This window comes from Carcharodon carcharias, chromosome 1 (assembly GCF_017639515.1).
Source record: "Carcharodon carcharias isolate sCarCar2 chromosome 1, sCarCar2.pri, whole genome shotgun sequence".
NCBI classification, from domain to species: domain Eukaryota; kingdom Metazoa; phylum Chordata; class Chondrichthyes; order Lamniformes; family Lamnidae; genus Carcharodon; species Carcharodon carcharias.
The window spans coordinates 104,621,407-104,765,585 of NC_054467.1; the positions used below are offsets into that span (position 1 = coordinate 104,621,407).

The 144,179-nt window shown below is 43.5% G+C and overlaps 2 protein-coding genes and 1 pseudogene across 9 annotated transcripts; all 3 read right to left on the reverse strand.

The window, feature by feature from the left end:
• Positions 1 to 244: 244 nt before the first annotated feature.
• On the reverse strand, positions 245 to 59,447 carry klhl8 (kelch-like family member 8). Of its 6 annotated transcripts, none has more exons than XR_005946465.1 (11): positions 59,301 to 59,447; positions 42,160 to 42,461; positions 37,719 to 38,267; positions 29,039 to 29,225; positions 18,255 to 18,398; positions 18,060 to 18,171; positions 16,312 to 16,480; positions 14,146 to 14,305; positions 12,908 to 13,109; positions 2,355 to 2,576; positions 245 to 1,313 (listed from the first exon to the last, which is right to left on the reverse strand). XR_005946465.1 is itself a non-coding variant. In XM_041215834.1 (11 exons), the coding sequence occupies exons 3-11, from the start codon at positions 42,355 to 42,357 to the stop codon at positions 2,453 to 2,455; spliced, it is 1,845 nt and encodes a 614-aa protein (XP_041071768.1). In that variant the 5' UTR covers positions 42,358 to 42,461; positions 46,559 to 46,579; positions 59,301 to 59,433; the 3' UTR covers positions 245 to 2,452. The 6 variants fall into 6 exon arrangements, 5 of the variants coding, with proteins under 5 accessions (XP_041071768.1, XP_041071669.1, XP_041071585.1 ...); XM_041215834.1 differs by adding an exon at positions 46,559 to 46,579 and having other exon boundaries at positions 245 to 2,576; positions 59,301 to 59,433; XM_041215735.1 differs by lacking the exon at positions 59,301 to 59,447 and adding exons at positions 46,559 to 46,579; positions 46,953 to 47,349 and having other exon boundaries at positions 245 to 2,576.
• Positions 59,448 to 66,640: 7,193 nt separating this feature from the next.
• On the reverse strand, positions 66,641 to 79,038 carry LOC121274246 (annotated as a pseudogene).
• Positions 79,039 to 117,669: 38,631 nt separating this feature from the next.
• LOC121280153 (flavin reductase (NADPH)-like) lies at positions 117,670 to 139,788 on the reverse strand. 3 transcript variants are annotated; one of them, XR_005943549.1, is made up of 6 exons: positions 139,696 to 139,788; positions 133,665 to 133,850; positions 133,285 to 133,486; positions 129,656 to 129,823; positions 119,308 to 119,532; positions 117,670 to 118,057 (listed from the first exon to the last, which is right to left on the reverse strand). XR_005943549.1 is itself a non-coding variant. In XM_041191862.1 (6 exons), exons 2-5 carry the CDS (start codon positions 133,797 to 133,799, stop codon positions 119,375 to 119,377), a joined length of 663 nt encoding a protein of 220 aa, XP_041047796.1. In that variant the 5' UTR covers positions 133,800 to 133,850; positions 139,696 to 139,788; the 3' UTR covers positions 117,670 to 118,057; positions 119,372 to 119,374. The 3 variants fall into 3 exon arrangements, 2 of the variants coding, with proteins under 2 accessions (XP_041047796.1, XP_041047787.1); XM_041191862.1 differs by having other exon boundaries at positions 119,372 to 119,532; XM_041191853.1 differs by lacking the exon at positions 117,670 to 118,057 and having other exon boundaries at positions 118,846 to 119,532; positions 139,675 to 139,773.
• Positions 139,789 to 144,179: the final 4,391 nt, after the last annotated feature.

The window sequence follows — 144,179 nt, forward strand, 5'->3', positions numbered from 1 at the left end:
ACATCTCTGCCAACAGTTCTAAATAGGGATCAACACATGAAGCTGGGCAGCAGGAATTTGATTAGGATAGGCTATTTAAGACATTGACCGCATGGTTTTCTCAGCTCTTTTCACCATCCTGGGCCTTCCTAACCCGGGCAAGAGGAGGGGTGTAACTGCAAATAAAGAGGTTACTTAAGGGGTTTTTAAAAGAACATGGGACATAAAAATTTAGAAAGAAAAAATAGTTGACAAAAAGTGCATGTAGATGTAAGTTTTTTTAATATATTATAGATACATTATATTAAAGGCATCAGTGTACGAATTACAAATCTCATTTGTATACAAAGATTATAACGCTGCAAAACATTCCCGCAAGCTACAAAGTTAATGTAACTCAATATTGCCAATAAAAATGTAGTTAAATTTTATTGCATTTTGAAATATCATAACCACAAATAAACTTTCAAATAATTTACAAATGATAACATTATAATAAAGCAAAAAGCTATATAAAATAAATTCTTTTCATTTCAAATAAGCACAACATTATTTTGGTATTTCTACTTGAACTTTTAAGCAATTATTCATGTTTCCCATTATTACAATGAACCCAATTTCAATGGAAAATGACTGCTGAGAATGCTAAATTAAAGACAACTAGTTTTTCATCAGTTTATCAATCTTTCTAAACATTGTTTTAAAACATTGCATTGCTTAAGGGCTAAATTATAACAAGTAGATTTTCCTTGCTGGCATATTATTTGCCAGTTCAGAAAACAAATGACGGGGAAAATTCTTAGCCACTCAGTACAGTAGAAATATATTTGTTATACAGCCTAAAGCATTCAAAAATATATATTATTTACTGTTTTTGTATGCCACTTCAACCAATGCTGTAAATTATAAATTATAACTTGAAGCATTCTAAATGCCAACAGATTTCTTATTGCTATCAGTCTGGATTAGCTTTAATTAGAAATAAATTTGCAGTCAGACGTTCAGCACGTATTTGCTTTCTCCTAACTCCTTCCCAGTCCTAATATGAAAGATTCTTTTCTGTCCCAGTCTTCCCTGTACGACCCACAATTCTTCAACTAAGCAGCTTTCGAATATTCCTGTATAAGTGGCCACAACTGAGGGCTGGAGATGTCCTTATGCTTTACACTCCATAGGGGAAAGCACATCTCATGAGGAACTTGGCTGTGATCAGGAACTCACAATGTGCAAAAATACAGAAACACTCAAAGCTTTCCCCAATTTAAAAAGAAGCACATTATGTATATCCACTTCTGTTTCAATCACTCTCAAAAATCCATAATCATTCCTTTATACTGAAAATAAAATTGCAAGAAAAAATTCAGTCAAAATAAAGTCAATTCACAGAGATCTGAAATTATGTTGACTAATGCAACGTTTAAGGTGTGTTCTTTCTCAAAGAATTTATAGAATATACAGTTTTAAGAGATATAACAAGATGATATAAAATAGGTTTCAAAGATACTCGTGAAACTTTTAGCCCATTTTGGTCTCCCAAAAAAAAATATAATTTGGGAAATGCTACCACTTTCAATTTGCACAGGAAAGCAGATCACTAATAAGCTGTTCAGTTTGGACATAAAGCAAAAGTCAAAAAACCTATTAATTGGTTAGCAAACAATTTGATAATTGCAAGACGCTTTTGTACAAAAATGTTAAGGATTGACAAAAACAAAATTTATAAATCATAGCACTCTAGCACAATCTTGTAGATAGTACTAGCTAATAAAATGATAGTGCACCATTGCATTTAACTTCACAAAACAGGTGAATTACTGCTTGGTAAATTTCTTGCTGAACAGCCAGGTACCTATGTACTGCTTAAAGGTTTTACAGAGAAAACAAGGCCACATACTTACCACGAATGGCTTATAAAGAGAAAGCTGGGGGACAGGAGATGGGGCGCAGGAAGTATATTTGATATGTCCTAAGATACTTCATAACAACAAACCCATTTTTCAATGAGAAATATAATCTACAAAATTTGTGCTTTTTGCTGGTCACATTTTTAAACTACCACCAAGCTTGTTTTTCTCCAGCACCTGTTCCTGCCACCACGCTACAGGGAATACTCCAACTAGACTTATATGTCTGAGGCTACTACTGCAAAGCTCAACCTATGGTTGATGCTAAGAAATTCAACTCTCAAAGTGAGCAGCAATGCAATTGGGACCAACCAGGGAGGTGGCAGAACACCAACAAGGGCTCAGTTTACAAAACCACTTCCATTCATTACAATGGCAAAGATCACCATTTAGAACAGTTCTGCGAAATCAAATCTACCTTCAAGAAAATGCTATATACTTTATATATTGAATGAAAACAATTTTCCATGCCTTCTCTCATTCTGCAGTAACTGGCTAGTTGGAATGAAACTTCCTGTGACATTATTTTCTTCAGAAAACTTCACTGTATTCCACAGGCATTGCAAAAGTTACATGCAGTCAACAACATTGCTGGATCCTTGACCCACATCTCGGATTTGGCTGACCAGACAGGCACACACAGCAACTCCAGCTCCAGCCCTGCAGTGTGAAATCGATCCAACCAGCTCCCACCTATAATAGGAGTAAAAAGGAAAAGGAAACAAAAAAGACTTTATGAAAAGCACCAGCTGATAAAACCACTGAGTTTCCTCCCTCCCAGGGAGAGATTACCCATATTGATGCTTACCATTCTCATGACCCTAATTTAGGAATGCATCCTGATTATTGTCTCTCTCATCTAAGTATCTTTTGTCAGCATGCTGGTGCACCAGCAAGGAAACTAAATTGAGTTAACTGCAGGTGGCCAAAGCAGATATTAGTATCATAGTAGCCCATGTATCAACCATCATGTTTCCTACACTTTAATTGGAAAGGAACATCCAGTCCAAATGCTCTGTATTTGTATTCTCACTAAATCACATGCAGAGACAGAGGAAAGAAATTCATCAGAATATTAGATTTTAACCACACTATGCAATCATAGGGGGCGGAGTACAAAAGTAGGGAAGTCTTGCCACAACTGTATAAGGCATTGGTGAGACCACACCAAGAGTACTGCAGGCAGTTTTGGTCTCCTTAATTAAGGAGGAATACTCTTGCATTGGAGGCAGTTCAGAGAAGGTTAATTAGGTTGACTCCTGGGGCAAAAAGGTTGTCTTATGAGGAAAGATTAAGCAGATTGAGCCTATACCCATTGGAGTTTAGAAGAATGAGTTGTGATCTTATTGAAACGTAAGAGTCAACTTAGACTTCTCAACACCAACAGAAATGATCTACTGCCTTCACTTGTGAATCTTGGGATAGTTCTATCTCAATTTATAACACTATTACAAGACTGAAAAATGATTCACAAGCATAGTGGGAAAGAGCCAGGAAAGTTGCAGAGGGACATGAAGTGCACATTAAGCATGGAGTGGATACTCTGCCCAACAGTAGGGTTGTGCTCAAGGCACTAAGAAAATCATAACATGGTTAGACAAAGTGAACAATGTTTTTATTCACTCCCTCCCATCCCCACCAATCTCCTGGTACGATCGTTATCAATGCTCCCTTAACACCAAAAGTGGTAGGCTTGATTGAACATGGCAGACAATTGGTTTAGCTATTCACTGCCAGACCCAGGATCATCCTGGAATGCAAATGGCTTCTTTTCTCTACTGTAAGCCAGCATCTTAAACCTCTCTCCCCTCCAACAAGTCCGAGTTCATGGATTTCTTTAAGATTGAGACCACCTGATCAGCTACCCTGATGTCATGACAGCGGATCACAGCCCCGAATTACTTGTGGACATATTGAACTTAAGAAAGATGTGTTTTTTAAACAAGACCTATAAGCAAAAGCTGGCTGAGAATGTAAAAGTAACCACTTTCTGGAAAATTCCTATGTGGATTATGTTTGGCCGACTAGTCCAAAGGGGCTCTGGAATGTTGCACCTAAAAAGGCATCAATGTCTACTTCAGACAGAGACACTTGAAAGGGAGAGATGCAATGTAAAAGACTGAACTTAAATCTCCTGTGGTTGCACAGACAATGGGAACCAATTACCACATCTCAGCAGAAATCATCGCCTGTTGAGTTATATCTCAATGCAGAAATGATCAGAGTTGAAAGGGCGAAAGACATTTTTTTTCCCCTTCCAGGAATACACAAGGAAAGGGGTTAAAAAGCCAGCTGCAAACCTGATTGGTGTGTTCTAGTTCTGGTGTGCTAGTGAAGGTCACAGCAAAAGAACAGCAACTAGGCAGCCCTGCAGTTTGCAGGTAAAAGTCTCTCTCCCTGCTTTCTCTGACTGGAGGCAAGTCAGCAAAGCCTCAGTCAAAAAGAAAACAGGACAGCTCCTTCAGCTAACCTGCAGAACCAAGTGTCTCCAAACCAACCGCTCAAATGTCAAATTAGCTTGACTGGAATCACCCAACTCAACAGCCACAACATTTCACCATCTACTCCTCACAGACAAGCCAAGGACTGATTTTTATGTCTTTTTTAACTTTTATTTTTGGACTCAACTTCTCTTTTCTGATCTGTGTGTATATGTGTTGCGTTTTTATTATTTTTCTTGGGTTTTTAGTAACTAATCAACTTATTCTTTCTTTGACTCAAGAAATCCTGGTTAAATTGGCTCCTTCTAAAACATAAATACATTTGGTATTTATTTGGAGAAGGTATCCATAAGGGGAGGGCTCCTTTTTAAATTAACCTTCTGGTGACCAACCAAGGGAGTTGAATAAAGAAGAGGAGCCAGCTCAATCCTCCTCACCTGGGAGTACAACAAAATTGGTGGTCCCATTTGGGAAGTTAACAATTTGGGATATCTCGTCCAGGATCATAACAGATTGGGGGACCTCACCCGGGGACCAGTCATAATATCTGTGACTTCCCTCCCTTTACCTTGTCCACCATGCCAAACTTCCTCTTAGGTTCATCATGCCCTAGCCCTGAACTCACATCTCCTGTTAGTTTTGCTGCTATCTCCCCTCATGCCTTCTCTGAGCTTAATTTGTCCATGAGATCCACTTTCTACTCCGTGGACCCTATTCCCACTAAACTGATCACCCAACCTCCCTTCCCAGGGTCCAATTTAGCTGATATTGTCAATGGTTCCCTCTCTTCAGGTACCATCTCCCCCTCAGGTTAGAATTTGCCATCATCGCTTGTCCTCACCAATAACTTTTGACCCCTTGCAAACTACCACCCTTATCTCCAACCTCCCTTCCCTCTCTTAAGATTCCTGAACATGTTGTTGCCTTCCAAATCCATGCACATCGCCCCTGAACTCCAGGTTTGAATCTTTACAATCAGGTTTCCATAGTACCAAAAAGATCTCTTATCAAAGTCACAATTAACATCTAACATGTGTGACAAAGATAAACGATCCTTCCTCCTCCTCTTCCAATGCCTGTCCAGTGTGGCTCAGCTGGACATGGCTACACTTGCCTATCCAGTTGTAGCTAGAGAATCATCTGCAATGCCTTATCTACCTGGTCCTGCACCATTGGTCTGATGCCCCATGGGATCTATCCTTGACCCCTGCTAGTTCTCATCTACATGCTACCCTTCAGTGACATCATCTGAAAACAAAGGGTCAGTTCAGAGAAATATATAGCACAGAAGGAACCATTCAGGCTCTCTGCCAAGCAAACCAGTCAGTCCCATTCCCAATTACCTCCTGCAGCCCTGCAAGTTTATTTCTTTTAAGTGCCCATCCAATTTCCTTTCAAAATCATTGATTGCCTCTGCTTCCACCAACTTCATGGGTAGAATGTTCCAGGTCATTACCACTTGCTGCATAAGAAAGCTCTTTCTCACATCCCTCCTGCATTTCTTGCCCAAAACCTTACATCTGTGTCCCCCTAGTCTTTGCGCAGGGGTCCTCACAAAGTTTTGGTTGCATTCCTGAAAATCACAACTTTAAGTGAAATGACTTTATGTGAATCATAGGTTCCAAGAGAAATCAATGTTAAAGCCAGAGTTAGGTTCCTTCAAGCATTTTCTGGCTGGAAAAAACAATGTACAAGTTGAAATACTGTACCATACATGTACAGCACTGTGCATTCCAAGCTAAAATAACTTGCAAAATAAAATACATCACAATAAGAATACAATATACAATTTTTTTAAAAATTACACTCACCTACAGTACTTTTAGATTGACCAGGTTCCATCTAGTGGCAGAAGTTGGTCAGTCCCAGAATTATCAGTATCAACCAACTTCTGCCCCTAGATGGAGCCCAGGCCTTCAGTGCAAGTTCAAAACAGGGGCCAGGAGCAGAGCAACTGAAGAACAGACTCTGGAACTAAGTTAAGAACAAAGGGCAGGAGGCGAGGCAAGGCAAGGTGAGGGGCATGTAAATTCCAGAGGGAAGCAACTCTGGGAGGCAAGGCTAAGAATCAACACCTGGTGATAAGGGCAGGAGCAAGGGGAAGAGGGACTGAGGGCGGGAGCAGAAGCACTGCAGGAAAGGTCATGTGTGCAGGCAGGCCACAGAAGAGGTGGTCTGTGGCAAATGACATTAAAACAAAACTGGCAACATTAAATGGATATATGGAGGCTATTAAATATTAAAATAAAGCAACCTTAAGTGACTCAACGTTAAGCAGGGACGTACTGCACCATCAACCGGAGGGAACAGTTTTTCTCATTTATCTTATCCAAACCTGTTAATCTTGTACACCTCCGTCAAAACTCCCCATCAACCTCCTTTACTCCAAGGAAAACAACCTTAGCTTCTCCAGTTACCTAATTGTAACTACACAGTAAGACAGAGTATAAAGGAAGAGAAAATGGGAGCTTGCCAGAAAGCAATAATCGTGGGGGATTTTAATCTATATATGGACTGGAAAAGTCAGGTGGGCAAAGGTAGCATAGTTGAGGAGTTCATAGTGTGTTTTCAGGATAGTTTCTTCGAACAGCACATTCTGGAGCCAACCAGAAAGCAGACTATACTAGACCTGGTACTGAGCAACAAGATAAGATTAACCAATAGCCTCTTAGTGAAGGCACCCTTGGTAACAGCGATTATAATCAAAATGAATGTAAAATTCAATTGTAAGGACAAACGAGTCCGTCCAAGATTAGTATTTTAAATTTAAATAAGGGCAATTATGAGGACTTGAAAGAGTTAGCTAAAGTGAACTGGCAAATGATGTAAAGGGATATGATAATAGAAGTTCAGTGACAGGCATTTAAAGGGATATTTTAGAATATACATAATATATACATTCCAATGAGATAGAAAAATTTCAAGGGGAGGGTCCACCATCCGTGGTTAACTAAAAGGATTATAGACTATATCAAACTTAAAGAAAAAGCATATAATTACGTAAAGATGGGTGGCAGGTCAGAAGATTGGAAAGAATATAAAGAACAGCAAAGAATAACAAAAAGATTAATAATGAGGGAAAAATTAGAGCATGAGAGAAAGATAGCTAGAGACAAAGACAGGTAGCAAGTGTTTCTATAGATATCCAAATAAAAGAGTTAACAAAGTGAGTGGACTGAAGTAACATCCCTGAAATAACTGTAAATCAGGAAATGGAAGGGAGGGAGGAACTCGGGAAAATTACAATCACCAGGGAAGTGGTATTGAGCAAATTGTTGGGCCTGCGGGCTGACAAATCCCCAGGTCCAGATGGACTTCACCCTAAGGTCTTGAAAGATGTGGCTAGTGAGATAGTTGAGGCACTGGTTTTAATTTTCCAAAATTCCCTAGATTCAGGGAAGGTTCCATTAGATTGAAAAATAGCAAATATAACTCCATTATTCAAAAAGGGAGGGAGACAAAAAGCAAAAACCTACAGGCCACTTAGCTTAACGTCTGTCATAGGGAAAACGTTAGAAATTATTATTAAAGATGTTATAGCAAGGCACTTAGAAAAATTCAAGGCAATCTGGCAGAGTCAACATGGTTTTGTAAAAGGGAAATTGTTTAACCAATTTATTGGAGTCCTTTGAAGGAGGCACATGTGCTGTGGGTAAAGGATGCACTATACTTCGATTTCCAGAAGGCATTTGACAAAGTGCCACATGAAAGGTTATTGCAGAAAATAAAAGCTCATGGTGCAGGGGGTAATATATTGGCATGGATAGAAGATTGGGTAGTTAACAGGAAGCAGAGAGCTGGCATAAATGGGTCTTTTTCTGGTTGGCAGGATGTGATGAATGGTGTGCCACAGGGATCAGTGCTGGGGCCTCAGCTTTTTACACTTTATATAAATGACTTGGATGAAGGGACTGAAAGAATAGTTGCTAAATTTGCTGATGACACAAGGATCGGTAGGAAGTAAATTGAAAAGGGACATAAGGGGGCCACAAAGTGACATAGATAAGTTAATTGAGTGGGCAAAGATCTGACAAATGGAGCATAATGTGCGCAAATGTGAAATTGTCCATTTTGGCAGGAAGGATAAAAAAGATTATCTAAATGGTGAGAGATTGCGGAGCTCTGGGTGTCCTAGTGCATGAGTCACAAAAGGTTAGTATGCAGGTATAGCAGATAATTAGGAAAGCTAAAAGAACATTATCAGTTATTGAGAGGAGAATTGATTACAAAAGTAGCAAGGTTATGCTTCAGTTGTACAGAGCATTGGTGAGACCACATTTGGAGTATTGTGCACAGTACTGGCCTCCTTATTTAAAGAAAGATGTAAATGCGTTAGCAGCTCAGAGAAGGTTTACTAGACCAATACCAGGAATGGGAAGGCTGTCTTATGAGGAAAGGCTGGACAGGTTAGGCTTGTATCCGCTGGAGTTTAGAAGAGTAAGAGGCAACTTACTTGAAATCTTTAAGACCCTGAGGGGACTTGACATGTGGAGAGGATGTTTCCTTTTGTGGGAGAATCTAGAACTAGGAGTCACTGTTTAAAAATAAGGGGCCGTTCATTTAAGTCGGATGAGGAGAATTTTTTTTCTCTCAGGTGGTTCAGAGTCTTTGGAACTCTCTTCCTCAAAAGGCAGCAGTAGCAGTGTCTTTGAATATTTTTAAGGCACAGCTAGATAGATTCTTAGTTAACAAGGAGGGTGAAAGGTTATCAGGGGTAGCAGGAATGTGGAATTGAGGTTACACTCAGATCAGCCATGATCTTATTGAATGGCAGAGCAGGCTTGAGGAGCTGAGGGGCTTACTTCTGCTCCTAATTTGTATGTTTGTATGTGACTTAACCTCGTGGCTAAAATACCCCATCTCTGGAATCGTTCCGGTAAATTGTATCTACACCCTCTCAAGGGCCCTCACATCGTTCCTAATGCATGGCGACCACAATTCCATGCAGTACTCGAATTGTGGCCTAATCAGAGCTTTACGAATGTTAAGCATAACTTCCCTGTTTTTGCACTCAATACCTCTGCTTATTAAGCCCAAAATTCCATACACATTGCTAATCACACTGTCAATATTTCCTGTCACCTTCAAAGATCTATGCATATGCACCCCAGGTCACCCTGTCCCTGAACACTCTCCTTTACTTCTTGTCTCTTCCTACTCTTACGGATGGCCATCTATCTACTACCCTGAATTCTTAGTGACTGTGGAGAGGCCACCTCCTGGAACACACAATTCAGGAAACACTGATCTTCCTTAATGCTCCGCAGTGACTCCAGAAATCTTGAGCACGAGTGGCAGCAACTGAAGCAGCTATCTCCCAACAGACAAGAAGTGCCCAAAAGTTCCCACATGCAAGAAATGCAAGCAACAGGTTTCAGATGCCCATCCGTGATCTAAAATAACCCCCTTTCCCTCTTCTTTAATCTAGTAGTACCTTTTTTAAACTATTTGTTTTAATTAATGTCTCTAGACCTGCTCTGTGCTAATACTCTTATTAATACACTTACTCTTATACTTAGCTTGAAGTTATTAATTTCCCAGCTGCTAATCTAAACAAATGCCCTAGTTTAGAGAAAGACTCATTTACCAAGCACTGCTTTCCTGTGATGCACACTTTCATTTCTTCTTCCAAACAGAGTCGGTTAGCTTTGAACCCCCCTAGCTTTTTTAAAATCCTCTCGCTGTGATCTGTGCTACTCTTTTACCCTCCCATTGGTCTCTCTGTGCAGCTGCCACCACTCTTTACCCTCCTGCTGTGCTCTTGCTCTCGATGTTGCTGCTGCCAAACTTTTACCCTCCTGCTGCTCTCTCTGTGCTCTTGTTTTCAATACTGCTGCTGCCACACTTTAACACTCCTGCTGGTGTCTGTGCTCTTGATACTGCTGCTGCCATGCTTTTACCCTCCCGCTGGTCTCTCTGTACACTTGCTCTTGGCGCTGCTCTACCGCCACTTTATCCACCCGCTATGCTTTCTCATTTCCACATGTACGGTGATGGAGGCCAGCTCTGCCTCACCATCACCCATCTGCTGCTGCTAAATTATCAGTCTGCTTATCCAACATTCTGTACAAGATGAGCAAGAATTCCCAACTAAATATTAGGAGGACTGAAGGCAGTGTTCAGGCCCACCACAAAGTCTATTCCTTAGCCACTAGCTCTATACCTCACTGTGGCAATGGTCTAAGGCTGAACCAGACTGTTCACAACCTTGGTGTGATATAGGTCTTCAAAATGAGTTCCGATCACATATTCGTGCCAGGACTAAGACCACCTATTTCCATCTGCATGCTATCACCTGACCGACCCCCCGCCTCAGCTCATCTGTAGGTGAAACCCAAATTTATGCCTTTTGTTATCTTTAGGCTTGACCATTGTTAAGCACTCCTGGCTGGCTTCCCACATTCTACCCTTCATAATCTTAAGGTCACCCAAAACTCTGCCACCTGTGCCCTAACTTGCAACAAATCCTGTTCACCCATCACTTGTGCTGGCTGACCTACACTGCTTTCTGGTTAAGCAACATCTCGATTTCATCCTTGTTGTCAAATCCCTCCATGATCTTGCCTGTTCCTATCTGTGTAACTTCCTCCAACCCCACAACTTAGTTACCTGCACACCTCCAATTTGGCAATTTTGAGGGTGTAAGTAGTCAGGTAGATTGGGGGGAACCAGTTGATGTAGTGCAAGTTGGAATTTCAAAAGATATTTGAAAAGAGATTGTTACATAAGATTGGAGCTCATGGGATTGGTGATATTATATAAACATCGATCAAAAAATGGCGAACAGCCAAAAAAAAGCGAGCAGGAATAAACAGGTCATTTTTGGGTTAGCAAGCTGTAACTTGCAGGGTACCACAAGGATCAGTGCTCGGGTCTCAACTATTCATAATCTGACAGTGTAATGTATCCAAATTTGCTGATAATACAGATTGGATCAGAAAATAAGCTGCGAGGAGGATACAAAATGGCTGCAAAAGGATAACGATCAGTTAAGTTAGTAGGCAAGAAGATGGCAGATGGAGTATAATATGGAGAAATGTGAAATTATCACATTTTTTAAAAAAAATTGTTTTTCTATTTTTTCTTTCAAAGTGTGAAAGACTAGTAAATGTTGGTATGCAGAGGGATTTGGATGTCCTTGTACACCATTCACAGCAAGCAATTTAGAAAAGCAAACAATATGTTCGCTTTTATTGCAAAAGGTTGTCATGAGGAAAAATTGAGTAGAATGGGTCTATATTAAAGTTTACAAAAATGAGAGGTGATCTTATTGAAACGTAAGAAAATCTTAGAAGACTTGATAGGGTAGATGCTAAGAGGCTGTTTCCCTTGGCGAGACTAGAACTAGGGGTTGTAGTCTTAGAAGAATGGATCGGCCATTTAGGACTGGGGCAAGGAGAAATTTCTTCACTAAGGGTCAAGAATCTTTGGTGTTCTCTACTCCAGAGGGCTGTGGATGCTTGGTCATTGGCTACATTCAAGGCTGTGATCGATAACTTTTTGATTGCTAAGGAATAAAGGGATATGGGGATAAGATGGGAAAGTGAAATTGAGGAAGAATACCAACCATGACCTTATTGAATGGTGGAGGAGCCCTGAGGGATCATATGGCCTGCTCCTATTTCTTATGTTCTTCAAGGTGGGAGGGACAAGCAGCATCGAACACTATTTGATCATCAACGAAGAAAATATGGTCAATTAACTGTTACATGGAACTTGCTATTTTTAGTGCCTGAACAACCAATTCAAAATATTTAACAGAACGTAGTTAATTTTACAGCAGTGGTCTTGTCACAAACTTTCCATTAGTGTAAATTCTTTTAGCAAATAAAGTGGTCTATGCTGCACTGATTTTAAAAACATTTGCAGTTTGCATGTTAGAAGGCAAGGCAGCATAATATGATTCACTATTTAAAAATTAAGCATTTGAAAAGATTGCTGATGATTACATTATTCAGGGGGTGGATGGGTGGGGACATCATGGCACACAATTGTCTGCTTCATCAAACGACCAAGTTATGGGAATGTAAACACCGATTGGGGTTAGAGTACCCAAATATGTAAAAGGATCATAGCATGTTCGTGTTACAGTGATACAGTAGTAGGGGGGCTGCATTTTCACTCATTTTAATGTTTGGGGAGGACAAAATCATCAGGTGAAAATTAATTTCCTTCCCGCTATCATTTTGGTGATGTATACATGAGACTATCATGCTCAAGCTGGCCCTTCAAACATGGGAGGGGCGGGTATGTTCCTTTTCTGAAAAACAGGGCCCACATCAACTGATACAAAATTAATATTAAATTTGCGACAACACTAGAGAGGACTGGAGGGATGAATTCTGAAATTTGAGAGTGGAGAAGGTTGGCTGTAAAACATAACAAGTCTTACACTGCATCCAGCTACAACTTATTTAAATGCAGTAGTTTGGGATGCAGATCAGCCAATGTTCTCTTTTCTAGAATGTTCATTAATGGACAAAGTTATAAAAATATTACAACATTCCTGGAAAAAAAACTCATGCCAATAATGTCACATTTTGTTCCACGTACAACTTACTGAGCAACCAGATGGGCATTTACCTGTTCATCACCGGATCATAAGCTTCCACAGTATTCAGATAAACATTGCCATTGTGACCACCAACTGCAAAGATTTTACCCATGAGCGTCGCCACCCCAACGCCACCGCGGGGTGTCGTCAGCTCTGCCACATACTCCCACCTGTTCATACGAGGGTCAAATCGTTCCACAGAGCTGAGTGGAGAGTTGTCATCAAAACCACCTAAATGAAAAATACAAACATACCATGGGCACAAATGGATAAAAATAAAATGGCTGTAATGGTAGAACAGTGTGAAGCGTCACCAAGTGTTGGTATACACGTTACAATATTTTCCAGCATTGGATCTTGACAGCCAGGATGCACCAGATTCAACCAATCAACTGTTATTTAAAAAGGAAAATGAATGCCAACAGGCTCTTCACTGGGCCAGCATTGTGCACAGCACGGCAGCCAATTAAGAAAGTAGTGGGAATGAATTGCATCCTCCTTCCCCACCACAGAAAGGTGAAGGAAAGGAGAGATTAACTTCAAAAAACAAACATAAATCAAAACATTGCATACAAGAAAATAAAAGTTCTATTATCAAAATTATGAAACAAGTTAAAAAAAGGTAGGTAGTTACTTTAGTGTAATGACAATTAACACCAATTCAAAAACTGCCCAACTCAGAGTACATGCCACATTTTCTTCTTCTGGGGGCAGAGAGGCTGAACCAGAAGGTGCTACATATTTCTCCAAATCAGAAACGTCCCTCCTAAATTCTGTTTTTCAGAAAACAAAATTAAGAATAAACAAGCTCATAAGTGGTGTAACTGGGAGAGAGAAATGATTCCACAGACGGTGGCTTCTATTGATTTACTAGGTGCATTTCGTTGCTCCTTAAAGGCTAAACAGTGGAAATTAGACTCCTGTAATTTAGCATTTCAAGTAGATAGTAATCACGTTGCAACAATATTATTGCATTGGTAAGCCCCAATTAGGATATTTCAATTCATTAAGAGTTCATAGTTAGGTTCTACACAGCTTTTAGTAACATTTCCATCTTTTTCTCCATTTTTTTCCTAGTCTCCACATGTTGTGTACAGTTAAACAAGTTACTTATTGCCAGCTTCAGCCAATGTCTTTATGAATTAACCATAAGGTGGATAAATGAAGACAATCAAGGAATGTCTACATTTATGAAGATATATTCTCTTAATTCCATTGATTCATATTTACGGTGAACCATTTATTTTTTGAAAGTGTTAATACTTGCCTACTATGTACAAGCAGCCGTTTAATTCACCAACTCCATTTCCAGCTCTTCTTTGTCCCATGTCCTTAATTTCCATCCATTTGTCCAAATAGGGATCATATCTCTCAACGCTAGACAAAGATACTACCCCATCATTCCCACCAACAGCATACACATAGTTCTAAATGTGGGGAAATGAACAAAAGGTTAGATACAGTTCCATCATGAAACAGGAAAATGAGCCAGAGTAGGAAGTCACAGAGGCAAGACTTTTGCTGCAGACTGAAGCTCAGCATTGTGCTCACACAATTTTGCAAAACAAGAATGGTGCAAACAAGACATGATAGGGTTAAAAATCCATTTTTGAATGTTTGCGTTCAGACAGCAGACTTAAAAAAAACACAAATCCTAAAAGGTCCAATAAACGGAGGCAAATGACTGACTTCTCCTGTGTTTATGACTGTTTTAGACTAAGACTTTTGAAAGACACCATAGCCAATTATCACATTTTAAAAATAAATTGTTCAACCTTCTGGCTCAGGTCAATGGATAAAGGCTTCTTAGAATTGGCAAGCACCGACCATCATGTCATTACAGCAAAAGGTAGATGCTCCAGCAATGCCATCCTCATCTTACTTGTATGTTAACAGTTAAAAAGTGAACACCGGACAAAATCCTAAAATGGGAAAGCAAGTAACAATCTTGGTCATAGTTTTGAAAAAATTGAATATACACTCTCGGTTACCTTTAAATATTATTCAAGAAAAGACAAAAATAATGCTGTCAGCCATAACATAGACTAGGAAATCCTTAACAACATCCATTGCTAGTCTGCATTTACAATCCTGCAAATTTAATGCCTTGCTGGGGCACTGGGGGCTCTTGCCACAGCTCAAATCCAGGACAGCTGCCAATGAACAAATTTTGCCATGAAATGGATAACTTGCATCAAGAATTGCATTCAACATACTCCTGGAGGATAGATCATGCAATATGCCCTATTTCTTCTGTCACGTTACCTGTATGTTTTATCAGATCTCAAAGCAGCCACCCATTGCTGTCATCCTCACCCTTAAATCAATTGCCCTCACCTGACAGATCTGGCCCAATACTCCATTCAGAATCTGCACAAGTTATTTGCATTGGGAAGAAAACTGGAATGCTGCAGGGGCAGAGGTTAATTGTTCAGCTTTAAATTCATACTCCCTGTACACAGCCTTTCCTACTTTTCCCAGTTATTGGTTGATTTTACCATTACTGTTGCCATATTTCCTAGGTGCTCTCCACTGGAGTTTGCCTGAGGTGCACAAGCTCAAATTTCCTCTTTTCTCCTTGGTTACTAACAGCAGTGCTAGGGACAGCACCCCTCAGTTTGGGAAGACCAATGGACATTCCAGTGGTAACCTGCAACCTCATTAAGAGTTCCCTTTAAATAACATCATACAATGAATTCAAATGCTTGGGTTCCTTTTACAAAGCATTTTGCTCAACTAGTTCACGCCAGTGACTATCCTCCATGTATGCATCCACCAACATTTCTTCATCTAATCCCATCAATATATATTCCTTGTGTTTAGCTAGTTTCCCCTCTAATGTATCTGTGTTGTCCGCCTCAATCCTGTGATAACAAGTGCCACATTCTAACCAAGCTCTGGGTACAGAGGTTTCTTCTGAATTCTCTATTGGATTTATTAGCAACTCTCTTATATTTATGGCCCTAAGTATTGGTTTCACTCTTCATATTTTCTAGGTTTCTTCTGCCATACCTTCCCATAATCTAAAAGTCCTCTATTCAGTCTTCTCTTTTCTAAAGAAAAAAGAGCCCCAGCCTGTTTAATCTTCCCTGATAGGTATAATCTATTTTTAAACACATTCTCCAGTCCTATATTCTTTGAATAATATGGAGACCAAAACTTTTCACAGTACTCTTAAGTGTGGTCTAACCAAGGTTCTAAATTTAACAAAATATCTGTTTTTCAAATCTATGCCTCTCAAAAGGAACCCAAGAGTTTTTTTTAAATTTATACCTTTAGAATTCATATTTATGACATGTCAATGGATACCAGAAAGTGCCTTCATTGCGCCATGGTGTGCTATGGATGTCAATTATTAAATTGTTTTAATAATCTTCTTAAAATGTTCAGAAATAAAGGTAACTTCCTAGTTAAGAAATGATGCAGTACTTGCCCTGAGTGCAACGGAACCTACACCACCCCTTGGTGTGTTCATTGCTGCCACGGTGCTCCACAGGTCCGAGTCAATGTCATATCTCTCAACATCACTAAAGCATGTATGGTCATCCAGACCGCCTATGGCATAAATTGGACCCCCAAGTGAAGCCAGAGAAATACCCCTCCTGTAGAAAATAAAATCACATTATCAGAATCGCATCAAGTTATTCATAAATTATAAAGACATACACTAAAAAACTTTGAACAAGTTATAATTTGTGTTCTTTATTCAACTTCAGAAAAGAGTACACCTACAAATTCCACTAGAGCAGGAAAAATAATATGTGGTGAAGGCGACAGCAACTTGGAGGTAGATATGTAAACACAATTGGCTAATGCAAGTAATCTCAACTGCCTGTGATTACATTTCATCAGACAGCTAATTATGTGGTCACTGGCTGGCAAATAGTAAATTATAAAAATATCTGGAAAAATTCATTAGGTCCGGCAGCATCTACGGAGAGGAACACAGTTAACGTTTAGAGTCCGATACGGACTCTAAACGTTAACTGTGTTCTCCGTAGATGCTGCCAGACCTAATGAATTTTTCCAGGTATTTTTATTTTTGTTTTGGATTTCCAGCATCCACAGTTTTTTGCTTTTAAAATAGTAAATTATTTCATTCTCCAGCACGATTAGCCTGTCCACCAGGAGGAGTGTGAACAAAGAGTGCAAATGAAGAAATTAAAATTCTGAAAGCAAAAGCCCAACTTATCATTTTGCAGAAAGTCTATTTTAAAACAGAAGTGAAAGGGCAAAACAGTATTCAAACCTGATGGAAAAGGACTTTTCTTTCACCAGAACTTATAACTCATGGATTTCTGAATATTTCACTCAATCTTTTATCTGTTTATTGTATAATGCCATTGACTTTTCACTTGCTGCCTTGCAAATTACTTTGATCAACTGAAACATCATAAGCTGGCATTTGGACAGGCCAATTGGCTAGTTTGTCACCAAGGGAATTAAACTTCCACGTTAAAATATGGTTTTAAGTCATCTTACAGTGGTTATAGTGTTGTGGTAGTAGTGCTAGAAGAATTTATATAGCGCCTTCGCCATAGAAAACGTCTGAAGCTGCTCCACACCGATGTGAGGAAAATGGACACAAGCTCAAAGAAATAATTAGGAAGGATGACCAAGAGCTTGACAATGAAGTGACTTTTAAAGGACGGTCTTGAAAAGTGGGGATGGAGGTGAAGAGGAATGGAATTCCAATGTGTGGGATGTAGGCAGTTGAAGACGGTCACCAAAAGGTAAGGTGAAGGAAGGAAGTGGCCAGGAACAGAGATTGAAGAGAAAGGTTTGTAGCACTGCAGGTGATTAGAGGTAGGGAATGGCCTTCGAGGATTTAAAGACAGAGGCAAAAATTTAAAATTAAATTTCTAAAGTACAGGGGACCAGGAGCCAATGTAGGTCAGCAATGAAAGGTGAGCTGGGCTTAGTGCAGGATAGGATACAGGTAGCAGATGCACTGGAACCAGCTGGGTGTTCCCAAGACTCCATGAACTCACCCACTCGTGTCTCCTTGCTTCCTCTTCTAAATCACTGAAGTGATTGCTTCAATTTGTCATAACAAGAAACACAGTGTCAAGATTTGAAGGGACCAGCATTTTACAGCATAGGTTGGAGATTCAGATTATTGTACCAAAATCAAGCCAAAGCACCCAGAAATTAAATGCATCCATTTAAAGATAACTCTACCTTTTAGTGTTCATGGAAGCTTTCATCATCCATTTGTTTGTCAGTGGATCAAATACTTCCATGCTGCCTAAATGCTCATTTCCATCATGCCCTCCAACTGCATAGATTTTCCCTGTGGTTCAACAAAGTAAAAATAATTAGAAATGAAACCAGTTTATCAAACATAAATGGAATATTCTTTAAATTATTATTCACCATCCGCTGAGATTACTCCAACGTGTCGCCTCCGGCTGTTCATTTCCGGTGCAAAGAACCAGCTGTTTTTACTAATTGAGTAGCACTCGATACTACGGAATGGATCACCTGCTCCTCCTCTGCCACCAACACAGAACAAGACACCTGCAGCAAGTAGATTAAAGATAGGTACTGAATTTAAATATAAAAAACTTTTAGTTGATCAACAAACAAAATAAATGTTTAACACAAATCCCAAAATGGAGTAATTATAGGTGCTGCAAATAGATTCTTATCCCCTTTCATTGGCGTTTTTACAGTATTTGTGCCAGAGAAAGCATAAATAAGTTAAGAAACGTAAAAATTTGATGATGTATTATGCAAGATATTGTTTCATTTCCCAGGTCATACCACCAGAAACCTGATCAAGGTTGTAACAATAGAGATTGACTTTTATAAGATAAAGGCAAAATACTGTGGATGCTGGAAATCTGAAACAAAAACAAAAAATGCTGGAAAAACTCAGCAGGCCTGACAGCATCGGAGAAAGACAGAGTTAACGTTTCAAGTCCGTATGACTCTACTTCAGAGTTAAAGGGAAGTAGAAATGGGGTGAAATATATACTGTTTAAGGGAGGTGGAACAGGTGAAGCTGGATAGAAGGCCAGCGATAGGTGGAGAAAAAGGGGAGATTGCAAAAGATGTCATAAATAAAAGGTCAAAGGGGTGTTGATGATGGTGGTACTGGCTAAAGCGGGTGCTAATGGTGATATTAAGAGTGGAAAGCAGAATGTCATAATGGCAGGACTAGGGTAAGCACTCTGGAAAGTGACAGATGGCCCTAGTCGGGGTGGGGTGGGGGGAAAAAGATCGAAAAGGATAAAAGCTGGGGATAAAACAATGAATAAAAATGGAAATAAATTTAAAAAATAATGAAAATAAGTGAGGGAAAAATAAAATATAATAAATAAACAATTTGAAATTAAAAATGAATATAGAGAAGGGGGGGATCAAAAAGGGGTGGAGATGGAGGAGAGAGTTCATGGCCTGAGGTTGTTGAACTCGATGTTAAGTCCCTAAGGCTGTAAAGTGCCTAATCGGAAGATGAGTTGCTGTTCCTCCAGTTTGCGTTGAGCTTCATTGGAACATTGCAGCAGGCCAAGGACGGACATGTGGGCATGAGAGCAGGGTGGTGTGTTGAAATGGCAAGCGACAAGGAGGTCTGGGTCATGCTTGCGGACAGGCTGAAGGTGTTCCGCAAAGTGGTCACCCAGTCTGCATTTGGTCTCTTCAACATAGAGGAGACCGCATTGGGAGCAGCGAATGCAGTAGACTAAATTGAGGGAAGTACCAGTGTTGAAAAGAGTGTTAGGGCCCTTGGATGGTGAGGGGTTGGTTTGGGGGGTGGGGGGGGGGGGGGGGGGGGGGGGGGGAAGAGAGAGAGAGAGAGATAGATAAAGGGGCAGGTGTTGCACCTTCTGCGATTGCATAGGAAGGTGCCGTGGCCCAGAGGGGGTTGAAAGGAAGATGTGTTTTGTGGTGACATCATGCTGAAGCTGGCGAAAATGGCAGAGGAACGTAAGCTTCAACAACTCATTGATACCAATGCCCATCCAGGACCCTCTACCCCCACCCATCCCTGACCCCTTCCCGTGTATTCACCAAACCCCCTGACCTTCCCCTCTCTGATGCTGAATGTTCAATACTCAGCAAAGGACTCAGTTTCATACTCTTACGCCCTCACCTCAATGAATTCCGGGCTCGTCATGATGCTGAATTCTTCTTCCACCACCTTCATCTCCGTGCTCACTTCTTTGGGCAGGAGCCCTCCCCCGCCCGTTCAACAGATCCTTTCAACCGCCTTCAGTATTCTCCCTCCATCTGGACCACTCCCTCTGGCCTCTTATTCGCCCTTGAACTTTTCATTGATAACTGTCGGCATGACATCGGCAACCTCAATTTCTCTGCTCCTCTCACCCACTCTAACCTGTCTCCTTCTGAACTCGCCACACTCCTTCTCTCAGGTCCAACCCTGACTTTGTTAATCAAACCTGCCAACAAGGGTGGTGCTGTTGTTGTCTGGTGTACTGACCTCCACCTCACAGAAGCTGAGCGCCAATCTCAGACACTTCCTCCTACCACCCCCTGGACCATGACCCCACCACCGAACATCAAGCCATTATTTCCAGGACTGTTAGTGATCTCATCTCCTCTGGAGATCTTCCCTCCACAGCTTCCAACCTCAGTTTTCCAACCTCGGACAGCCCGCTTCTACCTCCTCCCCAAAATCCACAAACAGGACTGTCCCGGTAGACCGATCATGTCAGCCTGTTCCTGCCCCACGGAACTCATTTCTTCCCATCTTGACTCCATTTTCTCTTCCCTTGTCCAGTCTCTTTCCACCTATATCTGCGATTCCTCTGATGCCCTACATCATATCAACAATTTCCAGTTCCCTGGCCCTAACTGCCTCCTCTTCACCACGGACGTCCAATCCCTCTACACCTCCATCCCCCACCAGAATGGTCTGAGGGGCCTCCGCTTATTCCTTGAACAGGGGCCTGAACAATCCCTATCCACCACTACTCTCCTCCATCTAGCTGAACTTGTTCTCTCACCGAACAATTTCTCCTAAAACTGGTCTCACTTCCTCCTGGTTATAGGTACACGCATGGCCCCCAGTTATGCCTGTATCTTTATTGGGTATGTGGAACATTCCTTGTTCCAGTCCTACTCAGGCCCCCTCCCACAACTCTTTTTGTGGTATATTGATGACTGTTTCAGTGCCGCTTCATGCTCTCGTCTGGACTTGGAAAAATTTATCAATTTTGCTTCCAATTTCCACCCCTCCATCAATTTCATACTTCCTTACCCTTCCTTGACACCTCTCTATCTCAATTTCTGGTGATAGACTGTCCACTAATATTCATTATAAGCCCACCACCTCCCACAGCTACTCAACTACAACTCCTCATAACCTGCTTCCTGCAAGGACGCATCCTATTCTCTCAGTTCCTTCGCCTCCGTCGCAACTGATTCAATGATGGCACTTTCCAAAACAGTGCTTCTGAAATGTCTTCCTTCTGAAGTTTCCCACCAACCGTGGTTGACAGGGTCCTCAACCGTGTCCGACCCATCTCCTGCGCCTCTGCCCTCACAACTTCCTCTCTCTCCCAAAACCATGATTGGGTCCCCCTTGTCCTCACTTTACACCCCACCAGCCTCTGCATTCAAAGGATCATCCCACATGATGCCACCACAAAACACATCTTCCCTTTACCACCCCCCTCCGGGACCCTGGTCCACCCCTCCATCACCCCCAACACCTCAACCGCCTCCCACGGCACCTTCCCATGCAACCACAGAAGGTGCAACACCTGCCCCTTTACTTCCCCCCTCCTCACCATCCAAGGGCCCAAACACTCCTTTCAAGTAAAGCAGCGCGACAATTGCATTGCACTCAATTTGGTCACTGCATTTGCTGCTCCCAATGCGGCTCCTCTACATTGGAGGCCCCAAACGCAGACTAGGTGACCGCTTTGCGGAACACCTTCGGTCTGTCCGCAAGCATGACCCAGACCTTCCTGTTGCTTGCCATTTCAACACACCATTCTGCTCTCATGCCCACATGTCTGTCCTTGGCCTGCTGCAATGTTCCAGTGAAGCAAATTGGAGGAACAGCACCTCATCTTCTGATTAGGCACTTTACAGCCTTCCGGACCTAACATCGAGTTCAACAACTTCAGACCATGAACTTTTCTCTATATTCATTTTTAATTATTTATATATTTTATTTCCTCCCCCCACCTATTTTCATTATATATATTTTCAAAATTTATTTCCATTTTTATTCATTGTTTTATTCCCAACTTTTAGCCTTTTCAATCTTTTTTCCCCACCACCATCCCCTCCCCCCACCCCACCCCGACTAGGGCCATCTGTCATGTTCTAGAGTGCTTACCCTGGTCCGGCCATTATCACATTGTGAATTCCACTCTTAATGTCAGCATTAGCACCTCCTTCACCCTGCACCACCATTATTAACAACCCTTTGACCTTTTGTTTATGACATCTTTTGCGATCTCTCTTTTGCTATCGCTGGCCTTCTATCCAACTTCATCTGTTCCACCCCCCCTTAAACAGTATATATTTCACCACAACAAAAACAAAAACAGAATTACCTGGAAAAACTCAGCAGGTCTGGCAGCATCGGCAGAGAAGAAAAGAGTTGACGTTTCGAGTCCTCATGACCCTTCGACAGAACTTGAGTTCGAGTCCAAGAAAGAGTTGAAATATAAGCTGGTTTAAGGTGTGTGTGTGTGGGGGGCGGAGAGAGAGAGAGAGAGAGAGAGAGAGAGGTGGAGTGGGGGTGTGGTTGTAGGGACAAACAAGCAGTGATAGAAGCAGATCATCAAAAGATGTCAACAACAATAGTACAAAAGAACACATAGGTGTTAAAGTTACAAGTTGGTGATATTATCTAAACAAATGTGCTAATTAAGAATGGATGGTAGGGCACTCAAGGTATAGCTCTAGTGGGGGTGGGGAGAGCATAAAAGATGTTTTTTTTATATAATGGAAATAGGTGGGAAAAGGAAAATCTATATAATTTATTGGAAAAAAAAGAAAAGGAAGGGGGAAAACAGAAAGGGGGTGGGGATGGGGGAGGGAGCTCACGACCTAAAGTTGTTGAATTCAATATTCAGTCCGGATGGCTGTAAAGTGCCTAGTCGGAAGATGAGGTGTTGTTCCTCCAGTTTGCGTTGGGCTTCACTGGAACAATGCAACAAGCCAAGGACAGACATGTGGGCAAGAGAGCAGGGTGGAGTGTTAAAATGGCAAGCGACAGGGAGGTTTGGGTCATTCTTACGGACAGACCGCAGGTGTTCTGCAAAGTAGTCGCCCAGTTTACGTTTGGTCTCTCCAATGTAGAGGAGACCACATTGGGAGCAACGAATGCAGTAGACTTAAGTTGGGGGAAATGCAAGTGAAATGCTGCTTCACTTGAAAGGAGTGTTTGGGTCCTTGGACGGTGAGGAGAGAGGAAGTGAAGGGGCAGGTGTTGCATCTTTTGCGTGGGCATGGGGTGGTGCCATAAGAGGGGGTTGAGGAGTAGGGGTTGATGGAGGAGTGGACCAGGGTGTCCCGGAGGGAGCGATCCCTACGGAATGCCAATAGGGGGGGTGAAGGGAAGATGTGTTTGGTGGTGGCATCATGCTGGAGTTGGCGGAAATGGTGGAGGATGATCCTTTGAATGCGGAGGCTGGTGGAGTGATAAGTGAGGACAAGGGGGACCCTATCATGTTTCTGGGAGGGAGGAGAAGGCGTGAGGGCGGATGCGCGGGAATTAGGCCGGACACGGTTGACGGCCCTGTCAACGACCGTGGGTGGAAAACCTCGGTTAAGGAAGAAGGAGGACATGTCAGAGGAACTGTTTTTGAAGGTAGCATCATCGGAACAGATGCGACGGAGGCGAAGGAACTGAGAGAATGGGATGGAGTCCTTACAGGAAGCGGGGTGTGAGGAGCTGTAGTCGAGATAGCTGTGGGAGTCAGTGGGTTTGTAATGGATATTGGTGGACAGTCTATCACCAGAGATTGAGACAGAGAGGTCAAGGAAGGGAAGGGAAGTGTCAGAGATGGACCACGTGAAAATGATGGAGGGGTGGAGATTGGAAGCAAAATTAATAAATTTTTCCATGTCCCGACGAGAGCATGAAGCGGCACCGAAGTAATCATCGATGTACCGGAGAAAGAGTTGTGGAAGGGGGCCGGAGTAGGACTGGAACAAGGAATGTTCCACATACCCCATAAAGAGACAGGCATAGCTGGGGCCCATGCGGGTACCCATAGCCACACCTTTTATTTGGAGGAAGTGAGAGGAGTTGAAGGAGAAATTGTTCAGCATGAGAACAAGTTCAGCCAGACGGAGGAGAGTTGTGGTGGATGGAGATTGTTCGGGCCTCTGTTCGAGGAAGAAGCTAAGGGCCCTCAGACCATCCTGGTGGGGGATGGAGGTGTAGAGGGATTGGACGTCCATGGTGAAGAGGAAGCGGTTGGGGCCAGGGAACTGGAAATTGTTGATGTGACGTAAGGTGTCAGAGGAATCACGGATGTAGGTGGGAAGGGACTGGACAAGGGGAGAGAGAAGGGAGTCAAGATAACGAGAAATGAGTTCTGTGGGGCAGGAGCAAGCTGAGACGATCGGTCTACCGGGGCAGTTCTGTTTGTGGATTTTGGGTAGGAGATAGAAGCGGGCCGTCCGAGGTTGGGCGACTATCAGGTTGGAAGCTGTGGGAGGGAGATCCCCAGAGGAGATGAGGTCAGTGACAGTCCTGGAAACAATGGCTTGATGTTCAGTGGTGGGGTCATGGTCCAGGGAGAGGTAGGAGGAAGTGTCTGCGAGTTGACGCTCAGCCTCCGCGAGGTAGAGGTCAGTGCGCCAGACAACAACAGCACCACCCTTGTCAGCGGGTTTGATGACAATGTCAGGGTTGGATCTGAGAGAATGTTCACCCATTCTAACCTGTCTCTCTCTGAACTTACTGCACTCCATTCTCTCAGGTCCAACCCTGACATTGTCATCAAACCCGCTGACAAGGGTGGTGCTGTTGTTGTCTGGCGCACTGACCTCTACCTCGCGGAGGCTGAGCGTCAACTCGCAGACACTTCCTCCTACCTCTCCCTGGACCATGACCCCACCACTGAACATCAAGCCATTGTTTCCAGGACTGTCACTGACCTCATCTCCTCTGGGGATCTCCCTCCCACAGCTTCCAACCTGATAGTCGCCCAACCTCGGACGGCCCGCTTCTATCTCCTACCCAAAATCCACAAACAGAACTGCCCCGGTAGACCGATCGTCTCAGCTTGCTCCTGCCCCACAGAACTCATTTCTCGTTATCTTGACTCCCTTCTCTCTCCCCTTGTCCAGTCCCTTCCCACCTACATCCGTGATTCCTCTGACACCTTACGTCACATCAACAATTTCCAGTTCCCTGGCCCCAACCGCTTCCTCTTCACCATGGACGTCCAATCCCTCTACACCTCCATCCCCCACCAGGATGGTCTGAGGGCCCTTAGCTTCTTCCTCGAACAGAGGCCCGAACAATCTCCATCCACCACAACTCTCCTCCGTCTGGCTGAACTTGTTCTCATGCTGAACAATTTCTCCTTCAACTCCTCTCACTTCCTCCAAATAAAAGGTGTGGCTATGGGTACCCGCATGGGCCCCAGCTATGCCTGTCTCTTTATGGGGTATGTGGAACATTCCTTGTTCCAGTCCTACTCCGGCCCCCTTCCACAACTCTTTCTCCGGTACATCGATGATTACTTCGGTGCCGCTTCATGCTCTCGTCGGGACATGGAAAAATTTATTAATTTTGCTTCCAATCTCCACCCCTCCATCATTTTCACGTGGTCCATCTCTGACACTTCCCTTCCCTTCCTTGACCTCTCTGTCTCAATCTCTGGTGATAGACTGTCCACCAATATCCATTACAAACCCACTGACTCCCACAGCTATCTCGACTACAGCTCCTCACACCCCGCTTCCTGTAAGGACTCCATCCCATTCTCTCAGTTCCTTCGCCTCCGTCGCATCTGTTCCGATGATGCTACCTTCAAAAACAGTTCCTCTGACATGTCCTCCTTCTTCCTTAACCGAGGTTTTCCACCCACGGTCGTTGACAGGGCCGTCAACCGTGTCCGGCCTAATTCCCGCGCATCCGCCCTCACGCCTTCTCCTCCCTCCCAGAAACATGATAGGGTCCCCCTTGTCCTCACTTATCACTCCACCAGCCTCCGCATTCAAAGGATCATCCTCCACCATTTCCGCCAACTCCAGCATGATGCCACCACCAAACACATCTTCCCTTCACCCCCCCTATTGGCATTCCGTAGGGATCGCTCCCTCCGGGACACCCTGGTCCACTCCTCCATCAACCCCTACTCCTCAACCCCCTCTTATGGCACCACCCCATGCCCACGCAAAAGATGCAACACCTGCCCCTTCACTTCCTCTCTCCTCACCGTCCAAGGACCCAAACACTCCTTTCAAGTGAAGCAGCATTTCACTTGCATTTCCCCCAACTTAAGTCTACTGCATTCGTTGCTCCCAATGTGGTCTCCTCTACATTGGAGAGACCAAACGTAAACTGGGCGACTACTTTGCAGAACACCTGCGGTCTGTCCGTAAGAATGACCCAAACCTCCCTGTCGCTTGCCATTTTAACACTCCACCCTGCTCTCTTGCCCACATGTCTGTCCTTGGCTTGTTGCATTGTTCCAGTGAAGCCCAACGCAAACTGGAGGAACAACACCTCATCTTCCGACTAGGCACTTTACAGCCATCCGGACTGAATATTGAATTCAACAACTTTAGGTCGTGAGCTCCCTCCCCCATCCCCACCCCCTTTCTGTTTCCCCCTTCCTTTTCTTTTTTTTCCAATAAATTATATAAATTTTCCTTTTCCCACCTATTTCCATTATATAAAAAAAACATCTTTTATGCTCTCCCCACCCCCACTAGAGCTATACCTTGAGTGCCCTACCATCCATTCTTAATTAGCACATTCGTTTAGATAATATCACCAACTTTAAATTTAACACCTATGTGTTCTTTTGTACTATTGTTGTTGACATCTTTTGATGATCTGCTTCTATCACTGCTTGCTTGTCCCTACAACCACACCCCCACTCCACCTCTCTCTCTCTCTCCGCCCCCCACACACACACCTTAAACCAGCTTATATTTTAACCCCTTCTTGGACTCGAACTCAGGTTCTGTCGAAGGGTCATGAGGACTCGAAACTTCAACTCTTTTTTTCTCCGCCGATGCTGCCAGACCTGCTGAGTTTTTCCAGGTAATTCTGTTTTTGTTTTTGTTTTGGATTTCCAGCATCCGCAGTTTTTTTGTTTTTATATTTCACATTTCCACTTCCCTATCGCTCTGAAGAGGTCATACGGACTCAAAACGTTAACTCTATCTTTCTCTCCACAGATCTATTAAACGTGCTGAGTTTTTCCAGCGTTTTTTGAGACTGACTTTAATCTGGCCTAAACTCTGTTTTGTACAGGCTACATGGCTTAACTTCAAATTAAAATGAATACATTAACTGGTAGAAACAAATCACCATCCTTTTCAGGCACAGCATAAATTTACATGGTCTTGTTAACTAAGAATATGTGATTTCGATATGTTTATGGCTTTGTCCACTGAAATTGAATTCTTTAAAAGTACTCACACATCTTCAAGGCAAACTACATTAAGAATTGCATTGTTGTACCTACAGCCAATATAAATAATTTAACATAACCTATTTTAAGAAAACAATGCCTCCAGAAAAACTGCAGTTTTCCCCAATTTATCAGAAATTTTGACAGTACTGTAATACTAAAATGGCTGATTAAAAGCTCTCAAATTTCACATGGTGGGAAACGAACTTCAAGAAAACCAAAAAAAAAAGCCTGTAGATTCCTTTGTTTATATGAAGGATAATGATGATCTGGTAAGATACAACCTTGTTCATATGGAAAAATGCATTTTTGCCACAACAACTATTATAACAGTTTCCCTTTTAGAACTATATTTAGTTTGTCTTCTTCTGCCTACACAGTCACAGGCAGTCTGACTTTTTTTTTTACCCCTTTCACCGCTCTTTTCAAGCTGCCATTTTGTAGCCTGGATAAAAACTGCCTACAGTTTATTCCACCATTGTGTCATCACAATGGAGCTCAACTCCACCCAATGTCTACTGGGATCTGCTGTACAATAATCAAAGAGGGACCACAGTTCTATCTTCCCCACCCTAGCCTGATAATGCTGGTATCTACACTCATCTCCAACCTTCCCTTCCTGCTTACAAATTCTCTTGATTAGATTAGATTAGCTAACTCAGCACAAACCAGAGCTAGAACACAGGATCTTCCTGATCTGTATGGCTCAAACGAAACTACGGTTTTAGCCACTGAGCCATCAGATTGCCAAGCGGCTTGAGGAAAAAAAAAGTCCAAAATAGAATGAGAGTCACAAAAGATAATACGGAGAGAGAAAAATCTGGACTTGAATTCCAGAAAAAATTGATACAAGTTTTGCTCATTGTATACGCTCTTCTCATACACTAAATGCTCCCAACCTACATAAACAAAAGCACCACAATAAACCTTTAAACTTAACCATAAAGTTGGCTCCAACACTGCTCCCCCATAAGCCTCATAATAATTTTCACTGACCCCAGGCACAGGACAGCTTCTAGCTACTTGATACCACTCTAATGTACAGCACTTCATTTTTTCTTTTGTGGAAATTTGCAGTTGGAGGCTTCCCACCTTTGTCAAACCTATGCTCTGCCATTGTTCATAAAATGGTCTTGCTATGCATTCATCAATTGATACAGTGCACAAAGATTCCACATTTACAACCTCAATTGCTGTGTGCTGATGTCATACTTGAAGATCGATATAGAACGTATATCAGTGACACAAAACAGACCCTAGCCTAGAGGTCCCGGCAGCCCATTTACCACTCATCAAGCACGTTGCCTCATTTGTTCAAAGGCCTGAATTTTAAACTTATCGTTGTCAGCCCCCTAGCAAGAGTGGAGGGGGAAACATAGGCTGTATACATGAGATGAGTGTTACAGATACTCAATGAAATATTTGAAGGATTCATAGCAGCAACCCTATTAGGCAAAAGGTGAGATTAGCCATTACTGCTCCTGTCAATATAATAAAGAAACAGTTGGAAAGTTTTTCATATTCTCATTAAAATACAGATATTCTAGTCAGATAAATAAAAATTGTTACCAGCAGTGTGTTTTCTTGATGTTGTCCGTATGGAATATTCAAAGTCTGGTACTGGCTTGTTGCTCAGCTGAAGATGGTAGTTTCTAGCTTCATCCAACAGGTCCCTGCATTTCAGATTCTGTCTGATTATGCTCTCTTTAGCCACAACTCCCATGAGAAACTCAACAGGCAACAAAGGCAATCGAACCTGTCAGTAAAGCAGAGATTTATAGAAAACTATCTGCATGTTACTCTATGCTTATACAGTAATTAAGTATTTCAATCTGTACTTGCGTACCTAACAACCACTGCACATCAAAAGTAACTGAATGTGTGAAAAGGTATGTGATGTTGACAATGTGATAAGGTACTAATAGGTTATATTACTTGCAAATTGGTGCAAGAGTTTGTACAGCTGTTACAGAACTTCAACTGGTTTTAACTATTTTGTTTCCCCTAGTGCATGAACACTTGACTATTTAAATTAGAAATAGATTTTATAATGAGTTTCAGAAACCAAAAGGAATATTGCTGTGATGTTGCAAAAAGTAGTGGATTTTGCCCTTTTGAACATAGTCAAAAGGGACCCTTTGTTCCTGCTGTATTTGGCATTGCATAGCCAATTCGGCGTAACGAATAAATACTAAAATATCACAATGAAATTCGACACAGCCTTCATAAGGCTAAAAAAATCCAACTTCAGCATGGATTGAAAGTAAAATGAAGATAAAAGCAGAATTTTTAATACTGAAAATTTTAAATAACAGAAAATGCTGGAAACACAAACAGAAATTAACATTAACATTGATTGGTACGCTTCAACATAACTTACAATTCTCTTCATAAACCATGAAAGTTCTCACATGACAGCTTTCAGAATGTTCCCCATTAATGAAAACACTAAAAAGTGTTCAACAGTAGAGTTTTATGGAGTCAGAACAAATGTGCTATCCTCTATTTACCATTTGACTCATTGCCATCAAACTGGTAGTTTTTCCCCTTTCATACCATACACTGCCTTGAAGTATATTACGTTGAGTGCTTTAATTTATGAAGATTTCTAATGGTATGACATTTCTCAGCTAATATTTCTTCAATTCCAGAGGCAGTATGAACATTTGGACTTTTGAAAAAAAAAGGTTTATTGTAATTCCTATTAATGTGGTTCTCCAGTTTATGATTCCTGTTGGGAAGAACGACCCAAAAAGGTTGAATTCCTGCTGTCGCTGTTATGCTGATTGATCACGAAGGAAGTAATAAAGAAAGACTTGTATTTAGATAGCACCCTTTTATGACCTCAACCTGAGTGGACTTAATAGAGCGGATAACGGGAAGATGCTTCCTCCTGTGGAGAAGACTAGAACTAGTAGACAGCCACAATCTTCTCAAATGGCAGAGCAGGTCCAAAGGACTGAATGGCCTACTCCTGCTCCTAAGTCCTATGTCCCTCAGGATGTCGCAAAATGCTTTACAACCAATTAAGTACTTTTAAAGTGTAGTCGCTGTTGCAATGTAGGTTACATGGGGTATTGGTTAGCTGCCTGGGCACCTTTTGATCCTCCAGGACCCTTTTAGTGCACTGATGCATCTGCGACAGAGTGCCTTAATGAAAGCTGGATAGACCTGCGCTTTTGTAAAGTTTTGAGAACACCTGCCAGAGCACTATGAATTCCTCCTTCTGCCAGGTTCAGGTTACAGGCGACACTCTTTCAGCCACCTCCATCTAGGCTGCTCTTGACTGATGGATAACCTCTGCCTCAAAAAAAAATCACTCGTCTGTGCAGGGCCTCCAAAGCTACTTATCTAAATGAGGCATTTCTGACTTGCCTGCTTACTTCGCCATTTGACCTTTCTTCAATAATAACAGTTTGTAAAAGGTGCTGGCACCAGATAACCACTCCCTCAACCCAGGTGTGCTCCCCAGAAAATCATGGACTGTGCACCAGCAATTTGTGATCTGATCTCTTAGCATGATACAAAGTCAGCTCATTCCACTTCAGGTGTGCACAACAGCCCAGCAAGAGCAGTTTTGCTAGCACTGTATCTAGATTGCCTAATCGGTGCCATCTGTAACTTGCACTCCCTTCCAGAAAGGCTCTGCTCTGGAACATAGCATCACAGAATTTAGTCTCACTGACAGAAAAGAGGATCGAAACAGATGTCAGAAACAGGCTACAACAATTCAACTCTAGACCTATTAAGTGATTCAAGCAGGCATGCCTCAAGATCATGGCAAAGAAACGGAATATACATTTAACTGGAGGCCAGCATGATATAAATTCAGAAATCAGAATTCTCTGCCACATAAAATAAGTTGACAGACAGTTGCATTGTTTACAAAAACAAAAATTGCTGGAAAAACTCAGCAGGTCTGACAGCATTTGTGGAGAGAAAGACAAAGTTAACATGTCAAGGCCGAATGACTTTTCTTCAGAACTAAACAGGAGTAAAAATGTGGTGAAATATATACTGTTTAAGGGGGTTGGGACAAGTGAAGCTGGATAGAAGGCCAGTGATAGGAGGAGGCAAAGGAGAGATTGCAAAAGATATCATAAACAGAAGGAAGGTTGAAGGGGTGTTGATGATGGTGATACTGGCTAAAGGAGGTGCTAATGGTGACATTAAGAGTAGAAAGCAGAATGAGCAAGTGACAGATGGCCTAGTGGGGGTGGGGTGGGGGAACAGTGAGGTATAAAGATCGAAATAGGCTAAAAAGGTGGGGATAAAAAAAAAAAATTTAAACTATTATTTGAAAAAAGGGGATCAAAAAGGGGTGAGGATGGAGGGGAGGGTTGATGATCTGAAGTTGTTGAACACAATGTTAAGTCTGGAGGCTGTAAAGTGCCTAATCGGAAGATGAGGTGCTGCTCTTCCAGTCTGCTTTGAGCTTCACTGGAACATTGCAACAGGTCAAGGACGGACATGTGGGCATGAAAGCAGGATGGGGTGTTGAAATGGCCAGTGACAGGAAGGTCTGAGTCATGCTTGTGGACAGACAGAAGGTGTTCCGCAAAGCAGTCACCCAGTCTGCGTTTGGTCTTTCCGATGTAGAGGAAACCGCATTGGGAGCAGTGAATGCAGTAGACCAAATTGAGGGATGTGCAAGCCAAGAGCTGCTTCACTTGAAAGGAATGTTTGGGCCCTTGGATGGTTGTTTGGGGTGGGGGGGTGGGGGGTAGTAAAAGGGCAAGTGTTGCACCTTCTGTGGTTGCGTGGGAAGGTGCCATGGGAGGGGGTTGAGGTGATGGAGAAGTGGACTAGGGTGTCCCGGAGGGAACGGTCCCTACGGAATGCCGGTGGGTGGAGGATGTGTTTGGTGGTGGCATCATGTAAAGTTGGCGGAAATGGTGGAGGATGATCCTTTGAATGCGGAGGCTGGTAGGGTGAAATGTGAGGACAAGGGGGACCCTATCATGGTTCTGGGAGAGAGAGGAAAGTGTGAGGGCAGAGGCACGGGAGATGGATCGGACACAATCGAGGACCCTGTCAACCACTGTGGGTGGGAAACCTTGGTTAAGGAAGAAGGAAAACATGTCAGAAGCACTGTTTTGGAAAGTGGCGTCATCGGAACCACTGCGACCAAGGCGAAGGAACCAAGAGAACAGGAGTCCTTACGGGAAGCAGGGTGTGAGGAGCTGTAGTCGAGGTAGCTGTGGGAGTCGGTAGGCTTGTAATGAATATTGGTGGACAGTCTATCACCAGAAATTGAAACAGAGATGTCAAGGAAGGGGAGTGTCAGTGATGGACCATGTGAAAGCGATGGAGGGTGGAAACTGGAGGCAAAAATTAATAGAGTTTTCCAGGTTCAGATGAGAGCGTGAAGCGACACTGAAACAGTATTTTTCCCACCTATTTTTTATTATTTTTAAAATTTATTTCCATTAGCCTATGTCGATCTTTCTCCCCCCCCATACGGTAGCCGCCCCCCAACCCACCCCACTCCCACTAGGGCCATCTGTCACTTGCTCATTCTGCTTTCTACTCTTAATGTCACCATTAGCGCCTCCTTTAGGCAGTATCACCACCACCAACATCCCTTCGGCCTTTTGTTTATGACATCTTTTGCAATCTCTCCTTTGCCTCCACCTATCAATGGCCTTCTATCCAGCTTCACCTGCCCCACCCCCCTTAAACAGTATAAATTTCACCACATTTTTACTTCTCTTTAGTCCTGATGAAGAGTCATACGGACTCGAAACATTAACTCTGTCTTGCTTTCCACAGATGCTGTTGGACCTGCTGAGTTTTTCCAGCAATTTTTGTTTTTACTTCAGATTTCCAGCATTCACAGTATTTTGCTTTTATCTTAGGTGCATTGTTTAGCTTTCTAATGGCATCAAATGCTATAACAGTGAAACAGCCTTTTTAATTCAAGTAGGTATGCACATTAGAGGCAGGGCACGAATAGCAACATGAACAACATTCATTTTCCCTTAGTAAGTAAAAATTTCAAACTAAGGAATTCTTTCATACTCAGCTAATATAAAGAACTATACATTAATAATTAATGAACAACAAAAACCCTTTTGCAGAGTAGTCACGATATGAATGTCAAGAGTCAAAGCTTAGTGCCTCCAAAGTTGACAGGCAATCTTCTAACAACAAAAAGTGAGAGGGCTGCATGAAACAAATGGAAGTAACTGATAAAACAATTTTGCCCGCAGAGTTTGGCTTTTTTTTTTGAAAGGTTAGATACTTTTGCATACATGGAAAACACAACCAACTGGATAGAGGGAAAAAGCAGTGCTACCATTTTTTTTCCCCCATTGTCCAGCTAAACTCTACATGGTATCACCATAGACAATCCTATGATTTGAAGTAAAACCACATGACAAAACATAAATGAAAACAGTATATGCTGGAAATATTCAGGAGGTCAGGCAACATCTGTGGAGAGAGAAAGAGAGTTAATGTTTCAGGTCAAGACCTTTCGTCAGGAGCTGAAAGAAGGTAGAAATGTAACAAATTTTGAGCAAGTGAAAGGAGGAAAGGGGAGAAAGCAAAAGGGGAGTTCTGTGACAGGGTAGAGGGTGGGAAAAAACTGATAAAAGATTCCATGGAACAAAGGCAATGGTAGTGGCAACAGCTGTAATAAAGAAACGAAAGATTTGTCCAGACTGGGTGTGAATGGCAGAATAATGAACAGCTGTGCCCAAAAACCAAAACATGAAAACAAGATTTAGGCCAGAACATGCAAGAAAGAAGAAACAAAATAGAGGGGCAGAGTGTGCAGTCTAAGATTGCTGAACTCCAGAAAGCTACAAAGTGCCTAAAATTGAAAAATGAGGTGCTGTGCCTCAAGCTTGGGTTGAAAAGAACATCTGTGATGCAAGTTTACAGCTCAAAATTCTTGGGCACTTGCTCTGTTCTGAAGAAGAGTCACATTGGACTTGAAACGTTAACTGTTTCTCTCTCCACAGATGCTGCCAAATCTGCTCAGTTTTTCCAGCATTTTGTTCATATTTATAGTGCGGCTTCAGAGTGGCACCATTCCAGTCTGTTGGGGAAGGAGGCAGAAAACATACGTGAACAGAGTTAACATCGAGTCAAATATGACTCTTCTTCAGAGCTGAAGGAGCGTAGGAATGTGAGCGTTTTATGCTGTTGAAAGGGGGGAGGAGAGGATGAGAGGGAAAGAGGAGGATGAAGAACAATAGGGGAAGTCTGGGATAGGGTGGATTAAATGACAAAATGTCATGAAACAGAAGGTTGTAGTAAAGAAATAAAGCACTTATCCAGAGTGAGTGCAAATGGCAGAATAATGAACAGCTCTGATGAAAGCAAAAACATGAAAAACAAGGTTCAGAACAACAAAAAAAAAACAGAATCCAAATGGGGGACAGAGTTCATGGTTTGAAATTGCTCAACTCCATGTTGAGTCCAGAAGGCTGTAAAGTGACTAATCGAAAGATGAGGTGCTCTTCCTCAAGCTTGTGCCCAAATTCAATGAAACACTACAGCAGGTCAACGACAGAAATGTGAGCATGAGAGCGAGGTGGAGAATTAAAATGGAAAACAACCAGAAGGTTGGGGTCATGCGTGTAGACAGAGGTAGAGGTGTTCTGCAAGGCAGTCACCCAATCTGCGTTTGGTCTCCCCAATATAGAGGAAACCACTTTGTAAGCAGTGAATACAGTACACTAAACCAAGAGAAGTGCTACATGGAAATTACTGTTTCACCTGGAAGGAGAAGAAAGCAGGGTAAAAGAACAGATGTTACAGCTCCTGCGACTGCATGGGAAGGTGCTCTAGAAAGGGGGTGAGGTATTGGTGGCAACTGAGGAAAGGACCAGGATGTCGCACAGGGAACAGTTCCTTCAGAATAATTAGGTGGGAGGGGGGTGTGCTTAGTGCTAGCATCGTGGTGAAGAGTGGTGGATATGGCAGAGGATGATCCTTTGAATGTGGAGGCCGATGGGGTGGAAACTAAGGACTAGGGGGCACTATCATAGTTCTGTGAGGGAGAGGGAAGGGACGAGAGTACTTTACTGATGATGGGGCGGGGGGGTGGTGGATCTTCAGTTGAGGAAAAATGAAGACATGTCAGAAGCACTGTTGTGGAAGGTTACATCTTCAGAACAGATGCAATGGAGAAACTGGGCGAATGGAGTCCTTAGAGGAGGCAGGGTGTGAGGAAGTGTAGTCGAGGTAGCTGTGGGAGTCGGCAGGCTTATAACGAATATTAGTAGACAGCCTATCCACAGAAACAGAGGCAGAGAAGTCGAGGAAGGGGAAGGAAGTGTCGGGGGCAAACCATGGGAAGGTAAGAGAAGGATGAAAATTGGAAGGCAAAGTTGATGAGCTTTTCCCAGTTCTGGGTGAGAGCAAGAAGTGGCACCGATACAGTTATTCATGTACCGGAAAGAGAGTTGGGGACCCCCTCCCCCAACCAGAGGAGGACTGGGACAAGGAATGTTCCATATACCCAACAAAAAGACAGGTATAACTGGGATCCATGTGGGTGCCCAAAGCAACACCTTTCATTTGGAAAGAGAAAGGGTTCAATGAGAGAACAAGTTCAGCTAGGTAGAGGCAGGTGGTGATGGATGGGGATTGTTCAGGCCTCTGTTCAAGGAAGAAGCAGAGAGCCCTCAGACTGTCCTGGTGGGGCCAGGGGGGCAGAAGTGTAGAGAGATTGGACGTCCATAAAGAGGAGGAGCTGGCTAGAGCCTAGAAACTGAAGACTGTTGAAATGCCATAGTGCTTCAGAGGTATCACGGGTGTAAATGGGAAGAAGCTGGACAAATTGGGGGGCAGGGGGGTGCAGGGGAGTCAAAATAGGAAGAAATAAGTTCAGTGGGGCAGGAACAGACTGAAACAATGGGTCTACCAGGACAGTCCTGTTTATAGGTTTTGGGAAGGAGGTAGATGCTGTTTGAGGTTGATGAGGGAGGGGAGGGGTGCCATGAGATTATATGGAGGGAGCATCTCCAGATGAGATGAGGTCAGTGACAGTCTTGGAAACAAGGACTTGATGTTCAGTGGTGGGGTTATAGTCGAGGGGGGAGGTAGGAAGAAGTGTCTGGGTGTTGGCAGGCAGCCTCTGCAAGGTAAAGATTGGTAGGCCAGACAACAACAGCACTATCCTTGTCTGCTTGCTTAAGTCAGGATTTGACCTAAGAGAACAGGGTGCAGCAGGTTCAGAGGGAAACAGGTTAGCTTGAGTGAGGGAAGCAGAGAAATTAAAATGGCTGATGTCACATTGAGAGTTCGCAATGAAAAGATCAAGAATGGTAAGAGGCCAGAGGGAGGGGTCCAGTGGAGGAGAAAGACTAGAGGCAGGTGGAAGGGTCCGCTGGTCAGTGGGGGTGGGGTTGGGGGTGGGGGGGTACTCCTGGTCAAACTGATGGCTGACCAAAGAGAGGCAACTGGTGAGATATGGCAGCTGAGACCATCCTGCCAGTCCCACCCTCTTTTCTGACATCAGCATGAGGAGGAACTCAGTCAGTGCCCCAGCTTCCACTGGAATTTTATGATATATAAAATGGTCACAGATCCATCAGAAACACATCCTGGTAAAATTCCAACTCCTCTGCTTGGTTTACTCAACTGCAATGCCCCTTATAACCCAAGCATTTCAGGGGCTTAATATCGTAGGCAGCGGCAAAGATTTACTCTAAACTAGCTAACTTCAAAACAAATTTGAAGTCAAATCTGTGAACAAAAATCACAGCCTGTGCCACCATGACTAGTCACCCAGCACTTGCACTGACAATGAACAGACATGGACGATGGGTAAAATAGTGACCAAAACAGTGTAGAGGAGACAAGAGCATCCAGAAGAGAAGGGACCACTAGTGAACCAGACGCCATCAGGCTAATAACAGTCAATGATAGATTGCAGTTACTCTTGAAATTGTGTTATTCATTAGTTTGTCTGGTCTTTTGTTTAATTTCAATATAACCCATGCCTCCTAAGGCCCTGAAGATCCTTCACATACTGCTCAAATACCCCTGTTCATTAAGTTTCTCATTTTAAATAGAATTGTATGGGTCAATAGTGATCAGAAGTAACCTAAAAAGCTATTTTTCTACAGCATTAATACCATTACATCAATAATGTTTACTGAATGCCACACTGGACTCTGAGCATTGATCAACGGCACTATAAGTTAATAATTCTAAATTAGTAATTAGATTTTTTGAACCTTGTCAAAGAGACTACATTGCCAATCCCCAACTATAAATTAGTGTCACCTACCTGGGCAACCACTTGGTCCAACCACTTGGTGTGATGCTGTGGATTTGAGTGCAGCCACTTCATAGCAGCATTATATACTTGCTTCTCTTTTTCCACATTCAAATCACTGGATGAAAGGAGTGCGATGAGGTGCTTCGGCGAAACATTTACAAAGTCTTCACATTCTACTACTTCATTAAAATGTTCACAGGCGTACTTATCAGCCATGCCCATCAAGTCAACTCGGTTGTGACTCTCAGCAAACGACCGGACTGCTAAGCAATTTGATGGGTGAAAATGGGCTTTCATGTATTCACAGCAAGCCTTAGCCACAAGTTCTACCTGCAGAATGCAAGCGGCATATAGTAGAGGTTGCACGTTGTCTACAGTAAGTGTAATCCTGGAGCAATACGCAAACTTGACAAGGTCATCCATTGCATCGCCATCAAAATCTTTAATTTCTATCAGGTCCTGTTTGGCTTCAGCCATGTCAGAAAGAAACATTGCTCTGAAGTATGGAATCACACAGGCTAGCACCAATTTGTGGCATGGGATTAATTTGGACCCAACCTATTAGGAAGAGGGAACAAAGAATATCACTTTAGCAACAATTTAAAATGGAGCTAAACCTATGGTCTTTGGGTGAGTTCGCACACTTGATAAGTATCCAACTCTGCTAAGCTGGGAATGATAGCTATGACAGATTACTTTCCTTACAAAATTACAATAAGTAATAAACAGCAAATAATATTTGTAAGAGATTAGCATGAGTATTTTGAATGCTTCTGATCATCCAATTTATTTTGCAGTTTTGACTATACATAAATCAGATAAATTGATTTGTATGTGAACAAAATTAAGGTTAACGTATTAAGTGTGAAATCTAGCTCCTGAAAAGCTAAACATTAATTATTATACATTATAAAAAGAAAGTAAAAATTAAACTTTAAACAGAGATCACTAGTAATCCCAAAACAGGTGAAAGTCAAGAAGAGTTTGAGTGGGTGTGATATGTGTGATAGCACCAACATTAGGCAATTTCTGCTACTATTTGAAGAAAGGAGTCAAATAACTTTAAAAACAAACCTTATTAGAATTAAACTGATCTATTACTTGCATTATCAGAATTAGATAACCCCTAGTTTAGAAAGCTGGTAATTTACAGCTAAACTCCAGCAGGCCAGTTAATTTATCAATACTTTCCTAAACCAGCTAATGACAAAGATAATACTGTAGTAATTACGTACAACTTAAATAATTTTCAAACCTCACTATTATTAAAAAAAAAATGAAAATAAAATATTGAAGATGCTGGAAATCTGAAATAAGAACAAAAATGCTGGAAAAACTCAGCAGGTCTGGCAACATCTATGGAGAGAGAAACAGTGTTAACCTTTTGAGTTCATATGACTTTTTGGAGCTAAAGAGAAGCAGAAATGTTATAGATTTTATACTGTTTAAGAGGGGGTGGATCAGGTGGGGCAAGATAGGACATCAGGGATAGGTGGGAACTAAGGAGAGATTGACAAAGATGTCAGGGACACAAGACAAGGGAGTGCTAATGGTAGTGGTAAAGACTAAAGAGGGTGCTAATAGTAGCATAAAAGCTAGCAAGCAGAGTGTGTTAGTAGAAGAACAAGGATCAGCGCTCTGTGAAAGCACAACATCGAAACCAGTGACAGATGGCCCTGTTTGGCGTGGGGTGGGGGAAAGTTGGGGAAAAAGGATAAAAGAATGAACAAAAAATAAAAAGGAATAAAAAAAAACAATTGGATTTTTTAAAAAAGGTTCAAGATGGAGAAAAGTGTGTTCATGGTCTGAAGTTGTTGAACTCGATGTTGAGTCCAGAAGGTTGCAAAGTGCCTAATCAGAAGATGAGGTTCCTCCAGTTTATGTTGGGCTTCACTGGAACATTGCAGCATACCAAGGATGGACATATAGGCATGAGAGCAGGGTGGTGTGTTGAAATGGCAAACGACAGGAAGGTTTGGGTCATGCTTGAGGGCCGAGTGAAGGTGTTCCGCAACACAGTCACCCAGTCTGCGTTTAGTCTCCCCAATGTAGAGGAGACTGCATTGTGAGCAGCAAATACAGTAGACAAAATTGAAGGAGGTGCGAGTGAAGCGCTGCTTCACCTGAAAGGAGTTTGAGGTCTTGGACGGTGAGGAGGGGGGAAGTAAAGGGGCAGGTGTTGCACCTTCTGCAACTGCATGGAAAGGTGTTGTGGGAAGAGGATTAGGAATAAGGGGTGATGGAGGGGTGGACCAGAGTGTCACAGAGGGAATGGTCCCTATGGAAGGCTGACAGGAGGGGGTGAGGGAAGATGTGTTTGGTGTTGGCATCATGCTGGAGTTGGCAGAAATGCCAGAGGATGATCCTTTAAATGCGGAGGCTGGTGGGGTATAACGTGAGGACATGGAGGACCCAATCACAATTCTGGGAGGGAGGGGAAGGAATGAAGGCAGAGGTGCGGGAAATGGGTCGTACACAGTTGAGGGCCCTGTCAATCACAGTGGTCTGGGGAAGAACCCTCAGTTAAGGAAAAAAGTTCAGAGGTGCCATTTTAGAAGATAGCATCATTTGAACAGCTGTGACAGAGGTGGAGGGACTGAGAGAATTGCACAGAGTCCTTACAGGAAGGAGGGTGTGAGGAGCTATAGGAGCTGGTGAACTTGTAATGAATATTGGTGGTCAGTCTATCACCAGGAATGGAGACGAGAAATCAAGGAAGGGAACGGAAGTGTCGGAGATGGACCATGCGAAAGAGAGAGGGGATTGGAAATTGGAAGCAAAACTAAATAAATAATTCGATAAATTTTTCCAAATCCAGACGACAGCATGAAGCAGCACCGATGCAGTCATCGATGTACCGAAAGAGTGTGTTGTGGGAGGGGGCCAGAGTAGGACTGGAACAAGGAATGCTCCACATACCCTACACAAAGACAGACATAACTCGGGCCCATGCGAGTACCCAGAACCACATCTTTTATTTGGAGGAAGGAGAAATTGTTCAGTTAGAGAACAAGTTCGGCAAGGTGGAGGAGAGTGGTGTGGATGGGGATTGTTCAGGCCTTTGTTCAAGGGAAAAACGAAGAGCCCTCAGGCCATCCTGGTGGGGGATGGAGGTGTATAGGGGCTGGTGAAGAGGAAAAAACTAAGCTTGTTGACTTTGGGCATAGTTTTCATTTATCAACTACAGTATTGTATTTTACTTTAAAACAAAAATTTGAATTTAAAGGTGACAAATAAAATGGTTGTTTAATTCCAATCTGAAAAAGATATTTAAGCACCATTATATTCTGATTATTGACAGTTGACCACATTAACTGTTATTTATATTGCTGACAAACAAATCTAATACAGACTGCATTGCATTAAAAGACATCCAACACAATGCTGATCGGAACTAGATCAACTGCCTACTATCTCAATTAGAACATGTAAAAATACTTCAGGCTATGTAGAACTATGTTCTCTGTCACTGTAATTGTCTGAAAATAAAGGATGTGAAAAGAATATTTAGACTGCCTTTATACTTCTCGTGGGTTCTACAAAGAAATATTAGCACAAAATCAGGAGCGTAATTAGTTTACAGACTCCGAAGGGCATTTTGACCAATAAGTAAACCACTTGCAGTAGGTGCTTTCACATCTGTCTAGTTTTGCATGTGTGGAATAATTCAGGTCTCATTTGGACAGCCTGATGAATTAATGAAATTGAGTGCAAAGTCCTTCTAATGTTGCAATGAGAATGCACTTGCTGCTGCGTACACTCAAAACATTAAACATGCGTAGGTCAGGGTTCAAAGCTTTTCCCTAAACAAGCTTAGTGCAGCAAGACCCAGTGACCCACAACATGGCATACAATCTGTTGGGCTTTATTAGCAAAACAATAAAATTGATCCAGACTGTATTAAGGGAAGTTGCATTAGAGGATTAGCCCTGACGGTTTTCAAAAATTCAATCTTCAAGTCAGAAATTTCCCCATGCCATTACATGTTCCACCAATCCTGACTGAACAACACTTTACACAAAGGATAGGCAATGACACAGCAAGAAAGAGTTCTATTAGCAGCAAAAGCAGTGCATAAATTCTGCCACCCGAAGGATTACAATACAACATTGTAGTGCAATTGCTACAAATCTTGCTTCTAATAAGCATAAATTCTGAAATGTTTGGACTTGGACAAGTTTATTAAGACATTGGAACATTACCATTAAGCGTTTTCTAAATTGCACTAATGTTGTCACTGTGATAGTCAGCTCAATAAAATTAGATAATTTATCACTCTAAAGAATGTTTATAATTAAAAATGTCCTAATAAGGACAATCTTCATATGAAGATTGATTTTCACATTTTAAATTACTTTCCACTCGAAGCTGTAAGGAGTGGATATTTTGATGAGAGAAATTAAGTTTTAGGATAAATGCACAAAGACAGAGGGACAAATATTCCTCTCACCTTCAATGTTACATCACAAAGTTCTTTGGCTTCATAGAACTGATAGAGAGCACGGTGATATTCCTTCCAAGCTTCATCTGCTTCAAAAAGAAAACTGCCCTCTGCTTCAGTCTGATGGTTAAATGACCTACTGGGAAGCCTCCTGCTCTTTAGCTGATGATGTTTCAAATTTTCTGGAATCATATCAGTTGAAGCCATTCTTTAAATTTTATGCCATCAGCTGGAAGTATCTAATTGAGACATTCAAGATACTACCCTCTGTAGATCAAGCATCTTGGTAATATTTGCATATGTATTCTTTCCTAGGTAAAAAGAAAAACACGAATTAATTAGCAATTACAGAAAACTCTCATACAAATCAACACCATGCAGTATTTGTTAGCCAGTTTCTAGGTGAGAAAAACAGAATACTACAAGCCCCAAGTTTTTATATTAACACTGAATAATGTGGGTTATTTTTAAAAGCATCTGATGGCTGTAGAAACTTTTGCTTCACTAAGATGTACATAATATTCCCCAAAGTTATAATTCCCTATGCTGTAGTCCATCAAAATCAGCTTTTCCAGATCAAAGTGCATCCATTCAGGATCTGAGAGATCATGGGGTTTACTCAAGGTATTGGACCAAATTGTCATCTGGGTGCGATGGCACATTTCAGTGTGTCAATGGCCATATCTAATTTTTTTTTTAAAAAAGGAAATCAGATTTTCCTCTGCATTCTGACCCCACGACACTTTCCCCTGTCATTTTTGAGAGTCAGGAATGCCTAGTGTGCAAAATGCACACCCACCCCTGCTCAGGTCTGGTTCCCCATTTTTAATGGGGGACAAAAATCATATTTCCTCCTGCAAACCATGTTGCTACTGGTGCTGCAGGGTTTTGGAAACCCATTAAAAGCACACCGGGTTTGAGTTCCTGAAGAAAATAGAGAGCCTGCTGTGGAGTCTGGAGCACTCTGAAAGGTAAATATAAAAGTATTTTCACACCTTCAAATATCACTATTTAGGTGCTATATGGTAATGTATGTTTTTAATGCAGTGATTCATCATAGGGGTCTGTCCCTTAAAGGTAAATTGACCCTTACATTGACCTGCCTTGTGTATTTGTTTACATGCATTATAGTGCTTTTCCAATGGCGAAAGCACCATAATGCAATGAAAAATGTTACAAATTGTCCTGTCAGCCTGTGTGGTCATCTTTTCTATTGTGAAATAAATGGCTCTGACTAATAAAAAAAGCCTGGTTTTGACACTTGGAAAACAAACTAACCACCTGCTCCCTTACATTGATTGACAGGCATTCTGCTTTGAAATGAAAATACGCGCCTTCTGTTCTTTCCTTCCAGAAAGTAATCTATTGTTTCGACAGCTGTGGCCATTCTGAATGCTTGGCTGAGTTTCAATTATTAATGAGTTTCTGTAGGTGTTCCAGTTATCCAAGAATGAATAACAGTTTCAAGAAGCTTTAAAAGGAGATTGCCCCTTTGATATGGTTCCTAGTTAGTTGACACAAACCAATAGGATTAAAAGAAAAGTATTACAAGATTTTTTCACATGCTAAAATGCATTTTTTTCCAATGATATGGAGGCTTTTGTTAGATGGTAAGGGGTTTATTTCCTTTCCCCAAGGAATGTAAATTATTTTCCATTGATATTGCATGGTGTATACTGGGCGAGTGGCAATGGAAGATACATGGGTAATCTGAGGGGGCATGGAGGATACATAGGGGTAGCATGGCAGGCACAGGCAATCTGAGGGGGCATGTGCTTACATAGAGGTGAATGGGGGGGGGAATTGAGGGATGAGGTTTAGGGAGCCTTTAAAACACTGGAGGGAACTGAAATATTGTGTTGGAGAACAAAGTTCTAAATGGTCTTCTAAATGGCCCAACTCAGCTGCCACACACCTCCTGAACTCCAGTGCTGCTCAACTTCATCACAAACCCAGCCCTGACATGAAAAGACAAAAAAATGTGAGAAGTCACATGTAGGTCAAGTGTACAGTTTGCAAGCCGTGAAAGTGTACAGGTTGGGATTTCCTGAGCCCAGAGGAAGATTTGCCCTTTATTATTTCAATTGCTATATATAAACTGTAGTAAATATTTTCTGCAATAAAAAAATTTTCCTTCTGATACCTACGTTTTCTTTTGGAAATTAAGACGAGGTTCCTGGAAATGTGCAAATATTTGCAGTTTGAAAAAACATCATGCACAACAGATTATTTTTATTAGCGTGTGCAGATGGAACAGCATTTTGGAGCTCCAACACATTAAAACAGAGCGATAGGGTACCATTTCAATTCCTTCATCTTATATTCCCAATCTTCCTTGCTTAAGCCACTCCTTAAAACCTATTCTTGGCCAAGCTTTGGTCATCTGACCCAATATCTCCTTATGTGGTTCAGTTTCATATTCTGTTTTATAACACTCCTGTGAAGCGCCTTGAGATGTTTAAATACTTTAAGGTGCAATGTAAACAAGTTGTTGTTTGTCTTAGCTGCAACGCTGTCAAGGAAGTGGCTGAGTTGCATCTGCATGGTGACAGAAGAAGAGCTGCTCTGGTCTGCTGCTTCAAATTTCTTCAGCTAGTTTTAAGCAGTACCAGCTGCTTAAGTGAATTACACACAGTTGCTGTTGGTGCACTAGCCAAAGAGGCATGGAAGAAAAGTCAAACCCAAACCTAAATCTCTAAGTTTTCAGTGTGTGTTGAACCATATTTTGAGAAACAAGGTTACAAAGAACTAGCATACACACATTCCTTCTGAGTCTATATCAAAAATTGCTTTGCATTTTGAAAGAAAATTCCCCAATCCAGCTAGTCTGTGGATTGGCTTCAATATCAGATGCAACCAGCAGAAATAATCTTCCACTTTTTAACTTTATTAGATTTCCCCTTAATTTGCTGTTCTAGCAGTTTTGAGCCTTTTTCATGACTACAACTTCTAGAATATAAAATAAAAAAGTTATTGAGGAAGGCCAGGGAAAGTAAATTCCAGGAGATAGTCCCACCTGAAGAGCAAGTGCCGTAAATGACATAATGAGGTTCCTTCTGAATTAGAACCTTCAAGATTAAAATTACATGTTCACCCAAATAGTCCCACTCTCCATCATCAGTAAAGTGATAGAAGAGGTCATCAACAGTGTATCAAGCAGCACTTGCTTAACAATAACCGGCTCACTGACGCTCAGTTTGGGTTCTGTCAGGGTCACTCAGCTTCTGGCCTCATTACAGCCTTGGTTCAAACATGGACAAAAGAGCTGAACTCCCAAGGTGAGGTGAGAGTGACTGCCCTTAACATCAAGGCAGCATTTGACCGAGCGTGGCATCAAAGAGCCCTAGCAAAACTGGAGTTATTGGGAATCGAGGGGAAGCTCTCCACTAGTTGGAGTCATACCTAACACAAATGAAGATGGTTGTGGCTGTTGGGAGTCAATCATCTCAGTTCCAGGACATCACTGCAGGAGTCCCTCAGGGCAGTATTCTAGGCCCAACCATCTTCAGCTGCTTCATCAATGACGTTCCTTTCATCATAAGGTCAGAAGTGGGGATGTTCGCTGATGGTTGCACAATGTTCAGCGCATTCGCGACTCCTCAGATACTGAAGCAGTCCATGTCCAAATGCAATAAGACCTGGACAAGATCCAGACTTGGGCTGACAAGTGGCAAGTACCATTCACGCCATACAAGTGTCAGGTAATGACCATCTTCAACAAGAGAATCTAACCATCGGCCCTTGACATTAAATGGCATTACCATCACTAAATCCCCCACTATCAATATCCTGGGGGTTACCATTGACCAGAAACTGAACCAGCCATATAAATACTGTGGCTACAAGAGCAGGTTAGAGGCTATGAATCTTACAGCAAGTAACTCACCTCCTAACTCCACAAAGCCTGTCCATCATCTACAAAGCACAAGTCAGCAGTGTGATGGAATAGTCTCCACTTGCCTGGATGAGTGAAGTTTCAACAACACTCAAGAAACTCGACGTCATCCAGGACAAAGCAGCCCACTTGATTGGCACACCTTCTACAAACATTCACTCCCTCCACCACCAACAATAGTGGCAGCAGTGTGTACTATCTACAAGATGCACTGCAGAAACTCGCCAAGGTTCCTTAGGCAGCGCCTTCCAAGCCCACTCCTGCTACCATCTAGAAGGCCAAGGACAGCAGACACATGGGAACATCACCACTTGGAAATTCCCCTCCAAGTCACTCACCATCCTGACTTGGAAATATAATCAATGCTCCTTTGCTGTCGCTGGGTCAAAATCCTAAAACTCCCTCCCTAACAGAACTGTGGGTGCACCTACGCCACATGGACTGCAGTGGTTCAAGGCGGCAGCTCACCACCATCTTCTCAAGGGCAATTAGGGATGGGTAATAAATGCTCACCTAGTCAGTGACACCCACATCCTGTAAATGAATAAAAAAAACTTTGATTACAGAAAATCAACATCAACCAATTTACGCCCCAAAAACATTTCACATCACTATGTTTTTTGAAAATGTATGATTGTGCATTTTACGAAAATTATATCTACTAAAAAGCAGGATATTATAACATTCAATTAAGATAACATGCTGCTGTACAAGATGAAAATCTCAACAACTTTTCATGTACCAAATACATTATAAACTATTACTGATTCACACTAATTAATTTGATAAAATCAGCACAAAATTGATCTTGTATAGAAAAAATTGAAGGCAAACTGTCTTTATGAAGAGGGAAACATGGGTTTTTCCTAAAATGACTCACATAAAACCAATTCTGTTGTGTACCAACCTTGGCTCAGTTGATGACATTCGCACCTCTTGAGTCACAAGGTTCCTGGTTCATGTCCCACTCTAAGGCTTGAGCACAAAAATCAAAGCTGACACTCCAGTGCAATACTGACAGTGTACTGCACTGTTGGGAGATGCAGATGAGATGTTAGGCTGAGACCCTGTCGGCCTGCTTGGTTGAATGTAAAGATCCCATGACACAATTTTGGAGAAGAATAAGGGAGTTATTCCCGAATGCTGGCCAATATTCCCGAATGCTGGCCAATATTTGTCTCTCATCAACACCACAAAAACAGTTTATTTAGTCATCATATTGCTGTTCATGAAAGCTGGCTGTGCCCACATTTGCTGCCACATTTCCTATTGCAACTACACTTCAGAAGTACTTCATTAATTGGTACGCAAACACCAAGCGTCACTACGTGCTGAGGTTCTATCTGTCCCCGGTGTTGTGAAGGATGGGTCTGGCCACACTGCCGCAGAACGCTCCAAGTAGTCGGACCATGCCGTACCACCTGTCCCTCGTGGAAATATTTGTGCAGAGAAACATCTTTGACCACAAGTCCATCAGGCAGTGGTCAGCATGTAACGTCTTGGAGGCCTAGCGGGAAAAGGAGATGATGGATCCTGTCGGATGGTTCCCCGAGCAGACTGTCAAAGTCATTTGGCAGAATGCCTCATCGCCAGAACTTTCCAACAAGCACCAAGATGTAGCTTGGCTGGTGATGAGAAAGGCCCTCCCCATCAGATCCTTCCTACACGCCAGGAGTCTCACTCCATCTGCACGTTGCCCTCGAGGTGGCTGTGGTGGGGACGAGACTGTTGTTCACCTTCTTGCGTATTGTGCCTTTGCAAAGAAGGTCTGGAGACAGATGCAGTGGTTTCTGTCGAGGTTCATCCCGAGCAGTTCAATGACACAGGACTCTGTGCTCTACGGGCTGTTCCCAGGGACACACACCGAGACAAACATCAACTGCAGCTGGAGGTTCATCAACTCGGTGAAAGACGCTCTTTAGTCTGCCTGAAACTTGTTGGTCTTCCAGTGCAAAGAGTTGTCCTCGACCGAGTGTTGCAGACTGGCACATTCCAAGGTCCAGGACTATGTGCAGAGGGACGCACCAAAGCTTGGGGCAGCCACCACAAAGGTGCAATGGGGAAAGGTCACTGTGCACCAAGGGGCTGGGAATTGTACAGATCCCTCGGGCTGTACGGCTCACAATGAATGTGTGCATTGAATACTAATTGTGTTATAATTGTATTGAAGCACCTCAGAGTGCAACATGATGTATGTCGATAACCCCAATACCACTGCACTGTCTGACTGACTGTAATGACCATATTGAAATGATTGTAATATTCATTGATTGTACTGAAGCAGCCCCTGATCCATGTGTAAAAGCTGAATCTGATTGTACTTTTTGTGATGGCCATTTAGAAATGTTTTGTAATGTTCTTCCAGATATTTTATGAATAAAGTATATTTTTCAAAAATAAAAACTGTAAAGCACTTTGCTCTTTGACCTGCCCGAAACTTGTTGGTTTTCCAGTGCAAACAGTTGTCCCCGACCGAGTGTTGTAGACTGGCACATTCCAAGGTCCAGGACTACCTGCTGAGGGGTGCACTAAAGCTTGGGGCAGCCATCGCAAAGGCACAATGGGGAAAGGTACTGACTAAGACCTCTCAGTCATCGTGCACCCAGGGGCTGGGAATTGTGTAGGCCCCTCGGGCTGTACGACTCACAATAAATGTATGTAGCGAACACTAAACGTATTAAATTGTATTGGAGCACCTTAGAGTGCAAAGGGATTGGAGCTGTCTGTAATGACCATATTGAAATGACAATAATATTCATTCATTGTATTGAAGCACCTTGTGATCCATGTGTAAAAGTTGAATCTGAATGCACTTTTTATGATGGCCATTTAGAAATGTTTTGTAATGTTCTTTCAAATATTTTATGAATAAATTATATTTTTACAAAAAAAACTGTAAGGCACTTTTGAGATGCTGCTGGTCTGCGACTACTATATAAATGTAAATTTTTTTTCTCTTTCAAAATGGGCAAATCTTTGTCTCTTTTCTACAATCATTACCACTCCCTTTTCCTTATGTTCCATGGCATCTTTGGTCATTTAATTTCTTCCACTCTCTACACTATCCCAGGCCTTCCTTTTTGTTCTCCCCCCACCACCTCCACCTTCCTGCTTTAAATGGCATAAAACCCTACATTCTTTCAGTTCTGAAGAGGAGTCATATTCAACTTGAAGTGTTAACTCTCTCCACAGATGCTGCCAGGCCTGAGTATTTCCAGGACTTTGTTTTTATTTCAGATTTCCAGTATCTGCTTTTATTATAGTATTGGCAAATACAGTCACACCGCGGTTTTTTGCGCAAAAATCAGCAAATTTCCATGCTTCAGATCGGCATCTCATTACTGCTGTAAGGAAAGAAGTGTACACTATACACCAAATAGGAGGAAATCTGCATATAAAACAGCTAATTAGATTCCCAGCAGCTGATGCATTCAGATAATTGTACCTGCTGTGATTGGATTCACAACAAAAAAAAAAATTTTTAAATGAAAATAAAAATACCTGGAAAAAACCAGGTGGTGACAGCATCTGCGGATAGGAACACAGTTAACATTTTGAGTCCGTATGACTCTTCAACAGATTCACTCCTCCTGGAAAGCAATTTAATGCAAATTTCTGGTCATTTCTTGCCATGTCAGCAGCCAAGTGCCTTCAATGAGCAAATGAACCTGAATCAGTCACTCCAAAAAGCAAGGTCTGCTATAGCTCAATCATTGCAAAGATTTCCATGTTGGAAAATAATGACACCCAGTGCACACTGTAGGAGCTTTATGAGGTCTATCACTGACTTTAAAAAAGGAACGTGTACCTTCACAATCCGCCTTATTAAAATTTTACTGCATCTCAAGTTAATTCCCTGTCCTCATCTGTACAAAGAAAAACTAACCTGGAAGTTCCTTTGTTTAACTACTATCATTTCAAATTTTTCCATTTACTATTGGATTTGATTCCGATTATAGTATAAATAGCTGACATTATTCATTTCTCTACTGGCACAGATCCAGGTGGAAATTTATAAAAGGACTGCCAGTTTAATAAAGGTTTTAGAAAGTCTGTTAAGAGAATGTTTTAATGCACGTTTGTGTTAATTGATAACCGATGCATTACATTCTCAGAAAAACAACAAAATTGCTGGAAATCTGGAACAAAAGCAGAAAATGGATATGTCAGCCAGAACCTGTAAGGAGAAAGGACAGGTTAATATTTTGGGTATAACTGTCAGAACTAAACATTCGAGTTGAAAGAGGCAGGGGTTGCCATGATGCTCCTGAAGTTCTGTTTTGCTGCTGTTTTGTTTGAAGTGATCCAAGGGAAGAAGGAGAAAGGCAAACAAGAACAATGAGTGCAGCTAAGTTTATCAGCGTAAAAATATCAAGCTTGTGTCAGAGCAGTGCGGCTTTTAAAGAAAGATAGCTGCACAAATAATTTGTTAATTAACTGAAGTGCCTAGATTAGACATTTCTCAATATGCCAAGTGACAGCAAAAACAAACTGGGTACATGATAAGAGAGGTAGACAAACCAATGATTCACTAACTTTGACATTAACTAGAAAATGTGGCACTTAAGTAGTAACAACTGACTAGACATGTTTATCCTTTTATGAACCAAAGTAGAAAACAAGAGGACTGTGGATGAGAAAAACTATCAGCTGAAAGTTATTGGCTCCCCTTGATCTCAACTTCAAATAAAATGATTTTAGAATATATTGGAAGGTGGTGCTCTGAAGGACAATCACAAAATAAGAACAACAAAGGTCTTTAACTGCAGTAGGAAATTCAGTGCAGCATTTATTCACCCCTAAAGAAAACAGTCCCTACAACTAGCGTTGGTTACCTCTGATGTCCCCCAAAATCTATACTTGGCCCCCTATTTCTCATCTCAAGTTGCCCTCAGCAACATAATCTGAAAACAGTGTCAGTTTCCACATTTACGCTGATGACACCCAGCTTGAACTCACCACTATCTTTTCTTTGACTCCTCCATTGTCCATAGCTTGTCAGGCTGTTTGTCCAAGATCCAGTTCTGGATGCAGAGAACTTTCCTCCACTTTGTCACAATGATATGACTTGGCCATGAGTGATATCAATCCGTAATTTCACAGGTTGATCAAATGTATAATGAAATGAAAGCAGAAAATGCTGGAAAAACTCAGCAGGCCCGGCAGCATCTGTGAAGAATTAACATTTTGAGTCTGCATGACTCTTTTTCAGAGCTGAAGAAAGGTAGAAATGTGATGGAATTTATACTGTTGAAGAGAAGTGGTGGAGCAAAATAGGAGGTCAGGAGTAGGTAGGAGCTCAGGAGAGATTTGACAAAGACGCCATGGACACAAGACAAAGGGAGTGGTAATGATAGTGTTAAGGACTAAGGCAGGTATTCAGTGGCATATAGGTCAGTCAGCAGAAATGTTAATAGCAGAACAAGGGTCAGTGCTCTCTGAAAGCAGAGCAAGTTACTGACTGGTTCCTGTGGGGGAAAAGGGGTTGGAAAAAATATTAATACAGATGACTGATTTCAAGGTCTGAAGTTATTGAACTCCATGTTAAGTCCATAGGGCTGTAAAGCGCCTAATCAGAAGATGAGGTGCTGTTCCTCCAGTTTGCGTTGGGCTTCACTGGAACATTGTAGCAGGCCGAATACAGAAATGTGGGCATGAGAGACGGTGAACTGAAATGGCAAGCGAGAGGAAGGTCAGGATCATGCTTGCAGGCTGAGTGAAGGTGTTCTAAAAAGGGGTCACCCAGTCTGTGTTTAGTCTCCCCAATATGGAGGCGATCGCATTGAGAGCAGCAAATGTAGTACACTAAATTGAAAGAAGTGCAAGTGAATCACTGCTTCACCTGAGTATGGGGCCTCAGACAGTGAGGAAGGATGAGGTAAAGGGCAGGTGTTACACCTCCTGTGATTGCATGGGAAATTGCCATGGGAAGGGGATGAGGTGTTGGGAGTGAGAGAGGAGTGGACCAGTATATCACTGAGGGAACGGTCCCTATGGAATGCTGATAGGGGAGGTAAGGGAAGATGTGTTTTGTGGTGACATTATGTTGGAGTTGGCAGAAATGGCAGAGAATGGAGGGATGAAAAATGAGGACAAGGGGAACCCTATCATAGCTCTGGAAGGAAGAGGAAGGGGTGAGGGCAGAAGTGCGGGAAATAGGTCGGACACAGTCGAGGGCCCTGTCGACCCCAAATATATATTGAACTGTTTAAAAAGGACCTTTTAAAGACAAGAATATAGACACTGTCTAAAAGGTGGCTGCCACAAGTCACTTGACATCTGGTATTTCAAGTCGGCCAGCTTCTGGAAAGTTCCAATGTGAATTACAATTCAGACATACCCAGACACCCTCATGGAATTTCACACCTGAGGGTATCAAGAACAGCTTCAAAAATGAAATGTACTGGACATAACATTTGCATCTCTATAAGGCTACCTCTCTAGCAGAGAGAACACTGTTAGAACGATGATTATATAGAAATGTTTTCAAATACTCATTCAGGGGGATTAATGGGTGGGACATTACAGAATCTAATCATCCAGCCATGAAATAAAAGCAACCATCAGTTCAGGCAACAGATAAACAGCTCTGAAGTAGAACCATGTGGATTCGAAACGTTAACTGTTTCTCTCTCTCCACAGATGCTGTCAGACCTGCTGAGTTTTTCCAGCATTTTCTGTTTTTCTATCAGATAAACAAACCCCTTCCGAAATCATTATGGGGAGAGGTTGTGACCGAAGTAACCATTTTCAATTTTTTTTTAATACAGCTGCTAAGCACGGTAGTCAGTAGCCTGGAAGTGCTGCCAATGAAGCAGCAAGGAAGTCCCTTCTCTACTCTCCTTCAAGCCAAGGCCCCATATCTGTCTGTTTAAAAATCCAGCACAGAGAAATCCATCGAAGGGAACATCAGGTGTAAAAATCAATGACTTTTTGGAAAAGACGGATTATGTTTCCAAAAAGAAATTGGCTTCAGCAATTGCAATTTTACATGAGCTTCAACTCAACTCCGGAAATCTGAAGATGAACGTGGAAAAAACTTCTGCCACATCCGGGACTCAAATACTGAACTCAACTTTTTTACCATTCAGCATTGAACTTGAATTTGGCTAAGTAAGTACCTATGGTGTTACTTATAGATTTTGCATGCTTGTTTGTGTGAATGTGGGTTGCAAAAGATTGAGCCGCATGCCTTTACCTGGGTGTGTTTTGAACTCAATAACCCCCTTTTTGTTTGAAACTCAAGAACTCCTGCCAGACTTGTTTCTTTGTAATCAGTACATAAATGGTTAAACACAGACATTGAGTAAATTCCTTCATCCTTCTAAATCTTCCTGAAAACCTGTTACAGTCAAATTTCACCCCTTCTCACATAGCTGTAACAAATTAAATATTGGGCAAACTGAAGCCATTGTTTTTAGTCCGCATTACAAAATCTGTTTCTTAGGTACTGACTCAATTGTTCTCCCTAGCAAATTTCTGATGCTGAAACAGACCTGACCCCAAAATCCACACGCAGATCACATATTCCCACCTCCATAAAACTGTCAGAATCCTCTTCCGCATCAGTTCATCTGTTGCTGAAACCCTCATCCACAACTTCCTTGTCTCTAGACTTGACAATTCCAATGCTTTCCTGGCAAGCCTCTTACATTCTACCCTTTGTAAACTTAAGGTCATCTAAATGTCTGCTGCCCTTGTCCCTACTTGCACTAAGTCCCTGTTAACTGGTAGGTTTCAAGGACAGTCTTAATGGAGCAAAGAGAGGGAAATCCAGGGCTGACTTCCGGTTAAACAATACCTTAATATTAACATTCTCATTCTTGTCTTTAAATTCTTTCATGGCCTCACCCCTCCAATCTCCACCAGCCCCACAATCCTCCAAAACATCTGCAGTCCTCTAATTCTGGCCCATCTCCGATTTTAATTGCCCCATTACTGGTGGCCTTGCCTTCAGCAGCCAAAGTCCTAAACCACAGAATATCCTCCGTAAAGCTCTCCCTCTCTTTTTCCTCCTTTAAGACATTCCTTGAAACTTTTTGGTCATTTGCTACTAATATCTCTTAATGTGACTTGGTATCAAGTTTTGCGTTATAATGTTCCTGTGACGTATCTTGTGACATTTCATTAAAGGCGCTGTATATGTTGTTGCTATATCACAGTCTCATTTTTCAACAGCACTGGAACAGCAGTTAATATAGAATTCAAAATATCAGCTCCAGTAGTTGATGATGCACCACTCTTTGGGATCAAATGTTACAAGTTAGGTAAGCCATCACACAGCCAACATTTTGAAAAATAAGAAGACTGTTCTGTATCTACATGGAGGCAGATGGATCAGGAGCTGTTGGGATTACAGTACAAAATGGAGCAGAAGGTTTCAGTCAAGGGAGAAAGTAAAGGCATGTCAAGGGTATTTTAAACTAATTTTACTGACCCCACAGCTATTACACAAAGCACATTAGAGTTTTGCAGAAAACAATACACATTCCTGATGGATCAGGTCCTGAAAGCGAGGTTATTATTTAAAAAGACATCTTAGTCATTGTAAACTATGAGGATGCACCAAAGACAATGAATACCAGACATTTGTTATTGTTTGTGGTAAGTCCCTCCTTTTAAATATCCCACCAACTCTACTCTGCCATTTTAACATCAGGTGAAAGGTTTGCAAGCAACAGGAAGCTTGCAGTAAGCAGCCAATCTAGTGTCAGAAAGAAAATGTTTAAAAAGAGCTCCCAAATATCACAGTAAACAGCTCCAGTTGTGTGTCATGTTATAAACACAACTTCAACCAACTCCCAGTGGAAAAGAAAAGAGTTGACGTTTCGAGTCCTCATGACCCTTCGACAGAACTAGCTCCTAGTTCTGTCGAAGGGTCATGAGGACTCGAAACGTCAACTCTTTTCTTCTCCGCCGATGCTGCCAGACCTGCTGAGTTTTTCAAGGTAATTCTGTTTTTGTTTTGGATTTCCAGCATCTGCAGTTTTTTGTTTTTATCCCAGTGGAAAAGATCACTTTAAATACAATTCTTCAATTTTCAATCAAAAATTTGGAAATTTGTAGGGAGGTAAGAGATTGCACTGTTTAACATTAAATAATGCTGGAACTATGATGCCTACAACCACAATTCTAACATTGTCCACAACTGGCAAGACCTCAGTCCATCCATGCATCCACACCCGACTATACCAATTTCCGCCTGGCCAGCCTCCCAGTTTCCACCCTCCATAAACTTCAGTTCATTCAAAACTTTGCTATCTGTATCCTAAACAGCGCCATGTCCTGCTCAGTCATCACCTCCCCACCCCAATGATCTTCACCGAATCATCTCAAAATTAAATTTCTCATGTTAAAATCCCTCAATGCCTTCTCCCTCCCTTTCTCTGTCACCTCCTCCAGGCCCTACAGCACATTCCCTAAACACAGTATTCCTCTTACCTGTCGTGAACTCCCATTGCAACTATACTCTCAGCATCTAAGCCCAAGTTCTGGTCCCTCTCCTTCTGCAAGGCCTTCCTTAAAGCACATCTCTCTGACTGAGATTTTGGTCACTCCTCCAAATATCTCCTCCTTTGGCTTGGCATCCATTTACTAATTGCACCTCAAAGTGTTTTGGGGCACTTTTCTACCTTTAAGGCATTATATAAATGTACACTGTTGTCAAACGCTGGTATCTACAAAGTCTGAACTTGGTCTACAGAATGCCAACATCACCCCGATTGCATCTCTACAAATTTCTCCACATTCCTTGTGTACTATATTTGAAACTCTGTGCCTTTTCCTAGTGTATACACAACCCTTGGTTATCTGTACAACTGAAAAAGGCCCAAATACTTTTAATGCTCTGATTAAAGGCATGATGACAAAACATTACGGTCCAGTTAGGGACCAGTAACTTTTTGCTAAAGTGGACACAGTTTGAAAACCCAGTTACCCACTAGGAGAATAAAAGCCACAGAATTCCATGTTTTTTAACAACAAAATAAATTTTGCTATACAATGTCAGAAAAATAAAACACCCTACAATATCTATCTTATACTCTCAACATTCAAAATTAATGAGGTAACTATGAATTAACAGACAAACTGGTCAAAAACACACTGCACATGAGATGGCAGATGTGATCAAGACATATCCCACAGATTTCTCACCAGATGCCAATGACTGCTGAGATTCACAAAATCTCGTTAAAGCTGTCTCCCTCAGGAAGGACTTCCACTCTTCACTTTTGAAGGTCTAGCCTCTGAATTCCTTCACAAGCTGCTTTGATTTGAACTGCCTCAACGACTGCTCACCTCCTGATGGGTCAATCTCTACTCCTGAGACTACATTCCAAAGGATTCACAAAGCTGCCCTCCTCTAATTACCGGCACACTTCCAACTCTTTCACAGGCCTCTAGCTTCACTAAGCAGGCACTGCCCCAGGGTTTCTCCCAATTCCAGTCTCCTAGCTGCACCAAGCTATAAATGGCTCCAGGGCTTCTCCTGAGCCCCAACTGCCTCCAGCACGGAACCAGCAACCTTCTGCCAACTTCTCCGCTCCCAGGACTTCTGAGCCCTAACTACCTGAAGCCTGCGAACAGCAGCACCTTTTTGGTATCCAGCCTCTTCCCCTTCTGTAGCACACTCACTCCCCCAGCAAACACACAGATAAACTGAAACCAGAGGACCTGAAGCTCCACTCACTTCCATGACAACATCACCTTTCAAGGTTCACTAAATGCTTTTAAGCTAATTTCACTCTCTCTAAAAGGCATTTCTTTGCAAGCAGTGTAGACATCATGGCTGGATTTTACATGTTCCTGCCAGCCATGTTTTTGGCAGGAAGCCATGTAAAATAGGGTGGATGCACAGCCCACCACCTTCCTACCCACCCCCGGTAGGTGGGTGGGCACCAAAATCGGCAGCAGGCCCGCCATGTTTAAAAAAATAATTAAGAGTCAACTGGGAAATTTCAGAAAGGTTTGGTTCAACAATAAACTGAATTTCAAAAAAGAGTCCCGGTTTTAAGGAAAGAAACAATTGCTGAGCAGAAGTGCAGCAATATCACAGTTAAATTAAAAAAGAGTAATTAATAAAAATGACCAGAGTGTGGGAGTTTTAGAGAGAGAGAGAGAGAGAGAGAGAGAGAGAGAGAGAGAGTGTGTGTGTCTGGCTCACTCCCAGTCTCAGGGCGCTCACTCACTCCCTATGTCTATGTGTTGGTATGTGGTGGTCAGGGAGAGAAACCCGAGGCTAGCTGTAAGGTGGACTCGCACTCTGAACCCCTCTACACACAAAGTTGCTCAGTGTCTCGCACACGCTCGCCCCCGCTCACATTCCGACAAACTCACTATGACACCGTGAACTCCCCAGACCTGCCAAAACTTCACACCCACCCCCCCCGCCCCTCTGCAACTTGGCCGCCCACCCCTTCTCCCTGTGACTTCCCCACCCCCACCACCCCCCACCCCACCCCCCACAACCCCCACCGCCCCCCACCCTACCCCCCACACCCCCCACCGCCCCCCCACCCCACCCCCACCGCCCCCCACCCCACTCCCACAATGCCCCCCCACCCCACCACCACCCCCCCACCCTCAACCCACGACTTTGTCTGACCACCACCCCCACCCCTCCACCGGGTCCTAACGCGACTTTGTGAGACTTCAGGCATCCTGAACTGAGCCTGATGTGACTTCGTCTGATATCCCCACCACCCACCCCCATTCCCGGCTCCAGCCCCGACTCACCTGCGCTTCCCTCGGCCCAACAGTCCTCATCACACTTGCTGCTGCTCAATTCACAGAGCCTATCAGCAGCAAACACAGGCTTTGGTTGGAGGAACAGCTCCATGCAGAATCTTCAATTGAAAGGGAAGCAATGGCATAGTGGTATTGTCGCTGGACTAGTAATCCAGAGACCCATGGTAAAGCTTTGGGGACCCGGGTTTGAATCCTGCCATGGCAGATGGTGGAATGTGAATCCAATAAAAATCTGGAATTAAAAGCCCAATGAAACCATTGTCGAACTGGTTCACTAATGCCCTTTAGGGAAAGAAATCTGCTGTCCTTACCTGGTCTGGCCAACATGTGACTCTAGATCCACAGCAATGTGGTTGACTCTTAAAATGCCCTCTGAACAAGGGCAAGTAGGGATGGGCAATAAATGCTGCCCTAGCCAATGATGCCCACATCCCATGAATGAATAGAAAAAAAACTAGACCATTTGACCAGAATTTTGAAAAATGGCTCCAAAGGACAAGCCTGCCTTATATCAATCAACACGAGCCCAACCTTTTAAGCGTAATAGACACTTTAACTGCATTTATCCCATTTTCTACACTTAAACTACACTACACATTATAAACGTAAACATTACATCCAAAACATTAACATGAACCATGAACTAGACATTCATCACAAATGGCTTTTTCCAGAGAAATATCTTTTTCCCAGCACAACCTTTGCCATTCTGGCCTTTCTGGCTTAATGGTGACTAAATTAATTTAAAATAATTCATTAAAATTGAGATTAAATCTCCTATGCTGCTGAGTTCCGAAACCTACCCCAGTCAAAAGAACAGGCCATTCATCCCTCTGAGCCTGTCTAGCTATTCAATTGGATCTGTACCTCAATCCCCGTTTTACTGTATTTGCTCCACATCCCTTGATCTTTACAAAGTGCTCCAGCGAAGCTAGCTGGATATGTTTCTGAACAATTCCCTTCAGCAGATCACTGGAGTTTCCAGCAGCTCTCTGATAAGACAGTGTTTTCGGGGGAAGCCTGAAACTAGTTACTCACCCTCTCGATTCCAGGTGATCCGGGCAGGACAGAAGAACGATTTATAACCGTACGGGGGAAAAAAAAACCTAAAAGTTAAAGTATCACTTTTTCCTCATGTTGGCGTCTGATCCCAATCTGCGGAGGAGCGAAAACAAAAACCCTCCCTGAGCCCATAAACCGACCGCCTCACTGGGCTGAGCGAGTCAGTCACTGGGGAAAAACGTTCCCCAACAATTGGAGAGGAAATTTACAGCTGTTTTGCAAAAAAAAGGACACCAGAAAGAAAGACAAGCACCCGAACTATATCAAAACGTTGCGTCAAATATAAATCCGACCCGACCCGCCCCGGGTGAAGGTGCAGAGCCTGGAAGTTTACTCTTGTGTCACATTGAATCCTAAACCCCCTCAATTATTAAGTCAGGCTGCATTTCAGCAAAAAAAAACATAACGCGCGAGTTTGTCAAATCAACTCATTTCACCTACTGACCTGGGCCAAACAGTCCTTCACATTGTCGGACATACCTTGTCCTGGCGGGAGGTTTGCGCAGCCATAGATAACACCGGCGGCGGAGGGGGCCGGGGCCGAGCCAGCACCAACCGCTCTCCACATCCCCCCCCCCCCCCACTTCCGGACGGGGCGGGAGCCGGTATCCCGGGTGTCGCTGTACCCCGCTGCCCCTCTGTCCCCGGTTGTCGCTGTCCCACCACCCCCCCCCCCCCCACCCCCACCTGCTCCTCTGTCCCCGGGTGTCGCTGTCCCCCCTGCCCCTCTGTCCCCAGTGCCGATGTTCCGGGTGTCCCGCTGCTCCTTCCTTTCCCGGGCAAGGTTCTGAGGCGTTCGCGAGCCTCAGCCGACCTCCGCAACAAAAGCTGCTGCAAAGCACCGAGTGCAAAAAAGGAAATGAATGTGCTGTAAATTTGTCCATAGCAACAGCGCGTAAGCCGCGATAGATATTGGCGTAGGCTTCGTGTCCCAAGTTAATTGTTTCTGGCCAGGTTGCAACTTTCAATCGGAATGGTTCATGTATTGAAAAGTGTGATTCCTGTATGAAAATTACTCAAATAAGAGTCCAGTAAACGGTAACTATTAATCGTTCACTTGAAGACATTATACGACACAAATAAATGATCTTTCTCCAGCAATTTTGCAGTAAAAGCAGCTTAGTGCAAATGTAAGAACAAATGATTACAGTTGTAATACAACAAAATACACAATCTCAAAATGTAAACATGAGTTGAAGTAAAATTCTGGCATCTTCTATGGACAGTGAATGTAATGTCATCGAGAAGGGTCACAAATGCCCTCTGCCTGCTAAGATGCAGACCATTCTTCGTAATTAATAAACCTGCCACCGCTCAAATGAGTTACTTTTCTAAATAATCTCCTCTAATTTATTCTCCAACCGTTGGACATTTGATGAAGGATTGAAAATGCACGATGCACGCCTACACTTTGCCCGGAAAACAAACCTCTTCAGGTCAGAGCAAACCTGGCATACAAGTGGCAAATGTACAAGAAAATAATTGAAATTCATGGCAAAGTCCAACTTTTGTTCTTTATGTCTTACTGGTAGAACAACAGCCCATCTGGTCGCTCATAATTAACAGGGCTATTTTCTGCCTGCTGTAAAGTTTGATGATTTATGAGGTCTGTGTTCTGAGAAGTGTTGTGCAGCCGGAAACATGGAAGACTTAACAGCAATCAGGAAAGGAAGCTCAACAATTTTCATATTCAATGTCTGCAATGCATTCCTGGCATCTCATGGAAGGACAAAAACACAAACGCAACTGTGTTCTCAAAGGAAAATTTCCCAAATATGCCCACACTCATCAAGCAGATGCATTGCAGGAATTCACCAAGGCTCCTTACATAGCACTTTCCCAACCCATGACCACTACCATCTAGAAGGACAAGGGCAGCAGATAGATGGGAACACCACCACCTGGAAGTTCCCCCTCCAAGTCACTCATCATCCTGACTTGGAAATATATTGCTGTCCTTCACTGTAGCTGGGTCAAAATCCTGGAACTCCCTCCCTAACAGCACTGTGGGTACACCTACAAGGACTGCAGCAGATCAAGAAAGCAGCTCCCCACCACCACCTTCTCAAGAGCAACTAGGGATGGGCCATAAATGCTGGCCCAGTTAGCGAAGCCCACATCCCATGAATGAATAAAAAAAGCAGAGGTGACTATGTTGATTTAGACACGTTTGCAGGATAGAACATAGACATATCCCAATCCACTTCAAGGATGCTTATAAGCATGACATGAAGGCAATAAACATCGTTTTCACACATGGGAAGCACTAGCCAACAAAGGAGAGAAATGCAGCAGTACCTAGGGACTGGCATGTCCTACTATGACAATCAGTGGCCAAAACAGTTTGACATCAGGTGCCAACATTGAAAACTGCCCCACTGCCCTGATAATCACCTCACATACAGAACGTGTCTATCACAGATTGGTCTCTTCAACCATGTACAAAAGTGTACCCTGTGAAACTATTCCATCAACAGTGGATTTGCTGTATGTCCATCATCTCATGTAGATGGAAGGATGCATATTAATTCATTCTGAAGCCCAGTGGTTGAAGGAGGAAACCAGATGCCAATCTTTTAATTAATGCTAGATTTATTTATCAAATGCAATTTATATATTTCTGCATCCTCTATAACCAACACCCAGAATCCCAGAAGTCTCTCTTTATACTCTTGGAGTACTCATTAATAAATTAACTAATTAATCAAATGATAACCCCTTTTAAGGGGGTATTTTCAGGTTATTGTAATGAAAACAAATAGTTAAAATGAAACTTATCAAATTAAAATAACATTTTTTGGAGGGGGAGATGATGCACTCTAGCTCCAAGTCTCTCTTTACATGTGCTCAAGATGCTTAATCAATTAATGCCCTTTACTTGTGTATCCTTAATCTTAATAATATAATTAATATACCATTAACAATGTAGACAACTGTCTCATGAGCTTTTAAATACAAAATTGTGCTAATGGGACAGAAAATCACACTGTGGTAAGTGCAGATGTTCACAGACTATATTGCCTGTTGTTGCATTGACACCAATCGCTTGTCCTAACACTGAGGACATTTGTAAAATAAACAGGTTTTTTTTGTAATTAAAGCTTTAATTGAAGCAGTGCTGCATATTACAGAAGAAAATCTTGAAAATGAAAACATCCTATCTTATGCATTTTACATAGATTACTTTTAACTTAATTTCATGCAGGACAAGGAGACTATCATTTACGGCTGAGATGCGAAACTTCTTCACTCAAAAGGCTGTGAATCTTTGGAATTCTCTACCCCAGAGGGTTGAGGATGCTCCATTGTTGAACATATGTAAGGCTGAGATACACAGACTGTTGGTGTCTCAGAGAATCAAGAGATATGAGGAATGAGGAAGAAGGTGGAGTTGAGGCAGAAGATCAGCCATGATTGCTTTAAAAAGTGAAACTGGCTCAAGGGCCCATATGATCTAGTCCTGCTGCTATTTCTTGTTTCTATGCTCTTATATAACATGCAGTTAAGTAAACATACTGCTGAAAAACACAGGGCAAAAAGCCTCAACAGTTTTTCACATACCAATCCATATTTATTGTAAATAATTAATGATTCTACCAATTAAGTTGATCAAACATCACAGCATTGATCTTGTATAGAAAAAGTAGCAGACAAACAGCCTCTCTGAAAAAGAAACATAGATTTCTCTAAAATTACTCATATTGAACCTATTCTTCTGTATTTTAGAAACAAGGCCCAGTAAAACTTCCACAAGTACAGAACTGAAAGGGATGTTGGGAAGGAGTGGGAAGAATCACAGAATTGTTATGGTGTAGAAGGAGACCTTTCAGCCAATCGTGTCTGCTCCAGCTCTCTAAGCATTTTAACTTAGTGCACTCTCCTGTCTTTTTCCCGTAACTCTGCATATTTTAGCCTCCACAGCTGCCATGTTTCCTGCCTCAACAGACTAGATCCAGTAAAGGCTATGGCCCCTGACAACAGGCTGGCTGGAGTGTTGAAGACAAAACAAAAATAAAAATACCTGGAAAAACTCAGCAGGTCTGGCAGCATCTGCGGAGAGGAACACAGTTAATGGTTCAAGTCCGTATGACTCTTCAAGAGAACTAAGTAAAAATAGAAAAGAGGTGAAATATAAGCTGGTTTAAGGGGGGGTGGGACAGGTAGAGCTGGATACAGGGCCAGTGATAGGTGGAGATAGCCAAAAGATGTCTTAGACAAAAGGACAAAGAGTTGTTGAAGGTGGTGATATTATCTAAGGAACATGCTAATTAAGGGTAGAAAGCAGGACAAGCAAGGTACAGATAGCCCTAGTGGGGGTGGGGTGGGGTGAAGGGAAGGGATCGAAATAGGCTAATTCCTGTGGGCAAGCACTTCCTGACACTAGTCAGAAATTACAGCCCAAAGTGTTGGGAAGGATAACTATTCACCAGGACGCAGAGAGTTTCTCTACTCTTCTTCAAAACAGTGCCACAGGATCTTCTCTGTCCTCCTGAGAGGGCAGACAGGGCTTCGGTTTAATGTCTTATCCAAAGGAATATCTTCTGGCAAAAATTCCTGTGTATTTAATCAGCACAAAGAGTACTTTGAATCCTTCTAACAATGCAGATTAATGTTTGATTTGCAACATTATTTCCAAATAATTACATCTGATCCTTGGAGAATTTGCACAATGAAATAAGGAATATGAAGTGAACTGTTGTGCCATGCTAATTTTGACACTGGGTGTCATTGTCTGTTTTAAGTGACGTAGTCATGAGATGTCCATGAGCATATATTCGAATTGTCACTAATTTCGTTGCCAGACTGGACTTAGCACTTAATTGTGAATAATATTTTTATTGGGGTTAAATTCAGTGTTAGTTTAACACTGTAATTAGTAAAATAAAACCTGTTATTTAATCATTTGGTCCAGTTAAGTGATATGATTCTGCATAATCTGTTACTTGGAAACTATTTTTGCTACACTAAGCACATTTACACTCCGACTGTATGTGGTGCAAAGCAGTTTGTCTTTGTGCTGATGCTGCAATCCATTATCCTGACTTGACTCTGGAAGGAAGCTGAGTTAGACTCCCAGGAGGTGTTGGTCTAAATGTCACTGTTAGCAACAGTGCTAAGTAGCTTGCACTCGCAGCAATGCTAAACTTGTGGAATAAGTAACAACTAAGTTTTAATGTGCAAATCCTGTTATTTTCAATGTAAATGAATATTCAAATCTTACTGATGGATTACAATACATCACAAAGCAACGTTAAGTAACATTTTTGTTTGTTTAACCCAACAGTTGTGAATGGGTTTGGATAATTGGTGCTTTCGGGAAGGAAATCTGTTGCCCTTACCTGGACTTGCCTACATGTGACTCCAGACCCACAATATGTGGTTGACTCTTAAATGCCCTCCAAAAAAGGACATATGGGGATGGGCAATAAATCTTGGCCTAGCCAGCCGTGAATGAACAAAAAAAAGGAAAAAAAATTGCTGTGCTCTCAGCTCAGGCGCAGGCATTCTCCTAACTCACACTGCAAGTCTGCGCTGTTAGCTTGTACCATGGGGGACACTGGTCCAAACTGGAATGATGACTTTGCAAGGGCTGTGTACGCCTCCACCAGTGACTGCTCCACAGCCAGCTTTAGCAAGGAGATTGTACAACATGTGCAGTTGTCCAATTGTTCTGCAGTCCACTAAAATGCTCATTAGTTTGCAGTCTGTGCACAAGGGGTGAAAAGCTCTGGAACACTTGGTGGCCCTTCCATATCTCTGCATTGCCTGAGTGGGCAGATAAGCTGGAGGCCTGACTCCAAGCATGTAAATGTAGCTGCCTCTGAACTGTCTCGGCTGTGAAAGAATTGCCACTTTATACAAGGTTTCCCTAATACGTGGCTGCTTCCCTCCCACCAACCCCACATGTGCTGGTGCATCACCAACTCAATCGCAGGGCAGCTCTTGCCTCCCCCCACCAAACGCGCCTCAACCTTGAAGTCCAACAGGCGACCCTCGCAAGCACTGCACAACGTGTCTGTGCACTCACCTCTGAGTTCTCTTTGAAGTGCAACCCATCAAGTGCACGCCTTATATATAGAATATAAGAGCAGGGAGGTTAACACTGTATGAAACGCTGATTCGGCCACAGCTCAAGTACTGTGTGTAGTTCTGGAATCCGCATTATAGGATGGATGTGATTGCACTGGAGAGAGTGCAGAGGAGATTTACCAGGATGTTGCCTGGGTTGGAGAGTTTTAGTTATGAGGAGAGACTGGATAGACTGGGGTTATTTTCCCTAGAGCAGTGGAGATTGAGGGGGACTTGACTGAGGTGTATAAAATTATGAGGGGCACAGATAGGGTAGACAAGAAGGAACTTTTCCCCTTGGAGGAGGGATCAATAACCAGGGGGCACAGATTTAAGGTAAGGGGCAGGAGGTTTAGAGGGGATGTGAGGAAGATTTTTTTCACCCAGAGGGTGGTGGGATCTGGAACTCACTGCCTGAAAGGGTGGTAGAGGCAGATACCCTCATAACATTTAAGACGTATTTGGATGTTCACTTGCGATGCCATGGCATACAAGGCTATGGGCCTGGTGCTAGAAAGTGGGATTAGAATAGTTAGGTACTTGTTTGACTGGTGCAGACTCGATGGGCCGTAGGGCCTTTTTATGTGCTGTAGACCTCTATGACTCTATGCTATTGTGAAAAATGTCGGCATGTTTTCATGCCAACGTGCTCGGATGATCCAGCGTGGGATGGGGAGGATGTGATTATGGCAGGCTGGGCTTATAATAATATGCAGATGTATTACAATGAGGTTCCCGACAGGCAGGGTGGGCGACTGCAAACTGGTTTCATGATATTGTGAAACCGATTTTTGGCCTTCTCACCATATTGTCCTCTCAAGCCGTCAAACATACCCGAAGCCAGCGGGCACAGAAAATTCTGCCCATAATTATTACATAAATATTTATATCTTAGCAATCAAATGTAATGGATATAAGGCACAACTGAAGCAGCCTCCAAACTAGATGCATAGAACACTTTATTTTTGCAAATTAACAGACAAGTAAATTCCACATTACATGGATTAATACTTAGCATTTATTGTGAATTATTAGTAAATATTTTTGTTAATATAGGCTGTGTAGTACATGAAATCAGTCCCAAGTTTACAGAAAACACTTTGATTTTGATATCAATTTTACATTCTGCCACAGAGAATTCTTACCTTTAGTTACGCCACCATTAGGTTTAAAATCATGTTAAAATCTTCATGAATTAATCCATTTTCCTGCATTTAAATAGTTTTCAATCTAATTTAATTCATGTCATTAATGCAGGATATTACTCAAAACAGTTTGTCATATTAGCAAGTAGTTTTATATCCTAGTCCTTTCAAGCTCTATTACAGTTCATTAATAACATATACAGTATTGAAATAATTACATTTAACATCCCAAAGAAAAAATGAATGTCAACTATTTTTAAAATATATTATTGTTAACCCTAGATACATCCTTTAACTGCAATGCACCTAAAGCTTTACATATATTAAAAAGGAACTAAAAGGAAATAGAGCAATGATCTCTTGGATTAGTCCTTTAATTTCTTGTAACTCATTTGGTAACATTCCTATTATTATTTATGCCTTTGTTTTTACTTCCTTATTCTATATCATTGCTTGTCTGTTCTTGTAGTTTCACTGATTCTGTTTATATAGACCCACTTACAGCATTTGGCTAGGAAATTGGGAATAATGAAAATGACGAGTCTCCCACTCCAGTGCAAGAATTTATCTTTCATTTTGTTGCCATGGCCACTGCCTTCTTAATCCATGGATGATCTTTAAGGAGTGAAAGCATAAAGCGAGCAGTATCTCCATGTGCGACTGAGTTTGCAACAGGAATTTCATCCGGATCCGGAACATAGTACCCTTCATGAATTAATAATTCTTTATCTATAGAAAATTAAAGAAGAAATAATTAAGAATTGGTGATAACATGCATGACCTTAAGCCACTCGTAAGCATTCTATCACTGGAATGGAAATCAGGTCATCAACGTGTATTACCATGAGGAATTAAAAGGAAGCAATAATACAACAAATGCCTAAAATATTCATTTTTAATTTTTCTACATTATTAAAAGCAGCTCAAAAATTCCCATGAGTTAGCTGTAAATATTAACAGTTAATTAAGAGTAATGCTTGTCAGTTTTTCCCAGAAGAAATTTAAACAAAGGAAGAACTTAAATTGCTCAAGAATGAATGGCGTTACGACCACGTGGGGAGCGGTAAAAATGACTCTCCTATTCTACCACTCCAAGTCTGACTGTAACAGAGTTTTCATGAATTTAGAGAGGATATGCTTTTGCCAATGCTGCAGGAATCCTACAATTTGCGCTTTCAGATTATAAAGAGTTAGGGAGACAGGTTTTCTGAGTTTAAGCAAAGAACAGGATAAGTTTATTGAAGCCATTTCTTGAATTTAAAAAACTTAAATAAATTGCAACCACCATTCATATGTCACACACATTGCCTGGGCCCACACATGCACTACTACAGCTGGTAGAATAAAAGGATAGGCTTAAAGATTTTTTACAGTTGAGAAGGAGAAAAGACAAAGGCATATTTGGTTCTTTGGCTCATATCGATGCAATGCTTCTGTTGCAGTCATTTGAAGAAGAGTCGTGCTGACTCAAAACGTTAGCTCTGTTTCTCTCACCACAGATGCTGTCAGACCTGCTGAGTTTTTCCAGTATTTTCTGTTTTTATTTCATATTTCCAGCATCCGCAGTATTTTGCTTTTATATCATTGCAGCTATTTTGTTCAATTGCCTTTCTGGGTGTAGTTGTATGGAGCAGATTTCCACATTATGTTCCCAAAAGATCTTGATTTGCAATAGATTTCTCTTCTCAGGACGGTTACTTTGCAAATCCCGATGCTCTGCAGTCCTGCCACATCCAGTCATGAATGTTGTTGGACAATTAAACAACTCACTGGAGAAGGAGTCTCCACAAATATCCTCATCCTCAATGATGGGGGAGCCCAGCACATCAGTGCAAAAGACAAGGCTGAAGTATTTTCTACAATCATCAACTAGAAGGGCCAAGTGGATGATCCATCTTGGCCTCCTCCAGAGGTCCCCAGCATCACAGATGCCAGTCTTCAGCCAGTTCGATTCACTCCACGTGATATCAAGAAACGGCTGAAGGCACTGGATCCTGCAAAGGCTATGAGGCTTGGCAATATTCTGGCAATAGCACTGAAGACTTGTGCTTCAGAACTTACCGCCCCCCTAGCCAAGCTGGTCCAATACAGCTACAACACTGGCATATACTCGGCAATGTGGAAAATTGCCCAGGTACGTCCTGTACATAAAAAGCAGGACAAATCCAACCCAGCCGATACTGCCCCATCAGTCTACTCTCGATCATCAGTAAAGTGATGGAAGGGGTCATCAACAGTGCTATCAAGCAGCACTTGCTGGGCAATAACCTGCTCACTGATGCTCCGTTTGGGTTCTGCCAGGGCCACTCAGCACCTGACCTCATTACAGCCTTGGTTCAAACATGGACAAAAGAGCTGAACTCCTGAAGTGAGGTGAGAGTGACTGCCCTTGACATCAAGGCAGCATTTGACCGAATCAAGGAGCCCCAGCAAAACTGAAGTTAATGTGAATCAGGGGGAAACTCTCTGCTGGTTGAAGCCATACCTATCACAAAAGAGTTGTAGTTGTTGGAGGTCAGTCATCTCAGCTCCAGGACATCACTGCAGGAGCTCCTTAGGGTAGTGTCCTAGGCCCAACCATCTTCAGCTGCTTCATCAATGACCTTGCTTCCATCATAAAGTCAGAAATGGGGATGTTCACTGATGATTGCATGATGGTCAGCACTGTTCACAGCTCCTCAGGTACTGAAGCAATCCACGTCCAACTTCAGTAAGCCCTGGACAATATCCAGGCTTGGGCTGACAGGAAGCTAGTAACATTCATGTCACACAAGTGCCACATAATGACCAACTCCAACTAGAGAGAATCTAACCATCGCCCCTTGATATTCAATGGCATTACCATCACTGAACCCCTCACTAGCAACATCCAGGGGGATATCATTGACCAGAAGCTGAACTGGGCTAGCCATATAAATACAGTGGCTACAAGAGCAGGTCAGAGGCTAGGAATCCTGTGGCAAGTAACTCATCTCCTGACTCCCCAAAGCTTGTCCACCATCTTCAATGCACAAGGCAGGAGTGTGATGGAATACACCCCACTTGCCTGGATGAGTGCAGTTCCCACAACCCTCAAGAAGCTGGACACTGTCTAGGACAAAGCAGTCCTGCTTGGTTGGCACGACATCCACAAACATTCACTCCCTCCACCACTGATGCACAGTGGCAGCAGTATGTACCATCTACAAGATGCACTGCAGGAATTCACCAAGCTTCCTTAGACAGCACCTTCCAAACCCATGACCATTACCATCCAGAAGGATAAGGGCAGCAACTGATGGGAACACCACTACGTGGAAGTTCCCCTCCAAGCCACTCACCATCCTGAATTGGAAATATACTGCCACTCCTTCACTGTCACTGGGTCAAAATCCTGGAACTCCCTCCCTAACAGCATTGTGGGTGTATCTACACCACATAGACTGCAGCGGTTCAAGAAGGCATCTCAACACCACCTTCTCAAGGGCAATTAGGGACGGACAATAAATGCTGGCCTTGTCGGTGACACCCACAGCCCATGAATGAATTTAAAAAATACTTTAGAGAGAGAGGGAGACAATTTCTTTGCAGCCTTTCATTATAGCATTCTGATCTCTGATCTGTTATCTCTCTGGCATGGTGAACAATTCTGAAAGTCCTGCTGGCAGTATATTCCAGAGGAATTTGATTAATCCATGTCTGCTGTCATCATTGTTTTTAGAAAAGATAATTACATTTTGATGTCTTATTTCAGAAACTTTTGAAAAGTTTCAGAATAGTGAAAAAGCCAACCTGAGATGGGGCCTTTCAAAATCCCCAGGGGACTTGAGTGTCTGTTCTTTTTCATCCCACTTGGTGGAATGCAGGTTTGTATATTGTAGCTGGCTGGCTGTCCTCCATGGTCTTAATAGGATTACAGTTTATTGTTTCTTAAATCCAGGCCAAGAAAAGAAGAATTAGAAATTATGGGCTTAATTTTCAGCTTAGTGTGCGGGCGCACGCCCAACATACATGAGCGTGAAATAGTGCACAATGAAGTTGGGCAAGCGTCCCGACATCATTGTGCACTCGCGCAATATTTCGGTCGGTAGGCTCACGTTGGAATCGGCAGCACGCCCGCCCACAATTAAGAGGGCTGCTAAGTCCACTAATAAATGAATTAAAGTGAATTTTTCCCTGCCCTTCCAACCTTACGAATGGTGAGCGGGCGAAAAGGCCAAGCAGCCTTTCGATTTTTGAGGAAACCTCATCCATGGGCGGGATGAGGTTTCCGATGTTAATTAAAATTAAATTAAAATTTTTTAAATATCATTTTTAACATGTCCCTGCTCATGTGACAGAGTCATAAGAGGGAACATGGTTACCCTACTTTTAAAATCTTTATTTTTAATGTTGGAAAGCTTCAGCTCCCTACGGCAGCTGTGTGCCTTCAGGGAGTTTTCAGTGAATGCACACCCGCGCTTGCGCTGACTTCTGCGCTCGCCCTCCACACCCGCCCTCCCACCCGCCCCCCCACCCCCCCTAACATCCTGGCAGCACCGAGCATTTCAGCGCACGATTCATGCTGACTGGCTGTTAATTGGCCAGCCAGTGTGAAATCACAGTTGGGGCCCAATCGTGAGAGGCAGTCAGTTTTGTGGCCACTCCTGGGCCCACCCACTGCATCCGCCCGACGAGGTAAAAATCCTGTCCTATAAGTTTTTTTTTTAAAAAGAAAGCACATCCCCATAACAGTAGATTCAGGTGAGTAGCTGTGTAAAGGATTTTTTGATCACAACTGCATCTCAGCCTTGATGCGCCTGGCTCCAGGTGCTGCACCCTGTGTGGCCTCAGCAGGGATAGAGACAGCTGCTGACATCTGTGCTCTGAGAGCTGAGATGCTCTTGCCAACACTCTTAGGAGCGCCTGAGGGCCCCACCAAAGACAGCTCTGCCTGTACCTGTGCAGAGGCAGACTTGGCCATCATGATACATGGCAACGTATCGGGTATTGGCTGAAGTGAGGGAGATGGGGGCAACAGATGAGAATTGGCAGCACTTTCATTGGAGTTAACATTTCCATGCTCCTCTCATCATTATCCCTCTTCTGGGACAGTGCCAATTCCAAGCTTCTCAGATCAAGGCAATTTTCACAAAGCAGAATCAAGCACCTCGCTGTTGATCCTTAGCTATGGAACAATACCACAACACTTCAGTCTCTGGAACTAGAGGGCAATTTTAACCCACCTCACCTGGTGTGAAAATGATAAAATTGGATTTGTCGCCCATGTTACACCCCATTCCATTTTAGGTTGCAGGGACTTCAATCGATAGAATAATTGGGAAAATCGAGTGGCTGACCTGATCCAGTCAGCATCCCATCAGGTGGTTTGGTTGCAACTGCATTTCACAGTGACACACAGGCATATCCTCACACATTACACCGAATGACTGCCTGCCCGCCCACTTATATCCTAGATAGCAGCTTCAGATTCCTCTCCATCTCTGTAATTCCATCACCTTCTGTTTCACTATACTGCAATTTCTGTGCTGTAAAAGGCACAGAAGATCATATTTTAAATCTCATTAATGCTCCTAATGGGCAAATCGGTAGAATTGAAAAAAAAACAATTTTAACCAGTTTTGGGTGCATTCAGAAGCCCTGGTGGTCTCACAACAGTCCAGTTGAGGTCCTGGCATTCTTTACTTAAATAATTTTCTATCTCGTGCATGTTGATCAATGCTTTATGGATCACGGGAAGGAAGAACCACCGCAGCACCCAAGAATCCTGGTAAGAAGTTTGAGCTTTAAAAAATACAATGCTTTTATTCTAAAAGGACTGCAATATTTCCTTGACATAATCTCCCGGAAGGGAATAGTTCCCCCTTTAAACATATTCCTTTATGAACAAAAGAACAGGAGGAGGCCATTTAGCTCCCAAACCTGTTCTACCAATCAACAAGATCATGGTTGAACTCTGACCCAACACCATATACTTGTATTTGTCTCAAATCTCTTAATACCTTTGGTTCACAATAATCTATCAATCTCAGAATTAAAATTCACAATTGATTGTACATCATTTGTCATTTGCAGAAGTATGTTCCAAACTTCTATCACCCCTTTTGTAAAGAAATGTCTATGATTTCACTCCTAAAGGCTTAGCTGTAATTTTTAAACTACACATCCTTGTCCTAGACTCCCCAACCAACAGAAATAGTTTCTCTGTACACTCTGGCCAGGATTTTCTTATCCCACCCACCGCGGGACCGGAAATTCCTGCCCAAACTCAACGGATCTTTGGCTGGTCCTGCAAATTTTCCGTCACATCCACGATGATTGCCACCATAAAATCTTGGCTTCTGTTCCCCTTATTATCTTGAAAACATCAATCTAGAATTTCAGAAAAGTAATTTCAAAACAAGGGAGATTGGCAAGATGCAGCCAAACCAGTATAAAATAGACTTTGCTTGATCAACACTCAAACACCTTGGCTCATATAACTAAGGAAAGATACAGCCTCTACTCTATGCTGGTGTGGATTCAGTAAAGAATTATGGTCCACAAGCTGTGGAGCTTTTCCAGCTTTCCATGGCCAGTAGCTAGCCTCATTGACAGTCTTGGATCCTTCTTGAGCTGGGAATGCTCTGGAGGAAGTCACAAACCAGAGCAGGTAGAAAAGGCCTGCTGTTGTGGCAGTGATACCATGAGGGATGGGTCTGAATCTTTGAAGGTGGGGGTCACTGATCCTGCGAGGGTGGGGAAGCTGGTTAGCCTGGGGGCCAGGAGGAATCATTCCTTCACTTCCTGGCCCACAGCAATGCTGGAAAGGCACTCTTGCACACAGCAATCCTCACCTTTAGCTGCTGGGTTTCCTGAACCCCAGGAAATCCAGCTGGTCAGGGTTAAACTAGGAAAACAGATAACATTTAAGGCACACAACTTCATTATCCTGCTGTCCAGCCTCCGTTAAAACCAAAAATGGGTAAGTTGAGGTAGTTTTTGTTTTCACATCTCACCTGACCCAAACCCACCCTTTCTGAGCACTAAAATTTACCCAACAGTCTCTTTCACAACACTGTGTCTCAGGAATGTGACTGCAAGACATCAAAATGATGCTGGTTACCCAGGTATGAGAAGTTAGAAAAGCTCTGTTAACAAATCAATTCTTACACACACTCTTAATTACAGATGTTCTTTTGTATATTTATAAGGGATAATTTAAATTTGAAAACAGCTAGTCTAATGACATATAATAAAAAATAAAATACCGCAGATGCTGGAAATCTGAAATAAAAACAGGAAATGATGGAAAAGCTCAGCAGGCCTGGCAGCATCTGTACAGAGAGAAACAGAGTTCATGTTTCAAGTCCAATGTGACCCTTTGGAACTGGGTCTAATAACATGAAGCGCTTCATTTATAATCATATGCTCAGAGCCTATTTCAGAGCACTTGTGTTCCACTAATTTATTAAATCATGGGAAAATGTTGGTTTTGTAGTAAATTACCTATAGAACTGGACAGTGCAATTTTGAAGGTGGCACCATATCTGTAATGCCTAATTTTATCTAGAAGTATCCTCTCAGGAGCAGAAAATACCCAAAAGTCATAGCTCTATATAATATATGACATCATGCATTACAAATTTATCGAAGCTGAGAAAGATAATGTGATTCAAATAGAAATGTTCAAAATTCAAAGAGTTTTAGAGGATAAATAATAAAACCAAATATTTCCACTGGTCTATAAATTGGTAGTGTTAGGAAATAGAGATAGTTTAAGTAAGTTATATTTGTATTTGTGGGGTATTAGAAATGAGTTTTAACTTTAAAGTTTAAATTTGATTTGTATTTCTGTATTTGTGTGTTAAGAAAAGGTCAAGTTGAGTTTTAGTTTCACTTTAAAAGGCACTAGCATCTCCAATGAGTTTTACAACTCCTAAGGAGAAGTTAAGCAAACACAAGAGTAGAAAAAACTGTGCTGTTGCCTGGCAACAGGGGTCCAGAGAGGCAGGCCCCACCCACACACACACAAAAAAACAGTTTTGAGTTCAGTTTGAAGACAGCTGCCAAGCAGAAGCAACCTAGAAGGGAGAAAGTCCCAAGAAGAACTTCTGATCAAAGGAAGGACAGCAACCTGGAAAAGATCCTGTTCGGTGAAGTTAAGAGAGTGAGGAGCAGAGAAAGGCTCCAAGCTTCAAGTTTAAAGAGATATAGGCTTGGGAAAAAAGTCAGAAACTCCAAAGAGACAACTGAAGGTCTGTAACTCATTGTTATGGGCATGTGAAGCAGTGATGTACTGTTGACAGCTGCATTAGTGGGAGAGAGTACATGGAGGAAAGCTTGAACGTATGTGGTGACCTGGGGAGAAGGGCTTCAGAACGAGAGTTCGAAATGCTGGGGGTGGACCTTGGGAGAGAAAGCATTTGTTTGGGAGAAGATTTCAAAGTGAGTTCTTGGAGAATGGAGATTGGAAACCCTCGTGTGAAAGACAGAGTTCAGTGAGGCTGGTTGGCTCATGGTGTGACAAGCTCTGGGGGAGTTAAGGAGAGATTCATAGCATCTGTCTGGAGTGACACCTGTCACTTGGTTTCAGAGTATGGTGTGTCTGACCACGGGATGCCATAGATTCACATGGACTATGCAATTAGAGTGGAGATTTGAATATAAGATAGCTTTTGTAACTTGTATTATCCTTACAAATCTGAATATATCTGTAAAGGTATAGTTGCAGGTGAAGGAGTACTGTAATATAATTCATCTTTTCTGTTTAATAAATGTTTTAGTCTTTTGTTAAAAGTTCATCAGCTGACTTCTGTGACTTTGATCAGTAGCCACTCTCCATGTATCTAAACAAAAATTAAGAGTTAGGATCTATCAAGCCGGGTTCTACCCTGGGATCTGGCTTGTCCAATAATAACATCAGCTGGGATCATAACAGGTAGCAAGGAGGCATAAACTCAAGCTTATGACAAGAAGCTGACAGGAGGCTAGAAAAATGTTTTTGCCCAAATTGTAATTAAGGTATGACATGAATTATCACCAAATAGAATTGAAGTCAAGTCAATCATAACACTGGAGGGAGTTCCATAAATGCTCGAAGAAGAAAGATATTGAAGGTTATGAAGAAAGAACAGGGAAATGGAATCAGAGTAGGTAAAAGGAAAGAAAAATGATCACTTATTATGGCACTTTTCATGACGTCTGGGTGTCCCAAAGCATATTACAACCAATGAAACGCTTTTATTTTGAAGTGTATTTGCTGCTGTGATGCCGCCAACAGGTGAGGGAGTTAACAGAGGCCTCTTACTGTAACAAAATGTCTACAATGACAGAAAACGCTAAAAATACTGAGTCATAACATCAGAAAGAAAAAAAGTCAATACTGATCTCAGAATCTTCATCAGAACAGTTTTCACGCAATGTTAACCGATCTTTCTCTTTCAAACATCAGCCAACCTGCTTTTTAGATCTAGAGTTTACTGTTTTTCTTTCAGTTTTGCAGTATTTGTAGATTTTCTTTTTATATATAGAATTCACACAGTGGTTGAAATTTTCCTGCTTAAAAAATGCCTTTCACTCCTGAAGGTGGACACTTTTCAAAAGATACTTTGAATAATGGGTGGTATTATGACTTCAAATGACACCCAAGGAGTGTGGTCCAAGAGCTAAGAAAATAATCTACTCTTTAAAGAATGTTATAAATGGGTAAAACTAATAATGCTGATGGGAATGTAAGAATTGATCAAAACATTATTGAATAGCAATATTGGACTTTTTTCCCTTTGATTTTCTTTCCTTTTCTCCCTTCTGGTTGTAAAGACAATGAGATCCATGGATCTCCTGATGGTGGCATCAAGTGGGCTCCATCCATCTGATCTCTGCCTGAAATGAACATCGCCTCCTTTAAGGCAAAATGTTATACAAACTTGTACTTAGTCTACAGGACCAAAAGAATCATTCTCCATTATGTTCCACATGGGCCTCCTCCAACAATTCTTCCTCAAACCTTCTCATCATTTCTTTCAATTTCTTTCCCACTCAAGTACTTATTCAGCTTCTCCTAAATGTGCCTGTGCCATTCACCTCATCTATTCTTTGTGGTAGCCAGTTCCATCCTTGCCACCCTTTGGATGAATTTTCTCCTGAATTCCCTATTGGATTTGTTGGTGACTATGTTTTATTCATGTCACCTACTTTTGGTCTCCCTCAAATGGAAATACCTTCTCCACAGCTACCTTATCAAATGGCTTCATAATTATAAAGACTTCTATTTTAGAGAAAGGAACTTCAGCATATTCAGCCTTTCCTAATAAGTACATCTTCTTAGCTCTAGTATCAACCTTGAGAATCTTATTTGCACCTTCTCAAGTTTCTCTATGTTGTTTTTATAATATGGAGATTAGGACTGCCCCCTAAATGTCTTCTGACCAATGTTCTATGCAAGTTTGACAATAATATCTCTGCTTTTAAATCCTTTCCCTCTAGAAATGAATATCAATATTTGATTTGCTTTATTCATGGTTATAGTAACCTTGTGTTGCTATTTTTTGAGATTTTTGTTTCTGTACCCCTAGATCCCTTTGTTCCTTTAACCTGATTGGACACTTCTAATGCAAGGATCTTGTGGCCTGTTTATTCTTCCTACCAAAATATACCACCTCACACTTATCTATGCTGAAATTCATTTGCTAATTGATCACAACATTCTGCAAGTTAATTAATGTCTTCATGTATTTTGTCATAGTTTTCCTCTGTATTAACCATACTACCCCCGCACAAATTTTGAATTCTTTTTAATATTCATTTATGGGATTTAGGCATTGCTGGCTAGGCCAGCATTCATTGCCCACCCCTAATTGCCCTTGAGAAGGTAGTGGTGAGCTGCTGTTTTGAACCACTGCAGTCCATGTGGTGTAGGTACATCCCTAGTGCTGTTAAGGAGGGAATTTCAGGATTTTGACCCAGCGGCAGTGAGGGAGCGGTGATATATTTCCAAGTCAGAATGGTGAGTGGCTTGGAGGGGAGCTTCCAAGTGGTGATGTTCCCATGTGTCTGCTGCCCTTGTCCTTCGAGATAGTATTGGTTGTGGGTTTGGAAGGTGCTGTCTAAGGATCCTTGGTGAGTTTCTGCAGTGCATCTTGTAGATGGTACACACTGCTGCTACTGTGCGTTGGTGGTGGAGGGAGTGAATGTTTGTAGACATGATGCCAATCAAGTGGGTTGCTTTGTCCTGGATGGTGTCAAGCTTCTTGAGTGTTGTGGGAGCTGCACTCATCTAGGCAAGTGGGGTGTATTCCATTACACTCCTGACTTGTGCCTTGTAGATGGTGGACAGGCTTTGGGGGAGTCAGGAGATGAGTTACCCATCCTAGCCTCTGACCTGCTCTTGTAGCTACAGTATTTATATGGCTAGTCCAGTTCCCAGGACATGGAGGTCTTTGCTTTCAAATCATACATTGTTGTTATTTTTATATTTTCATTTAAATTCCTACACCCATATTTATAAGGAAACCTGTTGCATTATATTCATGACATCCCATGATCAGTAACACTGTAGTTACATTCTGACAGGTAAGTTTTCCTTATAAATATGAACATTGTGTCATGAGCACTGAACTTTGCAAGATGATTACTGTATGTTTTAGATCGTCCCTTTAGCTCAAAGTAAAACAGGTCTTTTTGAAAAGGAGGGTGGTGAATTCCTTTTGGAGAAGTGCTCATGTGAATTCAGGTTGCCATGGGAATAGGAGTTGAGAAAAGAGAGAGAAACTCAAATAGAAACCCATTGCAGTATTGAGTTGCAGCCTGTTGCACCTCTCACAAAAGCTCACAGAACAGACAAAGAGCTGCTGCTGACAAGCAAGCAGAAGAGAATTGGAACTCTCCCAGGAACAGCTCTTCTCAGTTCTTTGGTAGCGTCGGGAGCAGAAGTAAAAGTCTGTGGGAGAAAAACAGTTTTGCCAGTTTCACCAGGCCTGACTAAACGGTTTAAAGGGGTCCGGTACAGGAATCCCTGGAATTCTGGGTTCTCAGGACCGCCATACATGCCCTGAAGAAAAGGTGGGGATGGAGGGGTGGGGGTGGGGGTGAAATCGTCAAGATGTGTCTTGCACTTGCTGGTGATAATCGTATTCAGAAGACAGAGTGGGAATGGAATGGTTGGTGATGGACACTGGAAGGTTTGACTTGGTATGGAGAAGAATGATTTAGCTGGGCCAGAGAACTGGGAGAAGCTGTTGGAATGCTTTTTGACAGTACATGTGTACCTGAAGTGTGGAGTAAAGTTAAAGAAATTCACCTTTTTTTAAATGGATGCACCATTTTCCTGTTAGTTAATGTTTCAATTGCATGGATTTTAGTTTGTTACAACAAAAGTCTTAAAGAGTGAAAGTGAAGCCCTTCAGTTATTTTCATTCATTTGGGAAATTCAACCCTTCTAAAAAGTTGGCGGCCTCTACAAGGATCATAACAATAATAAGATGGACTCACGTTTAGTATACCAGGATGACATTGTGATAATTCGAGTCACTTGTGCCTGACGCATAGCAGCAACAATAGCTTTTATTGATTCTGCAGAGCTGGTAACTCCAGAAAATAAGCGTATTGGGAACCCAAGACAGGACATGATGGCATCCTACTCATTAAAGTGCCCCAAAAGGTTGTCGGCCAAGAAGATATTTGCTTTCACTACCTGCAAGAATGGTATAAGAAAGGGACTGTTTATATTGGGTTGTAAGCTGTCAACTTTATTAGAAATAGGAAACTCAATAAAATTCTTGATGTGATATAATTCTCTCTGTTGGAAAATCTCTATTTTTAGGTAACTGGGCTTCATTGGAGTACTGAAAAGAATTCTATGTTGCCAATAATTACCGTCAGGTTCTCATGTTGAATGGTAAGCTTACTGGGAGTTCTTACAACAGCTCTCACCACATGGTCCTGTTCTGGTGCTTGTCTCACTAAAAACTGACCAGTTTTCCCAGTGGCCTCAAGCACCAATAGCTTCATTCTTCAGTCCAAAAGCAGCAGTCATGAAGTTACGCAGATTATCAGCATGCAGTCATACCTATAATTAATATTTTAAGTTGAATAATTTTAAATAGAATGATAATTTCCTTCTAAGTTTCTACCATATTGTCACAACTTACATTAAGAACTCACACTTTCTCTACAATCTACATGTAAATTGTCAGAAGTGATGTGGGAGCTGGGTGGTGCAGTACTTTAATGCACCGACTGCCCCTTCACTTTGGCACTTTGGCTTTGAAAACAAGCTAGACTGACAGATGCAAACGCCTCTTTCTAATAATTGAAAGCTCTCTAAATGAAATGAGTTTGCACAGTCTTAACTCAATTCCTGCCAGTGTGGATCTACAACACCAAAATGTGAATGGCATTCTGACCCAGAACTCAGAGGCATAAAGGTGAGCGGTATGAGAAATGGGGTTCTCACAGTATTTCCCTAAGAATTCAGCTCAAACCCCAGATATTAGTTGTCACGTTCTTTAATTCCATAGCAGAAACTCCATTAGCAACAGTGCAATTTTTAAAAATTTGCTTTTCTACATAGTTGATAATCAAAGTTGACGGTTGGTCTGTCATTGAGTATATTTAAGAAAGTAGATGATAGATTTTTGGGTACTAAGAGAATTAAGGGATATTGGGATAATACAGGAAGGTGGAGCTGATATAAAAGATCAGCCATGATCTTCTGGAATGGAAAAGAAAACTTGAAGTGACAAATAACCTCCCCCAGCTCATATTTCTTAAATGTAAATTTTGAACATTCACGTTAACAAATGTAATTAAGGATTCATTATTTATTTTGTTGTTGCTTGCTGCCATGGTTTATAGTTCCAAGCACCACACAATAATGGTTGACTTTTGCACTCTTCACTTCCCAAAATCATATAAAATATCTAATACTGAAGAAACTAAAGTAGAATTAGAAATAGGCATAGAAAAGAGCAATTTTTGGTGCATACATTGTATTATGATTAATCTAGAATGTTCCTATTTAACCCCTTTCTAATAGCACCACAAAGCTAATTTCAACAGATTCTCATTTCCTTCCTTTTTGCCTTTTTTCCACCCTCCAACGACAAATCGGTCTGATGAATGGATTTTCTTTAACAGACATAACCTTTACTATTATATCACCCCAGCATTGGTCCCACACTCTACATTGCTTCTTGTAAAATGCTGCAATTTAAATGAGTGCTTCTAAAATTAGGCCAAATTATCCTATCCAAATGTCACTGCATGAGAGAACTTTCTTATAATATCACTTGGTTTGCAAGACTAAAATATAACATAGGTTCTGTGTCTCAAAACCGGCAACCTCGGGACCAAGACTGTGCCGGATTTTGGTTCTTGCTGGATTTTTGGTCAGGTGGTTCAGGGCATGGGCAGTTCCCATCAAGTAAGGTCGTATGGGATGCAGGGTCGCTCAGAGCGTGGGAATAGACTGGTGCATTAGTGGTGAAGGGTGATAACTAGTCAGGCATCACACTAAGCCTAGCCAGCTTGTCCAGGTAAGATATTTTTGAAATGTTTTCCAATTAAAATTGATGCAAAGTACAAAATATAAAAAAAAAATCAGGTTTTTGGACAATCAGATTTGAGACACTGCTGTTATGTACAGTACTGCAGTTTTTTTCCTATTTCAATGAAAAGATATTTCTCTGGTTGGTCAAAGATGTACTTGAATGGGCTTTACTTAAAAAAAAAGAGCCTCCAGGTTCCCTTTGCTAGCTAAACAGAGTGATGTGACATGGAACCGTACAGATTAGGAGACCCAAGATTCAATCCCTGCTCTGTGTTTAATTAACATTAACATTAACAATTGGCTTCAATCAGAATAGAGGAAAAGGGCATTAATCCCTACCTCAGGACTGAGCTGGAAAGGGCATTTCAGGATACTGAATGAGTACAGGATTGGATTCCGTTATGATGGGTGAAATTGTAACCACCAAGCAGGTCTGGGTTTGGATGTGTGCAAGAGTTTAAAGCCACAAAAAGTGGCTTTAGGGTAGAAATCCAAAATGATCCCATTCACATCTTGGTTTAACCCGAATGGGATCATTTTGGATTTCCACCCAACCCTGCTGTCAGCCTTCACTGTGACATGAGAGTAACTTAAGCAGCTATAGCATGGTCCTCTGATGAGGAACAAGAGGCGCAAGCTCTCCAACAACAATAGCTGCCTTCTCTTCAGCCACATGCTGCTCCAAAGGACAGAGGGGATGGGCACAGAACTTCAGCTCTAAAGAGGCAATATCCCCAGCACAGGGTCTACAGGCAGAATATTAGCTTCCTGGGCATAACAGAGCACCAGTGCCTCAGGAGGCTCAGGCTGTTTTAGCAGGTAATCATTGCCATCTGCAGCATCCTGGAAGATCTCCTTCCAACTGGACCAGGTGGTCATTGCCACCTGAACTTCTTCACCTCCAGCTCCTTCCAAGGATCTCCTGGTGACATCACCAGGATTTCACAATCTGCTGCCCACAAGTATATGTCACTCTCATGTCACTGATGCAATGTTTGCCAAGTCTGCCACTTATGTCCACTTTGTCAAAGATGAGGCGACTCAACCATTGCGGACTCTTGCTTGTGCAGCAGTGGCTGGATTCCCTCTGGGGCAGGGAAACATAGATTGCACTCCTCTGGTAATAAAGGCACCTTCAGATCAGCCTGGAGTGCTCACCAATTATAAGGGATTCCACTCCCTCAATGTTCAGCTTGTGTGTGATCACCGGAATGTTTTCTATTTTTATTCATTCATGGGATGTGGGCTTCACTGGCAGGGCCAGCATTTATTGTCCATCCTTAGTTGCCCTTGAGAAGGTGGTGGTGGTGAGCTGCCTTCTTGAACCGCTGCAGTCCATGTGGTGTAGGTACACCCACAGTGCTGTTAGGAAGGGAGTTCCAGGATTTTGACCCAGCAACAGTGAAGGGACAGCGAGATATTTCCAAGTCAGAGTGGTGAGTGATTTGCAGGGGAACTTTCAGGTGGTGATGTTCCATCTATCTACTGCCCTTGTACTTCTAGATAGTAGTGGTTGTGGGTTTGGAAGGTGCTGCCGAAAGAGCCTGGTGAATTCCTGAAGTACATCTTGTAGATGGTACACACTGCTGCTACTGTGCATCGGTGTTGGAGGTAGTGAATGTTTGTGTATGTGCTGCCAACCAAGTGGGCTGCTTTGTCCTGGATGGTGTCAAGCTTCTTGAGTGCTGTTGGAGCCGCACTCATCCAGGCAAGTGGGGAGTATTCCATCACATTCCTTACTTGTGCCTTGTAGATGGTAGACAGGCTTTGGGGAGTCAGGAGGTGAGTTATTCGTCACAGGATTCCTGGCCTGTGACCTGCTCTTGTAGCCACAGTATTTATATGGCTAGTCCAGTTCAGTTTCTGTTCAATGGTAACCCCCGAGGATGTTGCTAGTGGGGGATTCAGTGATGGTAATGCCACTGGACATCAAGCGGCGATGGTTGGATTCTCTCTTGTTGGAGACAGTCATTGCCTAGCATTTGTGTAGCGCATATGTTACTTGCCACTTGTCAGTCCAAACCTGGATATTATCCAGGTCTTGCTGCATTTGGTCATTGAGTATTTCAATATCTGAGGAGTCGCAAATGGTGCTGAACATTGTGCAATCATCAACGATACCCACTTCTGACCTTATGATGGAAGGAAGGGCATTGATGAAGCAGCTGAAGATGGTTGAGCCAAGGACACTACCCTGAGCAACTCCTGCAGTGATGTCCTGGAGCTGAGATGACTGACCTCCAACAACCACAACCACCTTCCTTTACATATGACTCCAACCAGGGAGAGTTTTCCCCCTGATTCCCATTGACTGCAGTTTTGCTAGGGCTCCTTGATGCCACACTCGGTCAAATGTGGCCTTGATGTCAAGGGCAGTCACTGTCACCTCACCTCGGGAGTTCAGCTCTTTTGCCCATGTTTGAGCCAAGGCTGTAATGAGGTCAGAAGCTGAGTGGCCTGGTGGAAACCAAACTGAGCATCAGTGAGCAGGTTGTTGCTAAGCAAGTGCCACTTGATAGCACTGTTGATGACCCCTTCCATTACTTTACTGATGATCAAGAGTGTTGTAGTTTGGCTAGGGGCACAGCAAGCTATGAAGCACAAGTCTTCAGTGCTATTGCCAGAATATTGTCAGGGCCCATAGCCTTTGCAGTATCCAGTGCCTTCAGCCATTTCTTAATATCACATAGAGTGAATCAACTTGGCTGAAGACTGGCATCTGTGATGCTGGGGACCTTCAGAGGAAGCCAAGATGGATCATCCACTCGGCACTTCTGGTTGAAGATTGCAGCAAATGCTTCAGCCTTGTCTTTTGCACTGATGTGCTGGGCTCCCCCATCATTGAGGATGAGGATATTTGTGGAGACTTCTCCTCCAATGAGTTGTTTAATTGTCCACCACCATTCACGACTGGATGTAGCAGGACTTCAAAGTTTAGATCTGATCCGTTGGTTATGGGATTGTTTAGCTCTGTCTATCTCTTGCTGCTTAGGCTTTTTGGCACACAAGTATAGCTTGTGTGTTATAGTTTCATCAGGTTGTCGCCTCATTTTTAGATATGCCTGGTGCTACTCCTGGCAGGCCCTCCTGAGCTCTTCATTGAACCAGGGTCGATCCCCTGGTTTTATGGTAATGGTAAAGTGGGGGATATGCCGGGCCACGAGGTTACAGGTTGTGTTTGAGTACAATTCTGCTGCTGCTGATGGCCCACAGCGTCTCATGGATGCCCAGTTTTCATTTGCTAGATCTGATCGAAATCTATCTCATTTAGCACGGTGGTAATACCAAACAGCATGATGAAGGGTATCCTCAATGTGAAGGCCAGACATCATCACCACAATGACTGTGCAGTGGTCACTCCCACCGATATTGTCATGGACAAATGTATCTGCGGCAGGTAGGTTGATGTGGATGAGGTAAAGTATGTTTTTCCCTCTTGTTGGTTCCCTCACCTACTGCTGCAGACCCAGTCTAGCAGCTATGTTCTTTAGGACATGGCTAGCTCAGGCAGTGGTGGTGCTACTGAGCCACACTTGGTGATGGGCATTCATGTCTGCCACCCAGAGTACATTCTGCGCCCTTACCATCCTCAGTGCTTCCTCCAAATGGTGTTCAACATGGCGGAACACTGATTCATCAGCTGAAGGAGGGCGGTGCGTGGTAATCAGCAGGAGGTTTCCTTGCCCATGTTTGACCTGATGCCTTGAGACTTCATGGGATCCAGATTCGATGTTGAGGACGCCCAAGGCAACTCCTCCCTGTGCCACCACCTCTGCTGGGTCTATTCTGCCTGTGGGGGAAGGACATGCTTAGGGATGGTGATGGTGCAGTCTGGGACATTATCTGTAAGGTATGATTCCGTGAGGATGACTATGTCAGGCTGTTGCTTGACTGGTCTGTGAGACAGCTCTCCAAATTTTGGCACTAGCCCCTAGACGTTAATAAGGAGGACTTTGCAGGGTTGAGAGGGCTACATTTGCCATTGTTGTTTCCAGTGCCTTGGTCGATGCCGGGTGGTCCGTCCGGTTTCATTCCTTTTTTTGTGTCATTGTAGTGGTTTGACACAACTGATTGGCTCACTAGGCCATTTCAGAGGGCATTTAAGAGCCAACCGCATTGCTATGGGTCTGAAGTCACATGTAGGCCAGACCAGGTAAGGACGGCAGATTTCCTTTCCTAAAGGACATTTGTGAACCTTTGTTCATTTGTGAGCTTTTACAACAATTAACAATGGTTTTATGGTCATCATTAGACTTTTAATTCCAGATTTTTAATGAGTGCAAGTTCCACCATCTGTCGTGGTGGGATTCAAACCTGGGGTCCCCAGAGCCTCACTCTGGGCCTCTGGATTACTAGTCCAGCAACAATACCACTACGCCATCGCCTCCCTGGTCTGCACAAACATCTTGAAAGCTGCCACAATTTCTTCATTCTGTGACAGTCAGATCTCCCAGGGCCTTTCGTACCTCCAAGAATGGCTGGTGTTACCCCCTGAGGTCTTCATTGGTGACTCCTGTGAGGTGCCTGACCACTGATGCAGAGAAAACTTACAAGAGCTACCTGATCACAAGGGTGATCATTGAGAGAGCCATTGGGTTGCTCAAAGTGCAATTCATGTATCTGGACAAACCTGGGGGCGCCCTTCATTGTGCACCAGTACGGGTGTCCCAAATCATAGTGACCTCCTGTAACTTGCACAACATAGTGTTGCACAGAGGACTGGAGCCGCATCCACCTCCTCCTCCTTTGAGGAACCAGGTGTGATCATGTTGCCTTCAGTCATTCACTTGGCTGTCAGTGAAGACCACAATAGCCTTATACAGGCACGACTCACCTAATCTGAGTGCATGAGGCCATCTGGCAGTGCAGTTGTAAACCCTGTGCGGAACTTTGATCCCACAGTAGGTGCTGAATGATGGAAAAGCACAAATATTGGTTAGATAAATATTTTGTGATATATAGTGAGTTAATTTTTCCCTTTAATCAAATCTGGATTTTCAAATGTTCTGTATGATTAACATACTTTGTGAAATAGAATTTATAGACACTTTACTTTGGTAACATATCCCTAAAACAACTTTTTTAATTGAATGCAACCATTCATCATATACTCCCATCCATGCATTGTTTGTAAAAAGACACTACAATGGGTTCCAAGAAGAGTCATATTCACTTCGAAACGTTAACTTGTGTTAGCTTTGTTTCACTCTCCACAGACATTGCCTAACCTAAGGTGACCAGCTCTAGGAGAAAAAATTAAGAGACACTTTAACATGGGGAATCGTGGAGCAGGGGTGTTGGAGAATCTGTGAAAGTGGGCCACTGGGGCAGGAACGCAATGCGCATACACAAGTACGTACTGAGCATGTGCGATAACCAAACATCAAAAATAAGTGACAAACAGCGTCCTAACAGCAAAAAACCGAGGACATGGGACAACATGCCTCAAATACAGAATAGTCCCATAATATCCAGGACAGTTGGTCACCTGGCCTGATCTGTTGAGTTTTTTCAGCACTTTCTGTCCTTACTTCAGATTTCCAGTATCAGCAGTGTTTTCTTTTTAGATTACTACAACGGTATCATTGTGCCCCTTTCCAATTTAGATAAAGTAAAGTTAAACTTTCAACACTTCCTTGCTGATGTTCTTTCCTGGACAAAATATTTTATCAGTAACTGGAAGAAGCCAAAGTTTGATTGGCAATAGCATGCCACGCACTATAGCTGTCACTGGTATCATATACACAAATCATGAACCTTGTTCTTCAGTGGATTAACATTTTACACACTCATGTACATTCAGTCCAAATGCTGAATAATTTTCTCTGGATCAAGAATCAAACTAAGAGTTTGATTTTCTTTAGCTGTCTGACTGTAATAATCCTGAAACTGTCTGTTTATTAATTTATGGTTAATTATTTATGCTTGACATCGATCCTGTTTTCACAAACTAGAAGGGAACTTCATAATAAAAGAAACATTAAAAACTAAGATTAACATATTCTGCTCTTAGCTTCATGCCACTATCAGCACCTTTTTTAGTTTTTAACCATTACCATTAACACCCCCTTTGTCTTGTGTCCATGACATATTTGTCATTCTCTCCTGAGCTCCCACCTATCCCTGATCTTCTATCCAGCTTCTCCTTCTCCATTCTCTCTTAAACAGTATAAAATCCATCACATTTCTGCTTCTCTTTAGCTCTGAAGAGTCATACAGACTCTATTTCTCTCTCCACAGATGCTGCCAGAGCTGCTAAGTTTTACCAGCATATTTAGTTTTTAGTTAAGATTTCATTCTGTTTGTGTCATAATCAAAATGCATTTAGTGTTTTTCCTCACCAAAAATATAAGGACAGGAAGATTCCATTAACAGAATAAAAAACTTTAACAATAAGAGTCTATGTTTCTTTCCATGTAAGGAGCCCACGTTAATTGTGTATTCTATATTCTATGGTTACAATGTGCCACATGGTGCGATAGTAAACCATATGAAGCAAGGACAGCCCAGCTTTAATCTCGACCTGTATTGCTCTATTCTATTAAAAAGTATTTAGAGTGATTACAGTTGCCAGTCTGTTCCAAGAATATAGGAGCACGGGGATTAGGAGCAGAAGGCCATTCAGCATTTTGAGCCTGTTCTGCCATTCAATAAGATCGCGGCTGATCTGGTTGTGGTCTCAACTCCACTTGTCTGTCTGCCCCCCATAATCCTTGACTCCCTTGTCTATCAAAAATCTGCCTAACTCAGCCTTGAATAAATTCAATGATCCAGCCACCACTGCATTCTGGGAAAAAGACACACACCTCGGTGGGACCTAGATGAAGAACAGGCTCGGGTTCACAACCTGGTGGTTGCCCCACAGACATGAGTCCACAGCGGGAAGAGGCAAGTTCAGCTGAGCTCCCTGACACTCGAAGGACAGCTGGGGAAGAGGCATCTGTGAGGTCCGAGTCAGATGACAAAACTCTGGATTAGGCTTTCCAACTCATCATGGAGAGTCAGCAGAAGGCGGGGCAACATCGCACAGGGCTGTTGAAAGCCCTCAACAGTGTGGCACGTGAGTCGGATGAGTCCATCTGCCTGCTCTCTGATGAAGTGGTGCCCACATATGCACGTATGGAGGTCTCCATGGCAAGGATTGTGGATGCCATGGAGACCCTGGTCCAACAGAAAACGGAAATGTTTCAGACCTGCACTCCATCGTGGTAGCCATGGGTGAGTTCCTGCAGTGGCAACATGAGAGGGAAACGGGGCATCTCGAAGTCCCTCCAGGTGCTTTTTCCCCTCAAGGAGTCAGACTGGGGCCCTTGGGCACCCAAAAGGAGGAGGAGCAGCAGCTGGACACCTCTGGGTCATCCACTCAGGAGTCTTATGGGCTGTCTTCTTCCTCCGAGTCCCCTTTGCTTACCAGCCCCTCAATATCGTCCTCTGTCACCGCAGAGGGAGCAGCTGGCCCACAGGAGGACAGCCAAGGCGAGCTGTGGCCTTTAAGGCCTTGGCTGTCCAGAGGACCCATGCTGAAGTCATCAGAGCCAACAGCACCAACCATTGCACAGGCTGTTTCCACCCCTGCTGCGGATGTCAGGGCAGCACCTAGAAGTGTTAGGCCTAGAAAAGTAAAGGATTTCTGATCACAAGTGGTTACACTGGTGAACACATTTTGTCACTTTATAATCTGAAAATATGTTCACTTTCACTGAATAATGTGTAATGGTGTCTTTCAACTTCATTTACAGGCTTCACGAGTCCTCTCACTGCAGCACCCCCACACCCCCTCCCCACAAGCAGTTCAGCTACACACAGCTGGACCACAAGTGATTCTGGAGGGAGAAGTGTGTGTGTGTGTGTGTGTGTGTGTGTGTGTGGTGAGACAGGGCCTTTCGGAGCCTCATGGAAGCATCTCCCACATACACAGAGCCTTCATCCATCACACTCATTTCAATGTCCTGAGCATTTTCAATGCTGCCTGCTGGGGTTCTCTTTCAGTTGTCCATCTGAGCTGACCTGTGTCTCCACCCACCCACTGATCACACTCCCATGCAGCACCTGTTCCCAACACAAGGCTCTGCTCGCTTTCGATTTGAAAAACATGGTCGTAGTAAGGTTTCTTCTCCACTCACCTGTCCTTTCCCATCCTCCAGTTACTCATGTCCTTTCCCCCATCACTGTTGACCACCGCCCCCCCCCCCCCGACCCCCCCCGCCCCCAAACCCCCGGCATCACCTTCCGCCTCCCCACCATCACCTAGCAACCGGAACCCTTTTTTTTCCAGGATGTCCAGGTGAATGTGCACGTTCTCTACCTTCCCGAGAATCCCACTCCCATCCACATTGACCTCCCCAACCTCCTCCTTCCCACCCCTAGGGTCTGTGTCTGCCTCCGAGTCCTCACCAATCACTCTCGCTGTCCCTTCTACCGCTACTGTCACACCCTCAGCCTCCCACACTTCAGGCTCACTCTGGCCCCTCTCAGACTCACCATTCCCCACTGCCATGCCCACACTAAGTTCACTCCCCAGGAGGCCGTCATTGACTCACAGACACCTCCCTTGCACGTTCACCTGGACATACTTCCCTTACTTCATCCTCCACCCTCCTCCATCCTTACTTCTCCCTCCACACTTACTCCCTCCTCCGCCCGGACTCCTTCCTCTCCCTGGACTCCTTCCCTGCTCCGAACTCCTTCCTCCCTCCCAGAAGTCATGCCCCCTCTGAACTCTTTCCTACCCCTGGACTTCTTCCCCCTCCGAACACCTTCTCCACTCCGAACCCCTTACTTCACATGTTCCTCTCCACTTATACTTAGCTCCGCAGTTGCTGCATTCTCTGCCATTACACCCTCCTGCCCCATACTCCATACCTCCCTCCCAACCTCACACTCCCAACACCTTTGTTCTCCCCCTCCCAACTTCCCCCCAGACAACTTTGTTCACTTCTCCCAACCGCATCCCCCTGACACCTTCATTCCCACCTCCCAATCTCACCCCTGCCACCCTTGTCCCCCCCGTCCCAACCTCACAACCCGACACATTTATTTACCCCCTTTCAAACTCATGACCCTGACACTTTTGTTCCCCTCTTCCCAACCTCACGACCCCCCACCCGACACCTTCATGCCGCCCTCCCAACCTCAACCAACACCCCCTCCAGTACACCTTCCTCTCCTAGCCAAAGCTAGGCCTTCCTCTCCCACCCAACCCCTGGTACACCTTCCTCTCCCCCTTACAGCCAGATCTTCTCTCCCTTCCCTCAGTGATCATCCATAGCAGCCCATGGCCAAGACCGTGATTTTCTGAAACAGACCCCAGACTTCAATGGAGACCTCCCACCTTCAGTGAGCTGATTCATGGTGGAGACTTGTTCGTGAGAATCCACCCAGCATGCGATGCACATGTTCCTCCAGGGTCCGGTGGCTGTAGGGCTCCAGCATCTTCTGTTCCTTGGAAATCCGCGATTTCCTAACAGTCACTCCTGACTTCTGCATGTCAGACTTGTCCAGACATGTTCTGGGCTGGTGTGTTTTCCCACCAACATGGGCAGTAAATTTGACATGGGGGGATGATCCAGGCAAGATGACAAGATGCGAATGCATTGGAATTAGGTTCCTGAAGTTGGACAGTGGGAAAGCCAGTGACAGGTGGAGCAGCCGATCGCAAACTGGTTTCATGATGGTGTAAAACCGATTTTTGGCCTTCTCGCCATATTGTCTGCTCATGCCCACCATGATGCCTGATGCCTGACGCCTATGGGGATGGAAAATTCTGACTTATAATATTAACACATCCTTAACCTGGAGTCACAGCTTCACTTTGGAAAAGCTTTGTGCCTTAATACCAATTTACATTTTAGCATTAATGTAAAGTTAAAACTGTTTTGAACTTTGACTAAATTGAAGCGCAATTACACCCGAAGGGCGGAATTTTCCATGCCCGCTGGCGTCAGGCGTGTTCGGTGGCTTGAGCAGACAATATGGTGAGAAGGCTGAAATTGGTTTCACGACATTGTGAAACCAGCTTGCGATCATCCACTCAGTCCATCGATGGTGGTCCGCATTCCCCACTATCAGACATTGGGGACCTATTGTAATACCCTGCATATCATTATAAGGTCAGCCCGCCAGGATCATCTGCCCTGCTGGATTGTCCGTCCACATTGACGGGAAAGAACGCCGATGCAGAACACGTCTTAACAAGTGTGACGTGCAGAAGTCAAGACTTACCACCAGGGCCTAGCTCACACCGCAGATATCCAAGGAGCAGAAAATGCTGCAGCCCAACAGCAACAGCACACTGGGGGAACGTCCAGGGCATGCTGGGTGGATTCTCATGGACATGGCCCTGCTGCGATACAGCTCACAGAAGTTGGAAAGTCACTGTTGAGGGTCTACTCACAATGAAGGATGGTGAAGAGGGTGGAGAGGAAGTTCCAACTGTGTTTGGAAGAGGAAAATGTACCGGGGGTGGGAGAGGATGGTCTAAGATTGACTGGGAGAGGAAGAGGTGTCAGCATGGGGTGAGACTGGGAGGGAGGGAATGAAGGTGTCAGGATGGAGTGAGTTTGAGAGGGGGCAGTGTAAGTGTCAGGAGGGACATTGGGAGGGGGGAGTGAACAGGGGGGGGAGAAGGGGGCAATAGGGGAGAAGATGGCAACTTTAGGCGTAGGTGTAAGGGGGGTGTAAGGGAATAAGTTCAGAGGGGGTTAGGAATGTGGAGAGGGGAAGGAATCCAGGGGGAGGAAGGTGTGTGGAGAGGAGATAGAATTAGGCTGGAGGAAGAAGTAAGGGTGGATGAAAGAGTCGGGAAGAGGGAAGGGCTAAGGGTCACAGAAGGAGTAAGAGTGTCCGAAGGACTCAGGAAAGTGGAAGCACTAAGCAGGGTGGAGTCCAGGGTCGGGGGAGGACCAAAGGGGTGGGTGACTGGAGGGGAGAAGTGGTTCTAAGGGGGGAAGGTATTCCAAGGTGGGGAGGGGGTTTCAAGAGGGGAAGGGGTCCTGAGCGGGGGATAACCAGGTGAACGTGCAAGGGAGGGGTCTGATGGGTCCATGACTGCCTCCTGGGGAGCGAACTGAGGGTGGGCTTGGAATGAGGGAATGGTGAGAATGACCGAGGGCAGAGTGAGGGGGGTAGCGTGGGAGGGTGACGGTTCAAAGGTCATGGTAGAATGGACAGCGAGGGTGCTTGGTGGGGACTTGGAGGCAGACACAGACCCTGGGGGCAGGAAGGAGGAGGCCGGGGAAGTGAATGTGGATGGGGGTGGGATTTTCGGGAAGGAAGGGAATGTGCACGTTCACCTGGACATCCCCGAAGGAAAAGGTTGTGGCTGGTAGGTCACAGAGGGGGGGTGGAAGGTGATTCCAGGGGGTTCAACTGTGATGGGGGAGAGGGAATGGGTGACTGGGGGAGGGGAAAATATGGGAGCATGCACAAAAAAACCCAAATCCGGACCATGCTGTTCAAATCGAAAGTGAAATAAGAGTCGTGGTGGGCGAGATCAGGTGCTGCATGGGAGTGTGATCATTGGGTGGGCGGAGATGCAGGTCAGCTCAGATGGACAACTGAAAGCAAATCCCAGCAGGCAACATTCAAAAAGTTCAAGACATTGAGGTGAGTGTGATATGTGAAAGATCCACATTCATGGGAGAGCACTTGCGCGAGACTCCGAAAGGCCCTGCCACACGCACACTTCTCCCTCCAGAATCACTCGTTGGCCAGCTGCTCCCTCTGCGGTGACAGAGGATGATGTTGAGGGGCTCACAGGCAAAGGGGACTCAGTGGGAGAGGACGGCCTCTGAGATTCCTGAGTGGATGACCCAGAGGTGTCCAGCTGCCGCTCCTCCTCCCTTTGGATTCCAAGGGACCCCGGCCTGAATTCTTAAGGGAAAGGAACACCTGGAGGGATGTCATGGTGCCCTGTTTCCCTCTCATGTTGCCACTGCAGGACTCACCCCTGGCTCCCGCAATGGAGTGCAGGTCTGCACACATTTCCACGTTCTGCTGGACCAGGGTCTCCATGGCATCTGCCATCCTCCCCATGGAGACCTCCATACACGCACATGTGGGCACCATTTCACCAGAGAGCAGGCAGAAGGACTCCTCCGATTCACGTGCCACTCTGCTGATGGCTTCCAACAGTTCTGTGTGATTTTCCCATGCCTTCTGCTGACTCTTCACAATGAGTTGGAAGGCCAATTTGACTCGGACCTATCAGATGCCTGACCCCAGCAATCCTCTGAGTGCCAGGGTGCTCACATGAACCTGCCTCCTGTTGCTGTGGACATGTGTCCATGCGGTGACCACCAGATTGTGATCCTGAGCCTGCTCTAGATCTAGGTCCCATTGAAGTGTGTGTCTCTGCGCTGGTGCAGGGTGTGGGTAAGTATTGTAATGGGTCTTCCAGGCTGCTTATTCCAGCTCTTCAATGGAGGAGGTGTCCTCTTGGCTGGAGGTGAGGATGTGGATGGAGCTGAGGGACTGCCTGGTGAGGGCGTTGGTCACTGTGAACCAAAGTAGAGATAAGTAGTGCATGGTCTGTTAAGGCGCAAGCCACTTTGAGGCTCAGCAACTCGACAGCGAGGCAGAGGAAGGAGAAGGAAGCCAACCCAGGGCTGCAATTTCCACTCCCCTGTGCCCCCACTGCGGAAGAACATGTGGATCCAGAATTGGGCTGCTCGGTCATCTGAAGTCTCACCAAACCTGACAGACATCATCCTCGATTCCGAGGGACCGCTGATGATGAAGTAGTGCATGGCAGCAGAGTGAAAAGCAGGAGAAAGAGCACTCACAGAAGCACTGAGAGAGGGATGATGTGGTGCAGGATCCTGAGGTGGGTGTTCACTGCCAACCTCACCATCACCAAAGGCACAGTCCACATCCTCAACAGTCAGCGCAATGACACACTCCTCAAAGTGAGTGAGGGACCTAATGTGGGCCACTCCACATCCAGTCTGGGACCTGTCCCTGCTGATGTGAGCAGGCTTCCCCTGCAAGAAAACAGATGGAGAGAATGTGAGCAGGACACATGGCATTGTGTGGAATGTTTGTGTAGTGACTGGAGACATGGACAGGATGAGGACACAAGCTCCAGAGGGTATGAGCCTGAAGGAGATGTGAGGGTGTGTGTGAGAGTCAGTGGTGTTGTCCCTTGAGGTGTGAGATCCCTGTGGGTGTGTGATGGGTTTGTGAGTGTGTGAGTTGAGAGTGATGAGAAGAGTGACTTACTCTGGCAGAACGGATGAGACCATTCATCCTGTAGTGGCACTGGGTGGCTGACCTCTTTTACAGAATGTTGGTGCTGGCCTCCTGTGCTGGATCGGTGATGCATCTGCCCCTCCTGTGGTCAGAGCAAGGGTAAAGGACATCATTGTGGGCCTGCACGGTGTTCAAAAGATGCTCGAGGGATGCGTCACTGAAGAGGGGGTGGTGCTGCAGTCTTTTTGCCTTTTGGGACCATGTCTTCCATGCAGCAGTCCTGGGCTGGAAGCACTGAGAGGTGTGCACATGGCTGCACTTTAAATATGGCGCCCAGCGTGATGGAGCGGTGAGGTGATGGTGTGGTGGGCGTATGAGAGCCCGCCACCATGGAAACGGTGTGGTTCCCGGGAATGCATAATTAATGCGGCAGGTTTGGGAAGATACGGAGTGAGAAGCCGTTATTGCGGCTGGCAGGTAAAACATCATTTTACCCAGCTGCTACCGTACTTAGTGCAAACCTGGGACAATTCCGCCTCAAGCCTATTTTATTATTTTGTGTTTCTACCTGACTCTTACAATTAGAAATACTCAACTCGCAACATGAAGAGAAATTTTGGCAAAAACCTTTATCAGAAAAGTGTTTGCAGGCTGATGAATAATTTAAACCTTGATCATTTTTAAGTAAAATGTGCGAAAATAGTTCACATTTTTTTGCTTGCTTATTAACTATGCGATCATATAACAATGCAGGATGCAAAATATCAAAGCCTATTTGTTCCAATAGGTGGCATTTAGCAGCTGTGGAACTTCATGCTGAATGTCAGGTTTAATCTCTGCTCAGTAAATCAGAACTATCCCACAGCAAGAAGAACTTATGTTTTACACATCCTCAGGATGCCTCAAAATACTTCATAACCAATTAATTACTTTGGAACTGTTAGTGATGTTGGAACCATGGTTACGTGGGTAATTGCAAGTCAGCAGTCAACTATCAAAATATAGAACAAAAACTGAAACTGCTGGTAATACTGCAGAATAGACAAATCAAGGTTTCAGCTGTGGAGAATACTCTCACCACAGCTGCTGTCTAACCTACTTTCTGGTATTTTTCCTTTGGTTTCCAAACTTCAGTGTTGCAGTTTTTTGATTTAACAAAATATGACAGTGCATTTTATCAATGCTGGTAAAAAATATTAAGAATGCATGACTAATGTTGTTACTTGGTTTTACTCCTAAATCAGTTACATACTAACTAGAAATGCAACAATCCTTACATATTACAAGTAGTAAAATACTCTCAACATGGAACGCAATTACACAATTTAACACGACATAATCACTTAATGAAAAACAAATCATAGCATAGTTTTTGCTGGTGAATGATTTAAGCTTGTCAAAGTTGTGTGCGGTATGTTGTGAATCATTGTCTCTGCTCTTTGAAGCATTCTACAAATAATGCTATTTTTGACTGACCAAGCCCAGCCCCTAAACCTCTACCCCACCCTCACACTACAGCACTAAAAGCCAATGCATCAATAATGTTTACTATTTGTCGCGCTGACCCTATTTGCATGTTAATCTACAAATAATGATTCTTCATCCCATTGTAAATAAGTAACTAAGCCTCTTTAACTGTATCAAAAGGACTTCTCTCCAAACTCCAACTAAAAATTAGTGTCAACCTACCTGGGCAACCACTTGGTGTGATGTTGTGGATTTGAGTGCAGCCACTTCATAGCAGCATTATATACTTGCTTCTCTTTTTCCACATTCACATCACTGCATGAACATTTTAATGAAGTAGTAGAATGTGAGGACTTTGCAAATAATTCACCAAAGCACATCATAGCACTCTTTTCATCCAAAAAGTTCGCAGGCGTACTTATCAGCTATGTCCATCAATTCAACTCAGTTGTGACTCTCAGCAAACAACCAGACCATTATGCAGTTTGATGGGTGTAAATGGGCTTCCAGGTATTCACAGCAAGCCTTAGCCACAAGCTCTATCTGCAGAATGCAAGTGGCATAAAGAGGTTAAACATCGTCTACAGTAAGTGTAATCCTGAAGTAATAAGTAAACTTGACAAGGTCATTCATTTCATCAACATCAAAATCTTTAGTCTCTATCAGGTCCTCTATCATGTCTCAACGATGAGATCTTGAGATTTGTATATTTAAATATGAACCGTTTATTGTTAACATTTAACTATTTACAGATTCAAGGTTACAGTCATGCATGATGCTGTTACATCCACTTAAGCTGGTTCTAGAATGTTCTTTCTAGACAGTTCCTCTCAGACTATTACAATGTGACTCTATACATCATACCATGAACAGTACTATTCTCCAGTCCCACATTAACCCTTACTCTGCTGAGCACCTTTACATTATAGTAGCATGCAGGCACGTACAACATCCCCCTTTCTGTGCCAAAGAAAACTTACTTTTCCAACAGAGTATAACAATTTCTGATACAATTGTTATTTGCTATCGCTGCTCGCCCATCACAAGTCTCTGACTTTATAAATTCAGACAGTCTTGAGGTTTGACAGTTCTTCCACATCTTGGTGTGTCACTTTTGGAGGAATGGTAGCAGTACTCTGTGTTTCTGGTACTTGGTTATCACCTTTTGCTTTTTGCGCTCCTTCTAGTTGTATTTCTCTTTACTAACAACTCATCTGCTTCTTCCTGGTACTGTGGGTTTGTCCCGTTCCTTCCAAGGGGAGTGTGCACTCCATTCATTCCTAGAGTGGACTCGGATTTTCTTTTTCCATGTTGTCTGCCATGTTCTTGCTGGATGTATACGTTTCACAAATGGAACCTTCATTTCCACTTGTTTCACAATTTCATCCAAACACTTGTTTGCTGTTTTATTTTTAAATCATTTTGCGAGCTTATGAATCTTTTCATTTAGCTCAGCTTTTTCTTCTTCTCCTTGCGCCTCAGTATTGAATTTACATTTTCCAATCTCATTTCTGTCTTTTCTTTTTCTGTCTGTGATGGAACTTTGTCCTGGTCCTTTATTTTGGTTTCACTGTTGGCCAGGTCTGTCTCTGGTGAAGTCTTAACTTGTTTCAGTTCTGTAATTGTGCAATTACAGAATTAATCTACACTTGGAGAGGCAGGGATTGATCAAGGACATTCAGCATGGTTTTGTTAAGGGGAGGTCATGCCTGACCAATTTGATTGAGTTTTTCGAAGAGATGACCAGCTGTGTAGATGAGGGCAATGCATTTGACATAGTCTACTTGGGCTTCAGCAAGGCTTTTGATAAGATCCCGCATGGGAGACTGATAACAAAGGTAAGAGCCCATGGAATTACCTTTGCCAAGGTAATTTGGCAAATTGGATCCAGAATTGGCTGAGTGGCAGGAAGCAGAGGGTGATGGTCAAGGGGTGTTTTTGTAACTGGATGCCTGTGTCCAGTGGGGTTCCACAGGGACCAGTGCCTCTTGCTGTTTGTGGTATATATAAACGAGTTAGACTTGAATGTAGGAGGGTTGATCAGTAAGTTCTCAGATGACACGCAAATTGGTTGGGTGATAAATAGTGAGGAGGATAGCCTTAGATTGCAGGAGGATATAGATGGGCTGGTCAGATGGTCTTCATTGGCAAATGGAATTTAATCCAAATAAGTTTGAGGTGATGCACTTGGGCAGGACAAACAAGGCTTGGGAATACACGAAGAATGGTAGGACCCTAGGAAGTACCAAGGATCAGAGGGACTTTGGTGTGCCTGTCCACTGGTCTCTTAAGGTAGCAGGAGAGGCAGATAAGGTGATTAAGAAGGCATATGGGATACTTGCCTTTATTTGCTGAGGCATAGAATACAAGAGCAGGGAGGTTATGCTGGAACTGTATAAAATGCTGGTTAGCCCACAATTAGAATATGGTGTGCAATTCTGGAATCCACATTACAGGAAGGATGTGATAGCACTAGAGAGAGTGCAGAGGAGATTTACCAGGATGTTGCTTGGGCTGGAGAGTTTTAGTTATGAGGAGAGATTGGATAGACTGGGGTTATTTTCCCTGGACCAGAGGAAATTGATGGAGGACATGATTGAGGTGTATAAAATTATGAGGGGCATAGATAGGGTGGAGGGGGAGGAAAATTTCCTCTTGGTGGAGGGATCAATAACCAGGTTTAAGATAAGGGACAGGAGGTTTAGAGGAGATGTGAGGAAGGATTTCTTTCATCCAGAGGGTGGTGGGAATCTAGAACTCACAAAAACACCCCTCGACCATCACCCTCTGCTTCCTGCCACTCAGCCAATTCTGGATCCAATTTGCTAAATTGCCTTGGATCCCATGGGCCCTTACCTTTGTTATCAGTCTCCCATGCGGGACCTTATCAAAAGCCTTGCTGAAGCCCAAATAGACTACATTGCCCTCATCAACACACCTGGTCACCTCTTCGAAAAATTCAGTCAAATTGGTCAGACATGACCTCCCCTTACAAAACCATGCTGACTGTCCTTGATCAATCCCTGCCTCTCCAAGTATAGATTAATTGTAGAAAGGGTGGTAGAGGCAGAAAGCCTCATAACATTTAAGAAGTATTTGGAAATGCACTTGCGATGCCATGACATACAAGGCTATGGGCCTAGTGCTGGAAAATGGGATTAGAATAGTTAGGTACTTATTTGACTGGCGCAGAATCGATGGGCCGAAGAGCCCTTTTCTGTGCTGTAGACCTCTATGAGCTGAGCATGGGTTCAGCTTGGTATAAAAACTAGACTCACATTGGTATTCAGATTGAAGGTCAGGAACTCAAAGTCTAAGCAAATCTTGGACTTCCCATGCATGCGCGGACTGGGATTGGGCTGCACATTTGCCATTCAGCAAATCTGCATCTTTAAGTATTTTAGGCCAAAGACCAGCCCAACACACCTGTGCAGAAAGAAAAAGGGTGTGAAAACCCAAGTCAGGTGTCCAGGAGCAGAGCTGCATAGAAGTGAAGTGCCCCAGGAAAGGAATGGGGAGAGGGGACAGGGAGAGGTCCCAACAGGGCAAGGGACAGGGACAGGAAAAGGTCCCAGTTCAGTCTTAAAAAAGAGGAGCAGAGAAACAGGCTCCAAACAGAGAAAGACGGCGGGTAGTAGACTTTAAGTGAGGAGGGCTCGGATAAGCCTGGTAATTGAAGAGGGCTCAGGGGAAGCCCTGAAGATCCAAGGCGGCAGCCCAAAGTTGGTGACTCCATCCTGTGGACCGTTGGGGGCAGTAGTCTTCTGCTTGGCGCAACCAAAGAGCTGAAGTTGTGCTTGTGGGTTTAAGTTTGAGTGTATACTTGGGAATCTCAGGGGACGAGGTTGAAACCCTATGAAGTGGGCAATTGTTGATGCCATCCAAGTTGCAGCAACTTTTGGAGAGAATTCCCAGGTTAGATCTTCGAAGGTGAAGACAGGATTTCCTTGTGAGAGAGAATCAGAATTTCAGTGAGATTGATTGACTCACAGTGTTTACTGACATCTGGGTGCATTGTTGAGAAATCCATAGCCTCTGCCCTGGTCACATCTGCCATTTATTGTGTAGTGTGGTGTGTTCAACAGTTTGCTTCTTAATTCACATGTACCTCATAAAAACCCTGAATGTTAGAGTATAAGATAGATATTGTAAATTGTTTTATCTTTTTAATCTTGTAAAGTTTATTTTTGTTTGCTCAAAACCCATGGAATTTTGTGTCTTTATTCACTGAGCAAGTGTCTTGAATTTCAAACCTTTTCTACTTTGAACAAAATGCTATTGATTCCTAACCAGATCTTGCCAACAACCTGGGGGCCATGGATCATAACAGGCTTACGAGGGGTTTCCTGACATTTAAAGGACCAGTCATCCAATTTACAAGTGAGGTGCTTCACTGTTGCTTTTGCTATGTTTGTGGTGTGCTTCAAGGAGTTCTGATGAGATACTGGATTTGGAAAAGAGTGTTGCTGTTTCTTGCTAGCTAGTTTTGAGACTTGTCCACAGAATGGCTGCAATGGTTATGGGCGCTACAGTTGCAGTGCCTCAGGGCCTGCAACATAACGGGAAATACAGCTGGGACTGCAGAGTTGAGAAGCTTGAGACAAATGGAGGAGGAAGAGGGCTTGCCACAGAAGGCTTTCACAGCAAAGGTTTTAGGCAACATTTCTCCGATCTCCACCTTAACCTAAGGCAATGCTTGAGGCACCTGAGATTCATCAAGGAAGTAGTCCCAGAACTGTTCCATCTCCTTCAACAGGATCTACAGCCTCGCAGCAAGACAAGGATAGCACTTTGCAATGCACACGAAGGTCAGCACCACTCTCAACTTCTACACAAACATGCTTCCAGGCAGGGGCAGGCAACATTGCAAACATATCCTAGTTCACCATTCATTACTGCATCCGGAAGGTTACAGAGGCACTGTACATGAGGAGAGAAGAATTGATAATTTTCTCTCTAACCAGAGAGAAGCAGGATGAGCAAGCATATGGTTTTGCCAAAGCAGCAGGACTCTCAATGGTGTAGGGAGCAATTGACTGCACACAAGTGGATCTGCGGTCCCATCATCAACTCCATTAATGTACAATTGTTGTGCAAACTTGCACATTACATTATGTTGGTGAATGTCTTCACACTGAGGCAGTCTGACATTCTTGTTGTCTTCCAGCCGCCACAAAGAACCAGAGACTGGCTGCTCTGAGACATGGAATAACATTTTTTTTATTTATTCATTCATGGGATATGGGCTTCGCTGGCTAGGCCACCATTTATTTCCCATCTTTGGTTGCCCCTGAGAAGGTGGTGGTGAGATGCCTTCTTGAACCGCTGCATTCCATGTGGTGTAGGTACACCCACTGTGCTGTTAGGAAGGGAGTTCCAGGATTTTGACCCAGCAACTGGAAAGGAATGGTAATACGGTGATATATTTCCAAATCAGGAAGGAGAGTGGCTTGGAGGGGAACTTCCAGGTGGTAGTGTTCCCACCTATCTGCTGCCCTTGTTCTTCTAGGTGGTAGTGGTTGTGGGTTTGGAAGGTGCTGCCTAAGGAACGTTGGTGAATTCCTACAGTGCATCTTGTAGATGGTACACACTGCTGCTACTGCGCTTTGGTGGTGGAGGGAATGAATGTTTGTGGATGTGGTGCCAATCAAGCGGGTTGCTTTGTCTTGGATGGTGTCCAGCTTCTTCAGCGTTGTGGGAGCTGCACTCATCCAGGCAAGTGGGCAGTATTCCATCACTTGTGCCTAGTAAATGGCAGTCGGGCTTTGGGGAGTCAGGAGGTGAGTTACTCATCACAGGATTCCTAGCACCTGACCTGCTCTTGTAGCCACAGTGTTTGTATGGCTAGTCCAGTTCAGCTTCTGGTGAATTGGTAACGCCCAGGATGTTGATAGTGGGGGATTCAGTGATGGTAATGCCATTAAACAACAAGGGGCGATGGTTAGATTCTGTCTTGTTGGAGATGGTCACTGCCTGGCACTTGTGCCGTGCAATTGTTACTTGTCACTTGTCAGCCCAAGCCTGGATATTGTCCAGGTCTTGCTGCATGGATATGGACTGCTTCAGTATCTGAGGAGCCACGAGTGGTGCTGAACATTGTACAATCATCAGCAAACATTCCTACTGCTGACCTTACGATGGAAGGAAAGTCAATGATGAAGCAACTGAAGATGGTTGGGCTGATGACACTACCTGAGGAACTCTTGCAGTGATGTCCTGGAGCTGAGATGACTGACCTCCAGAAACCACAACCATCTTCCTTTGTGTTAGGTATGATTCCAACCAGTGGAGATTTTCCCCTTGATTCCAACTGACTCTAGTTTTGCAGGGGCTCCTTGATGCCACACTTGGTCAAATGTGGCCTTAATGTCAAAAGCAGTCACTCTCCTCTTGGGAGTTCAGCTCTTCTGTCCATGTTTGAACCAAGGCTGTAATGAGGTCAGGAGCTGAATGGCCCTGGCGGAACCCGAACTGGGCATCAGTGAGCAGGTTATTGTTAAGCAAGTGCCACCTGATAGCACTGTTGATGGCCCCTTCCATTACTTTACTGATGATTGAGAATAGACTGACGGGGCTGTAATTGGCCCAATTGGATTTGTCCTGCTTTTTGTGTACAGGACTTAGCTGGGCAAATTTCCACATTGCCATGTAGATGGCAGTGTTATAGCTTGGCTAGGGGTGTGGCAAGTTCTGGAGAACAAGTCTTCAGTACTATTGCCGGAATATTGTCAGAGCCCATAGCCTTTGCAGTATCCAGTGCCTTCAGCCATTTCTTGATATCACGTGGAGTGAATTGAATTGGCTGAGGACTGGCACCTGTGATGCTGGGGACCTCCAGAGGAGGCCAAGATGGATCATCTACTGGGCACTCTTAGCAGAAGATTGTTGCAACTGCTTCAGCCTTATTTTTTGCACTAATGTGCTTGGCTCCTCCATCATTGAGGATGGGGATATTTGTGGCACCTCCTCCTCCAGTCAGTTGTTTAATTGTGCACCACCATTCACGACTAGATGTGGCAGGACTGTAGAGCTTAGATCTGATCTGTTGGTTGTGGGACTGTTTAGCTCTGTCTATCTCTTGCTGCTTACACTGTTTAACACACAAGTAATCCTGTTTTATAGCTTCACCAGATTGGCTCATCTTTAGGTATGCCTGGTGCTGCTCCTGGCATGCCCTCCTCCGCCTTGGTATTACTCTCTAATATTCACCCCTGGTTCCCACACCCCTGCCAAGTTAGTTTAAAGACCCTCCAAATGTGGCCTCTGTATGCCTGATGGCAATGACTGTAACACCACAAAAGTGAGGTTGTAAAGGATGCAGCAGAATACCATGAACTTGAAGCCACGCTTCAGTGTATGTTGAAGGGTACTACCCCAAGCAGCTTAGGCAGTGAAACTGTTGTTTGAGAACACTGATGGTTTGCTCCATGACATTCCTGCTGGCAGCATGGCTCTCATGGAACGTCCATTGTCCTCATGTGATCACATGGCAGAGGGGAGTCATCAGCTATATGTAGGAATCCATCACAGTATCAGTAAGAGTGATGAGCCAATCCGGTGAAGCTATAAAACAGGATTACTTGTATTACTTGCCACTCAGCTCCTGACCTCATTACAGCCTTGGTTCAAACATGGACAGAAGAGCTGAACTCCCGAGATGAGAGTGACTGCTCTTGACATTAAGGCCACATTTGACCAAATGTGGCATCAAGGAGCCCCAGCAAAACTAGAGTCAGTTGGAATCAAGGGGAAAATCTCCACTGGTTGGAATCATACCTAACACAAAGGAAGATGGTTGTGGTTTCTGGAGGTCAGTCATCTCAGCTCCAGGACATCACTGCAAGAGTTCTTCAGGTAGTGTCATCAGCCCAACCATCTTCAGTTGCTTCATCAATGACTTTCCTTCCATCGTAAGGTCAGCAGTAGGAATGTTTGCTGATGATTGTACAATGTTCAGCACCACTCGTGGCTCCTCAGATACTGAAGCAGTCCATATCCATGCAGCAAGACCTGGACAATATCCAGGCTTGGGCTGACAAGTGACAAGTAACAATTGCACGGCACAAGTGCCAGGCAGTGACCATCTCCAACAAGACAGAATCTAACCATCGCCCCTTGTTGTTTAATGGCATTACCATCACTGAATTCCCCACTATCAACATCCTGGGCGTTACCAATTCACCAGAAGCTGAACTGGACTAGCCATACAAACACTGTGGCTACAAGAGCAGGTCAGGTGCTAGGAATCCTGTGATGAGTAACTCACCTCCTGACTCCCCAAAGCCCGACTGCCATTTACAAGGCACAAGTGATGGAATACTGCCCTCTTGCCTGGATGAGTGCAGCTCCCACAACGCTGAAGAAGCTGGACACCATCCAAGACAAAGCAACCCGCTTGATTGGCACCACATCCACAAACATTCATTCCCTCCACCACCAAAGCGCAGTAGCAGCAGTGTGTACCATCTACAAGATGCACTGTAGGAATTCACCAACGTTCCTTAGGCAGCACCTTCCAAACCCACAACCACTACCACCTAGAAGAACAAGGGCAGCAGATAGGTGGGAACACTACCACCTGGAAGTTCCCCTCCAAGCCACTCTCCTTTCTGATTTGGAAATATATCACCGTTCCTTTCCAGTTGCTGGGTCAAAATCCTGGAACTCCCTTCCTAACAGCACAGTGGATGTACCTACACCACATGGACTGCAGCGGTTCAAGAAGGCATCTCACCACCACCTTCTCAGGGACAAGCAGGGATGGGCAACAAAAGGTGGCCTAGCCAGCAAAGCCCACATCCCATGAATGAATAAATTTAAAAAATGTTATTCCATGTCTCAGAGCAGCCAGTCTCTGGTTCTTTGTGGTGGCTGGAAGACAACAAGAATGTCAGACTGCCTCAGTATGAAGACATTGTGGATGCTGCCAGGATAGCGGGCATTCACCAACATAATATAATGTGCAAGTTTGCACAACAATTGTACATTAATGAAGTTGATGCTGGGACCGCAGATCCACTTGTGTGCAGTCAATTGCTCCCTACACCATTGAGAGACCTGCTGCTCTGGAAGAGACAGATAGCACTAGATTAGAGAACTGTAAGTCAATAGGCGTAGTCGGAGTAAGGGAGAAAGTAATCAAGTCTAAATGAGGGTTACACTGCATGTATGTGAATGCTCGGAGTATATTAAATAAGATTGGTGAGTTATAGGTTCAAATTGCCATGTGGAATTATGATGTTGTTATGATAACAGAGACCTGGCCCAAGGAAGGGCAGGACTGGGTGTTAAATATTCCTGGGTACAAGGTGTTCAGAAAAGATAGGGCAGGAAGAAAAGGAGGATGGGTGGTTGTATTGGTTAAGGAAAGCATTGCACTGATGGAGAAAGAGGATGTTCCAGAGCGTTTAAGGAAAGAATCAATTTGGCTAGAACTAAGGAAGGGTATAATTACAATGCTCGGTGTAGTCTATAGGCCACCAACTAATGTGAAGGATGTAGAGGAACAAATCTGTAGGGAAATTACAGAGAGGTGCAGACGTTATAGAGTAGGTATAATGGGGGACTTTAGATACCTGAATATAGCCTGGGATAGTGGCAGTGTAAAGGGCAGAGACGGACACGAGTTTTTAGAGCGTGTTCAGTAGAATTTTCTACAGCAGTGCATGTCCAGTCCAACAAGAAAGGAAGCACTGCTAGACATGCTTCTTGGAAATGAGGTGAGCCAAGTACATCAAGTATCAGTAGGGGAACATTTAGGAGACAGTGATCATTGTATCATGAGGTTTAGGATAACAGTAGAAAAGGGCAAAGTGCACTCCAGAGTAAGAATAATTAACTGGTGGAGAGCCAACTTCAATAGGGCAAGAACGGAGCTGGGCCGGATAGACTGGAACCAAATGTTGGTGGAAAAAACTGTAGTTGGACTACCTTCAAAGAAGAAATGGTTCAGGCACAGTCAAGGTATGTTCCCTCAAAAAGCTAAGGTAGGGCAAACAAATCAAGAGCTCCCTGGATGACAAAGGCAATACAGATTAAGATAAAGGAAAAGTGTGCTCATAACAGTGTCAGGTAGGAAATACAATTGAGAACCAAGCTGAATACAGAAGGTTCAGATGTGAAGAAGCAAATAAGGGAAGTGAAGAGGGATCATGAGAAAAGACTGGCACCCAACGTAAAGGAGCATCTCAAAGTCTTCTATCGGCACATAAATAGTAAAAGGGTTGTAAAAGAAGGAGAAGGGCCAATTAGGGGTTAAAAATGGGATTTACAAATGGTGGCGAGGGACATGACTGAGGAGATAAATGATTAGTTTGCATCTGTCTTTACCAAGGAGGCAGATGCTACCCAGGCCATGGAAAATCTGTCACTAGAAGGGTTCAAAACTGATAAGCAGGAGGTATTGAATAAACTGTCGGTACTTAAAGATGACATGGCACTGGGACTGGATGAGATGCATCCAAGGATATCGAAGGAAGTGACAGTGGAAATTGCAGGGGCACTGGCAATAATCTTACAGTCTTTCCTAGAGTCAGGGGAGGTACCAGAGGACTGGAGAATTGCAAACGTTACACCCTTGTTCAAAAAGGGTTGTAAGGATAAGCCCAGCAATTACAGACCATTTAGTTTAACTTCAGTGTTGGGGAAGCTTCTAGAAATAATTATTAGGGTTAGAATTAATAGTCATATGGAAAAATGTGTGATAATTAGGAAGATTTCTTACGGGAAGATTGTGTTCAACTAACTTGCTGCAGTTTATTTGAAGAGGTAACAGAGAGGGTTGATGAGGGTAATGCTGTTGGTGTGGTGTACATGGACTCCCAAAAAGCATTCGATACAGTGCCGCACAACAGACTCGTGAGAAAAGTTATAGCTCATGGAATAAAAGGGACAGTAGCAACATGGATACAAAACTGGCTAAGTAATAAGAAATAGAGGGTAATGGTTAATGGATATTTTTCCGGCTGGAGGAAGGTTTGTAGTAGAGTTTCCCAGGGGTTGGTATTGGGACCCCTGCTTTTCCTGATATATATTAATGATCTAGATCTTGGTATGCAGGGGACAATTTCAAAGTTTGCGCATGATACAAAACTTGGAAGCATTGTAAACTGTGAGGAGGACAGTGTAGAACTTCAAAAGGACAAGTTGGTAGAGTGGGCACATGGGTGGCTGATGAAGTTCAATGCAGAGAAGGATGAGGTGATTCATTTTGGCAAGGAGAACATGGAGAGACAATATAAAGTAAGGGATACAACTCCAGAGGGTGTGCAGGAGCAGAGGGACTGGGTGTATATGTGCATAAGTCATTAATTGTGGCAGGACAGGTGGAGAGAGCAGTTAATAAAGCATACAGTGACCTAGGCTTTATTAATAGGGGCATAGGGTACAAGAGCAAGGAGGTTATGCAGAACTTGTATAGGACACTAGTTATTGTGTACAGTTCTGGTCGCCACACTTTAGGAAGGATGTGAATGCATTGGAGAGAGTGCAGAAGAGGTTTACAAGAATGATTCCAGGGATGAGAAACTTCAGTTATGAAGATAGATTGGAGAGGTTGGGGCTGTTCTTCTTGGAGAGGAGAAGGCTAAGAAGGGATTAGATAGAGATGTTCAAAATCATGAGGGGGCTGGACAGAGCAGATAGGGAGAAACTGTTCCCAATTGTAAAAGGATCAAGAGAGAGAGGGCACAGATTTAAAGTGATTTGTAAAAGAAGCAAATGCGATGTGAGAAAGAACTTATTCACACAGCAAATGATTCGGGTCTGGAATGCACTGCCTGAAATTGTGGAGGAGGCAGGTTCAATTGAGGCATTCAAGAGGGCATTAGATGATTATTTAAATAGAAACAATGTGCAGGGTTACAGAGAAAAGGGAGGAGTATGGCACTGAGTCATAATGCTGATTCGGAGAGCTGGTGCAGACACGATGGGCCAAATGGCCTCCTTCTGCACCATAACAATTCTGTGATTCTGTGGAGGAGGAGAAAGAGGAGGAGGAGTTAGGTGCAGGGAGGAGGGTTTCAGGACCCTTTTGCTCTGGTCTAGCAGTTCGGGAGCACTGACTGAGACTCTGGTTCCCTTAGGACGTCATCCCCACACCATCTTTGCTTTGCAATTCCCTATCTTCGCATCCATCTGCAATGTCAATTTTAGCTGAAGTCCTGCAATAAAAGTCACCAATACTAATCCCTTGGCTGGGGAATCTAGAACCTAGGGGCACAGTTTTGGGGTAAGGGGTCAATCTTTACCACTGAGATGTGAAGAAATTGCTTCACTCAGAGGGCTGTGGATCTTTGGAATTCTCTACCCCAGGGGGCTGTGGAAGCTCCATCATTGAATATATTTAAGGCTGGAATAAATAGATTTTTGGTCCCTCGGGGAATCAGGGGATATAGGAGCAGGCGGAAAGTGGAGTGAAAGCTGAAGATCAGCCATGATCATATTGAATGGCAGAGAAGGCTCGATGGATAGAATGGTCTACTCCTACTCCTATTTGTTATGTTCTTAACTCATCCATCATATCTATAAATCAGCTGGAGTTAAGTTCAATACTCTAGTGTCGGACTTAGGTCACTGTCAAATTCATTGTGAAATTCCACCTTTCATAGTATGGTCATTCTTTCACAGAGTATGCTTTACAATGAGATTAACCCTGTAGCTTTCCACAAAGCAACATCTAAAGTAACCTCTTCCCTGGTCGGTTCCATAAAGTACTGATCTAGGAAGCTGTCTTGAATGCTTTCCAGGAACTCATCCTCTGAACTTCATTTGTCTCACAATTATTGTATTGACTTAGTTACAAGCTCCTTTTCTTTCTTGATTAATATTCTAACAGTATAGCTACTGTTCAGTGGGTCTATAAACTAACATTCCTGGCCTTTGTAATTTCTTATCTGTACCCACACTGATTTGACCCCCTGCTGTTCTGAGTCAAAATCCATCTTCACTACAATCCTTATGTCAGCCTTTATTATCAGGCCTCCCACCTCCCCTTTTCCATTGGTGTGTCTTTTTGGATATTTAGTTTCCACCCTTGGTCATCACGTAACCACATCTTTGTAATGGCTATTGGATCAAACCTATTTATCTCTTTTTAAACTATTAATTTGTCTGCCTTGTTACAAATGTTTTGCGCATTCAGATAAAATGTCTTTAATTTGACCTTTTTACCATCGTTCCCTGATTTGATCTTAATCATTGATGTACAATTACTATTAGAATTTTTTCTCTTCCTCATCTGCTCATCTTACCCAGGATTCTGCTGTATGGCCTTGACTCTTCTCTTCAGATTTATAAATTCTCCTCAATTAAACCAGTCGCGCCCATGCCCTTCAGCCCCTCCCAGCCAACCCATCCCCACCAATGTCTTAATTTAAAGCCCTGTCTATTGCCCTAGTTATAGAATTCATCAGGATACTAGTTTAAGTGGAACTTGTCCCAGCAGGACATCTCCCTCTTTCCCTCGTACTGACACCAGTGACCCTTGAAACAAAACCCTTGGCTTCCACAACACTCTTTCATTCTCCTTCTTATTCCGATATCAATTGGTGTGTGAGTCAGGTAGCAATGTGATTATCATTTTTGAAGCTCTGCTTTTTAATTTGGACCTTGACTCCGCAAACACCCTCAGCAGGACCTTATTCTACTTATGTCGTTGGTTCATAAGTGGACCATGACAACTGGATCCTCCTCCTGCCACTCCAAGTTCTTTTCCAGTTGCAAGGAGATGTCTTTAACCTTGGTACTGAGCAGGCAACATAACCTTCAGAACTTCTCCAGAAAACCGGCAGCAAAGACCTGGTACCTTGTGGATAAAGGCAAAGATTGATGCTCCTCCAGCACTGCACCTGCAAAGCCCTTACCCGTCTGACTTCCAGTCACACTGTCCTGTCCCTGACCACAAACCAGATCTGTCCCACTTCCTGATCTAATATTGGTTAAAGGTTAAATATTGGCCAGGGCACCAGGGAGAACCCGCCAGCTCTTCTTCAAAATAGTACCACGAGATCTTTTACATCCATCCAAAAGACAAACATGGCCTCTGTCTAATGTCTCATGAGAAAGAATACCTTCAGGCAGCAGCTCCTGCAGTCTGCATATTTGATCAGCACAAAAATATTTCATTACATTGTATGCTCCCACTAATGAATTTAAATGATTAATTTGCAACAATGTTTGCAAATCATTCCACCTGGCCAAAGAAGAATTCATACAATGAGGTAAGGAATAAGAGTCAAATGTTTTGCCGTAATAATATTAAAATTAGATGTCATTGCTTGTTTTTAAGGATCTGCAGAGGCACTATACTAATTTATTATACTAATACATCATTACTTTTACTACCAGACTGCATACTGCACCTTAATTGGGAAGAATATTTTATTGAGGTTACGTTGACTGTACAAATTCTAGCATCAGTTTAATAGTGCAATTAATGAGATAAGTTCACAGTTAATCCTTGGACCCAGGTAAATTGTATGATTCTGCGTAATATACTATTTGAAAATCTTATGCTCCATTATAGTACATTCACACTCTTCTAGTATGTAGGCGTAAAAGAGTTTGTCTTTGTGCTGATGCTGCAATCTATTATCCTGACGTGACTCTGGAAGGAAGCCGAGTTAGACACCCAGGAGGTGCTGGTCCATATGTCAATATTAGCATCAGTGCTGAGTAGTTTGCACTCTCAACAATGTTAACCTTGTGAAGTAAATCACAGCTAAATTTCAATATGCAAATCCTGTTTATTTTTTTTTAGTATCTGATGGAATTTCCAATATAAATGAGTGCTCAAATCATAATGAAAGCTTATGATACATCACAAAGCAACACTGATTAATATATTGCTACAATTTGATGCAACATACATAGAAACATAGAATGTTTATGGCACAGAAGGAAGCCATTTAGTCCATTCTGTTTGTGCCAGCTAATGTAATCCCACTTCCCAGCTCTTGATCTGTAGCTCAGTAGGTTACAGTAACTCAAATGCATATTGAACCATTTTTTGAATGTGATGAGGATTTCTGCTTCTACCGCCCTTTCAGCCAATAAGTTCCAGCTCTCCACCACCTTCTGAGTGAAAAAAATTCTCAACTCCTCTCTAATCCTTTCAGCAAATTACTTTAAATCTATTCCTCCTAGTTATTGATCTCAGTTGAGAGGAATAGGTCCTTCCTATCCACTTCATCTAGGCTGTGCATAATTCTGTGCACCTCAGTTAAATCTCCCCTCAACCTCCTCTGTTCCAAATAAAAACAATTGCAGCCTATCTAAATCTCCCCTCACAGCTAAAATTCTCCATTCCTGGCAACATCCTCGTAAGTCCCTTTGTTACCCTCTCTAATGCAATCACACCACCATGGTTAGCTGACTGGCCTATAATTATTTGGGCTATCTTCTCCACCTTTTTTGAACATCAGTACACTGTTAGGATCCCTCCAGGACCATGCTTGTAGACAAAAAGGATTGGAAAATGATTGTCAGTGCCTCTCTTATTTCTTCCCTTGCTTCCCTTAGCAGCCTGGGATATATTGCATATTTATGTGGTTGATCCAGTTCAAGTTTCTGGTCAATGGTAACCTCCAGGATGTTGGTGGTGGAGGATTTGACAATGGAAATCCTCTTGAATGTCAAGGGTAAATGGGTGTTTCTCTCTTGCTGGAGAATGGAGACCAGATAGAGACCAGAATGGTTCTAATAATTTGGTAGTGCATAACTTGGGTATTACTGAAAAAAGAGACATGCATTTGTTATGACTGGTCCCCGAATGACGTCCTCTAACTTGTTAACTCCCCAAACAGGACCCCAATTTTGTTATCCTGGGTGAGGGGGAATGAGCTAGCTCCCCTTTTTATTCAAACCCCTCAGTTGGTTGCAGCAAGGTTAATTTAAGAAGTATCCCTTCCCCCGTGTATACCTTATCCCAGTCCAAATGTATTTATTTTTTATAAGGCGCCAATTTAACCAGGCTTTCTTGAGTCAAAGAAAGAATAAGTTTATTAGTAGCTAAAACATGAGAAAAATAATAAAAATGCAACACAAGTACACACAGATCAGAAATGAGAAGTTAAGAGTCCAAATAAAAGTTAAAAAAAATACAAATCAGTCTTTGGCTTGTCTGTGAGGCATCGATGGCAGTACATTGCAGCCATTAATTAGGGTGATTGCAGTAGAGCTGATTTTGGCAGTTTCGCAGTTGGTTTGGAGACACTTGGTTCTGCAGAGTGGCTGAAAGGCTGTCCTATTTTCCTTTAGAGTGTGGCTTCTGCTGAATCTTGCCTCCAGCAAGAGAGAGAGAGAGAGATCCCTTTGCCTGCAAGCTGCAGGGTGGGATGGGGAGTACTGACTAACTTGTTCTTCTGCTTGCTGTCACACACACAGCACACCAGCACATACTGCTTTTTAACTGATTTTTCCCTGTGTATTCTCATGAGGGGTAATAGTCATCCTGCATCCATCTCAGAAGTATTTATATGTTCTGAGATATAAATCAAACAGGAGATGGATTTTTGGGTGACTGCTGAGACATGCAAATCAGTCTTTTGTCCCCACAGCCACAGGAGAATAAAGTTCGGTCTTTTACATCTGTCCTATCTCCCTTTAAAGTGTCTCTGCTTGTAGAAGGCCAAGACATCTTTTCAGGTGTGACATTCCATGTTCCCTCAGGACAGGCCGGTCAGTATAATCGACATAGAGACCAGGATTTCACAGCCCCTCCTGCCTGGCAGGATATTACAATCCTGCCAGATTGAATGGAGATTTAAATGGCTCGCTGCATCCATCAGGGGAAGACACAGCACAACGGGGCCGTAAAATCCTGGCCAGGAATTTTCCAAAAAGTGGTCACTTTACATTATCAGCCATCTTTTGCTCAGCATCCTTGCTCGTGTTTCCTTAAAAATACACATCTTTCTTAAAAAGTTCAATATGCCCATAAGTAATTTGTGGCTGTAATCAGCTTTTCATGACACTGTTGAAGCTTTTGGTCTTACACTCATTGGGATAGTTCGCAAGAATGCCAACTGTAAAGGGAACAACCATTTGTACTTTATGAGAAGAGAGTGCTGATTTGTTTGCAAGTAGACTCTGTTTGGTAGAGGCATTGTCATGGAGAATGCAACAAGGAACAGTTAACTGGCAGTAACAATCTGCTATTAACACCATCTTACCTTTATGTCATTATCAGCACCTTCTTTACTCTTTAACACTCCCTTTGTCTTGTGCCGATGACATCTTTGTCAATCTCCGCTTAGCTGTCACCTATTCCTGACCACTGATCTTGCTCCACCACCTCTTAAACAACATAAAAGCCATCATGTCACATTTGCACTTTTCCTCAGCTCTGAAGAAGAGGCATATGGACTCAGAACATTAACTCTGTTTTTCTTTCCACAGATGCTTCTAGACCTGCTGGCTTTTACCAACATTTTCTGTTTTTATTTAAGTTAACTGCCAAGCTTTTATTCAAATTCAAACCAGGCAGGGTGGCTCTGATTGGTCAAGGTATTGCCATGTGGAATGAACAAGGGAATGGCTGTCCCTCAAGCTTATGTTTTGTTGAAAAAAGGTGCAATGTGTGGACTTGCTCCTTCTGTCTACAAAGGACAGGGTCCTGTGTGTGAATATATGTGGCTTCTAGCATGCATAAGTATACCCCACCACAAGCCTGACTGATAATCTTAAATTGGTTTTCAGTGTAATTCTTAGCACAATCAGGATTATTCAGTAAGTGCTGTCCAATTGCAGTGTAACAGCTAAAATTGGAGACTATGGTTTGAGTTTTGCAAGCACGAACTTGTTAGCTATGGTCAGTACTTTGTCTGTTGTGATCAGCCGAAGGGACATGCTTTTTGATGTGATCTGCCGCTAGTCGTTGGGATGTATGGCCTACATACCTGGAATCACACCAGCACTGAAATTCATGTATCACAATAATTATTCTTATGAGACTTTTTCATAGTGATACAAGTGAATGGGTGGTAGAGGTCATTTAAGGATCAACTCCCCTGTAAGTCTGGAATCATACATAGGCTATACTGGATAAGGATGTTAGATTATCTTCCCTCACAAGCATTGGTGAATGGATTTTTATTACAATCTGGTGGTTTCATGATCACCATTCTTGATTTTTTTTCTAGATTTATTTAATCAGCTGAAATTTTATTTCCCCAACTGCTATCGAAGAAGTTGAATTCATTTCAGATTGTTAATCCAGGCCTCTGGATTGCTAGTCCTGTAATATAATCATGTGCTACCATACCATCAATAAATCACAACTAGGTTTTAAGCTGCATGTTCTGTTTGTTTCCGATGGCAGAAAGTTCAACAACCAGATGACACAGATTTAAGGTGATTGGCAAAAGAACCAGAAGAAAAATTAGGAAACATTCTTTGAAACAGCGAGTTGTTGTGATCTGGAATACACTGTTTGAAAGAATGGTGGAAGCAGGGTCAACAGTAACACACCAAAGAGAATTGGTTAAATGTTTGAAGGGAAAAACTGTACAGAGCAATGAGGAAAGTGGAGAAGAATGGGATTAATTAGATAGCCCCACCAAATGGCCTCCTTCTGTACTGATAAAAACAAAAACAAAAAAACTGCAGATGCTGGAAATCCAAAACAAAAACAGAATTACCTGGAAAAACTCAGCAGGTCTGGCAGCATCGGCGGAGAAGAAAAGAGTTGACGTTTCGAGTCCTCATGACCCTTCGACAGAACTTGAGTTCAAGTCCAGGAAGGAGCTGAAATATAAGCTGGTTTAAGGTGTGTGTGTGTGGGGGCGGAGAGATAGAGAGACAGAGAGGTGGAGGGGGAGGGGGTGTGGTTGTAGGGACAAACAAGCAGTGATAGAAGCAGATCATCAAAAGATGTCAACGACAATAGTACAATAGAACACATAGGTGTTAAAGTTAAAGTTGGTGATATTATCTAAACGAATGTGCTAATTAAGAATGGATGGTAGGGCACTCAAGGTATAGCTCTAGTGGGGTTTTTTTATAATGGAAATAGGTGGGAAAAGGAAAATCTTTATAATTTATTGGAGAAAAAAAAAGGAAGGGGGAAACAGAAAGGGGGTGGGGATGGGGGAGGGAGCTCACGACCTAAAGTTGTTGAATTCAATATTCAGTCCGGAAGGCTGTAAAGTCCCTAGTCGGAAGATGAGGTGTTGTTCCTCCAGTTTGCGTTGGGCTTCACTGGAACAATGCAGCAAGCCAAGGACAGACATGTGGGCAAGAGAGCAGGGTGGAGTGTTAAAATGGCAAGCGACAGGGAGGTTTGGGTCATTCTTGCGGACAGACCGCAGGTGTTCTGCAAAGCGGTCGCCCAGTTTACGTTTGGTCTCTCCAATGTAGAGGAGACCGCATTGGGAGCAACGAATGCAGTAGACTAAGTTGGGGGAAATGCAAGTGAAATGCTGCTTCACTTGAAAGGAGTGTTTGGGTCCTTGGACGGTGAGGAGAGAGGAAGTGAAGGGGCAGGTGTTGCATCTTTTGCGTGGGCATGGGCTTGTGCCATAGGAGGGGGTTGAGGAGTAGGGGGTGATGGAGGAGTGGACCAGGATGTCCCAGAGGGAGCGATCCCTACGGAATGCCGATAAGGGGGGTGAAGGGAAGATGCGTTTGGTGGTGGCATCATGCTGGAGTTTGCGGAAATGGCGGAGGATGATCCTTTGAATGCGGAGGCTGGTGGGGTGATAAGTGAGGACAAGGGGGACCCTATCATGTTTCTGGGAGGGAGGAGAAGGCGTGAGGGCGGATGCGCGGGAGATGGGCCGGACACGGTTGAGGGCCCTGTCAACGACCGTGGGTGGAAAACCTCGGTTAAGGAAGAAGGAGGACATGTCAGAGGAACTGTTTTTGAATGTAGCATCATCGGAACAGATGCGACGGAGGCGAAGGAACTGAGAGAATGGGATGGAGTCCTTACAGGAAGCGGGGTGTGAGGAGCTGTAGTCGAGATAGCTGTGGGAGTCGGTGGGTTTGTAATGGATATTGGTGGACAGTCTATCACCAGAGATTGAGACAGAGAGGTCAAGGAAGGGAAGGGAAGTGTCAGTGATGGACCACATGAAAATGATGGAGGGGTGGAGATTGGAAGCAAAATTAATAAATTTTTCCAAGTCCTGACGAGAGCATGAAGCGGCACCGAAGTAATCATCGATGTACCGGAGAAAGAGTTGTGGAAGGGGGCCGGAGTAGGACTGCAACAAGGAATGTTCCACATACCCCATAAAGAGACAGGCATAGCTGGGGCTCATGCGGGTACCCATAGCCACACCTTTTATTTGGAGGAAGTGAGAGGAGTTGAAGGAGAAATTGTTCAGCGTGAGAACAAGTTCAGCCAGACGGAGGAGAGTTGTGGTGGAATGGGATTGTTCGGGCCTCTGTTCGAGGAAGAAGCTAAGGGCCCTCAGACCATCCTGGTGGGGAATGGAGGTGTAGAGGGATTGGACGTCCATGGTGAAGAGGAAGCGGTAGGGGCCAGGGAACTGGAAATTGTTGATGTGACGTAAGATGTCAGAGGAATCACGGATGTAGGTGGGAAGGGACTGGACAAGGGGAGAGAGAAGGGAGTCAAGATAACGAGAAATGAGTTCTGTGGGGCAGGAGCAAGCTGAGACGATCGGTCTACCGGGGCAGTTCTGTTTGTGGATTTTGGGTAGGAGATAGAAGCGGGCCGTCTGAGGTTGGGCGACTATCAGGTTGGAAGCTGTGGGAGGGAGATCCCCAGAGGAGATGAGGTCAGTGACAGTCCTGGAAACAGTGGCTTGATGTTCAGTGGTGGGGTCTTGGTCCAGGGAGAGGTAGGAGGAAGTGTCTGCGAGTTGACGCTCAGCCTCCGCGAGGTAGAGGTCAGTGCGCCAGACAACAACAGCACCACCCTTGTCAGCGGGTTTGATGACAATGTCAGGGTTGGACCTGAGAGAATGGAGTGCAGTAAATTCAGAGAGAGACAGGTTAGAATGGGTGAGAGGAGCAGAGAAATTGAGACGACTAATGTCGCGCCGACAGTTCTCAATGAAAAGATCGAGAGAAGGTAAGAATCCAGAGGGAGGGGTCCAGGTGGAGGGAGAATATTGGAGATGGGTAAAAGGATCCGTTGAACTGGGAGAGGACTCCTGCCCAAAGAAGTGAGCCCGGAGACGAAGACGGCGGAAGAAGAGTTCAGTATCATGCCGAGCCCGAAATTCATTGAGGTGAGGGCGTAAGGGTATGAAACTAAGTCCTTTGCTGAGCACTGAACGTTCAGCATCGGAGAGGGGAAGGTCAGGGGGTATAGTGAATACACGGCTGGGGTTGGGACTGGAAGAAAGGGTGGGGACGGAGGGACAGGCAGGGGTGGAGGGTCCTAGATGGGTGTTGGTGTCGATGAGTTGTTGGAGCTTGCATTCCTTAGCACTTGAGAGAAAGAGAAAAAGTTTCTTGTTGAGGCGTCGGATGAGCCGAAGGATAAAATGAAACTGGGGGCACGCGCAGCTGCTGGCGGGAGAGGTCGAGTGTGTTCATATGGCGGCGCATGGCACTGAAAGTGGATTTCAGAATGTGACGGGAACAGCAGTCCGAGAAACGTTTTATGTCCCGGAGATACCTGTAATCCTGGGTGGGTTCGAAACACGAGGGGTGGAATTTCAGTTGAAATCCACGTGGGGTAAGTCGGAGACGGAGACAGTCACTGAGAAAGGAGATATGGCTGTGAAAGCGGGTTTTAGTAAACACCTTGACAAACACTAGGAGGGAAATGGAAAGCAATGAAGGTGAACAAGGCAATAGAGAGATACGGAAATCTTGTCGCAGAGAGGAACAGAACTTCTTCAAGGAGGTAGGCATTTCTTGAAGAGCAGTGGCAGTCAATTAAACACAGAGATAATCACCTATTTCCATTATAAAAAAACCCCACTAGAGCTATACCTTGAGTGCCCTACCATCCATTCTTAATTAGCACATTCGTTTAGATAATATCACCAACTTTAACTTTAACACCTATGTGTTCTATTGTACTATTGTCGTTGACATCTTTTGATGATCTGCTTCTATCACTGCTTGTTTGTCCCTACAACCACACCACCCCCCCCCAACCTCTCTGTCTCTCTATCTCTCCGCCCCCCACACACACACCTTAAACCAGCTTATATTTCAGCTCTTTCCTGGACTTGAACTCAAGTTCTGTCGAAGGGTCATGAGGACTCGAAACGTCAACTCTTTTCTTCTCCGCCGATGCTGCCAGACCTGCTGACTCCTTCTGTACTGCATCATTCTGTTACTATTTTTTTCTAGCATTTGATAGAATTTCCAATATAAATGAAGGCTCATATCTTAATGATGGATCATAAAGCAATGTTAATGGCCATTTTGTAGATAAAAATTTTGCATAAATATTTGTACCTTAGCAATCAAATATATTGGTATAAAGAACATTTGAAACAGCCTCCAAATTAGATGCATAAAACACTTTAATTAGCATACATACAGAATACATACTACAATACATCACTTATCATTCATTGTTAGCATTTCAAGTTTACAAAACACTAATTTAGATATTGATTATATATTCAGACAGAGGTGGAATATTCTTGCCTTTATCTAAATCATCATTAGCTTGAACTTTTATTTTTAAACCCTCAAACTCCCCACATGCAGCTAATTTACAAACTAATTTAACTCATGTCATTAATACGCTATACATTGTAACCTCTCCAGTCCGGAATGCTTGGGACCAAGTTACTTCCGTATTTTGGAATTTTCTGGATTATAGAATGATGTTAGAATGCCTAACCACAAGTGTGTGAACCAGAAAACACCATGGATATAAATATTTTCCTGAAACATAAAACAGTGATAAAATATTATAAGGCAGTAATAAAAATTGTTTTACTTATCCAAATATTGTATATTTCCCATGTTTCTGTGCCCCAAGTACAGTACTAAAATGATGTGGATGACGTAAAGGGAACTGCTTGGATCTGCTGAAAAAAAATTCTGCACAGCTGGTGTTTCCAAACAATGGATTTCTGTGCTTGTAAGGCTATAGCGTATTATTCAAAAAAGTTTATGGGCAGGATTTTCCCCTGTTGGGGGGGAAGTTGAAGTGCTGGCGTGCAGAGGCGCACCTCCGATTGGCGCACCCAATTGGGGGTGCGCCGCTATTTTACGTCTGCGGGCCAATTAAGGCTATGCGCTCTCTGTGCGGGCAGGGGGAATCCCTAAACCCGAGAGTGCGCTCTTTTGCGCATACGCACAGAAGAGCACACTCATCTCCCTGAGGCAAAGTGCTGTCTCAGGGAGATCGGCTCTACTGTACAAATTATTAAAAATAAAAAATAAAAAATCCCTGACATGTCCCCTCATGTGACACCGTCACATGAGTTGGGACATGTCCATAACCTTTTTAAAAATTTTAATTAAATTTTTTAAAACCTACATGAAACCTCATCCTGCCCATGGGTGGGATTTCATGCTTTTTCTAAAGCCCGCCAGGGCTCCTGACCTGCCCGCCAACCTTAAGGTTGGATGGGCAGGTCCATTAATTACTTAAATGTCTCTGTCAATGGCCTCAATTGGCCATTGACAGGTCGGCGGGCGCACAGCTGATTTTGCTGAGCCCCCGCCTTCCTGAAAATTTAAATGGGGCGCGGTGAACTTGGGAGTTCCACCCAATGTCACCACACATCATTTTACGCGTCAGTGAGTGGGCCCCGCCCCCCACTCGCCGACAGGAAAATCCTGCCCTATAATATTATCAGGTAGTTTTATATCAGAGCCTTTTCAAATTCTAGTATAGTTTATGAATAACATACATTGATTAATCCCATTCTCTATCCCAATAGATTGTTAACCCGAAAGACATCCTATAGCTTATTTGCAACTAAAGCTTTACATACATAAACAAGAGCTGAAAGAAATAGAGTTATGATCTCTTGGGTTAATCCTTTGATTCCTATCAGCTACTAGCTTGGTAACATGTTATTACAGGTTATGTTATTTATGACTTTCATTTTACTTCCTTACTCTACCTCTTTGCTTTTCTGTTCCTGTAGTTTCACTTACTCTGTTTATATAAACCCACTTACAGAATTTGGCTAGGAAATTGGGAATAAAGAAAATGAAGAGTCTCCCTCCAATGCAGGAATTTACGTTTCATTTTGTTGTCATGGCCACTGCCTTCTTAATCCATGGATCATCTTTAAGGAGTGAAAGCATAAAGCGAGCAACATCTCCTCGAGCCACTGAATTTGCAATGGGAATTCCATCTGGATCAGGTACAAAGTACCCTTCATGAGTTAATAATTCTTTATCTATAAAAAATTAAAGAAGAAATAATTAAGAAATATTGTTGATGATATGTATGGTCTTAAGTTGTCAAAGCTAATGTGTCACTGGAATGGAAACTAAGTAATTAATTTGAGTGACCTTGGGGAATCAGGAGGAGACAATAAAACCATAAGTTCCTAAAGTAGTTCTGTCTCTTCTACATAATTAAAGGTAGCAGAAAAATCCATTGATTAGCTGTAAATATTAACACCTACATATTATGTACTATTTTAATGTTAATTCTTATCAGTATTTGCAGGAGATAACCCAAGACCTTTCCTCTAAAACATAGGCAGAAGTGGGGAGGTTTGCTGATGATTTCACAAAGTTTAGTACCATTTGTGATACCATTTCAGATACTGAAGCAGTCTGTGCCAATATGCAGCAAGACCTGGACAATATTCAGTCTTGGGCTGTCAAGTAACATTCGCGCCACACAAGTACCAGGCAATCTCCAACAAGCGACCATCTCCCCTTGACATTCAATGGAATTACCATCACTGAATCCCCCACTATCAACATCCTGGAGGTTACCATTGACCAAAATCAGAACTGGACCAGCCAGAAAAAGACAACAACATCAGAGGCTGGGAATTCTGAGGTGAGTAACTCACCCCCTGACTCCCCAAAGCCTGTCCACTATCTATGATGCACAAGTCAGGAGTGTGATGGAATACTCCCCACTTGCCTGGATGAGTGCAGCTCCCACAACACAAGCTTGACACACCAATCAGGGCAAAGTAGCCCGCTTGATTGGCACCCCATCCACCAACTAAACATTCACTCTTTCTACCACTGACACAGTGGCAGCAGAGTGTACTGTATATTAAATGCGCTGCAGCAACTCACCGAATCACCTTGGACAGCACCTTCCAAAGCCGTGACTTCCACCATCCAGAAGGACAAGGGTACCGGCCACATGGGAACACCACCACCTGCAAGTTCCCAAGTCACTCACCACTCTGACTTGGAAATATATCACCATTTTTTCACTGTCGCTGGGTCAAAATCTGGAACTCCCTTCCTAATAGCACTGTGGATGTGCCTACACCACGTGGACTCCAGCAGTTCAAGGAGGCAGCTCACCACCACCTTCTCAAGGGCAATTAGGGATGGGCAATAAATGTTGGCCCAGCCAGCAATGTCCACAATTCATGAAAATTTTTTTAAAAAATTAAACTAAGAAAGGAATTTTAACTAAGAATGGGTGGGTTTGGGTAGGTGGGGGTGTTTAAAAGTTTTTGAATGTGACTGTATCTCATCTCCAATGCACCCACTTCCAGCATTGCACCTGGATTTCAGCAAAGACAGAGGCAGAAGCAGCTGCTCAGATCCCTGCCCTGACTGAGGATATGCGTTTGACTGATATCGTCTGGGTTTTGGAGCTCCTGAAAGCCCACCAAAAACTCTTTCACCTGAATGCATGCAGTGGCAGACGTGGCCATTGTAAAGCAAAGCAGCCGACTAGGTACCGGCTGACAGGTGGGAGCAATAGGTGAGAATTGGGAGCATTTTTAGTGGAGTTCTCACTTCAGTGCCCCCTCTGAACATCATCCTTTTCTCCTTGAAACTTTATGCTACACTTTGAGTGCATTCACACTCCTACTTCTTGTGACATGTATTCATGCCAGCGAGACAGTATATTACTCAAAACAGTCTGTAATATTATCAGGTAGTTTCATATGATAGCCTTTTACAAGTTCTGGCCCAAGTTTTTAATAACATATATTGAGTTAATTCCACTTAACATCACAATAGCAAAAAAATGAGCATCATTGTTAAAGCCAGAGACATCCTAAGACCACAATGTACCTAAAGCAAGTCACTGGCAAGTAACATAAACCAGAGTTGGAAGGAAATAGATCAATGGGGCTAAAAATCTGTCTGTGCCTATTTTGTAGGTAAAGGGATGTCAGTCCAAGAATTGACTGTACCCGGTCCTGTTGATACAGGTAGCACACAAACTCCACTGCAGTGTGTAGCCAAGTGTGAACCACGCTGCTGGCTGGCTGCATTTTCATCAGGGGGCCTAACAGCTTGCAAGGCTGGTACTTGCTCCAGCTAGCATCCCACCCTTAAAGGGAAGCTGAACTAACTGGAAGGAAGCTGCTGCTGACTGCAAGACCACAACTTGTTGCAATTGGAAATTGGCAGAGAGAAAGGGTGCCCAGGTTCACTGATATGGCACTGAAGGCCTTAGTCAAAGAGGTTGACCTGAGGAGAAAAGCTCTGTTTCCAGAGGGGGCCAGAAAGTCATCCAAGGAATGCCCTCCAAAGGCAATTGGGGCACTGGCCAGGGAGTTCAATGTAAGGAATCTACATCGAGGAGCTGGCAGTGGTGCCAGTAAAAATTTCAATGACTTCATGCAAGTGTTCAAGGTTGGTGAACGTGTCTTCACATGACACCTCTACCCACCACAGCACTGATCTCTTACACTGCTCAGTGCACCACATTCACCCATCACTCCCTCATCAGCAATCCCTAGCAGTCAAGGATTCAGGCCTAACATTCACATACTCCACCACACATTCTACTGATTTCAGCCTCACATCCATCTCTGCCTTTGCCTCCACATACCTCCAGTCATTTCGCTGTATGTGTCAGGCATATATCACCTATACACAGTGAAACACCATCAAATCATTCTTTCTTCTCTCTTGCAGGACATGGTGACTCGCAATAGGAGGGAGCAGTGCAGAAGAGGTGGGGAACAGGCTTACCAGCATCTCCTAGGCCCTATGGAGGAGATGGTTCTCTGCATCGTGGATCTGACTGCAAAAAACTCATGTGCACCCCAGTGTCACTGAGAACAAGGGGGATAATGATATGTTCCTGCCCTATACCCCTTTTCAACTCCCACCTCACCCATATCCAGCTACCTGGCATGAAGTGCAAGCTGCAGATAGTGGACCTTTTGCTTTTCACACACACACACACACACACACACAACACCCCCCCCCCCCCACACCGCCCCCCCCCCCCCACCCCCCCGCCCCCAACCCTCCCACTCTGATTTTTTGATTTCAAAAGTCCATGAACTGCCACCTGTCCAGCCACAGTCTCAGGAGGCACAGACAGAACACCACCATACAAATGATGAAGCAGCAACGTCACTCTATCTGACACTCAAAGCCACCAGATCAGAAATTGGCACTACACCAACTTGGGAGGCTACTGTAGAATCAGGACTTGCACCATTGAGCCACTGGGCAGAAGTGGCTGCAGCAAGGCCAAGAGGATGGGACAGCTCACTGAAAGGGAAGGTGGCACATAGGAACTCAGATGAGGACTTTGATGGGGTGGCACACAGGAAAGTGCTGATAAGGATACACACTGAGATTATTAGTGCATTGGTAGGCATTCCAGACAGCCTCTTGTGGAGACTGACTCCAATGTGGCAGAGGACAACGTGCAGGTCTGAGAGTCCCTTCTGTCCAAAGTGCAAGGCTGAGGGTCCCTTCTGTCCAGGGTGCAGGGCTGAGAGTCCCTTCTGTCCAGGGTGCAGGGCTGAGAGTCCCTTCTGTCCAGGGTGTAGGGCTGAGAGTCCCTTATGTCCAGGGTTCTGGGCTGAGAGTCCCTTCTGTCCAGGGTGCAGCACTGAGAGTCCCTTCTGTCCAGGGTGCAGGGCTGAGAGTCCCTTCTGTCCAGAGTGCAGGGCTGAGAGTCCCTTCTGTCCAGGGTGCAGGGCTGAGAGTCCCTTCTGTCTAGAGTGCAGGGCTGAGAGTCCCTTCTGTCCAGGGTGCAGGGCTGAGAGTCCTTTCTGTCCAGGGTGCAGGGCTGAGAGTCCCTTCTGTCCCGAGTGCAGTGCTTAGAGTGCCCTCTGTCCAGAGTGCAGGGCTGAGAGTCCCTTCTGTCCAGGGTGCAGGGCTGAAGTCCTTTTGTCCAGGGTTCAGGGCTGAGAGTCCCTTCTGTCCAGGGTGCAAGCAGTGGCTAGCCCATAAGAACACTTGTGGGCACAGCTGTGAAACAGACAGGAGCCATTCAACACCTGCATGCTGCAGTGGAAGCTGAGATAGAGATAATGAGATCCATGCTTGTTGCCATGCAGGCTCAGACTGCTGCCATATGGAAACAGAGCTCAGTATTCAAAGGCGCTTGAGGTCTCTCACAGCGGTCCTGTGCTCCAGCAGATTATGAGGACTGACAAGGCATCACCCCAGAGAATGACAGTGGCACCATGGTGTACGAACCTGTTACCCTCTCTCAGGTTGACAGCATTCGTACTCCCACCACTGCCACTTCACCACTGCATTTTATGTTGCCTGTCAGTCAATCAGCACAGACTGCTTCTGCCCTTGCTGAGAGGGCGATGTCCAAATCAGTCCTTCTAGGCCCAGAGCTGCTCAAGGGCATCCTTGCAAGGCCATCTGCAGTCTCCCTCACTGAAAGTCAGCAGCCTTCCACCAGCTGCAGCCATTGGGGTGGCACTGTGCTGGAACATTAGACCAGGCAGAGAGAAATGGACAACAGACACTAAGAGGATACACAAGGTTGAATAGTCAATTTCTGATTGTATAAGATGATGTGTTTTTGGATAAAGATTCTATAGAAAGGTTGTTGTTTATTGCAGGGTCTTGGTCAAGGGGATGCTGAGATCGGCTGTCTCATGTGGTTGCTAAAGTGGGAACTGATGAACCCATGATGGTGAAAGGATGTCTGAGCAAGTTCTTGGACAGCCCGTCCAGAAGAAAGGGACCACGGCAGTGCCTGTGCCCTCATGATGCCGAGATTGTCAAGGATACAGCAGACCCCAGGAACTTGAGGCCAAGCTCTGCCAAGTACTGTCAAGGTCCCTCTGAATGGTCCAGCAGTAGAACCACTACTTGGGAACATCGATATCTGCTCTGTCAGGTTTCTGGTATCTCCATGAGTTTCATTGTGGGCCTGCTGTCCTCACGTGCACAGGTGACAGATGGGGAGGGGATCATGAGACACATAGAGAGGAGCAGCCATCTATATCCGTGTTCTGTACATGTCTGATGACCCAAAGACGATATGAATAGCAGACTGCCTTAGAATGATGACGTTATTGCTGCAGCCAAGATAACAGGCATTCACTGACATATTGGCTTATGCATGGAGTACGCTTGACAAGAATGACAGGATGCCGGTGAATCAAAGAATGCAATCATTTTTCTTTCCCAGATTAGGTCATTATCTGGGCACAAAGTTCCTGTTGCTCATCTCCTCAGCCACCACCAACCATGCTTTCTTGGTGAGAGACAAAGGTCTCTTCTTTCCATTGCTGGGGAAAATTATGTCCCTCCTGCTCCAGACACGCATCGCCTCTTGATTCGAGGATAACGTCTACTCAGGGTTGCGAGTTTCTGCCACGGGTTTTCATGTGACTGAGCAGGCTGATTCTTGATCTGCAGATCTTTCGGCACATGGGGCAGGACGGCCTATGAGGTAGTGGGACCTGGGTTACGGGATTTTCTTCCTTTTCTTTCCTTCTCTGCTGTCCCTCTGCCTTATCATTAAAATGATAAGCATGGTGCAACTCAATGGACAAGTTGTTGCCATTTTGAACAATTGGTAGCAAGGTCCTCCCAGCCATTAAGGTCATTGCTGGTGCGCTTCAAGGAGAGTTTCAGAGTGTCTTTGAAGCATCTTTTTTTTTTGTCCTCCCTTGGAACGCTGGCCATTTGAGAGTTGAGAAAACAAGACCTTGGAGGGAGACGGTTTTCAGCCATCTGGACACAGTGTCCAAATAAGTGAAGTTGATTTTGCAGGAGTTTTGCCTGAATGCTTGTGGGGCTAGCTTCAAGAAGGACAGTAGTATTTGTTCAACAGTCCTCCTATTGAATCTGGAGGGTGCAGTGGAGACATTGCTGGTGGAATTTCTCCAGCACTGACATGCAACCAGCAGCATACCAGTGATACATCATTGAATCTGGCTACTGACCTTGCTCTATGTATACCATTTATAATGAAAACCTCCAATTTCCTAAGGACATACACCGAGTCTTTAAATAAAGCTGACATAAGAACTCGGAGCAGGAGTAGGCCACTCGGCCCTTCAAACCTACTCTGCCATTCAATAAAATCATGCTGATCTGATTGTAACCTCCTGTATACCCCTGATAACCTTTCACCCCCTTGTTAATCAAGAATCTATCTAGCTCTGCCTTAAAAATACTCAAAGACTCTGCTTCCACCGCCTTTTGAGGAAAAGAGTTCCAAAGACTTACAACCCTCAGAGAAAAAAATTCTCCTCATCTCTGTGTTAAATGAGCCACTCCTTATTTTTAAACCGTGCCCCCTAGTTCTAGATACTCCCGCAAGAAGAAACATTCTCTCCACATCCACCCCGTCAAGACCTCTCAGGATCTTAAAGGTTTCAATCAAATCACCTCTTACTGTTCTAGATTCCAGTGGATACAAGCCTAACTGTCCAACCTTTCCTCATAAGACAACCTGCCCATTCCTGGTATTAGCCGAGTAAACCTTCTCTGAACTGCTTCTACATTTTCATGCCCTTCATCCCAGGAATCAGTTAAGTGAACCTTCTGTGAACTACTTCTAATGCAATTATGTCTTTTCTTAAGGAGACCAAAACTGTACACAGTACTCGCCAATGCAATTCCACACCTACATCCTTCCGCTAACCCCCACCCCCAGCACTCCATCCCCCCCTCACCACCCCTCCCCCCCATTCCACTGGCTCTGGAAGCAGCCTTCAAATTAATTTCAAGGCCAAATAATAAGAATATTTTAAAAGGTTTTGCAATTCACAGCAAAAACTCAGTGAAAAAACAGGTTCTGTCAACCAGAGGCAAGTGCTACAACTTATAAACTGATACAGATAAACTAATTATGAAAGGGCTTTAGTTGGAAGAAATAAGCACAAACAATTATGCAAGGACAAAATCCTTATCTCTGGAGCAAAATAACTTAGTTCTATCTTTTTAAACTCATATTTGCTTGTGGCTTGCTCATGCTTTCAACTTTCACAATAAGTGTAACAAAACTATTTAACCGACTTTTCTCAAAGAATACAAAGTTGTTGATGAAGTCTCTCTGAACAAAGCAATCTTCACAAAGCAGAATCAAGCACCTCACTATTGGTCCTTCTCAATGTTACAATACCTCAATACTTCAGTCTGTCAACCGTGGATGTAATTTTAACCCAGCCCATTTGCTGTGAAAGCGATGAGATTGGATTTGCCACTAGCTGTACACCACATTCCAAGTTAGTTTCCATAGACACCAATAGATAGAATAATTGGCTAATCTGATCCAGACAGTTTCCCACCGAGTGGGTATGGTTAAAATTACCTTTCTTGTTTTAAAAGAAGTCAGTCTGAAATTTAATGAATTGGTAACACAATTGGCGGTCAAATGATGAAAATAAATAAAAGAATACGTTTTATAACGAGCACTTCATTTTGTGGAAAACTACATTCCCAAAGACAGAATTGGCTTTGTGGGAAAAAAGCAGCTTTTGTTTCAGTCAGGTTCGAGTGATCAATCAGCTCAAGTTGCAAATTGGTTCACCCGAACAATAAAATTGATTGAATTACATTTAATAACAAAACCTGGTTGCTAAGTGAAAATAGAGTTTTAGCTGTTTTAGGGAAGTTAGTTTAAAACTCAAGAAAGCTTAGATAGTGAAACAAAAACAGAAAATGTTGGAAAAACTCAGCAGGCCTAACAGCATATGTGGAGGAAAAAAAAAGAGTTAACATTTGAAATGTTAACTCTGTCTTTCTCTCCACAGATGCTGTTAGACCGGCTGAGTTTTTCCAGCATTTTTGTTTTTGCTTCAGATTTCTAGCATCCGCAGTATTTTGCTTGTAATGTTAGATAGTGTTGGCTAAGGTGTTCAAAAGATCAGTGATTTTCTTGATCAAACTCTAAGTTCAAAAAATGCCACATCACATCAGATGAAGGACTTTCAACTACCTAAAATACAAAACTCCTTCCTGAGTTACTGCCATCATCCTGCATGGTTACCCTGTGTCTGGGGTTTCTATTGGTTGGATAAGGTTGGCAGTTACTCACATTCACATTTAATTGTGTCACACAGGCATATTTTCACGGATCACATTGAACTACTGCTGTCCACCCACTTATCCTATCCTAGCCAGCAGCGTCAGATTTCACTCCATCTGTGCACTTCCATCACTTTCCATTTCACGATACTGTAATTCCTTTGCAGTAAAATATATAGATCACGTTTTAACCTTGTTATTGCTCTTAATGGGGAAAATCAAGATATAAATAATTAAATAAAAATGCTTTACCTCCAATGGATTACTCAGTTGCGTTGCCATGCACTATAGGGCACACACAAACATTTTTGTTGGGATACAAGTAATATAACTGTTTATCTAATGTTCCATTCTTTCAAGCACAATCCAATCTCATGATTAAATTATTTTGTTTTGGTCTTCTCTTCTATATTTGTAGATGTTACCTCAAAGAGATCTTTATGCTGGTCATTGTAGACAGAATGTGCAAAGGGTGAGTAAGAGGGCTGGGGTCCTGGAGAAGAAACATGAGTGCAGCCAAAGCCAAGTACCAACAGCGAAATCCTGATCAACAAGAGGAGCCTGGAAAAATCAAACAGGAGGAGTAGTCTGTAGGGGTGGGAGGTGACATTTTGAGATTAAAATCACGAGGGGTGCATACAGTACTGGGTGGCTGAATTAATATCATCCATTTTACACTGTCACCAAAAAATCAAACTTACCCCTAGTAAATGGGGGCGGGATCAGTGTGAAAAAAAAAGTCAGAATAAAGCACGAAAGCATGGAAAAACTAAAAGCAACTTAAAAACGGAATAATGCAAATCAAACTAGAACTTGAAAAATGAAAAGAAAACCAGCTCAAGGAGAGATTAGTAAAGGATGCGGGGGCATCAGAAGAGATGGCATCAGCAGAAATGAAACTGGATCTTGTACTTTCTTTTGAAACTATGCTGCCGAAGTGGAAGTCTTACACTGTAGTCTCCTACTCCAATAGGAACTGTATCGGGCCATGCTATTTTCAAATCCAGGAACTGACCTGCAAACTACATCATCGCAAAAGCACAAATTTTTTTTTGCATATTTAAGCATAAAAAATTGTTTAAACTCGCAACAGGATCTCTGCCCCTGGGTGACACAAAGATTGGCCGGGTGGTTAACAGTGAGGTTGAGTGTCTTGGGCTACAGGAAGATATAAACGGGATGGTCAATGGGCAGATAAGTGGCAGGTGGAATTTAACCCTGAAAAGTGTGAGGTGATACATTTTGGAAGGAGTAATTTGACAAGGACGTATTCAATGAACAGCATGACACTAGGAAGTTCTGAGGAAGAAAGGGATCTTGGCATGTGAGTCCATAGATCTCTGAAGGCGGAGGGGCATGTTAGTGGGTTGGTGAAAAAGGTATATGGGACACCTGCCTTTATCAAGCGAAGCACAGATTACAAAAGTAGGGAGGTCATATTGGAGTTGTATAGAACCTTGATGAGGCCACAGCTGGAGTACTGTGTGCAGTTCTGGTCGCCACATTATATGAAGGATGTGATTACACTGGAGGGGGTGCAGAGGAGATTCACCAGGATGTTGCCTGGGGTGAAACATTTAAGTTATGAAGAGAGGTTGGATAGACTTGGGTTGTTTTTGTTGGAGCAGAGAAGACTGAGGGGCGACCTGATCGTGGTGTACAAGATTATGAGGAGCATGGACAGGGTGGATAGGGAGCAGCTGTTCCCCTTAGTTGAAGGGTCAGTCATGAGGGGACATAAGTTCAAGGTGAGGGGCAGGAGGTTTAGGGGAGATGTGAGGTAAAACCTTTTAACCCAGAGGGTGGTGACAGCCTGGAATGCGCTGCCTGGGAGGGTGGTGGACGGAGGTTGCCTCACATCCTTTAAAAAGTACCTGGATGAGCACTTGGCACATCATAACATTCAAGGCTATGGGCCAAGTGCTGGTAAATGGGATTAAGTAGGTAGGTCAGGTGTTTCTCACATGTCGGTGCAGACTCATTGGGCCAAAGGGCCTCTTCTGCATTGTGTGATTCTGTGATTCTGTGAGGAGCAGGTATGTATCACGGGAAACTTGCCTTACAAAGATGCATAGAATCCTGAAAGGTAGAATTGAAAGGCAAGACTTTAACCTGTTTTTGGTGCATTCTGAAGCCCTGGTGGTCTCACTACAGTCCAGTTTAGATCCTGGCATTCATTGTTTAAATAATTCTCCATCTCTTGCATGTTGATTAGTATGTTGCGGATCAGAGGAATCAAGAACCATCGCACAGTCCTGGAAGCCTGATGAGAAGTTTCAGCTTTAAAATAAATACAGAACAATGATGTTATTCCAGAAGGACTACCATATTTCCTGACATAATCTCCCTAATGAGATTTAGTTATGCAGCCCCCAGGTTTAGTGACGTGTCACTGGAACGCCTTTTGGAAGCTGTGGAGGCCCACCACAATGTCCTCTAACCTCATTTTAGCTGCAGGATGGGCAGCGGCATGCCCAACCTGGCTTAGGAGGCAGTGGCATGTGATAATCAGTGCCAATGCTGCACAGAAGAGGTTGGCCATCCAATGAAGATAGAGGATGAATGATCCCATCCGTGCAGCCAAGGTAATGGCAACCATCTCATCACTCTAAACTCATACCTCAAGCCCATCACACATTCACTAGCATCTCACTTACTGCCAGCTCAACGGACATCACCACTCACTCTCACACACATACCCTCACATCTCCATCTGGCCTCATCTCCTCTGGAGACTACCTCCTCAGCCCTCACCATCTTGAGGCCACTTGCACAGATCAACATGTGCCCCTACACACACCCTGGGATACCCTCCTTCCCCAGTACAACCCTCGCTCTGCAGCCTCATCCCTTGCCTGAGGCTACTTCTCCCCCTTCGCCAAGCAAGACCCTGCCCTGCAGCCATGGAAAATCCACCCACATATGGCTGATCTGGTAGGTAGAGACCTAACCGTAAGCCCCCCTAAAAGTGATGCGGTGCTGTATGTGAAGCCTGGCATTGATGACTGCGAGTGCTGACCGAAGCAAGGTAGGCAAACAAACCTTGAAGTCCTGAGCAAAGCGCAGCCTACCAAGTCCACGTTGCTTATGTATTGTTGTAAAACATGTCGACGCATCTTCCTGCCAACATGGGCGGATGATAGCCGGGGGGACGATTCCAGGGCTGGTCTAATAATGATATGCAGATATATCACAATGAGGTTCCCAATGTCCAATCATGGGAAATGTGGCCTGCCATTGGCAGGCTGAGCAGACGATCGCAAACTGCCATTTGCACCATATTGTCTGCTCTCGCCACCTGAACCTGCCTGGCGCCGGCGGGCAAAGAAGATCCCAGCCTATGTGTGGTATGGTGGACTCCGAATATCTGTGATGTGAACCTTCTTCAGAGGTGCAAAGAAAATGAAGCAATTTCCAAAAAGTGAGATTTGCAAGATGCAGCCGACCAGCATAAACAAGTCACTGTCTGATCAACACTACTGGGGCACCAGGTAAAGGAAACCCTCCATTAAGAAAGACAAAATGTTGGGCGGAATCATCCCAGATTTGCACTAAGTGCGGTAACAGGCAAGGAAAACGACGTTTTACCCACCGGCCACAACGGCAGCTTCTCATGCCTCATTAATTATGCATTTCCAGGAAACATGCCATTTCCATGGCGGGCGGGCTCTCATTCGCCCACCACACCATCACCTCACTGCTTCACCACGCTGGACGCCATATTTAAAGTGCAGCCATGTGCACACCTCTCAGTGCTTCCAGCCCACAACTGTTACATGGAAGACATGGCCCCCAAAGGCAAAAAGACTGCAGCCCTCAGGTTCAATGACACATCTCTTGAGCACCTTTTGGATGCAGTGGATCTCGCCGTGATGTCCTCTACCCCCACTCTGGCCACAGGATGGGCAACAACGTCCCCAGTCCAGCTTGGGAGGCGGTGGCAGCCTTGGTCAGTGCCAATGCCCTTCAAAAGAGGACAGCCACCCAGTGCCACAGGAGGATGAATGATCTCCTCCATTCCACCAGAGTAAATCACTCTTCTCATCACTGTCAACTCACACAATCACAAACCCATCACACATCCACAGGGCCCTCACTCACTGTCAGTTCAAGGGACATCACCATTCATTCTCTCACATACACCTTCATTGTCCTCATCTCATCCATGGGACCATTCACCAACATGCCAGGCATACTTATCATCTGGTCTGACAGCATCTGCAGAGAGGGATACAGTTGACGTTTCGAGTCCTTATGATCCTTCATCAGAACTAAAACATATAGAAATGAGATGAAATATAAGCTGGTAGAAGGGGGTGGTACAGGAGAGCTCGATAGGGGGCCAGTGATAGGTGGAGGCCAAGAAGAGATGGTCAAAGATGTCATAGACAAAAGGACAAAGGGGTGTTGACAATGGTGATATTATCTAAAGGATGTGCTAATGGGGACATTAAGGGAAGCAAGTTAGTGGCAGATGGCCCTAGTGCAGGTGGGGTGGGGGGAAGGGATCAAAATGGACCAAAAGATGGAGATGAAACAATAGATCGAAATAAATTTAAAAATAGGAGGGAAAAGAAAAAATATAGTTGTAAAAAAAATTGTAAATTATTGGAAAAAGGGGGACTGGAAAGGGGGTGGGGATGGAGGAGAGAGTTCATGATCTGAAATTGCTGAACTCAATATTAAGTCCGGAGGGCTGTAATGTGCCTAGTCGGGAGATGAGGAGCTGTTCCTCCAGTTTACATTGAGCTTCACTGGAACATTGCAGCAGGCCGAGGATAGACATGTGGGCATGAAAGCAGGGTGGTGTGTTGAAATGGCAAGTGACAGGGAGGTCTGGGTCATGCCTGCGGACAGACCGAAGGTGTTCCGCAAAGCAGTCACCCAGTCTGAGTAGAAGAGACCGCACTGGGAGCAGAGAATGTAGATTAAATTAAGGGAAGTGTAAGTGAAGTGCTGCTTCACTTGAAAGGAGTGTTTGGGCCCTTGGACAGTGAGGATTGGGCAAGTAAAGGGGCAGGTGTTGCACCTTCTGCGGTTGCATGGGAAGGTGCCATGGGAGCGGGATGAGTGGACCAGGGTGTCCCAGAGGGAATGATCCCTGCAGAAAGCCTCCCTGGGGGTGAAGGGAAGATGTGTTTGGTAGTGGCATCATGCTGGAGTTGGCGGAAATAGCGGGGGATGATCCTTTGAACACGGAGGCTGGTGGGGTGATAAGTGAGGACAAGGGTGACCCTATCATGGTTCTGGGAGGGAGAGGAAGGTGTGAGGGCGGATGCGCGGGAGATGGGCCGGAGGTTTCCTTGCCCATGTTTGATGCCATGAGATTTCATAGGGTCCGGAGTCAATGTTCAGGACTCCCAGGGCAACTCCCTCCTGACTGTATAACACTGTGTCGCCACGTCTGCTGGGTCTGTCTATGCTGATGGGGCAGGACTTACCCAGGGATGGTGATGGTGCTGTCTGGAACATGATCTGTATGGTATGGCTCTCCCAATTTTGGCACTAGGCCCCAGATGTTAGTAAGGAGGACTTTGTAAGGTTGACAGGGCTGAGTATGTTTGTTGTCATTTCCAGTGACTGGGTGGATGCTGGGTGGTCTGTCTGGTTTCATTCCTTTACCTTTCTATCCTTTACCTACATTCAATACCTCTTGCCACCAATAGCACTGCAGTTACATCCTAACAACTATCAATTGGCAGTTTGCATTACAAATATGAACATGGTCTAACAGGACTCACATTTAGTATACCAGGACGCCATTGCTATAATTCGAGTCACTTTTGCCTCACGCATAGCTGGAATAATAGCTTTGATTGATTCTGTATATCCTGTAACTTCAGAAAATATGCTTATTGGGAACCCAAGACAGGACATGATGACATCCTGCTCGTTAAAGTGTTCCACAAGGCTGTCAGCTGAGAAGATATTTGCTTTCACCACCTGCAAAAAAAAAACGTATAAGGAACAGATTATCTTGGGTTGTAAGTTGTCATCTATATTAGAAATTAAAACTCAATTAAAATTCTTGATTTAGTATAATTCTCTCTCTTCGGGAAGATTTTCAAACAAATGGGCTTCATTGTAGTACTGAAAAGAATTCTATGTTGCCAGTAATTACCGTCAGGTTCTCGTGTTGAATGGTAAGCTTGCTGGGAGTTCTTACAACAGCTGTCACCACATGGCCCTGTTCTAGTGCTTGTCTCACTAAAAACTGGCCAGTTTGTCCAGTGGCCCCAAGCACCAAGAGCTTCATTCTTCAGTCCAAAAGCAGCTGTCACAAAATTATATCAGCAGATGGTTGTACCTATAATTAAAAATGAGATTTTAAATTGAATAATAATTTTCTTGCAAATTTCCAACATTGAGCACTCTAAGCGGGGAGGGTGAACAGCCAATGATCATCATGGTCCATATCAGTACCAAAGGCACAGATAGAAAGAGGGATGAGGTCCTACAAGCAGATTTTAGGAATTAGGCAGGAGACAAACAAACAAGACCTCAAAGGTAGTCATCTCCAGATTACTCCCATTGCCATGCACTAGTGAGTATAGGAATAGGATAGATGAATAAGTGGCTGGAGAGATGGAGCAGGAAGGAGAGCTTTCGGTTCCTGGGATGTTGAGACCAGTTCTGGAGAAGGTGGGACCTATACAGTCCAAGCAGGCTGCCCCTGAACAGAGCTGGGACCAATGTCCTCACAGAGTGGTTTGGTAATGCTTCTGGGTACAGCCAAGGTGCATTCCCATGAGGGGGAAAAGGAGAGCAACCAAATTGAGATCCTTCAGGATGGTGAGAGATGGAGCAGAAAAAGAATGCATATGACAGATATCAGGTTAATTATATCTGTGAGAACCAGGCTGAATATAGAAAGTTCAGAGGGGAAGTGAAAAAGAAAAGAGAAGCAAAGAGAGAGCATGAGAAAAGACTAGTAGCAAACGTAAAAGGGAACCCAAAAGTCTTGAAAAAACATAAATATTAAAGGGGCGGTAAGAAGAGGAGATTAGGGACTACGAAGGGCAGAGGCCATTACTGAGGTAATAAATAAGCACTTTGCATCTGCCTCTACTGAGGAGGAAGATGCTGCTGAAATCATAGTGATAGTTGAGACACTGAATGAGCTAAAAATGGGTAAAGGGGTTATTAGAAAGGTCTACCACCATTCATAAATTGATAAGTCACCAGGGCAGGTGGGATGCATCTGGGGATACTGGGGGAAGTCAGGAAGGAAATTACTGAGGCATTGGCCATAATCTTCCAATCCTCCTTCAATATGGGGTGCCACCAGAGGACTGAAGAATTATCTGACTCTCCTAACCTTTTATTGCACCTTCCTTCTCTTTTGTAAAGCTGCATCCTGGTTCAGAAAGGGTGTATGGATCAACCCAGCAACTACAGGCCAGTCAGTTTAACCTTAGTGATAGGGAAGCTTTTGGAGATGATAATCTGGGACAAAATTAGCAGTCACTTCGACAAGTGGGATTAGTTAATGAATGCCAGTATGGCTTTGTTAAAGGCCAATCATATTTAACAAATTTGATTGAGTTTTCTGATAAGGGAAGAAAAAGGGCTGAGAGATAGGAAGAGAGAAGGAGTCGGTGGCTAGGGAGCAGAGTTTGTGGTAGGAACCGAAAACCATAGCTTTGGTCTTCATTGTAACTAATTTCAAGAAAACTCTGCTGATCCAGTACTGGATGTCGGGCAAACAGTCTGACAATTTAGTGGAAGGGTGAAGAGAGATGGTGGCGAGGCAGAGTTGAATGTTGTCAGCATATGGGGAAACTGATGCAATGTCTTATAAAATGGAGGCTGATTCCCAGTTATTGCAATTTTCAAAATAAAAACAGAATTACCTGGAAAAACTCAGCAGGTCTGGCAGCATCGGCGGAGAAGAAAAGAGTTGACGTTTCGAGTCCTCATGACCCTTTGACAGAATGAGGTGAATCCCAGGAAGTGGTGAAATATAAGCTGGCTTAAGGTGGTGGGGGTGGGGGGGTGGTTTTGGTGGGGGAGAGAAGTGGAGGGGGGTGGTGTGGTTGTAGGCAAAAGCAGTGATAGAAGCAGATCATCAAAAGATGTCACAGACAGCAGAACAAAAGAACACATAGGTGTTGAAGTTGGTGATATTATCTAAACGAATGTGCTAATTAAGAATGGATGGTAGGGCACTCAAGATATAGCTCTAGTGGGGGTGGGGGGAGCATAAAAGATTTAAAAATATTTAAAAATAATGGAAATAGGTGGGAAAAGAAAAATCTATATAATTTATTGGAAAAAACAAAAGGAAAGGGGAAACAGAAAGGGGGTGGGGATGGAGGAAGGAGTTCAAGACCTAAAGTTGTTGAATTCAATATTCAGTCCGGAAGGCTGTAAAGTGCCCAGTCGGAAGATGAGGTGTTGTTCCTCCAGTTTGCGTTGGGCTTCACTGGAACAATGCAGCAAGCCAAGGACAGACATGTGGGCAAGAGAGCAGGGTGGAGTGTTGAAATGGCAAGCGACAGGGAGGTTTGGGTTCATTCTTGCGGACAGACCGCAGGTGTTCTGCAAAGTGGTCACCCAGTTTACGTTTGGTCTCTCCAATTTAGAGGAGACCGCATTGGGAGCAATGAATGCAGTAGACTAAGTTGGGGGAAATACAAGTGAAATGCTGCTTCACTTGAAAGGAGTGTTTGGGCCCTTGGACGGTGAGGAGAGAGGAAGTGAAGGGGCAGGTGTTACATCTTTTGCGTGGGCATGGGGTGATGCCATAGGTGGGGGTTGGGGAGTAGGGGGTGATGGAGGAGTGGACCAGGGTGTCCGGGAGGGAACGATCCCTACGGAATGCCGACAGTGGGGGTGAAGGGAAGATGTGTTTGGTAGTGGCATCATGCTGGAGTTGGCGGAAATAGCGGAGGATGATCCTTTGAATGCGGAGGCTGGTGGGGTGATAAGTAAGGACAAGGGGGACCCTATCATGTTTCTGGGAGGGAGGAGAAGGCGTGAGGGCGGATGCGTGGGAGATGGGCCGGACACGGTTGAGGGCCCTGTCAACGACCGTGGGTGGAAAACCTCGGTTAAGGAAGAAGGAGGACATGTCAGAGGAACTGTTTTTGAAGGTAGCATCATCGGAACAGATGCAACGGAGGAGATGGAACTGAGAGAATAGGATGGAGTCCTTACAGGAAGCGGGGTGTGAGGAGCTGTAGTCAAGGTAGCTGTGGGAGTCGGTAGGCTTGTAATGGATATTGGTGGACAGTCTATCACCAGAGATTGAGACAGCGAGGTCAAGGAAGGGAAGGGAAGTGTCAGAGATGGACCACGTGAAAATGATGGAGGGGTGGAGATTGGAAGCAAAATTAATAAATTTTTCCAAGTCCCGATGAGAGCACGAAGCAGCACCAAAGTAATCATCGATGTACCGGAGAAAGAGTTGTGGAAGGGGGCCGGAGTAGGACTGGAACAAGGAATGTTCCACATACCCCATAAAGAGACAGGCATAGCTGGGGCCCATGCGGGTACCCATAGCCACACCTTTTATTTGGAGGAAGTGAGAGGAGTTGAAGGAGAAATTGTTCAGTGTGAGAACAAGTTCAGCCAGACGGAGGAGAGTAGTGGTGGATGGGGATTGTTCGGGCCACTGTTCGAGGAAGAAGCTAAGGGCCCTCAGACCATCCTGGTGGGGGATGGAGGTGTAGGGGGATCGGGATGGGATTCACCTAGTTCTGTCGAAGGGTCATGAGGACTCGAAACGTCAACTCTTTTCTTCTCCGCCGATGCTGCCAGACCTGCTGAGTTTTTCCAGGTAATTCTGCTTTGTTTTGGATTTCCAGTATCCGCAGTTTTTTGTTTTTATTTATATATATTGCAATTTTCAGTCTGGCTTGCTAGCTTCTTCCTCAAGTGACTACTCAAGCACCATATTTTGCACCAAACCACAGCACCACCCATGGCCAAACCTCAGCTGATGCCAACATGACCCATGCTGATTCCTGTATCCACCATTTTTATGTAAAAACCCTGCACCTAGAACCTCCAGTGGGCGAGGCTTTCCTCCCATTAGTGGAAATCCCAGTCCACCAAATATATGGCAACAAGTGGGATTGGAAGAATTCTGTCCCTTAGTAACTATTGAATGGTGGCCCAGCGCAAATGTTAGACAAATAAATATTTTGTGACATAAAGTGAGTAAATTTTCTCTCTTTGACCAAGCTTGAATTTCAGAATGTTCTGTGTGATTTAATACACTTTGTGGGACAGACTTGATAACAAACTATTTTAGTAATATATCCCTAAAGCAACTTTTTAAATCAAATTCAATCACATATCACATACTCTTGTCCAGGCATTGCTTTTAATAAAACACTACAATTGTGTCATTGTTCCCCATTTTCAAATTAGATAATGCCAAGTTATGTTTTAAACACCAGCTTTCATGATATTTTTCTGTCACAGGAAAATCAATTTGTTTTAAAGCATTTTTCTAATGCACTTCTTTGATGACATCTCTTCCAGGACTAAAGGTTTCATTAATAACTGCAAAAAGCTAAAATTTCATTGGAGATTGCATGACACATTTATTGTTGCCAGTATACAATGTACAAATTGTGGGCCTTGTTCTCTATTGGATTAACAATCTGCACACTCCAGTACATTCAATCAAAATGTTGACTAATTTTCTTCTCTGGATCATGAATCATGATGGGAGTTTGATTTTCTTTAGACGTCAAAATATTTGGTTCCCAATGTGCGAGAATCCTAAAACTGCCGAAAATCACTCACAGGAACAATTAGGTCAGAATTCATTTATTATTAATCATTTGCACTTGACATCATTCCAGTTTTCACAAACTAGAAAGAGACCTCATAACAAAAGCAACATTGAAGTATAGGATTTAATTGTGTTTGTGTCATGGTAGAAATACATTCAGTGTTATAGCTTACCAAAAATATAAGGACAGGGAAATTCCAACAGCAGTATAAAAAACTGTAATAATAGAAGTTTGTTTTTTCACATAAAGACCCTGCAAAATTAAGTATGATCTATTCTGTGGATAAAATGTACCATATAGATGCAATAGTGAACCACACAAAGTACAAAGGAACCGGTTTTACTCCTGATTAGTTGCAAACATTCTTAGATACGGAGTATTTAGAGTGGTCACAGTAGCCAACCTGTTCCAGGAATAAGCATGAGCCAGATCTCACCTATAAGACAAAAATGACTGAGAATTGATTTACTATGACTTACAACATTAATCTGCCCTGAACCTGGAGTCGGGACCTAACCTGATACCAGGGTTTGGAGTTAGTTTGTTCTTTAACACTGACTTACATTTTTGCATTGGTGCAAAGTTGAAACTGTTTTGAACTGAGGCTAAATTCATAATATTATTGCACTCTAGGTCTATTTTGTTATTTTATATTTGTTCCTGACTCTTTCAATTAGGAATACTGACCTGGCAACATAAGGAGAAATTTTAGCAGTAACATTTAAAAGAGTCGCAGGCTGTGAAATCACTTAAAGTTTGATCATTTTGAGTAGTATGTTAAAACAGTTCACATTCTTTTAGTTTGTTTATTAACTATTTGAATATGTAACAATATATCGAACAATATGTATAAAAAAAATCAAAGACTGTCAAATTCCACTAGAAGGCATTGGGCAACTCTGGAGCTTCACGTTGAGCATCAGGTTTGACCTCTGCTCAGCAAATCAAGACTATTTACAAGAAGAACTTGCATTTTAAAATGTTTTTCACATGCAGATTGCCTCAAAACGCTTCAAACTAATTAATTACTTTGGAATTGTTGTTATGTGATGTGAATAAATGCAAGTCAGCAGTCAATGGTCAGAACAGCTGGCATGGACATGCCGAAGTCTCAGCTCTTCACAGATGCTGCCTAACTTTGCATGTTTTTTTTTGCTCTGGTTTCAGAATTTCAGTATCTGTAGTTGTTTTGGTTAAACACAATGTGAGCTGGATTTTTATCTACACTGGCAAGAAATGATGAGAATGCACGACCAAACTGTCACTTACTCCTAAATCGGTTACGAACTGTACAAACTAAAATCAAATCCTTCCATTTCACGAGGAGTAAAATTCCCCTACGTTTAACACAGCAGATAACACAATTTAACGAAGTATACTCACTTCACGAAAAATAAATCTTACCGCAGTTTTTCCCCCCCCCGCGCCCACAAATAGTGTTGTTTCCGGGTGGTTGAACAGAGCCCAGCCCTTCCAGCTCACATGGATAACTCTGGCATTTCCGCAAACCCCGGCAGCAAAACAACATTGAAATTACAGGCTGGAAATTGTAACCAGCCAAAAAAGGCACACGTTTACCACACCACAGGATATTCAAGTTACATGCAACACCGATGTAATAAAGCACACTTCACTGTCCCTGGATGTTCTGAAAGTCACAATACTCTGACGCGAATCTTGAAAGTTTTTAGAAAGAAAGAATTTGCATCGATATATGGCACCTTCCACAGCCCCCAAAGGCCTGCCACCCGAGACCCCGATTGGAGGTGGCCGCAGGGGCTGCCGAGTGGATGCAGGCTGTTTAAAGGGCCCTAAGATAAAAGCAAAAAACTGCGGATCCTGGAAATCCGAAACAAAAACACCTGGAAAAACTCAGCAGGTCTAACAGCATCTGCGGAGAGGAATACAGTTAACGTTTCGAGTCTGTATGACTCTTCACCAGAGCCGTTCTGGTGAAGAGTCGTACGGACTCGAAACGTTAACTGTGTTCCTCTCCGCAGATGCTGTCAGACGTGCTGAGTTTTTCCAGGTATTTTTGTTTTTGTTTAAAGGGCCCTCCTTGGTTCTGTGGGACATTGTCCCAATTATTTCATTCCGTTTTAGGCTCTCTAGACCTCACCCCTCACACCCCATCACCTCCCCTCACCATGCCACCTCTTTGCCCAATGCCAACTTAATGCCAATTCATGCTAACCTATTCACCACGCCTGGCCCTTACAACCTCCATGCCAGGTCACCCAGTATCCACTATGGTCAGATTTCAGGAGCCATGTTGATGTGAAATAAAATAAAGATCTAAATATCTATTACAACCTTCACTATATTAAAAAAAAACCCCATTCACGAAAGGCCATTCAAACTTTCTAAAATCACTTTCTCAATCCCATATATTCATAACCCCACATCAAAAACAGCTAATTCTTTAATAACCTCTTTGAGCTGTCAATCAACCTGTGGATTTAGAGTCCCCTGCTGAGATAATCAAAGATTGTGGAAAGCACTCAAACATTAATAACATAATGATAGCCCTTACGGCAATGTCAGCAGCTACTGTAATGGCCAGAACAGATTTCTTTTCAACTCATTCTGACGCAGGCAGCCTTTTTTAAAAATTATTTTTAAAGGGTTGGCAGTTTAACTGACTTCACAGCTTGACAGTTCTACAAACCTTATTTGCTCTTAACAAGCATTTACGTCTACTCTAAAAAACTGTGACTCCCACACCATGGTTTAAGATATTTGCTACAGTGAACATGGGATCTGTTTGAACTCAGCACTGAGTTCAAATGGCCCAGCTGAGTTTGGGTTTCCCTCATGTGTGATTCACACCCTGCCCCCTTTCTCCTGCCAGCAAAAATGGGGTTTGTTGGAAATGAGGGGGCGCCTCTGAATCTGGGTCTTGCCCCACTATTTTTAAAGGTCTGCAGAGCCTCTCCAGCTCCATGAAAATCCAGTGTCACTGTTGTATTGTCAGAACAGCAGCCAGTGTGCACATAGCAAGGGACAACAAACAGCAACGCAATAATGACCAGGTAATCTCTTTCAGTAATGCTGATTGAGGGACAAATGTTAGCCACATCACAGGGGGTGAGTGCTTTCCCGCTCTATTTTGAACAGTGCCATGGAGATCTTTAACATCCACCTGAGAGGACAGACTGCACCTCGGATTCACCTTCGAAAGCACAGCACTGCCTTAATACTGCACCGAGATGTTAGGCTAGTAAATTAATCCCACTATCCTGCTCTTTCTCCTTTCTCCTTTATCTTCTATTCATCTAATTTTCCCCTTAACCATACAAAGCTTTCTACCTCAACTATTTCCTGTGACAAATCATTCCATTCTCCACAGGCCCCAAAAGAATCTTCTTACCAATATCCTCATTCTTGGTGACAATTTTAAATGAATGATCCTTCCTTATTTATTTCCCAACTAGAAGATGTGGGCTAGGAAATGCTTTGAAGCTGCTCCCGCTCTGTCACCTTAACTTTGCCCCAAGTGCAGCAGAAATCCCATTTATATATAAATGGTGGAGGAGTGGAAGCAACATTGAGGAATTTCCTGGGCATAGTCTTTCTCCATTCATTCTTTATAATTCATTTTAAAAAATTGATTAAATCTCTACTGAGTTTTCTCTTCTCCAGTGGGAGTAACCTCAGTAATACAAATTACTCCTCATGAAGAAATTTTCACATCCTTTGAATTATCCTGGGGAGGTGATGGCATAGCGGTATTATCACTGGACTGGTAATCTAGAAAGCCAGGGGGAATGCTCTGGGGACCTGGGTTTGAATCCCACTATAGCAGATGGTGGAATTTGAATCAAATAAAAACCTGGAATTAAGAAATCTAATGATGATCATGAAACCATTGCTGGTTGTCATTTAAAAAAAAACACCCATCTGGTTCACTAATGTCCATTAGAGAAGGAAATCTACCAACCTTGTCTGGCCTATATGTGACTTCAGACCCACAGCAATGTGGTTGCCTCTTACATGCCCTCTGAACAAGGGCAATAAGTGCTGGCTGAGCAACACCCACATCCAATGAATGTATAAAAAAAAGTACAGTAAACACTCAATACCCTTTCCAAGATGAGCATCCAAAACCACACACAATCCTCTAATTGTGACCTTTGCTCATCTTTTTCATAACCTCTTTACCAAGTCCTATTTATACAATGAAAATTTAATGCCCTTTTAAATTGCTTTGCCTACCTACATTTGAACACAAAATGTATGTTGAAAAGTTTTGTCCTTTGGTATAGTCACATAACATTTTAAATTATACGGTTGTGTTGCTGTAAGAAGTAAATCATTTGAAATGTGTTTAATGTTAAAGTATGTCTGTCATAGCTGTCCATGTGATGCGATAAATATCTCTGCAAATCACAAAGCTAACATTCCAACTTACAACATTGATATAACACATTGCTAATAAAATAAACTTGATTTAGTTGTTACCAGATGGATCAGAATCCACTATAATTTTTACACAATCTCCTTGGGGCCATCTTAACAATGCTTCTTGGATTAGTATGTTTCTAGTTCAACAATGCCTTCTACTCTCAACACTGACTTTAACAATTTCACTGAACTACAGCTCCCATTTATCTCTGGCTATAGATGCTGGAAATGCAGGATAGATGTGTAGGCATTTCCAGGGATGGGGGAAGGAACTCTGGGTGGGACCTCTACATCAGCTACAAGATGGGTGTCTGCACTATCGGTATATGTGTGCTTGTTTTATTCTTCCACCAGATCCCAGTCTAATGGAGCCTACTTTTTTTATTATTCATCCACAGGATGTGGGCTTTGCTGGCTGGTCAGCATTTATTGCCCATCCTTAGTTGCCCTCAAGAAGGTGGTGGTGAGCTGCCTTCTTGAACCGCTGCAGTCCTTGTGGTGTAGGTACATCCACAGTGCTGTTAGGGAGGGAGTTCCAGGATTTTGACCCAGTGACAGTAAAGGAACAGCAATATATTTCCAAGTCAGGATAGCGAGTGACTTGGAGGGGAACTTCTAGGTGGTGGTGTTCCCATCTATCTGCTGCCCTTGTCCTTCTAGATGGTAGTGGTTGTGGGTTTGGAAGGTGCTGTGTAAGGAGTCCTGGTGAATTCCTGCAGTGCATCTTGTAGATGGTACACACTGCTGCTACTGTATGTTGGTGGTGGAGGGAGTGAATGTTTGTGTATGTGGTGCCAATCAAGCAGGCTGCTTTCTCCTGGATGGTGTCAAGCTTCTTGAGTGTTGTGGGAGATGCACTCACCCAGGCAAGTGGGGAGTATTCCATCACACTCCTGACTTGTGCCTTCTGGATGGTGGACAGACTTTGGGGAGTCAAGAGGTGGATTACTCGTCACACAATTCCTAGCCTCTTACCTGCTCTTGTAGCCATAGTATTTATATGGCTAGTCCAGTTCAGTTTCTGGTCAATGGTAAACCCCAGGATGTTGATAGTGGGGGATTCAGTGATGGTAATGCCATTGAACATCAAGGGGCGATGGTTGGATTCTCTCTTGGTTGGAGATGGTCATTGCCTGACACTTGTGTGGTGCAAAGTTACTTGCCACTTGTCATCCCAAGCTTGGATATTGTCCAGGTCTTACTGCATTTGGACGTGGACTGCTTCAGTATCTGAGCAGTCGCAAATGGTGTTGAACATTGTGCAATCATCAGCGAACATCCCCACTTCTGGCCTAATGATGGAAGGAAGATCATTGATGAAGCAGCTGAAGATGGTTGAGCCGAGGACACTATCCTGAGGAACTCCTGCATTAGTGAACCATATGGTTTTTACAACAATTGACAATAGTTTCATGGTCATCATTAGACTTTAAATCCCGTCAATGGGAGATTCGAACCCAGAACCCAGGTCCCCAGAGCTTTAC

What these genes read in the sequence shown, in the direction of transcription:
- klhl8 (XM_041215651.1), bottom strand. Translation starts at nt 42,357, where the DNA reads ATGGCTTCAACTGATATGATTCCAGAAAATTTGAAACATCATCAGCTA. An exon ending in TGGACCAAGTGGTTGCCCAG is followed by an intron (nt 29,226 to 37,718) that starts GTAGGTGACACT and finishes CTTTACTGACAG; the next exon opens with GTTCGATTGCCTTTGTTGCC. An exon ending in TATGATCCGGTGATGAACAG is followed by an intron (nt 2,577 to 12,907) that starts GTAAATGCCCAT and finishes CTCCTATTATAG; the next exon opens with GTGGGAGCTGGTTGGATCGA.
- LOC121280153 (XM_041191862.1), bottom strand. Translation starts at nt 133,799, where the DNA reads ATGAAGCTCTTGGTGCTTGGGGCCACTGGACAAACTGGCCAGTTTTTA. An exon ending in GGCGTCCTGGTATACTAAAT is followed by an intron (nt 129,824 to 133,284) that starts GTGAGTCCTGTT and finishes TTTATTTTAAAG; the next exon opens with CTGAAACTTCTCATCAGGCT. An exon ending in TCAGAATGCACCAAAAACAG is followed by an intron (nt 119,533 to 129,655) that starts GTTAAAGTCTTG and finishes AATTTTTTATAG; the next exon opens with ATAAAGAATTATTAACTCAT.